Source organism: Populus nigra, chromosome 5 (genome assembly GCF_951802175.1).
Source record: "Populus nigra chromosome 5, ddPopNigr1.1, whole genome shotgun sequence".
NCBI classification, from domain to species: Eukaryota; Viridiplantae; Streptophyta; class Magnoliopsida; order Malpighiales; family Salicaceae; genus Populus; species Populus nigra.
The window spans coordinates 19,692,608-19,824,697 of NC_084856.1; the positions used below are offsets into that span (position 1 = coordinate 19,692,608).

At 33.1% G+C, this 132,090-nt stretch overlaps 16 protein-coding genes, 1 long non-coding RNA gene and 1 pseudogene across 21 annotated transcripts in view; 6 read left to right on the top strand and 12 right to left on the bottom strand.

Annotated features, from left to right (window-relative positions):
• Positions 1-1,325, bottom strand: part of LOC133693460 (uncharacterized) — a 1,596-nt gene extending 271 nt beyond the window's left edge. The window contains exons 1-2 of the mRNA XM_062114678.1: positions 440-1,325; positions 1-228 (exon numbers count right to left, since the gene is read on the bottom strand). The exon at positions 1-228 is cut by the window's left edge and continues 271 nt beyond it. Of these exons, the coding sequence (XP_061970662.1) occupies positions 138-228; positions 440-1,179 (831 nt within the window). The 5' untranslated portion in view covers positions 1,180-1,325 and the 3' untranslated portion in view covers positions 1-137. The remainder of the gene's footprint in view (positions 229-439) is intronic.
• A 4,462-nt stretch (positions 1,326-5,787) lies between these two features.
• On the bottom strand, positions 5,788-7,344 carry LOC133694861 (alkane hydroxylase MAH1-like). Its single transcript, XM_062116557.1, has one exon. The coding sequence runs from the start codon at positions 7,342-7,344 to the stop codon at positions 5,788-5,790; it is 1,557 nt and encodes a 518-aa protein (XP_061972541.1).
• Positions 7,345-12,986: 5,642 nt separating this feature from the next.
• On the bottom strand, positions 12,987-15,192 carry LOC133695259 (ABC transporter G family member 5-like). Its single transcript, XM_062117168.1, has one exon. It carries the CDS (start codon positions 15,016-15,018, stop codon positions 13,024-13,026), a length of 1,995 nt encoding a protein of 664 aa, XP_061973152.1. The 5' UTR covers positions 15,019-15,192; the 3' UTR covers positions 12,987-13,023.
• A 6,518-nt stretch (positions 15,193-21,710) lies between these two features.
• On the top strand, positions 21,711-27,801 carry LOC133693167 (histone deacetylase 14, chloroplastic). The gene is made up of 9 exons (XM_062114326.1): positions 21,711-21,867; positions 22,537-22,703; positions 23,235-23,309; positions 24,243-24,344; positions 24,627-24,698; positions 25,003-25,059; positions 25,275-25,526; positions 26,619-26,800; positions 27,170-27,801. Exons 1-9 carry the CDS (start codon positions 21,831-21,833, stop codon positions 27,468-27,470), a joined length of 1,245 nt encoding a protein of 414 aa, XP_061970310.1. The 5' UTR covers positions 21,711-21,830; the 3' UTR covers positions 27,471-27,801.
• A 7,423-nt stretch (positions 27,802-35,224) lies between these two features.
• On the top strand, positions 35,225-36,395 carry LOC133695434 (NAC domain-containing protein 104-like). The gene is made up of 3 exons (XM_062117430.1): positions 35,225-35,550; positions 35,777-36,036; positions 36,136-36,395. Exons 1-3 carry the CDS (start codon positions 35,382-35,384, stop codon positions 36,292-36,294), a joined length of 588 nt encoding a protein of 195 aa, XP_061973414.1. The 5' UTR covers positions 35,225-35,381; the 3' UTR covers positions 36,295-36,395.
• Positions 36,396-43,471: 7,076 nt separating this feature from the next.
• On the top strand, positions 43,472-47,621 carry LOC133694408 (2-oxoisovalerate dehydrogenase subunit alpha 2, mitochondrial). 2 transcript variants are annotated; one of them, XM_062115906.1, is made up of 9 exons: positions 43,472-43,877; positions 44,668-44,804; positions 44,944-45,121; positions 45,439-45,596; positions 45,671-45,770; positions 45,944-46,055; positions 46,145-46,284; positions 46,384-46,569; positions 47,125-47,621. In XM_062115906.1, the coding sequence occupies exons 1-9, from the start codon at positions 43,620-43,622 to the stop codon at positions 47,290-47,292; spliced, it is 1,437 nt and encodes a 478-aa protein (XP_061971890.1). In that variant the 5' UTR covers positions 43,472-43,619; the 3' UTR covers positions 47,293-47,621. The 2 variants fall into 2 exon arrangements, with proteins under 2 accessions (XP_061971890.1, XP_061971891.1); XM_062115907.1 differs by lacking the exon at positions 43,472-43,877 and having other exon boundaries at positions 44,666-44,804; positions 44,939-45,121.
• Positions 47,622-48,063: 442 nt separating this feature from the next.
• LOC133694409 (SAL1 phosphatase-like) lies at positions 48,064-52,483 on the bottom strand. Its single transcript, XM_062115909.1, has 8 exons — positions 52,131-52,483; positions 50,543-50,618; positions 49,843-49,916; positions 49,534-49,739; positions 49,073-49,286; positions 48,885-48,983; positions 48,627-48,780; positions 48,064-48,391 (listed from the first exon to the last, which is right to left on the bottom strand). Exons 1-8 carry the CDS (start codon positions 52,332-52,334, stop codon positions 48,228-48,230), a joined length of 1,191 nt encoding a protein of 396 aa, XP_061971893.1. The 5' UTR covers positions 52,335-52,483; the 3' UTR covers positions 48,064-48,227.
• Positions 52,484-53,416: 933 nt separating this feature from the next.
• On the bottom strand, positions 53,417-60,982 carry LOC133694206 (nuclear intron maturase 4, mitochondrial). Its single transcript, XM_062115668.1, has 6 exons — positions 60,941-60,982; positions 60,613-60,770; positions 57,657-60,209; positions 57,304-57,404; positions 56,369-56,431; positions 53,417-55,365 (listed from the first exon to the last, which is right to left on the bottom strand). The coding sequence occupies exons 2-3, from the start codon at positions 60,719-60,721 to the stop codon at positions 57,907-57,909; spliced, it is 2,412 nt and encodes an 803-aa protein (XP_061971652.1). The 5' UTR covers positions 60,722-60,770; positions 60,941-60,982; the 3' UTR covers positions 53,417-55,365; positions 56,369-56,431; positions 57,304-57,404; positions 57,657-57,906.
• LOC133694862 (cation/H(+) antiporter 15-like) lies at positions 53,627-55,382 on the top strand (annotated as a pseudogene).
• A 7,286-nt stretch (positions 60,983-68,268) lies between the features above and the next one.
• LOC133694296 (U-box domain-containing protein 25-like) lies at positions 68,269-70,213 on the top strand. 2 transcript variants are annotated; one of them, XM_062115786.1, is made up of 2 exons: positions 68,269-68,653; positions 69,021-70,213. In XM_062115786.1, exon 2 carries the CDS (start codon positions 69,039-69,041, stop codon positions 70,029-70,031), a length of 993 nt encoding a protein of 330 aa, XP_061971770.1. In that variant the 5' UTR covers positions 68,269-68,653; positions 69,021-69,038; the 3' UTR covers positions 70,032-70,213. The 2 variants fall into 2 exon arrangements, with proteins under 2 accessions (XP_061971770.1, XP_061971769.1); XM_062115785.1 differs by having other exon boundaries at positions 68,269-70,213.
• A 967-nt stretch (positions 70,214-71,180) lies between these two features.
• LOC133693362 (uncharacterized) lies at positions 71,181-72,716 on the bottom strand. Of its 2 annotated transcripts, XR_009842115.1 has the most exons (3): positions 72,360-72,716; positions 71,610-71,760; positions 71,181-71,497 (listed from the first exon to the last, which is right to left on the bottom strand). It is a non-coding gene; the product is annotated as an uncharacterized LOC133693362 (long non-coding RNA). The 2 variants fall into 2 exon arrangements; XR_009842114.1 differs by having other exon boundaries at positions 71,610-72,716.
• A 2,183-nt stretch (positions 72,717-74,899) lies between these two features.
• On the bottom strand, positions 74,900-78,688 carry LOC133695432 (uncharacterized). Its single transcript, XM_062117428.1, has 3 exons — positions 78,306-78,688; positions 75,407-75,545; positions 74,900-75,249 (listed from the first exon to the last, which is right to left on the bottom strand). Exons 1-3 carry the CDS (start codon positions 78,672-78,674, stop codon positions 75,065-75,067), a joined length of 693 nt encoding a protein of 230 aa, XP_061973412.1. The 5' UTR covers positions 78,675-78,688; the 3' UTR covers positions 74,900-75,064.
• A 2,848-nt stretch (positions 78,689-81,536) lies between these two features.
• LOC133693807 (ras-related protein RABC1-like) lies at positions 81,537-85,377 on the bottom strand. The gene is made up of 7 exons (XM_062115130.1): positions 85,221-85,377; positions 84,615-84,830; positions 83,939-84,007; positions 83,402-83,467; positions 83,097-83,218; positions 82,091-82,219; positions 81,537-81,871 (listed from the first exon to the last, which is right to left on the bottom strand). Exons 2-7 carry the CDS (start codon positions 84,748-84,750, stop codon positions 81,764-81,766), a joined length of 630 nt encoding a protein of 209 aa, XP_061971114.1. The 5' UTR covers positions 84,751-84,830; positions 85,221-85,377; the 3' UTR covers positions 81,537-81,763.
• Positions 85,378-90,342: 4,965 nt separating this feature from the next.
• Positions 90,343-94,632, top strand: LOC133695063 (probable polygalacturonase). The gene is made up of 5 exons (XM_062116833.1): positions 90,343-91,145; positions 91,853-91,973; positions 92,755-92,929; positions 93,221-93,291; positions 93,415-94,632. The coding sequence occupies exons 1-5, from the start codon at positions 90,675-90,677 to the stop codon at positions 94,047-94,049; spliced, it is 1,473 nt and encodes a 490-aa protein (XP_061972817.1). The 5' UTR covers positions 90,343-90,674; the 3' UTR covers positions 94,050-94,632.
• Positions 94,633-95,249: 617 nt separating this feature from the next.
• Positions 95,250-96,271, bottom strand: LOC133695065 (photosystem I reaction center subunit N, chloroplastic-like). Its single transcript, XM_062116835.1, has 3 exons — positions 95,864-96,271; positions 95,636-95,761; positions 95,250-95,544 (listed from the first exon to the last, which is right to left on the bottom strand). Exons 1-3 carry the CDS (start codon positions 96,158-96,160, stop codon positions 95,455-95,457), a joined length of 513 nt encoding a protein of 170 aa, XP_061972819.1. The 5' UTR covers positions 96,161-96,271; the 3' UTR covers positions 95,250-95,454.
• A 6,760-nt stretch (positions 96,272-103,031) lies between these two features.
• LOC133694356 (transcription factor MYB52) lies at positions 103,032-105,106 on the bottom strand. Of its 2 annotated transcripts, XM_062115854.1 has the most exons (3): positions 104,772-105,106; positions 104,437-104,661; positions 103,032-103,299 (listed from the first exon to the last, which is right to left on the bottom strand). In XM_062115854.1, exons 1-3 carry the CDS (start codon positions 104,929-104,931, stop codon positions 103,286-103,288), a joined length of 399 nt encoding a protein of 132 aa, XP_061971838.1. In that variant the 5' UTR covers positions 104,932-105,106; the 3' UTR covers positions 103,032-103,285. The 2 variants fall into 2 exon arrangements, with proteins under 2 accessions (XP_061971838.1, XP_061971837.1); XM_062115853.1 differs by lacking the exon at positions 103,032-103,299 and having other exon boundaries at positions 103,443-104,661; positions 104,772-105,092.
• Positions 105,107-114,721: 9,615 nt separating this feature from the next.
• Positions 114,722-116,520, bottom strand: LOC133694191 (probable gamma-secretase subunit PEN-2). Its single transcript, XM_062115653.1, has 2 exons — positions 116,169-116,520; positions 114,722-115,009 (listed from the first exon to the last, which is right to left on the bottom strand). Exons 1-2 carry the CDS (start codon positions 116,428-116,430, stop codon positions 114,849-114,851), a joined length of 423 nt encoding a protein of 140 aa, XP_061971637.1. The 5' UTR covers positions 116,431-116,520; the 3' UTR covers positions 114,722-114,848.
• Positions 116,521-120,811: 4,291 nt separating this feature from the next.
• Positions 120,812-122,645, bottom strand: LOC133694189 (protein ASPARTIC PROTEASE IN GUARD CELL 2-like). The gene has a single exon (XM_062115650.1). It carries the CDS (start codon positions 122,531-122,533, stop codon positions 121,025-121,027), a length of 1,509 nt encoding a protein of 502 aa, XP_061971634.1. The 5' UTR covers positions 122,534-122,645; the 3' UTR covers positions 120,812-121,024.
• Between the last annotated feature and the right edge of the window lie 9,445 nt (positions 122,646-132,090).

The following is a 132,090-nucleotide window of genomic DNA, read 5'->3' on the forward strand; positions in this document are numbered from 1 at the left end:
AGTGAAACCCCTTGACTCTTTAAAAACTATGTTCTGATGTGTTCTTTGAAGAACAATCTCACTATCTCAGAATAATTTATCTTATTCTGAGGCTAATACGGACACCATTACAAAAATCATCGCATTGGATCCCCGGTTTAGAAGATGTGTCCTTCGAGTCTTGTCCTCCTGCTTTTCTTAGTGCGGAAAAAAGGCCAGCAACTTGGCAAGGCCTCCATATTGTCATACCTGCATAATCTCAGCAAGAAACCCAAAATCCGTTAGCACTCTGATTTAACAGTCTGACGAATCAAAAGTTATCTAGATTAAGCCATCAAATGCCCTGTGGTAAAAGAGAGAAAGAAGATGGGATTCTCAATACATGGAAATAGATGCTGCTAGGGTGGATTTTCCATTGCAAATCGGTCAAATGTTAAATTTAAGAGAACCCAAGAAATACCTGCTTTTGCTGCCACTAGTGCGTGTGCTGCTATTGCTGCTACTGGTTCTTGTGCTGCTGTTCTTTCCACTGTTCTTACATTCTCCTTTAAACAAAATCCCTTTGATCCACCACTTCTTATCTTCACGGTTAACAGTTAGTTCCATCGATGACCTTGGAAGAACTTTTGAGCCAGTTCTTGTGTTGTCTCTGATCTTGAAACTGAGAGAAGTTGGAATGAACATCTTGATCAAGAACTTTTCCTTTTCCATGCTTGTACTTCTTGAAATATTACCCATCTTACTGAAACTCTTTGGTTTCTTCGTCTTCTGTTTCTTGATGATTTCAGCCTCAGACTTGAAATCAGAAATCGTCCTTTGCTTCGGCATCTCGTCCTGTGCCCCTTCAGAAATCTGCTGCTCATCAACAATATCCTTTAAAGACAGTTCATAACTAGATTCTGGCATGCTATGAACAATCTCCATGAGCTTCCTCCTACCTTCTGCCATCACTTGTAGCCGAGACCTCGGCGAAATATTACTGTAATGATGGCCACGGGGAAGTAAGGGAGAGGATTCATTTCTAACGTTTCTTGACATATCTGTTTTCCATAAGGGTAGTGAGTAATCAACAAAGTCTTCTTCAACCTGTGCTTGAAACTCTACTTCACTAGCACCTCTATCATTACTGTAATATTGGGTTTCACTTGCACCCCAGAAATCAAACTCTACATCTACCTTCCCATCAAAACTGGTGTGCATTTTTACACAGGATTCAAAGCAGAGATGTGGTTGCTGTGATCAAGCTTGGTTTGGAGGTGAAACGGTGAGAGAAGATCAAGCGATGTTCATTTATACGGGAAGGACAAAAGTCTTATTCTCTAGACACAGTTAACTGAGAGGCTTAAAGTCAATGCCGTCTCATATGGGCGAGGAGTGAATGGTTTGATGTACCTCTTTTTCTCCATGTCTTGTTCAAAAGTTTTCTTGAGAAAATTTTCAATAAATAAACATCTATCTTGAATTTCTAGTGGCTATCCCTTGTTGAAAGCACCATTTTTCTGAGTAATATAGGTACTTATAACTGTTTTGAGGTATTTCATGCATTGATTTTAAGATCATTTAATTAAGAGTAGAGTTATTATTAAGCCCCTGTTGAATTTTTTCTCTCTATAAATTCAACATATGCGTGTACTAAGGGCTGATCGAAACATCATGACCCTGGAATCAAGGTTTGAAAAAATTTGCATGGAAGGCAGAATTTCCATGAGCCACGTTATCTTTTTCCTTGTCGAATATTGTTCTTTTAAAGAGATCTTGTTTTGACTTTGTTTTTTTGTTGTCCATGTGGTAAATTTTCAAAAATAAGCATAATTATTGACGTGTTGGATTATATAGTAGGTGAGTTTATTTTTATTTTATCTTTTTAGATATTAATATTTAAAAAGAAATTTTTATATATAATTAATACATTAATCTTAATCTTGACGCGTGAAAACGATATTGACTGGACGGGTATTGAATAATAAAGGTTGAATTAATTAGTTTCCAAGCAAAAGAAGATTATACATGCATCAAGGAGTTTGCATATCATCAAGAAGATATTTTTCAATTGAAATGAAAATATCTAATTGTAATGCATTTATTATGAAATAATATAATTAATTAAGAACATGGAGGTATATCATCAGAAATGGTGGTCAAATCAAGACCCCTTCAACTTCAAATATCAGATGACCTTTTTCTTTGAGGACTTCACTGTTATGTGCTGTAAATTTCTGTCCCAGAAGAATCAGAACAATTCTGTCAAGGAAAGAACAATTATCTTGGAAACAGCATGTCAAGGATTCTAGAATTAGATGAAACAAAATTGCTTTTATGTTGCTTTATAATGATGAATTACAAGTTTTTTTATAGGTATAAAATTCTAAATAATTAAAAAATTAATTAAATTAATACAAAAAAATTCTAATTAAACATAAATTATATTTTGCTAACTGAAATGGTCAATTAATTCTAAACCGGTCGATCAATTCGACTTGTTGCATCCGCTGTACCAGTTCTTCTGTTTTGTTTTTTTTTTACTTTCAACAAATTAATATTATAATCTCATAGTTCTCTCTCCCTGGTTCCTAACGGGTTTGTTGGTGTGTAGTAACAAGAAGGTTAAACTTGCTGACGGTAAAGATCCTAGTGATGAGATTTTAGTTGTGCCTCCTGCTGCTAATGATCATTCCAAGCTTTAAGTATCTTACAAGGAGAACTTGGTGGGTATACTTTCATGACAAAGATGGAGCACGTTGATGATTTGGTCTCTGAGGGTGATTCAGATTCGGAAGATGAAGATGAAGATGAAGATTAAGATGATTGTTCAACGATTTGTCTTTCGGCTCTAGGTAAACGTAGGCTCGGAAAACCTTGGGAAATTCTACACTGAAGATGATGATCGTTCTGTTCTTTTTGGTGGTCCTTGGATGGTTGCTGACCAACATGCTAGTTGTTCAAGAATTAAGGCCAAATTTTGATCCTGATGAGGTCAAACTTGACAAAGCGGTGGTCTAGGTAAGAGTTCTCAAGTTGTTTTTGGAATTCTGCAACAAAGACCTTCTCACGCGTATAGGTAAAGAGTTGTCAAGACAATATTCTCACATTGGGAGTCCTGTTCGTGTCTATTGAATTGTCTACTAGAGCAATATTTTCTCGTATAAGTGTTGAAATTGGCTTACCAAAGCCTCTCATCTCTAAATTTCTTATGTGAAGAAGGATTTGGAGGTTGGAATACGAAGGTCTCCATTTAGCTTGCTTCAAATGTGGCCAGTATGGTCATAGGTCTGAAGTTTGTTCAGATGTTCTAGAGGATATATATATATTCATGTCGACTGAGTTAGTTTGGCAAACGAAAGCTCTCCCCAGCTTATTCCGATGAGTGATCATGTCATTCCTCCAGAGGTGGTGGAGCTGTATGGCTCCTGGATGTTTGAGCAGCAATCTAGAGGAGAAAGGACAAGAAATCAGAATCTTTCAAAGATAACAGAAGCAGAAAAGGAAGTTTCCATAGAGAAAAATAGTGGTATTATTTAAAGGACATAAATTAACCGATCGAGGGATTGGAATCTAGATTTGTGAATCTTACTGTTAGAATTCAAGGAGTTAGCATTTAGAATTTTTAAGAATTCTAATATTGTTTGAACTCTACAATAATAATAAGATTATTATCTATTAAAGTTTTATTTTGATAGAAATTAACTAGTTAATTAATTTTCATCTTAGTTAGATAATGATAAAAGTTTTAGTCTAAATAAGACTTATAAGGTTATATATAGCCTTAAACATTCAGAATCATGTATATATAAGAAAGCGTAAGAAAATAATAAAGAGAAAGAATTAGTTGTTGTGTTTTTCTTAGAGAAAAACCATGCTGATTTACTAAATTCAAGCATAGCCACGAAGAAAGAATTATTTGGTTAACTAAATAATTTTTGTTTTTTTCCACTGAATCCTGTAAATAATTATGTTTTAAATATTGATTTTATAAAAGCTAAATAATTTATTTTTATTTATTAAATTTTTTATTTATTTATTTTACATGTAAAAATTTATCTTACTGTAATTTTAATTAAATATATTTTTTAAAATTGTAACAAAAAATATTTTTCTTAAAATTATTTATTTAAATGGCAACCACAAAACTTTCGTTATTTAAAACATGTAATAAGCCTACTGAAACACTGCAAAATATATATAGAGAGAGAGAGATTAAGTTTTTTTTTTTTTTTGTTATATCTTAGATTATTGAGGTTGGTGTGTTTATATACCGATGTCTTTGTAATAGTGATAATAGTTATTTTTTAAAATGATTTTTAGTAGGAAATATATTAAAATAATATTTTTTATTTTTAAAATTTAATTTTAACATCAACAAATCAAAACAATTCAAAATCACTAATAACAATAATTAATTAAAAAAAGTAAAAATTTAAAATTTTTGAAAACTCAAATGCTCCCATATACTATCCTACGATAGACCCATTTGGTGGTTGTTGATAAAGGAAACCTTCTTCGTATGTTTATTAGAGGCACATGCCCCAGCCCTTGTCCTCTTCTTCTACTTTACTCCCATGTTATGTTAAAACAGAGATAGTAGAGATAAAAGAAAAAAGATAAAAAAAAAAAGAGATAAAATTATGTTTAGTGGTGATGTATAAAATAATAATTGTCTATATGTAATACTTCACTCCACTAGTAAGATATTGTCTGTTTTGACCAATAAAACTTACAGATTTGTTCTTGACATCGACACATGGCTCTAAAACGCGTCCTACTAGTCAAGGAGAGCATGTTCATACAAGACCCTTTCTCAAATCTTCATCTGTCAATGTGGGATATTATAATATATATCATGTTTGATTACAGTGACCAATATTTTATATATATCCAAAACCCTCCTTTTTAATCATGTTATTTTCCCGGTGAATACATGTTTTTTTTTATTAAAATAATAATTTTTAAAATCAAAACTTCACATTATATGAAAAGTAAATCTCAATAGAAAAACAAAAAAATCATGAGTTAGCAATATAAAAAATTAACAAAGAAAACTTTTTTCATGAGCATTTTTTTTAAAAAAAACAATTATGCATTATAGATTTATATAAAACGTTTTAAATTAATTGACAATATTAACCTAAAAATATCAAATCTTCTTTCAAAAGAGAAGCATAATTGGTCTCTTTAATTATAAATTTTATTGTAATAATTTTAATTAAAAAGTATTTTATTATAAAACAAAAAAAATTTATAAAAAGACATGATATGCCTTGATAGATATATCATGCTCACATGCATAACTTTTAAAATCAGAAATTCATGTGATAAGCTATTGTAGACCAGGTTCATATACCGATTGTTTTTTATAATCAACATGGTTAAAAATATATTAAAATAATATTTTTTTAATTTTTTTAAATTTATTTTTTATGTTAATATATTAAAATAATTGTTTTAAAAAAAAACTGAATTTTAAGCGATTTCTGTCAGAACTTCATGCTAAGAGTTCAGGCAGTGGTGGCACTCGCTTGCTGATAACAATATTCCTTAATCCATTGTAAAATCACAACTCAATCCATGAACAAAAAAAGAAAAAAGTACATGCAAAAGAACCAACTCTTTCATTCCGAAGCCTAAATTTGCCACTTGTACCTGTATAATAAACGGCATCATTAAACATCACCGTGAGTGCTGCTAGCTAGTTATGCCGCCTCCCACTACTATACTCCTTCAACTATCTTAATTACCTCTGCTGCATGTAGTAACACACAAACTTTATTCAAAGGCAGATTTCTGCTAGACTCCATGAGTTGTCTTCATTAATTAAACACATCTCTTGGTGACCCTAAGCTTCAAACCATGCTTCATACGCATCATGACAGACAGACCTGGTGAAACGGGATGACCTTCCACCACCTGAAGATGAAAATTCAAGAGTATGGCTGTTGCAATTGTCTTCATTTGAATGAAGGTTATTTCTTTACCCAAACAGCTCCTTGGTCCTGTATTAAACGCAATATACTTGTAAGATGGAACGTGAATGATTCCCCCTCGCTCTGAAATCCATCTCTCTGGCTTGAATGCCAAGCAGTCATCACCCCATATCTCTTCCATGCTTCCCATTGAGTATAGTGAGAACATCACCTTCGTGTTTTCTTTCACCCGATGTCCACTAGGAAGAGCGTCGGCTTCAACAGATACTCTATAGTTAAAGGGTACAGCCGGGTATAGCCGAAGAGTCTCGCAGATGGCTCCATGGAGATAAACAAGCTTATTCAGCTCTTCCAGATTGAAAAACATCCCATTAATCGTATGATCTCCTTTCGATTTCATGTTGGCTCTGATCTCTTCTACGATTTTTTCTTCTACTTCATGGTGTGTAGCGACCAGCCAGAAGAACCAAGTTAGAGCTGCATTTACGGTGTCTTTCCCAGCTGCAATGAAGTTAAATCCGATGTCTCTTAGATATTTGTCAGTCCTTTTGGAGGCATCCATCTGTTCCGCTGCTTCTCCTTCTTCTTTTATGCAAGCGGTGATCAAGTCATAGTCGTCTTGATCATTATCGTCAACTTGCACCATATTTTGGGCTTTGCGTTGGCGAATTTCTTCTTTCTTTGATGAGATGCACTGCTCCAATAAATTATCTATGGTGTCCATGGCTTGGCTTAGCTTCTTCTCTTCTCCTACGTTAAGCCATTTCTGCAATTTCCAAATGCTTTCAGGCACAATATGTCGGTAAAACATAGCCTCCTCTACAACATCAAATGCTGTTTTATAAGCAATTTCTGGTAAATCAACAGAAAGGCTCTGTGGATCAAAGCCTAAAACCAGGAGGCAGATATTATCAAAGGTGAAACGCTGGAATACGTCTTGCATGTCCAATTCTATTTCTTGTCTTGATACATGCTCTAGAACCGGGATTAGACCTTTGACTATCTTTTCTCGCAAAGATCTCTCGAGAAACATCTGGAACTTGTTGTCCTTAATCATAGAATGAATCAATTTACGGAAGGATTTCCATGATTCAAAATCTGAATTAAGAACTCCATCTCCATAAGGCTCAAAAATCTTCTTGTACTCGGGCCCCTTTGGGTAGTTGACGAAGTTTGTGGTTGAAATATGGCGAACATTAAGAGGATCAGCAGTGAGAAAAATGTTCATGTTAGCAAACCAAGGACCTTTAAATTCGAAGGTACCTCCACTTTGTTTCAGAAGCTGGGTTGCATATTCATGGATATTTTGTGCCTTGAAAAGAAGCCCTGGTAGCATTCCTACCACAGGCCAGTTAGTGACCGGGGATACAGTGTTCCGACACCAATGGCAGAAAAGAAGTATGCAAACAAGTGCTATAATGATGTGAAAGTATTCAAGAATTGCCATTGGAGCTGTAATGGTTTTTTGATGTTGTCTAGCACTCGTAAGGTTTCCTTGTATTGCCGCTATATATGGTGCAGGAGGCACCATGTACTGTTGTCCTTCGTGTGTTTTTTTTTTTTTTTAATTTTTCCCACTTGATTCTTTAAATTTAAATACGTAAATATTAAAGAAGAATTGTCAACTTGACCTAGCAGCGGGGCGTTAGCAGGTAAAGTAATTACTAAAGATATATAGGTATCTCATAGCGCAATTGCATGAGTTAGTCAAAAAGGTATTAAAAATATTCAATTTCTTCGAATAGTTTTTTCAACTCACAATCTTCTTATTTTTCCTATAAAAATCAATGTATTATTGAAGTTCTCATGATATTAAACAAATAGCCACGAGAAATGAAAGTTTATTGGTGAAGATATTTTATCAGTTAATATATTATTTTTAAATGAAAGTTTTCGGTGAAGATATTTAATTATAAAATAAGGGTGATAGAAATTAAGATTTATTTAAACTTAAAATTCCAATTTATTAAATGAGATTACATAAATGATCTTATATTATCTTTTAACATATTTTTTTCAAATAAAAATATTTTGAATTTAAAATTAACACAAGTTTATTTTACTTAATTAATTTAAAGAGCCAATTAATTTTGAATTCAAGGTCATTAAAAAACAAAAATCGTAGCGCTTTCGTAAAGTTTGGAATTCATGTCAATCCTTGCTATTCAATGAATTGTTTCGATTCACAATGTCATCATCACTTTATAAAAATTTCAACAAAACAGGCCATATATATCGGCCAAACCTGAGGTAATTAGAAAAACTAATTATTTCAATGGCGGCCATGGCTCGGAATTAACTGCAAAACGTTGCTCGGCATATGTGGTAGATATCTGCTTGCTTGCAGGTTGACTTCGAGAGAGTGATATGAACCAGACTTTTAATTATGAACAGGTAGATATATGGTAGATATGGTTAATGCGAACTGTACATATATAGTACTTGAATCTCTGGAAGTCAAAAAAAAAAGAAAAAATAGCAACGAAGCATTATGATTTAATTAGTGCATGTTTTGATGCCCCATATTTTGGTATTTTCTAGTTTACATGCGTATGCTGTGATGTTGTTCTTGATACAATTTGTTTTTTAAATAAATTGTTTTTTTATAGGTATCAGAGAATTCTTAATTTGCAGTATCATTAAACTTGAAAAAAACAATTGTTTGAAAAAATAAATTCATTATACGCATGGATTTTTTATTTATTTTATTAAAAGCAATATTTTTAACTAGAAGCATTTTTTTTATTTTTTAAAGTATAATTGTTAAACCAAATTAACAAAAAAAATCAAAATAATATATTTATATTTCGTATGATTCAAAGCTTAAAAAATAATAAATGTTATAGAATTAGATTCCAAATCTAATTAAAATTTTTAATAACAAACAATCGATTTCAATCTAATTTTCATAAATAATTTATTATTATTATTTTCACATCATATACATAATAATTAAAAAAATAATTATTAAGATTGAAATAAAGATTTATAATAGTATTTGTATCAAAATTCAAAACTGAAAAGCAAACCAATCTAGTAAAAAAAAAATTTAGAGTGTAAAAAAAATCCTAGCAGAGGGCTAGGCCTAATGTCTAGCTCATGCATGCATAGCAAACCATAAATAACCTTTTAGTGGTGTAGGTGGGCAATTGCCAGCTGAATACGGAAGCTCCATAAGTCTACGGTTTACTTTTGACTTGAATTTCAAGAATGCCTTGTCTGTTAACAGTTGATATCCAGTCTGCATAGGGTGCAGCCGAAATGTCAATTGTATACTGTTTTACTTTTTTTTTTAAAGAATAAATCCATATATTGAAAGGACTAACAAGAAAATAGCCAAAAATAAAATACACGAAAAAAAACAAAAAAGAAAAGAAAAGAGAGTCACAAAAACAAAAAGCAAATACAAAAAGAAAGAAAAACAGAGTCAACAAATACATAACCGAAAAAGAACATCAAGATTGGAGAAGCTGATACATCATGCTTAAAGCCTTGATTTGGTGTTTAACCAATCTATAATACCTTCAGGTCCCATAATTAAAATAGTGCCAGTAGCCATGAAGAACTTATCAACAGACTTGAGCCATTTTGAGAGGCGATAAAGAATTAAGGAGAAATTATCTTTGAAGGTCGCATCTCCATCATTAAAGATTACTTTGTTCCTCATAAGCTATATACTCCAGCTAACACAACAAGAAAGCATAGACCAAGCCTTACGCTGGAATTTTCCAAATACTAGGTTGGGCCACTGATGTAAAAGATCATCTACACAGCAGGGAAGGCAACCACTAATACCCCACCAATCCAAGAATTTCATCCATAATTTCCACACTGGTCTACAATGAAGGAGAAGATGATTTGAAGTTTCAATATCATTTTCATAAAAGATACAAAAGGCTTGATCAACTCGGATTATATTGCGGCAAAGTAAGAAATTCTTAGTGCATAATCTATTCTGAACAACTAGCCAAAGAAAAGATTGAACCTTAGGAGGGATCCTTTTTTGCCATATCGAAGCCTTAAAAGTTCTAAGCCCTGGATTCACAATTCTGTCAATAAGTAAAGAACAAGTTTTAACTGTGTAAACCCCATCTGTTGAAAAGGACCAAACTTTATTATCTGAAGTTGTTGCCTTTAGCCGAAAGCTTTCTAGAGATGAGAGAATAGTATATAAGTAACAACTTGTTTATAGTAAGATTTAAACATTGATAACTTTTATTAATTAAAAAGCTTAACCAACTGATCAAGATTAATATGTTCAAAGAGTATAAAATTAAATTTATTAAGGTAATTAATTAATTATATCTACTCGTTGATCTAACAAACTAACCCATAACATAATATTTCATATTCTAGACAGGTCAGGTCTTGAGTTGGGTATGGGCAGAACTCTTACTATTTCTTAAATCTCTACTGGGTTTTTTTTTTCAATTTGGTCTTTATAAATTAAAAAAAATCTCAATGAAAACATGAATTGTGTTTACCGTTCATGCTATTAACAAAACAATAAAATGTGTGGCTGGCTAAATCATTATAGACACACCTACAAAATGTTTTTTTTAAATAGTGTTTTGTGTTTTTTTTGGCAATTTTTTTTAATTCAATTCTTTATCAACCTAATCTTTTTTATTTAGTTTTTTTTTAAATTTTATCCTTAATATTATGGTATTTTGGAAATTCTGCTTTATAATTTTTTTTTAATTTTCTTTCAGTTAGATTATATATCAGTCTTATGAATTTAGTTTTTTATTTTTTTTATTTTAGCCTTCAGTATTAGATTTATTGGAAGTAGAACTTAATTTTTTTTTCAATTTGCTTTTTATGAATTGATTTTGATCTCATAATTCAGGTCACGAATTTAACAAGTTAACTTGAGTTAACTCTAGTTATTTTTTTATCCTTTTTCTAATTGATTTTATTTTTCAGTTTCATCCTTCAATATTAGGTTAGTTGAAAATTGGGCTTCATAATTTTTTACGATTTAATTTATATAGGATTATCCCAACCTTATGAATCAGGTCGGGGGTATAATAGGTTTACCGGTATTAACTCTGTTTATTTTTCTTGATCCTTTTTTAATTGAATGTATTTTTAATTAGGTTTTGTAATTTTTTTTATTTGTTTTTTATAGAGTTATCTTAATCTCATGACTTGGATCGCGAGTTTGATAGGTTAATTTGTTTTATTTGTTTGAGTCTTTTTTTAATTGAAATTAACTTTTTTTACCCTCTAACAACTCAATCTTCTGTTCTTATATGATTTTTTTTTAATTTTATTTTTTAGCATTAGGTTCTTTTGGAATTGGACTTCATAATTTTTTTTTCAATTTATGTCATGTGGAGTTATCCCTATCCCATGATTTTTTATTTATTTTTTATTTCAACATTTAACATTAGATTTATTAGAAGTGAAATTTCATAATTTTTTATTTTATTTTTATAAAAGTTCTTATTTTATGATCTAGGTTGGGGATTTAAAAACTTAGCTCAGGTTGACTTGGGTTTTTATTTATTTTTTTAATTGATTTTTTTATTTTATCCTTCAACATTGGGTTGGTTGGAAATTAAATTTCATAAATGTTTTTCAATTTATTTTTTATAGGGTATCATATCTCAAGACCCGGGTTGTGAGTTGTCATGTTAACCTGATTTGACTTCAATAGTTTTTTTTGTTATTTTTTAATTTAATATTTTTTTAATTTTATTTTTTAACATTGGATTAATTAGAAATTATTCTTCATAATTTAAGTATCTGATGGTTTTTAAATTCACCAAACCGGGACTATTTTATAGGCATTCGGATCTTAAATTAAGTTATCACTTTACTTTGCTACATAAAAATTAATGATCTAATTTCATAAACACTTGATTAAGCCCATTCTCTAACCACCAAAAACCTTCTTGGATTTTTTAACATCATCATTTAGCATTTTCTATGAAAAATTGATCAAAAAGTCATCAACTTCTTAGAACTTGTTTTTTAACAAAAATTATCAACGAGAATTTAACTAACAAAGCATTTTCATCCATGAGTTAGCAAATAAATTTATTATTGATTGAATTAGAGTATAAATATCAACAAAAATTTTTGTCGATAAATCTAAAAATTCTGATAATGAACTTCCATAAACACTAATCACCACGTAATGTTGGATGAAAATCATCCTCACACATTTGGCGAGACTCCATTGCACTTAAATGGAGCTGAAGCTATGCCAGTACGTAGTTGTAATGTATTGTAGATACATGCTGTCCATTATGAAATTTGGGCTCGTGAACAATTTCTTTTGAACAGTGAAAGTGTTCAGGAGACTTGGAAGAAAAGGAGCAACGTACACGTATGAATGTTTCTGACATCTTGAGATGTAGCATATTATTTTGCCAAACATTTTTGTATGCGTGATCATTTGATTCATTCACATTGATTAATCAACATCCATTGAACTAGATGACGTTAACGAATGATCAGAAGGTTGTGAACATTAACGAATCAGAAAGGGTTGTGAACATTAATCCCAAGGGAGAGACAGATCAAGAAGCACGAAAGTTCTCCATGACAAGAACCTGATCGTTCTAGCTGAATATGCAGACCCTTTTTACTAGTTCCTGATTTCTTGCTTTACAAAAAAGGATGCATCTCTATGATGGTTGGTTTGTCCATTGGCTAACTGCAATCGAGAGAAAAGTTCACCAGTTTAAGTTATAGTAATCTTACATGATTGATTATTTCATCTTGTTGAAAATAAACCTCTGGCTGCAATCCTCAGTACCTTTTTGGACTCGATTTTACCACACACACAACAAGCAACAACTTCTCGTTATGGTTTCCATCTTGAGATGTGTAACTGTTTAAGCACCCTTTTTTTTTACCGGATTCCAAAGCTCTCATATCACTGTGCTTAAGAAAAACTAAAAGTAAAGGAAATAAGAACAGGACAGAACAAAACAGAAAAGGCTCATGATTTATATGTATTGGGCTTAGTTCTTTATTATTTTGATATTAATTTCTTTGGCTTCTATCTTAAGTAAATTCCAAAAACATGTGAACTATCTTGTTCACACTCGTGAGAGAGAGAGAGAGAGAGAGAAATAGATAAAGAGATAAAGAGATTCAGCAGAATCATATATCAGACAAGTGTTCCCTTGAAACTGCTGATGCCAGGACAGCATCTAAACCTAAGAATGACATAAGAAATGAACCTGTAAAGCAAGATGAAACACACCATGATCACCACATTTCTCCATTTTTCATCCTCTCTATATCCTTCTTCTCTAAGCAAATCTTCTGCATTAACCATGCATTTCCCAAACATGTATTCCAAGCATTTGCCTGAATTTGAGAACTCATTTATCAGAAACCCTTCAAATGGATACTTAAACAGCGATATATAGTGCATGAAGATCCAATAATTTGGTATTCCATGCTTCGATGTGAAGTAGCCGGAGAACAAGAAGAATGATCCCATCACCCCTGAAATAACTGAATTTCCAACGATGAAGTTAGGCACTAAAGCACTGAAACACACCACAACTGAATTCGCTGTGTAGAGAATCAACCAAATCAGCAACAGGAAATGCATGAATGCAATGAAATTTGGATTGAGCCCCACTAGCCAATATAGTGGAATTGTGAATAATATGGCTAGGATGAGTAGAAATGGCAAGTAAACGAGTCCATTGGCTATGGCGTATGATGAGACTCTATAGCTCCCACAAGAAGTCTCCTTCATAAGAATCTCCCTTTCTTGCAAGAAGATTGGTAGAGCTTCTGTTGTGCAAGATAACAAGAAAGTCAATATAAAAGCAAATAGGCCTACCCTTTCTTCTGCTCCAATCAAATCATCTTCAAGGTTGTAGAAGATAGAGCCCAAAACAAGTCCAGAAATCAGCATTTGAATTGTCCGGCATGCGAAAAGCTCCTTGGTTCTGAAAATGTTCTTGGAGAACCTATGAGTGAGGATCAAAGTTTCTTGCAACCTTGAATTAGCAAAACCAAGAGGAAAATCAAACTCAACATTGATAATTTCCTCATCAACTACTTTCGATTGCTGAAAGAGCTGTTGAAGAGTGAACTTGCCACTTCTACCCTCGCCAACTTCTTCTATTTTCTTCTGCTGTGGTATTGTTGTTGATGATGTTAGCACCTGGGGTTGCATTTCTTTCTGTAAGACTTCTCTTTGCTGTTGAATGGTTTCAATGGACTCAATGGCAAATTCAACAACATTGACATGAATAGGAAGCTGCATTCCCATTGTCCTCAAATTAACACCAAGCTGATCCACCGTGCCATGATGCAAGACTGATCCATTAGCCATCATAAGTATTGAGTTGAACAACTTCACAATCCGAAATCCGGGTTGATGAATGCTTAGTATTATGGTTCGACCTCTTGTCTCTGCCATGACCTTGAGCATATCAATAATTTGTAAAGCAGAAGTGCTATCAAGACCAGAAGTTGGTTCATCAAGAATTAGCACTTCAGGATCATGAATGGCATCAACTCCTATCGACACACGACGCCTTTCTCCGCCTGATATCCCACGAATCCTGTCGTCGCCAACTCGAGTCATGGCTACGTGATCCAGGCCTAACTCCTTCATCAGGGACTTAACATTAGAGCTCAGTTGAGCTTGAGGAAGCCTTAGACGCAGCTTGGCACTAAACATGAGTGTTTCTTCGACTGTAAGGAGAGGAAAGAGGGTGTCTTTTTGTGTGACATAGCCTGAAATCTTCTTGAACCGAGCTTTGTCAATAGGGTTTTGGTTGACAAAAATGGTACCATTTTGTGGGGTGAGTTTCCCAGCTAGGATTTCAAGCAAGGATGATTTTCCAGCTCCACTTGGACCAACAATGGCAAGGATTTCCCATGGCTTTGCTTTGCAAAAAACATCTTTCAAGACATGCTTGGCTCCAAGGCTTGCTTCTTCGAGATCCATCGCTTGCTTTGGTTCTTGATTTATTTCTTGTTTTTTGGTGAAGATTTTAAAAGGGTGCTCTCTTTTCTTGGTGGAGATTTTGTAAGAAATCCCTATTGCTTCAATCTCACAACCTTGCTTCTTCATTGCTATTTTTTGCTCAAATTTTTGGTTTGGTTTCTCAAGATTCAACCAGTTTATTGGCATCACTAGCTAATATGTACGGCTGTTCTTGGTTTTTTTTTTCTCTCCTAATGGGAACAAAAAGCAAGAAATAGTAGAACAATTACTGGATGGCTCAGAGGACTTAGAGTTAGAGGGTAGTGACAATTGCAGCCTAGAAATTGTTACAAGAGCTTCACGTGAAATTGTTCTTGATATTTTTTTGGTATTTATTTTGTTACGGAAAATTGGATAGTTCACATGTTTTGCTACGTGTAATCTTATAGTTTCTCGTTGTAAGTTTTGGTGTTTTCCACTCAATAATAGTTTGTATTTTCATTTGGGAAACCAAGATTCTTAACAAAATCAAAATTAACAAATAAAAAAAAGACAAAACCATGTTTTGATCCCCCATGTTCTTAGCAAGTTATTGTCTTAGCCTTCGTGATTCAAATTCGGTCAATAACTATCATAAATCACATAATAAAAAATGACCAAATTGCATTTTTTATAAAATGGGGACTGAATTGAACATTCCAGCAACCTCTAAGCTATAGGATCTTCCCTATTCAACAAATTATAGCTGGTTGTAGGCGATATTTATCTTGTTAAAAAATAAACGTAATTGCAGAAAATATATAATTAGCTAGGTTTCCGGTAGTGTATAATGTATACTTCAAGTCTCCTCACTCGGAAAAATAAAATAAATTATTCAACCATTTTGGAAGCATATGCATGCAGGAAGCTGCCTCCATATGGGTGAAAAGATAAGCATGGACCCATTAGGGCCTCAAATTTGTGGCTGAAATCACATTAAATTATAGTAGCTAGTAACCTATGAAATCTTTTCTATTAGTAGGATATCATAGAGCACCATTATACATCGACCATGGCTGCTGATAATCGACCCATGGCAGTGACGGTTTTACGCTTCAATCTGTTTTTTTTTTACAAAAAAATAAATCCAGGAGATCTAATTAATGTTAAACATCTTAGAAATTGTAATAAGAAGTGTTAAAACATTAAAACATCAGTTTTAGGTATTTGTAATCACGTTCTATAGTCATACAAAACTCATCGATTTCATAAAAGTATAAAAAGTTTTTAACATTGTTTTTTTTTTTTTACTGTTGACTTAATTTCTTCGTTCTGTCAATTCTCAGCATAATTACAAAATAATCGACATCTTCTGCAATTCAAAATGTTTTCTAGTTCAATTATTTCAATTGATATATCTCAAAAGCAATCTTTCTTACCAAGTTCAAGACTCATATTTATTTATTTCCTTGCAAGAATCATCAAATATATATCATTAGAAAAAAATGGAATTAGGAGGAGATTGCTCCCTCCAGTTCCCAGCTCCTTCTTAGCTCCACAACTAGCTAATCAGCAGAATCAAGTTTCCATACTGTAAAAAGAAAAGACAAGGGGCAAAATAATGGATGGGGCAAAATGATCATGGCAGGAGAAAGAATCATTTACGTGGCTGAGAACTTGGCAAGAGATCAAAGATCTCCATGTAGGTTGCGGGGCCGAAGAGACTTGTGGTTTTACCTTTGGCACTTTTTTCAAACTTGTGGTACTGCTAGCTCTCCTCGAAATCAAAGAAAACAAAAGCCTCATGTGGTGATGATGCTGTCTAGAGATTTGTTCATGTTTGCAAATGCACGTAGCAGTAAGAACCCGTGACTTGATCCCCTCCCTGAGCTGGCCATTTCTGTGGTCACTCAGGCACTCTGTGGACTCCATCTTCTTGCCCCACCAATCATGCTATCTACTTTGGTTAAAGAAATTACAGCCCACCCGTGAACCTTTTCCTCCTCCACCACCTTTCAATTATTCCACGTCGTTTTTCAGCAATTATTCAACATTTGAGGCGTATATGCATCATGATTGAATCATCCATTTATCTACATGTTTCTACCTGGTTGATGAATGATAAACATGATGCATTTCTTCAGAATCATATTAATATAATATTATCGTGTAACTGGATCAGATTATAAGGTAATTTGTTACTTTTTAAGAGCCATTTGTGGTTTAAAATCAGTACTCCCTGAAACATTTCGACCTCTCAATTAAATTATTCCAATCAATGTTTTGGAAAAGAAAATAATTGTTTCGAAAATGACATGATTTTTTTCTGGTGCTGAAAATGACATTATATCAGATCTCCAACCCTTTTGGCCATTGACAACACTGGTAGCTAGCTAGCTCAAGCATACAGAGGCAGCCATGACCTAGTAATAGTATTAAATCAAGCTTTTAATGTCAATATAATTGCCTTCCTGTTTTTATAATAAGGGTATAACTCAAATCCCAAGTGTAATTAAACCCTTTTTTCTGTTTTAGAAGACAGAAAATCTTCAGCCAGTAACCAAAATCAAGTTGCTTGGTTGACTTTGGGCAGCCTAGTTTTGCTTAGCTCCTCGGATTAAAACAAACTATTGATGGAATCTTCATTTATAATCCATCTCATTTTTGTTGTTTCCTCGAAGAAAAAAGATTAATCTCTAAATTAAACCATACACATATAGACAATTGCATGTACAATTGGTTACGACTAAAAAAGGGTCAAATCCTTTATTTTGAACAACTGTAGCACTGGTTTTGTCAGGCAATTAGCTAGAGTACTGTTATCATTAGTTAATGACAGACTGATGGTTTAGTTTTTTAGTGAGAAATAGTCTATAGGGTTGATCAGACCTTGTCTTCATTTAGGTTTAGCCAGCTTAATCACTAGTATTTCTTCAAATCTGACGATCAAGACAAGATGCCAAGAAATGTATATATACAGTTTGCAGTACTCACGTAAGACCAAATTGATTAGTTGTAAGATATATGACATGAAATAAATTATATTAAGAATATTATAATTAATGGTTGGAATTATTTGGAATCTGAACCTCAAGTACATGAAGGGCATACCATGAAGGCATCCATTGATCATGATATATAAACAAGGGATTCCAGTCGAGTCTATCCAAAAAGAGTTCCCTATTGTATTTATTACATTCACACGATAATCGATCCTCCTCGCTTTTTTATTATAGAACATTTCTAAAGATAATAATAATAATAATAATAATAATAATAATGATTTATTTGCCCCCCCCCCCCCCCCCCTATCTAGTATACATCAAACCCTTAGCTGTTTTCATTGCAATAATACGAGTAGGAATAGAGCAGGGCTTTTCTTTTCTGTACTTTCTTTGGTACGACAAAAAAGGAGTAATACAGTAGGCTGTCTCACGTCCCATTAGGAAATGGGTTAATGTCGTATTAAGCACTTATACTCCTTCTTCTTCTTTTTTTGTCTTTATACCAATATTTTATATTATATTTCTATCATGGTTAGATCCTTACATTAACGTCGTTAAATAATGTCACATAATACACGAGACGAAATGTTTAATTGATGTTTATTTTGGTCCCAAACTTTCTAAGAAGTTTTAGTTTTGTTCTTATATTTTATTTCTCTGACAAATAAGTCCTTAATTGAAGTGTTTTTGTTATTATAATTTACAATAAATGCAATTAGTTCCTAAATAATTTTCTTCAATTAAGTTCTTGCATGTCAAATCTTAAACTTGGTCAAACTTGTGAAATAAATATATAATATTATAGAAAATAAAATTCTTAGTTTTCAGTGAGTATATCTAGTTAGATCCTCTTAACTCTTATATTATCCATCAATCCATTTTAAATTATATAAAAAAATAATTTTATTAAAAAAATCCTATATTTATGATAATATATATGAGAAAAGAATCAAAATTAAAGTAAAATCACTTTAGTGACCTAGGAAATAATAATGTTAATTCATATTTTAATAAGATTTTTTGTTTCTATAATATCAAATAAAATATTATGAGAATATTTTTTCTTCTCTTATCTTTTTTAAATCTATTTTCTTGTATTTTGTCTCAATTTTTTTAAGTTGATAATTTTGAAATTTTAAGATTTCATTGCCTACAATATCATATATCTATTTTCATAATTTTGACCAAGTTTAAGATTTGACATGTAGCTAGACAACTAATTAAAAAAAACCATTTAGGAACTAAATTTCATTTAATCTAAAATATAAGTACCAAAAAAAATAATTAAGAACTTATTTGTAAGAAAAATAAAATATAGGAAACAAAATTAAAGTTTTGATAAATCTTGAGGACCAAAATATATATATCAATTGACAGAATGACCTATCAATAACAAAAATTTAACATATAGAATTGATATAAAGACAATAATAATAATAATAAATACAGGGACGTGTGATGACATTATTAACCTCCTAGGAAATTAAACAATATGTTTACAGAATGCTCCATATATCACTATATTAATTAATTATAGGTATAGCAATATCAACCTAGCCGATTAATTATGATAAGACTGAAAAAAAAAAACAAATTATGATAAGACTGAATTCAAACATTGTGTGATGGGCAATGAACTTCTTAACTGTGTGTGTACCAATATTGTCGACAGCGGATAGCATATTTTTTCACATCAACATCAACATCAACGTTGTTGGTCCTGTAATTTCACATTTCAAACATTAAACAAATAAATTAAACCAACACTTCAAAACTTCCCAGTACCAAAAAAAAAAAACCAAAAAATTATCAAATAAAGATAGAAATATTTCATTAGTAAATAATAATGATTTTTATTGACAAAATATTACTTTGTTATTTTTCTTGATATTTTCTGATAAAGATTATTCATATATCCAAATATTACTGAGCACATAACATAATATCATTTATATAGCACAATGGATGAGATCACGATGTACCGTTCTGATTGTAAAGTCTATAAACAGTTTAATATGATGCATCATCATTTTTTAATAGAATCATAAAATTTACATGTTTGGTTATGTACAAACATGTTTGATCTCATACATATTCAATCTATTTAGTTTATTTGTTACACCATATTTTTTTTGGCCAATGATACTCACAGTTTAACACTTGTTATCAGGGATATGTATGAGATCAAAGTTCATGTTTTTATCTACAGTCATACCCAGTTCTAATAGTTCGAGTAGGAAAATAAATGTTTATCCTTAACATTTAATTGATGAGTTGAAGTAATTGTGATCATCCAAAACTTTGACGTATAATGTCTCAAGGAAACAAAATTTTCAAATGAAGGCATTTTTTTATGTGGACTGTCAATGTTTTTCTTGTGCACGAGAAGGTTTATGGTTGGAACATGCATGAAAAATTAGGATTTTTATACTGTATGGAAAATAGTAAGGTCTTCACGTTAACAAACTGTGGTAAAACGTCTTTTTCTATTACAGTCAGAGATTTTTGTTAACCCATCACAAGTACAAAAGGAATAGAAATGATTTTTTTAGGTAGAGTTGAAAGGAATTTTGTATAAGACTGATTTAACATTATAAAAAATAAATTATAAATTTTAATGCCCATTAAAATTAATGTTAAGTAATAAACTTAAAAAAAAATCTTTAAGATCTAATTGTAAAAAGACTTAGCATTTTACTGTTAATTGTTATTGTGAAATTCCAAGAAATTTTAATATATGTTAATAATAATAATAATTAATAATAGGAGGGTAAGCTTTTTCCATGGGCCTCTGTGTGTCTTTTGCACCAAAAAAGTGAGACCCATTCACTCTCGTTGACAAAAGAAATTAATGATATTTTTGTACTTTGCTTTTTTCTCCTCGGTCGTGAGCTTTGTTATGCTTTTTCATTAATGAGTTCCTTTGGCTTATATTAAAAAAAAAAAACAAATGACAATATTATTGCGATAAATGCCCTTTTGTAACAACCGTGACTTGCATGAGAATTGATGTTTTTTTAAAAATATTTTTTAATTTTTGATAATATTAAATTAAAAATATTATAAAATACTTAAAATAACATCAATTTAATATTATTTTTCAAATAAAAATATTTAAAAAATAAAAATTACCATAATATAAATCAAGTACCAAAGATAAAAATATGATAAAGTTTAAGTAGCATGTTTATTATAATTAATTTTCATTGTTTACCAAAAATATTTAAAAAGAAAAAATAAAAAAAAAGGACAGAATTCCTTTAAAAGATAATTGGAAACTGTTTTCTTAAGACCATTATTTTATATTTCTTCAATGTTGAAAAAGTCATAAAATTATTTTGTCAATTATCTATTTCTTATTTTATTAAAATTAAAATAAAAACTATACGTGATTCATGTGTTTTTTCTTTATCTTCTATTCTTTAATTAAATTACAGACAAGCTAGACAAGACCCTTTCTTTTTATTTTATAAAAATTATAATTAGTAAACTTATTTTTTTTCCTTAAAAAATATAAATCACGTAAATCAAACAATGTTTTTGTTGGTGGGTTTTTCAAAAACTTTTTAAAAAAGTTTAAGAGCTAGAAAATACTTTTTTTTTAAGAAAATAATTTTTATTTTCACTTAATAATTATGTTTTCTATAATTTTTTATTTTCTAGAAAATGAAAAATCTCTATACTAGCTAGCACAAATGACATTTTCAGAAAAAACAAAAATACTTTCAGGCCTACGATGATAACTAGAAAAATTATGCTACATCTCTCGGGTCAAAAATAAAATGCTATAAAATAATTATAGTTTGTTTTTTATGTTTTAAAAATATTTTATTTTATTTATTTATTTTAAATTAAATTTTGTTAATATATTAATATTACAAATAAAATTTAAAAAATAAAAAAATTATTATTACCCTGAACAAGAAGCATTGTAAAAAATAACAAACAACGGGCTATAGAAAGAAAAGAAGAAGAAAAAAAAAGACATACAAAACATTACAGGTTTGAGCGCCACAAGCTCACTTATCCACCTCAATGGAGCTTCAAACTTTCCGCCTTCCATATTTTGCAGGTAACCCTTTCCTCCTTTCTCAAATTTATGTACTTAATGGTAATTTGGTTGCTATTCAATGAAAGGAAGTATCTTTACAGGAAAAGGAAAGTGGACTGATGTTTATTGGGGGCGGGTTGTGAATAATTAGCTGTATTTGGAAAATTATAATGTATAAATTCAACAATTTTGATTTTTTTTCCTGTTTTTGTAAATCTGGGTTTTTGTTGTAATGTCTCTTTCAACTTTTTACAGTAAATTCTGGGACGGTTGCAAAATTTGTTGTGATTGAATTGTTATAGGTGGAATATATAATTCTTTGGGATAAACAGATTAGGCTTGTTGGTTTGTTCAATTCTTGAAATTTTTGTTGTTTTAATGGTTGCTCAAAGTAAATGTTTTTGTTGAGAAGAATGGTAAAATTGATCGCTTAATATCATGTTATGTAATTCATTATTAAGATTATTACAAGATAAATATCTCGATAAGCTATTATTTGATTGGAGGTGCTTTAGTTATTCATGCCGGATTTTTGTGGCATTTGATGTTGTCATGTATGATATTTCTCAACAAGAAAGAAAAAGCTTGCTCTTTTTTTTTTTTTTTAAGGGAACATTTTATTTTTGGTGCGGGATCATCTGTACTAGCAGAAGAGCTATAAGGGGCTTGGTTTTGGTTCTCAATCTGCAGGGTGCAGATATTTTCAGAGGCGTTCGATTTTGCGAAGGCAGTTCTGCACAAAGCGTAGTGGATTTTCTATTTCTTGCTCATATAGTTTAGACAAGGATCCACTGATTGAAAAGTTAACTGATGCACGAGTAATTTATAGTGTTGCGCCTGCCATGGGTCATAACCAGGTATCTTCAGCTGAGCTATGCTTTCATATTATGGATGTTCTAATGTGCTATGGAGTCTTTACAACTGTGAAGGTTTCATTTCTGAGACATGCCTGTCTTGTTCTGGGAACAAGATGCATCAAGTCTGGCTATGGCTTGTGTTATGAGCATGTCAACCTTTAGAATCTTTTCTTTATTCTATCATAAAGCGAGCAAATTGAACCTGATTTGAAGGGGCTTTGTCCATCCTTTTTTGGTGCTTCTTTAGCATACTTGGGTTCTGAAACTTAAAAAACGTAAGCATACCTAGTCACATTAAGATTGGAAGATCTTGAAATTCAGTACAATTTATGACACTGGAAGAAATGACAACTGCAAGTCCCATTACATAAGTTGGAATACTGTACAGGGTCAAACAATTTGCAGCGTAGGGAGTAGCTTCTTGATACCGTGGTGTTGCTTCTTTACAGTTGGAGCATGGGTTCTCTTTGTAGTTTTTTTTTCCCTTTTTTACTTTGTTCATGGATTTTTCTCCATTTTTTTCACTAACAGGAGGCACATCCCGAATCCTATCTTAGAGTTCCTGCAATTGTGAGTGCTCTTGAAAAGGCAGAACTCACATCAAAGGTAGCTGTCGGATTTTTTACTATTATATTTTTCCATATATATATAATTATAATGTGATGCTCTTATTTATAATTTTCAATCTATGCTCATTTTATCGTCTTATCTTGTTATTTTTATCTTTTTCCCCTAATAGAGCTATAAAACTCGCCATTGTTGAAGTTTTTGTATTTTATCCCTGAAAGTTAACAAATGGCCTTGGAGCTTTCCTCTAATAACTATTCTATGATAAAAGAAGAGTGTTCTAGCCATGCTGATGTGTGTGCTCGTGCTCGCATATATAAGAAAATTTCTCTAAAATCTTTGGTTTGCAGTGAATAGAATTAAGGTTTCTTCTAGAATGACTTGTCTATAAAATTAAGGGAAGGAATCAGCCTGTGAATATGCTTACATTTTATTTAGTATGCAAAAATCATTCTATCTATATCATATATAAAGTTTTCCTTGCATAATAAAAATTTGTTGGGTAGGATGTATATATAAGCCTTTTCTTTTCAGATTTTATTTTCTATTTTCATGGATCATATTGCTTCCTCTTTTCTTAGCATTAAAACTGCTGTTCTTCTTTACTAGTTAACAATAATAACTTTCACTTTCAGAAAAGCCCTGGTAGAGTGACCATTTTGTGTTGCAAAGTAGAATTTTTTGGACTCCCAAGCACAATTTTGTTAGTGCAAGTCTTGAGAATGACCTAATGCAATCTGTGTAGATCTCTCTTAAAACCTTGCATAACAAACAGCAATGCTGGGTAAAATTGCTTTACAAACTGATGAAAAACTGAAATATACTAAAAGGATCATCTGTTTATAACAAATGAAAAATCATGGAAATTTTGAGAAGTTCAATCTCTCATTCTTTTTCAATGGTATGTATCAAGAATGGAACCATTTCTTACCTGGTTAAGTGTATTGGGTACTTTTTTTTTTCTGTATTCAGTTTCGTGGTTCTGAGATCATTGAACTTCAAGATTTCAAGCCTGCTTCACTGGATGACATTGCAAATGTTCATGCCAAAGCTTATGTAGCAGGCCTTGAGAAGGTAGTTTTGCCTTGACCTTCTTCTCTCTCTGCTGTTTTTTCCCTCCTCTGTTTTTTGTCTTGGCTATTCTTAGGATCATAGAAACATGAAAACATTTTGCAAGGGTGAAAGAACCTGTTACATAGATAAACCCTTCTGTTTTATTGTTTATTTCTTTTCCAGATCACTATAGGTGGTTGCAATCTCTCTCTCCCTCTGTGTGTGTGGGTGTGTGTCTCTGTCTGTCTTTTAGTCTAAATACTGTTACTTCAATGACTAATTCTATTGGTCATTCTTACTTAGGCTATGGATCAAGCTTCAGAACAGGGCATTATTTATATCGATGGGTCTGGACCAACATATGCTACTGCCACTGTGAGTACATTTGTTTAGGTGTTTCTGCTTTTCTGTTTTTGGGCTTTCTTGCTGACTTTAGAGTATAGATGCATTTTTTTTTCCTAATGGCTTTCCGTTTCTTATGATAAAAATAGGATATGTGCTATTATATTATGTTACATCTCTTGAAAAAAAATATCAATGACTGGATATGTATTCAATCATTAGATTGTATAACCACTTTCTATGAGGGAGAGTTTGGTGCTTCAATACGAGTTCTTTGTTTTAATTAACAATATGTTTTATTTGTCATACTCTTTCTTATCAAGACATTATGATGCAGACGTTCCAGGAGTCACTTGTGGCAGCTGGAGCAGGACTAACCTTGGTCGATTCAGTGGTGATGTCTCAACCTGGAATGTTAGTCTCTTTATGATAATCTTCTCTGTTCAATGTTCATTTCACTCGATGAAATCCAGCTTTGTTGACCCTAATTTCTAAAACACTATTTATACGTTGATATTTAAATTTGTTGTTTTTGAAGCAAGATGGTACTTGTAAAGATAGGAAAGTTCCTTTATTGACTATCAGGAAAAATCTTCTGTCATATGTCAGGTTGCAGCATCTAATTGCAGCCAGAATCCACCTACAGGATTTGCTTTGATCAGACCTCCTGGGCATCATGCTATTCCAAAAGGGCCTATGGGCTTTTGTGTTTTTGGCAATGTGGCCATTGCAGCTCGTCATGCTCAACTAGTGCATGGATTAAAACGAGTCTTTATCATTGATTTTGATGTTCACCATGGGAATGGGACGAATGATGCATTTTATGATGATCCAGATATATACTTCCTTTCCACTCACCAAGTAAGCTATAATTTATCTGGAGTTAATACATTTTTTTGTTGCCATTCACATGCAATTTTGGTATCTTGCTAATCTCAATGTCTTCTTCCTCTTGCCATCTGTGATGTCTCATTCGGAGCATGAATTTTATATTTAAACACTGATTTGGAATGTCTGATGTTGGAAAGAAAAAAAAATCTAGTCAAGTGGATATCTCAGGCATATATTTGATTAGAATAAGTTTTTGTTTCCTTGTTGAAGAACTGTAGATAATCAAGTGATTATTAAAATAAACTGTGTGCTTGTTTGTTCAACAAAAACTTAACCTACCATACTGGTCTAGTATGGGAGCTTTAGTAGGAATTTTAAACAGTGATGAGTGCATGTGTTGTTACCTCAAATGTTCAACACATCCCCTTTTCAAGATAAAAGGAGTCATGAAATCTTAGCTCACCAGGTGTGAAATGTCATTCTATGTCAGTGGTTAAAGATTGTTTAGGTTTGACATTTTTCCCCTGGCAAAAAATTGAGGTTTGACGAAAAATGATGTGATATAAAAAGCATCTTTTCTTTTATTTATTTATGTTTTTCCTTTCACTTTCGGTAATTAGCTTTATGTTCGAGGTAGAAATTTTAAAACTTAAAATAATGAAAGCCGTCTTGTCTTTAGAGTATTTGTTTTAATATCTGCTGTGTACCAACTAATGTTGTCTTACTCCCTGTTTCCTGATCTTTTGGCTGTCCATTTATAGTTCTTTCTGTGTTCTCATGCTACTAAGGACTGTTTGGTTAAATTTTCAAATATTTTATTGTTAAAAGTGGAAGAGAAGATCAGGACAAACATTTTGATTCCCAAAATGGTAAGATACACAAATGATATTAGGATAAGGGAGTATATATGCATATCAAAAGACATGCTAAATGGCAGAAAATATGTGATTAACTGATCAGTATACTTAGCCAACGCAGCAAGATTACTTGTAGCATGTTCTTGGAGTTTGCCTGCCCAATGCCATAATTCCTGCTGGATCTCTGCTGCTGGATATGAACATGGTCTAACACAAAATGTGCCCACTAACCACTTGAATCCTATTTTTCTCTTAACGGGTATAGGATGGAAGCTATCCAGGTACTGGTAAAATTGACGAGATAGGTCATGGAGATGGTGAAGGTACAACTTTAAATCTGCCTCTACCAGGAGGCTCAGGTGACATTTCCATGAGGACTGTGTTTGATGAAGTCATCGTACCAAGTGCTCAAAGGTTCAAGCCAGATATTATTCTTGTTTCTGCTGGGTGAGTTGCCATCCTTAACTTAGCAACAGATTTCCCTGTTTCACTGAAAACTGTGTTTTCCAAAATGATGCGATGTAGCATGCATCTGGAAATTGCATGTTTATTTTAGTTGCTTGATCCTTTTTTCATGGATAAAGTCATCTTGACGCTTTGCTGCAGTTTAAATGTCAGGGAACATGCTTTTGTGCAGTTATTTGTGAATGTTTCAAAAGTCTTTCATAAGCAATCTGATCAAATTCTAAATAGCAAATTTAGTTGAACTAAATATATATGTGATAGTCTTAACGTCTCGTAATTGAGGTTTGGAACTGTGTTTCTACTATTAAAAATAATAGACTGAACAAAGCATGTATTACGAATTTTTTCCAGGTATGATGCTCATGTTCTGGATCCACTGGGGAGTCTTCAATTTACAACAGGAACATACTACACGCTTGCCTCTAATATTAAGGAACTGGCAAAAGATCTATGTGGTGGCCGATGCGTGTTTTTCTTGGAGGGAGGATACAACCTCGATTCTCTTTCTTATTCAGTAACGGACTCCTTTCGAGCTTTCCTCGGTGAGAAGAGTTTGGCATCTGAGTTTGATAACCCTGCCATCTTGTACGAAGAACCATCAACAAAGGTGAAGCAAGCGATCCAGAGAGTTAAACACATACATTCCCTCTGAGGATCGATGTCTCATCTACAAGAGTGTCTCGAAGTAGCCTTGCTGCTCACTAGTAAGCTATTTTCAGCATATTCTGTAATCACCGCAGTCTGAAAAAACCTGCTACTGTTCTTGTATAGTATCATCTTAACATGTATAGGCCTTCAGTGATAAGATTGTCGATTACTGACATTAGCTGGTAAAATTACACTGTTCTGAAAAAGATTATGCTTCATATTTAGATGAATGCATTTTCCCATCGAATTTCTTTCAAGACATGGAAAGATGGGAAAATGTGATTATTGATTTTACCTTAATTCAATCCAACGAAAAAGAACACTCAATTCTTTCATGACCTCATTCATGCTTTCTGCTTTGACCTTTCCCTTCCACCCCAAATACGGTTTGCACTAAAAAAACACCACTAATTGGCAGGATAGCAATCTTTTTCTTACTTTTGACGTGAATTGATTGGTAAACCAGAACACAGTACAAAGCTAGCTACTGTGGTCTAATCACATGAATGGCATTGACAAGGACTGCAATTAAGAGCTATATTACCCTACTTTCTCAAAGTTGTTTCACCGACCCCAGCAAATTTATACTTTTGTCACAAGTCAACAGCCCTTGATCAAGGAACTACTGTTTTTCATTTTTATGCTTAATATTTTTGTGATTCAATGAATGGAAAGACTACCATTTTCTTTGCTGGATAGACTTTTTTCTCGCGTTGCTGTTTAACTGAATTTTTAAAGATTTTTTAATTTTTAATTTTTATTTTAATATTTTTACATCATTTTGATGTACTGATATTAAAAATAAATTTTTAAATATAAAAAATATATTATTTGAATATTTTTTTAAACGAATAATATTTTAAAAAATAATTTCTACACAATTCCAAATAAATCTTTAATAAATCAATGAGACCAAAAGAAAACGCAAACATTGCATTATGTACCCTTAATTATTTTTATTTTTTTTGTAATAACATATTGATTATTTCATGAAAAATGATTATTTTCAAGGAGCAAGTATTTTTCTTAAGCAGATAATTAAATTAATATAGAAAGCATTTGTTTATTTGCTAATTTTGTCCTTAGTTACCAATGTTTCAAGTTAGATGGAAAATATATTCGTTTGTTTCAAATGTTGGTGCCTGTCTTGGATTTTAAAAGGCCTAAAAAGAAAGAGAAATAATAATTATAATGAATACTCTATTAAAATAAGTTCAATTTAATCCCTTAATTATCGTTTTTATTTCAACTGGTTCTCCATCTAGCAGACAACATCGAATCGTGCACATGCTGTTTCCCTGCTTTTTACTAACCCAGTTTTCCATATGTTTCTATAGTAGTTTGAGATACTTCTTTAAAGTAGTTTTTTGTTTAAAAATATATTAATTTTTTTTAAATTTACTTTTTATTTTTGATATCAGCATATCAATATCATTAAAAAATATTAAAAAAGTACTAATTTGATTTTTTTTTAAGTAAAATCTATTCTTAAAACACACTAAAAAGCAGAATTTACCCCACTCGGACATGAGAGCACGAACTACTGTAGCATAGAATAAAACAACACTTTCTCTTGGTCATATAGAGAAAAACTGGGTGTTTATATGCCTATGGCTTGGGAGGGTTAGAATTGGTTAGAAAAAGCTTGAATATATAGCAAGTTCACTATTTAACACAATCTCTAATTACAGTAACAGAAGGACCTAATTAAGGAACGATGGATAGATGGGGGACTCGATCGAGAAACGATACATACAAGAGGACGAATATGAGGTATGCCCAAATAAGAAGAAGAAGAAAAAAAAAGAGTATATATCGCCTCAGGAGACCTCTTCAAATGGGTTAAAAAAACTCAGCAAAGTTACCATTTCAGTTGCTTGGAAAGGCCCGCTTTTCAAATCATTCTTGCAAGAACAGGGATAGAAATACATGAACAGGCGGGAAAAAAGGGCATCGATTTCACATGTCAAAGCTTGACACGATAAAAAGAAAACTTGAACAAATGTCACGTTGAAGAACTTTCAGACATCTAACAAGCAGCTAAATTCCCACTACTTTTCTATCTCTTTGAGAATTCATGGCTGAGAGATGAGCTTCAAGCTCCATGATCGTTAAGCTATTTAGCATAGGCCTAACTAGCAACTTCTTGTGCCACTTAGAAGTGACATGCCAACCTTTAGTAAGTTGCAATCATGGGTTTGTGGTAAACATTTTAAAGCCATGAAATGATGCTCAATTTGTTGAGTGGATAGTAATGTGATTGGAATATATCTTGTTTTTCTATTACATTTGTCTCTATCTCCATGTTTGGTAAAGATCATAATCATCAAACAAGCATGGTTATGAATTTTGATTTCAATTACCTTAAACTCAAGGTGTGTTTGTTTTCATGGTGGAATGTATTTTCATTCAAAATTTATCTTATTTTCATGGCATTTTATTTTATACATATTTTGATAATTTTAATATGTTGATGTTAAAAATAAAATAAAATTATTTTATTATATTTTTAATTAAATAGAACTGTACATTTCATCGCGGCCAGATATACTTTTTAAATTTATATTAATATATTAATATGAAGATGGATTCAATTTGAATAATGAATAATTTATGGAAGTAAACAAATTCGATGGTGGACTTGCTAGCTAATTCGGTTGGTGAACTTTGTTTGGTGTTCAATTCGAGAAAGAAACATGATAAAGTCATCTTTATACCTAAGACGGGATGGATTAGGAGAGATCAAGAGAAGAATTCTCCATCATCATGCCATCTAAAATCACCTAATATTCTCATGAAAAAGAAAAAAAAAAAGCATCCTCCAACACAATCATGAATAAATCTGACATGAAAATATCTTGAGAAATTAGGAACGATTGCTCTTTCTTGCCTCGAGGCGACCAGGGCTTAGCTTGAATCTGGGCTTGGATTCCTCTGGTCGTCTAACTCCATTGACTAAGATTAACTTCAGCTGTAAAACATCTAAACAGGCAATCAATCTCATCTCATTGTTGCGTTGGAAATACGTTTTCTCAGGAAAGTTATAAAGAAATGCTTTGACCAGCAGTACCTCAATGATTTATTTTCTAAGGCTAATCTACAATTTCTCCAAGTTGCTTAAGGCAATGAAAACCTAGCTAGCTAGGAAGTGAGCCCATCGTCAAATACCCACCTCAAGAATAAAAAGTTGGCATAGCTGTCGTTTGTTTTCTTCTGTTGTAGTCATCCTTTGAAGAGGATGTTTATACTCGTTGTAGTTGTTTTTTAAAGTGTTTTTTACTCAGAAAAATATGTTAATAATATTTTTTTATTTTTTAAAAATTATTTTTAAGATTAGCACATTAAAATGATTTAAAAATATCATAAACATATTACTTCAAAACAAAACAAAAATTCAAATTTTTTCAGAAGCGTTTTTGAAAATCACTCCCAAACACTCTCTTTGTCCCTTTTAAAAAGAAATTGTTTTTAATGTAAAAGAATATATTGATTAATTGATAATTTTTAAATGTTTATTTATAGTTTAAGAAAATATATAAAAAATATTATTTAATGTATTTTCAATTAAAAATCATTTGGTATCATGTTACTAAACGCATAATTACTTTGAGAAATTTATTGAGTATCTCATATAGCTTTAAATAGAAAATATAGATATAAAAACTTTATTCCCTAACATTTTATGAAGATTAAATTTTTTTACAAGAGAAAAAACTTAGATTTATCCGATCGAGGAGATTTTGCTTGGTGGTCTCCGAGTAGGACTCGTAAAGAGTGAGACAAACTCACTAGATTTCAACCTTTCTCAATAAATTTGAGAATGCTAGACAAGATACATTACATTTACCTAAATGCCCATACATCAAACACCTGTCACAATTTCGAAACTTAACTCTGATAACTCACTTATAAATAGCCAACTCTTTATAACAAAAGCTAAATCTTGAAAAGAAACCACTATAGATTAAGGAATATTTTATTCTAGATTATAATAGTAATTTTATTTTTTATTTTTTTAATAAATGGATAAATATTTCTTTAGCTTTCTTCCACAATGGTATACATGTTTTTCTAATTTCCAAGTAAAAGCAAATAATACTTTTAGCCTTACAAAAGATAAATAAAAAAAAATTGTTTTTAGAGGTATTTTGGTATTTTTTTTCATGAATGTTTTGTGTAATTAAAAGGACCATGGGGCATTTTAGTATTTTCATGTAGTATTTTTATTTTTTTAATAAAAAAGCTGCAGGAGCGTGTTCCACATGCCCCAACAAGTGGGTAGCGCCCTTGCCATTAATAAGACATGTGGGACACTTCTCAGTGATCAAATCTGGTCAACTGTCGTATCACTAGATGCGCAGTTGTGCCCTCTTCCATATTGAGTGGTGCGTTCAGATATATTATGATTGAATTACAGCCGGTGATCGATTATTTGTGTTTTCTTCCTTTTTCTTTCTCTCTCTCTCCTAACAACTAAAGTGCACCATTATCCCCTCTTTATTTGTTATTTGATTGGATCTGGCATGGGTTGCTAGACCCAAGTGCCTTGGGTCTAGCAACCATGTTTAATTCCAGACCCAAGCGTGAATCTGATATATCTGTCAAACCCAAGTAAACTTAAAAAAAAAAAGAGAAGATAGAATTTCTATTGAAGCAATAATAAATTCATAAACATAAAAAATAAATTATTTCAATAAAAAGATATGATTTAAATTTTTAGATCTAAAATGTTAGATTAAATTTTTGTGATAATTTGTTATTTATAAATAATTTCTGAACTTATATTTCTTTTTAGGATACTTCGAGGATAATTTAAATGTTTTTTATAAAAAATAAAAAAAAATTAATTATAATTTCTGTTTAGAATATTTCAAGGATAGTTTAAATATTTTTTTTATAAAAAATAAAAAAACAATTATACAACAAATTTGCCAGACCCAAGACTCTTGGATCTTGCATTATCGCTATGCCCAAGTCGCTTGAGTCATGCATGGCTATCAAAACCAATTTATTTGGGTCTGGCATGACTATCAAACTCAAGAGATTTAAAATATTTTCTATACTCTTAATATATTTTTTATATTTTAAAAAAATGAACTGCTACAATGCAAAGACCAATATACTAGTTATTTCATAAAGGGACTTTTTGACAAATTACACTCACATTCCTTGAAACACCTCTCAATCCAACCTCATCACTCTATTACATGTTTATATTTTTTGAAGGAATTTTTATAGAGTTTCTCTAGTTTTAATTTTAGATATTTTTTAAAAGTACTTTTAGTTTGAAAAAACTATTAAATTGATGTTTTTTTTAATATTTTCTAATTATTTTGATGGTTTGATGTAAAAAAAAATTCAATAATATTTTTTTAAAAAATTATTTTAAAAAAACTCAATGTGTTGCAATCTCAAACATCTTGCTCTTTTTAGTATCTGTTTTTTTTTTTTAATCCTAATATTGTTAATACACAACATGTATTCACTCCTATATATACACCCTTGAGGAATCCTCCTATCGTCATTTTGAAACTTTCTAAAATTTGAAGATTGAAGTTAAGAAATTAAGACTGTAAGGAACAAAAGGAAATATATTTAAATTATAATAATTGAAACATTAAATTTTCCATAAACAAAATAAATTAAGAGAAAAAATGTCTAGGATTGAATGTCTAGGATATAAACAAAATAAATTAAAGCATAAGCTTGTCAAACTCAAGGGACGAGCTTCAATTTTGACAAAAACTTAAGGCAAAAAATAAGGAAAAAGCTTTGACAAAATAGTGGTACAAAGAAATCCCCAATTCTTTCCTCAAAGTCAGTTTTAGTTCTCTTGTTTTAGTTTTTTATTATAAAAAACATTGAACACCTTTTTCATAAAATCAAGTAGCAAGCCAATGCCAAAATGTGTCAATGAGACCTTGAGAACCCTCGGTCAAGTTTATAGTGATAAACTATCATATTTAATTGCGAATCAATTTAACATGGAAGGATTAAATTTTTTTAAAAATTATATAATCTAAAACAAGAAGATTAAAATTGACATTGCATGAATCCGCAGTATCGGATCATATAGATTCAAAATAGATAAAATCATGAATTATACAGCCTCTTTAGTTTTTTTTTATATTTTAATTTTAATGTATGAATTCACAATTCTAGTGGATATATATATATCCATACAGTAGATTAAGCAATAGATTCCACATCACTTTTAGTTTTTTATTTTATTTTAATGTTCTTCAATCATGAGCTTGAGCTTTATAGTTCACCCCACAGACATGGATTAGCAAGCATTTTGGATCAACTGGTTGTCCAAATTTTGTATCCTAGCTTCTCCAATGTATGTCATCTCACTAAGAGTTCAGTTAACTATAGCAACGTCACCTAACCCCTGACATAAATAGTCCCCTCGAGGTAAAAACGAATCGAGCTCTTTATAAGGGCATGAATTGGCCGTTGAAATCTTAAACTTGCAGAGTTTTCTTAATAAAAAAATATTATTATTTACTTCAAATAATTTTTTAAAATTATTTCGATATACTAATATTAAAAATAAATTATAAAAAAATATCAATTAAAATGTTGGCTCAGCTGATAAAATCAGCATTTTGTATGGATACATGATATGTGTGTATGGCGATGGACACTGCTACCATGGTGTGAGGTCATGTCATTCTTGTAAATGGTCATAGGAGCATTAGCCTGTTACCGAATCACAGCTACAATTCTCCACTTCTTTTCGGTGGTGAAAGCTACGCAAGCAGTAGCCATCATGACCATGGCGCAACACTAGCAATCATCCTCGTCTCTAGCTTTTATACGACAGGGATACTGCACTTATCAAACCTAGACTGCTTACCTTAACCATACTCATCTTCTCTACTAGAATAAGCCTTCATCTGGGAGCTTCTACGTACAATGGCTTTGTTTAAAATACTAATATCCAGTAAAAAACAATGGAGTTTTGAATTAAAATTTGTTATTTAGTAGCCAGTAATTGTAGAGTAGTACTATATATATATATATCTTTAAGAAATAGTCTTAGTATATCACCCCTAATTAAATTCTCTTACAGTTTTATTACAAGCAGGGATTTTTATACGATCATATATAGATGTATTTATAAGAATATAGTATGGTTAGCATTAAAAAAAAAAAAACTCATAATAATGGACTTATTATTGGATCCCACATTTTAATAAATGATCCAATAACTTATAAGCATTCTTATTTTTTTTTACTTTTCCTGTTATAATTTTTTTTTTGTAATAGTTTTAGAATGATATGCCTTCAATTTAATAGTTGTATATAGAATTTATACGACCTGTGTTGACTCCAAGTGGTAGACTAGCAGCACATTGATATCTCTCGGATAGTGTTGAAATCGTCACTCCACTTCCAAGCTACATGCCTGATCTCTTCAAATAATAATAATAATAATAAATCCAAGCTATTGTAATGGGATGACATCACGTTGTCATCACATCTTGCTAATATTTTTGAATGGTGAGAACATATTTTTGGGAGACCAATTAACTAATAAATATCACTGTTAAGGGATCATGTGCAACGTGCAATGCCTAATCCATTAATTTCATCACTTAATTGCCTGTTTATGATAATGAAAATTACCTGACATACCGAATTGCTTTAATTAATTACCTTAATCAGTTTATTTAATGTGAAGGGCTGTATTAATTATTAATCACGCATAATCCATTTGCAGCCGCCTTTTCACCCTTGACCCATATCTAATTCTTGAGTCATAGTGCAGCGATCAGTGTCTTCTCGTCTCACTCATCACCACTATATATCTCAAGGCCATAGGATAGCCACAAGCACTATCCCGAGTAAACTTAGCAAGAAAACCAAGGTTGCCTTGAGTGTTTTTCTCGGCTTCTGTTGATTAGACATGGGCGATCATGGCTGCAGCGGCAACCTTCCTCCTGGATTTATTTTCAGCCCATCTGATGAAGAGCTTATCCTTCACTTTCTCGATCGCAAGGCCTCTCTCTTACCGTGCCACCCTGACATCATTCCCGATCTTGGTTTTTATCCTCAGGATCCTTGGCAGCTTGAAGGTAATAATTAATTTATCCCTGTACATCTTGATTGTTCTTCTTTTTTTCTCAACCTTTTCCTTCTTTCTCCTTTGATTTTTCTCCCCGTAAGTTATGTATTGCATTCTAGATCAAGCGGAGGTTTGTTTTCATTTTCGTAGACATAAAGAGGAAACAAAAACCAAGAGAGTTGCATATATTGGTTCAAAGAAAAAGCTAACTAGTTGCTATCTTTTTGAGTGGACAGGCAGGGCTCTGTGGAGTGAAAACCAGTGGTACTACTTTAGTCGAGTGATGGAGAACCAAGCAACAGGAAATGGGTTTTGGAAGCCATTAGATATTGAAGAACCTATATTTAGTTCGAGTACTGGTAAGAAGGTTGGATTAAAGAAGTACCTCGTGTACTGCATTGGTCCCGAAGGTGTAGAAACAAATTGGATGATGCAGGAATATCATCTTTGCAGTAGTAAGTCGAGCGGCAAATCCTACAAGAGAAAGCAAAAATTAGTAAGCAAAATCTTTTAGTTTCTTTTTTATATTCACATACGTACATCATCAATTATAAATATTGAATCTAATATTATGATTTTTAATTGTCTGGTGCAGGATTGCAGTAAATGGATCCTATGTCGAGTTTATCAGAGGGAAGGAAGCTGTTCCAAGAGTTCAAACCACAGTGATGATGATGATGGAACCGAGCTTTCATGTCTAGATGAGATGTTCTTATCAATGGATGATCTTGATGATATAAGTTTTCCAAATTAGTTTCTGAGTATTGTTTCGGCTTATATGTTACTGAATCATGTGTAAACACGCACATCTTAATTTATATGTTTAATTTAGATAAAATTAACAATGTTCTTAGACGTTTTGTTTGTGGGAGGCTGCTTGTTCTGTTGTGATGATGTATCGAAATTCATCATTTTTGAGTTTTAAAAATATAATGAGGTATTAATATTAATATCAGTTTTCACATACAGAAATTGAGATTCAATTCTTTGTTGTAAGATCTTCAACGCACTATCTGCAAATCTAACCAGCCCACAATATTTTATTTTATAACACGTTGCCTTAGTGCCCTGCCACCACTATATTTATGGTCTTGCATGGCTTACTTTGCCCCCACCATTTTCTGCTTCTAGTTTTGGAAAAACTATCTCTTTTAAAAACATAAAAAGTATAATGAGACGTATCCTTGGTATTTTTTTTATCTCATTTATTTCAAGATAATAATTAAATACTATTTTATTATGTATATTAGACTTTAAAAAAGAAATAAATACTATTTTACTATTTTAAACATTAGAATATATATATATATATATTAACGTCTTTCGACCCCCTTATAAACATACGGTATTATGTCTACTAGAGCTCGACATCGTCGAAGGAAATGGAATGAGTGGTAAATCAAGAGGAAGCTTGCTTGCACACGCACCGGAACACCACTACATTGGGTAACTTTAAATATGGGCCCAATCCCAAAAATAATAAAAAGAAATGGTTAAGCTGATAGATGAAAAAAGAGAGATTTTTTTAGGTTTTGTTTATTTATGATAGATTTTTTTAATAAATATAAAATTAAAAAAACACATTTATTAATTGAAAATAAAATATTCTTTATTGGAAATGTTTGTTCTTTAGTACCTTGGTTTTATTTAAATCAAACAAGAACCTTTTGTTTTGTTTTGAAAATATATTTTTTGATAAACATGTTTCTAAGTTTTTCTTAAAAATCTTTTTAGAATAAATAGAAAAATGAAAATGAAAACAAAAAAAAAACGATTTTTTAAAAGTAAACACGATTATTTCCACACCTTTTCAAAAGCATAGATCACAAAACAGCCTATTGAATTTGAAGCAATATTAATTCCCATTGTGCGACCAATCCACGGCCTTATGCAGAAATTAATTTAATAATAAATAGAATAAAGGTTTGTATGTTTTGAATTTAATATTGAATGTTTATGCGCATACAGTTAAAAAATCATTTTAATTTAAAAATTTAAATATGATCATCAAAATTCTGATAACATGTCAAAGAACCAATTTAATCCAAACTTATATTTTTAGATAAAATATTTAAATATAATTTATATTATTCTCTAACAAACTCTACATATTAAAGTAATAACAAAATTTTATTAAACAATATCCACCTTGCATACTCCCTAATAATAAGTAGCCAATGAAAAAATCAAATTATAATACATAAATTCTCTTATGCTCAATTTATAGAGAATTACAATTAAAACAAAATTGAAAGAAATATTTTTGGCATATTTTGAAACAAAATAGAAATAAATTCCAATTGGCTATCATTATTTGTACTGGCCAGCCACTTACTTTGAATTCAGGAAAGAGCTAGATTTAAATGTCCAACCACCAAGTCGCCAACCACGTAAATTCTTACATATGTTAATGATTGAACAAATTATAAAGTGTTTTGTTACTCTGATTATTAATTGGAAATTTATGAAAATCTTGTTTCTATATGTTTAGATTCAGATAATTATAATTAGGGATGCGTATATTGCCTGCTCCAAAGGGGGTGAAGACAATTAACATGTTGAAATAAAGTAGAAACAAACAAAAATAATATTCGAAGAAATTAATGACCAGAGACAAGATGTTTAATGTCCTCATGATATTGCCGGAGGAAAATCATCAAGAGAAGAAACAAAGTACTAAATAATTATATTTTAAAATTCACATAACAGTTTAAGATTTCATGAGATAGATAGAGATAGTTATATAATGTGTTATTAGAGTTTTAATAATTAAACAAGTTATGAATTTAAATTTTATTATTTTTATTTTATTTAATAAAAATTAAATATAAAATAATATTAATTTGTACAAGTTTTAAATTTGAAGTGTTTTCACTTAAAGAAATGTATTAGAAAATTATATAAATTATATTATAAGGCCTTACATAATAACTTAAATTTTTAAATTGAGATGATTCTTTGACACAGAAAAATATTTTGCTTCAATTATATTATTTTTCAAATTAAAATTAAAATTCACATACAAGTAAATCATAGTTTTTAGAATCTAGAGGCTGATTTGTTATGGATTTTTAGTTGAATTAAACTAGACATTAACCTAAATAACTTGATCAGGATTTTAGTAATTTGGTTGACCTTACCAAACCTAATTCAAATCTATCCGGATCAACATCAAATAATTCTTTTCTAAAAGGAATATAAAAATGTTTTAATGAAAATGATTGATTAGATTAACATGGTGATCAGCATGTTAACACAATAATTGAATAACCTATGTCATTTTCCAGGTTAGTGTTAGAGATTAGGTTTGATAACCATAAGAAGAACAGGCAGAGCAACATAGTTAATTAGAATATGTGCAACAATGGTAAAGGACCTCATGAATCATGATGAACTAGCTAGAAAGCATATACATTTGTAAGACAAAGTTTTATGTCAAGATTTATGTACCTTTATTATATTTCATGAAGTGATGCATGCTGCTTCAGTTGGCGAAGAAGCCTTTGGTGGTCTGCAAAGGCATGTCATCCTGTCTCTGTTTATTCTAGAACTTCTCGTCTTCGAAACTGCCGTGTCGTGTGTTATACTTAATAGCCGACGTATCCTTTCTCCGATGCAATCAGGGTTTTTTTCATCTTAAAATCTGACATGTATAGTCCAAAGTATATGTTTATAGACCGGATAGATACGATGAAGCTATGAGAAAATCTAAACGTGTCAAACAAGCTATGAGAAAATCTAACTTCTATTTAAGCAACTCTCTAAGTTATTTCAGATTTTCATATTATTTATAAAACATAATTTTCTTCAAAAACTATTTTCTATTTCAAGTATAAGCCGGGTCAAAATTCCAGACTTGGAACCGAGGATCACACAGACATGCTCCCTTCAGGTATGCATGCACTGATATCGATACCACACTCTTTAACCCATTCATTATTGTCATAGTTTTTTCTCATCCATGTCTATAATTCTGGGACATCTCGATTCTGATAAAAAAGAGCATAAGCGCCCCCCCTTCAACTCGGCCAAGAACATTACTTCTTCAATTTCTAAAGACTGTTTTCCGGAATCCATAAGGTGCTGATTGTTCGGTTTCAACATCAAGCTTGAGAATCACTTTTTTTTCCGAAACAAACAATGGCCCTATCCAGTGAAATACACTATTGATCAATACTCCTGGTTTCACCACTGGCAAACGGGTAGTGTTCTGTAAAACCTTCCAGGATCCGGAATCGTAAGGATCCACCTTCAGGTATAGCCAGAATTTCACATCTGAAATCATAAATTGAAATTTCAGAATCGAAAAGGTGAGCTAGTTTGTACTCTGTGATTGTATTCCTGATGTAGTAACAGCTGCTTTGTACTTTTTAATGATCGGTTTCGGAGCAAGTTCACACAATATGATGAGAAGGAGATTTTGCTGTAGATTGCCAGCCATTCTTTGCCTAGCTTAGCCTAGCAATCAGGAAATATAATGTTCTGTAGACAATTTCTCTATCTCTCTTTGTTATCGCTTTTTTTTGTCCTGAACATGTTATTCTTCTCTGTTCAGATTCGGCTTTTCGATTCCTCTTTGCCGTTTTGATTTTTAGAGTTCTGATTTCACCTTTTAGTTTTCAATATTGACTTAATCTCTGTGCTTCGAAGCTAATTTAGAAATCATCATGGATCTCTTTCTCCTCTACATTTAGAGATCCTGCCTGATTAGACCAGTTTATTAGTCAAAACCGATTGGATGAATTGATATTTTCGATGAGCTTTTTTCAGGTTTCCTCAGCTATATATATATATTCTAATGTTTCAGACTGGTTTCTGTAGTTCTCGCATTGAAAGTCATAGCTTTCCTTTCCCTTCTCCTTGCATGTTCAGTGATATGTTTGATTACAGAGAAAACCAGAGAAAAGCAATGTCATTGAACGTGTCGAAGCCTTTAAACAGGCATCATTGAACATGCTTTGATTAGTTTTAAGAATTTCCAGACAACATTGTCTTGTTAATTGCTTGATTCCTGGTTTTAGTCACACCTGCACTTGTCCTGCAGCATGCTGCGTATGTATTCATTCTTTCGAGACCAAAACTGAAATGGTGATTGTGTCATCGGGTTTACCTTGGGGTGGGATGGGTAGTGCAGTGATCAAGTTTAGTGACCGCACCTTTTGATTTACGCACAGGTTTTTTTCCTTGAAATATTGTTTATATTTATTCATTTCTTGAGCTCAGAGTATATGCTTAAACATGTACTTTATTCCTTGTTATTGCTTTTCAGATTACTAACTAAAATCAAGCCTCTTGAAATGAGATTAAAATTCGGCACTGGTTTCGCAGAAGGATCTGATAATGGAGGTGAATTTTCTGAACAAATTGATTCCAAAACGGTTAAGTAGGCTTATATCAATAACTTCAACGTGCATCTTGTTATCACTGTATTTTTTTTTTAAGAATTTAATTTTTTTTTATTTTTCTATTCACTATTATTAGGCTTTTTTTAGTTTTTTTATTTGAAGAAAATAATTTTTAGATCATTGGTCAGCACAATGTTGTGAGTTAGGTTAAATTTTTTTAATTTAAAAAAATATTCATGCATTTTTGCTTATGTTTTTTCTAGTATAAAAATTTTTTAAATGTGTGGAGACTAATTCAATGTGATTCAGTCAACTTGGTGAGTCTAAAGACAACTCGGATGACATGCGAAAACATAGTTTGAGTTAAAATAAATATTAAATATGAAAATGTTTTATAAATATTACAATCCCATATATTAGATTAATTTGGGTCAACCTAGGTTAACTTGTCAATTTGCTTGCCAACTCATAAAACCATAATAAACTCATAAAAAATAAATCAAAATAAATTATGAAACTCAATTTTTAATAGATCAAATACTGAAGGGTTAAATTTTAAAAAATCAATCAAAAATAGAACAAAAAATGACTTGATTCAACCAGGGTTAACTTGTGACTTGGATTATGAGACCGAAATAACTTATAGAAAAAAATTGAAATAAATTATGAAGAAAAATTTGAAATCAACTCAATGTTGAAAGATAAAATTGAAAAAAGATTTAATTAAAAAAACATAAAAATGACTCAAGTTAACCCGCTAAATCATAACTCGAATCATGAGATAAGGATAATCTCATAAAAAGCAAACTGAAACAAATAATAAAGCTTAATTTTCAATCAATTTCAATGTTAAAGGATGAAATTGAAAAAAAAATCAATTAGAAAAATTAAAAAAAAATTGAATCAATTAAGTTAACTTGTCAAATTTGTGATATAGGCCATGAAACTAAAATCATCCCATAAAAATAAATTGAAAAAAATTATGATATCCAGTCTCCAATAAATTTAATGTTGAAGAATGAAATTAAAATTAAAAAAATCTATTAAAAAAACAAAAAAAAACAACTCAATTTAATCTTAAGCTAATTAGCCAAACTCATAAACAGTGTCATGAGATGAAGATAACCTCATAAAAGTAAACTGAAATAAATTATAAAGTCTGATTTTCAATCAATTCAATGTTGAAGGATAAATTAAAAAAAATAGAAAAAAAACAAAAAACTTGGGTCAATCGAGTTAGTCTGTCAAACTCGCGATCCAAGTTATAAGACTGAGATAACATCATAAAAAATAATTTAAAAATAATTATGAAATTCAATCTTTAATAAATCTAATATTGAAGAATGAAATTGAGAAAAAAATATTATTCAAGTGAATAGTATTTTACGAGGAGGGGTATAATAAAATCCATTCTCTTTTAATTTTTTGTTAATATGATATTTTAGTTATATTTACATAAAGAATTTCAATAAATTTTTAGTAAGTGAGACTTGGATACTTATTAAATGAATAAGCATCAAGTATTTTGAGATTCTCCTCATGATCATGATGCTTTTGTATCTTTTGTTCTCTCCTGCATCAATCGGTATCAAAATATAACGATATTTTCTAGTGGTGGACACACAAAAGCATCATTGATTTTTTGACTGGAAAGATTGATGCAATTTTTTTTTGAGAAAATTAATATTTTTCTTAATAATTATTTCTAAAAACTCTTGTAGTTTTTTTTTGTTTAAAGAAAATAGTTTTTTTTCATTTTTAATTTTATATCCATTGTTAATAATAGGGTTTTCGTAGTAACCTTTTTGGCATATGAAGCTTTAATAAATAAACAACAAATGTTTTAAAAATCTTCCTATAATTATAATATTCCTGGTGCTCGAACATCTTGACCTGTAATAAAACTCATTATCTCCGCCCGCCTCAAGTCGATATTCATCGATGCTGTCTTTCGAATGAAAAGATGCCTTCGGTGATTTGCCGAAGTTGGTGCGCGCGCTCGGATTACAATGCAGAGCATATTCTTTCCATGTTTAGCGCAGACCTGAGCCTGCATATTTTGAGTTTTTACAGCTAGTTTTTACAGGATATTTGGGATACAAAATCAGCTTCGAGGCATAGCAAAGAAAGAAAAAATCATCAAGAAAAATATAACTTGAATTGAATTTTTATGAACAATTTATTATTAATATTATTATTTTGGTATTAGTTATATAATAATTAAAAAATTATTAAAATTTAAATAAAAATTTATAATATTGTTTAATAACTATATTAAAATTGAAAAGTATTGTTTAAAAATAAAGAAAAAGACAGAAAAATATCAGGTCGAGAGTGGCCTTGTTTTTTTTTTTTAAAAAAAAGTAAAATTGAGACTATATGTATACTTAGAGGGTGTTTTTGAGGTTTTCCCTTTTTTTAAAATAAAAAAAAGGAAAGAAAATTAATAACATTAAAGTAAGGTTAAAGGATATACTTGATTGAAATTTCTTAAGACAAAAAGGACCATATTATTTAAAATCACAAAGTAGACAAACCGACATGGATTTTTTTAATCACTCACGTAACTGAATGGCTTTGGCTTACACGTAAGGCAACAATTGTCATCAACGACCAACCATCTCCCTATCCTGTTTCCCTGTTCACTTCTCCTCCCTTTAATTACAACAATACTCCCGTACCCCTCTCTCTCTTCTTTCTTTCTCTAACAACAACCGTACATTTCATTGGTTTCATGGCAGTGTGTGTGAGACAATCAAGAAACAATGTCATTAACCATGTCAAATCAAAGATGGGTTTGTTGGGTCTCACTAACTTGAGTTCTTCTTTGAACAATGATCACAGTACACTATCTACAGCTTCACTTGCTAAAGATTTGAGGAATCGAAGTTCGGTTTTTGAAAACAAACCGACCCTTTATAGGACTCGGCGTTTTGAGTCCACTAAACCTCATCAAAGGTCTGGGGTGCACAGTAATGGGGCCTACAGTCAGGTATTGTAGACCATAATTGTTATGTGATTGTTGTGTTTGTTAGTTATGATGGATTTGTAGAAAGAGTAAATTTTTGGGAGATAATTATTGGAATGCATGGATTTGATGCTCATTTATGTCTTGCTTTTGTTTGTTGTTGAATTACTAGATTTAGCTGGGAGTTGATTTTGAGTGATGATATGTAAGGAAATGTAATGTGATTGATGATATTGTGCAAAATGGCCTCAAATTTGTGAGGGGGGCATTGGTTTTATGAGAAAGGATAGGGTACTCAATTTCTTAGCTAATTCTGATACTATCTTATTGGTTATGATTTTAATTTTTGATGACTGCTGGGTTTTGTAGCACAACAATTGCCACGAAAGAAAATAAAGAAATATTAATATTTACATTTAATAACCAGCAGTAATTAATGATTCATCATCTTTGTTGGAGATCATTTTCATCAAATCTCCACGTGTTTTTGCTATTAAGTTTTCAAAATAATCATTGTTAGACTACTGCCTCATGGGTGATGATTATTGTTAGATTCCCTGCAGCAGGAGAAAATGAAGTGGCATTTGATTGACGTAAGATGCATCGGTTAAAATTTTATTACTGCAATAACTTTCATATAGAACTCTTAACATATATTTTAGAACAGACTGAGAACAATAATTATGTAAATTACTTAGAATTAGGAGGTGTCTATGTAGTGCTTCGAATTAGGCTGCTGGTTGGGATGAGTATGATTGTGTGTTTGTGAGCACGAACATGTATATATACTCATCAAAGCTCCCTTTTATTGTAGTTTTTGGATTTCCCAGGGGGACAGGTTGCATTCACCCATGAAATGAGATTTATATCTGAATCTCCCAAGGAGCGGATTCCCTGCTACCGTGTTCTTGATGATGATGGTCAGCTGATACAGGGCAGCATCGATGTTGGGTAATTCTTTTTACCTCTCACCCTTCTCTTCCTGGTCCTCCCTCCTCTGGCAAAAGGAATGGTGTTTTTGTTTTTTCCTTTTCATATCTTATTGGCTGGAAGGAAAGAGCCTCACAGGCTATTGTTTAAAATAGGTCAGTAAGGAAATTGCTGTAAAGATGTACAGTGACATGGCTACTCTTCAAACCATGGACACTATCTTCTATGAAGCCCAGAGGCAAGGAAGAATTTCATTCTATCTGACTACAATTGGAGAAGAGGCCATTAATATTGCATCAGCAGCAGCTCTTACCATTGATGATTTTGTTGTCCCACAGGTTACACGCACATTTGTACATGTTTACTTCCTCACCATCTTCTCCAGCATCACCCCAACCCTCTTTTACTCGCACACACATAAACATACTCACTCTAACAATGAAAACATGTGCCTGCAAGCATAATATAGAACATGGAAGGTTTCTTTATACTTGTTAGGTTTTACAAATCTAGATTGAATTTGGCTGAGTTCTTTTCCTCCTTTTTCTAATGTGAATGTGAATCTCCATCCCTTTATAAGTGCTGGCAATTGCCTTAACTAGCATGCCCAACACAATCCGGTAAAAGAAAATGACTCATTTTCTATACATTGCAGTACAGGGAACCTGGAGTCCTATTATGGCGTGGTTTTACCCTTCAACAATTTGCAAATCAGTGTTTCAGTAACAAAGATGATGATTGCAGAGGCAGGCAGATGCCTATCCATTATGGATCAAAAAAGCTTAATTACTTTACAGTAGCATCGACAATTGCGTAAGATACTAAAACTTTGGTGCTAGTTGTGTGACACGTTTTCTGAGTAATTAATTTTTTCTTATTTCCATCAGTTCACAACTTCCGCATGCAGTCGGTGTTGCATATTCTCTTAAAATGGATGGAAAAGATGCATGTGCGGTGACTTATTTTGGTGATGGTGGCTCAAGTGAGGTTTGTGTCTTTTCATTTTAGGGGGGTTAGTATGATAGACTGCCACTACAAATGCTACAAAAGGGACAACAGAATGATTCTGCTTCACTTGCTTCTAAGAAATTGTGAATCTATTAATCCCAAGGGATTATGCTTTTGTTTGTCATTTTTCCTAACCGATCAAGCATTTTTAGGGAGATTTTCATGCCGCTTTAAATTTTGCGGCAGTCACGGAGGCCCCTGTTTTATTTATCTGTCGAAACAATGGATGGGCTATTAGTACTCCTACTTCAGACCAGTTCCGAAGTACTCTCCTTTTCTCAGAATTTGACTATTCAAAGCATAAACTGTTTCTATGTCTAAATGTTATCTTGTGTCACTCCACATTTTGGCAGGTGATGGTATTGTTGTCAGAGGGGAGGCTTATGGAGTGCGAAGTATACGTGTAGATGGTAATGATACTCTTGCCTTATATAGTACAGTTCGTGCTGCTCGTGAAATGGCTATACGTGAACAAAGACCAATCTTAGTTGAGGTAGAAGGACAACTGCTTTGCCACTTTTGAACCTTTTTTGGGTTTACTTTGAAATTTCTCTTGCAATTTCAGTGTTTCTTTTGATCCTTCTCTCATCAGGCTCTGACATATCGAGTGGGACACCACTCCACATCAGATGATTCCACCAAGTATCGCCCAGTTGATGAAATTGAGTTGTGGAGATCAGCAAGAGACCCTATTGCTAGATTCCGAAAATGGATAGAAAGCAATGGTTGGTGGAGTGGTGAAGCTGAGTCAGAGCTTCGAAGCAATGTGAGGAAGCAGGTAAAACTTGTTTGTTTGAACTGAAATAAAGTTGCTGAAACTCTAAACCGAACTACCATGTCAAAGTTTGCATATGTTTTCCAAGTTAATGAACTATCAGCAACTTAGCTGTTCACTTAGTGGCACAACAAAGTAGCATTTATTCTTAACCCAAGAAATAGGATCAAGTGACAGTATTTCCTGGGATCATGGCGGTCCCAGAAGCATTCTTAAAAAGAATCTTGAAACTGGAGCACTTTGCAATTTAAATTCACCAATTTCAATTATCTGGGGAAACTAAGCTGACTCCTTACTCCTACAATTTTCCACAAAATGTGTTAGATATTATATACAGAATATAGAGCACCTAATGGTATGTGATGCATTCTTACTTTGTAAGATTTGCAATAATATTCATGTAAATTAGCTATACCACATCATTGAGAAAAATTGTATAACTTTTTTTCTTGAAGTCTTAAGGCTAGTCTCTTGGAACTTTAATAATTTTGTTGTTTGATATGAAAGTTTAAGCATTTCTCGATGATGTTTTCCCAACTCTTGACAATCTTGTAACAGCTATTAGATGCAATTCAAGTAGCAGAGAGAACAGAGAAACCTCCACTTGTGGACATTTTCACGGATGTGTATGATGTTCCCCCGACCAACCTCAGCGAGCAAGAGAAATGGCTTAGAGAGACCATCAAGATACACCCACAAGATTACCCATCAGACTTTACTCTGTAAACTTGTTCAATTATGAAAGTTGCCCATCAACTGTGAATAAAACTGATCTTTCATTAGGGTTTGATTCTGCCCTTCAATTGATTAATTAGTACAGCTATATAGTTATTAGATCTGGTGGTGTGGTGAAATGTAAGATCCACATGTCCGTGAGCTCGTCAATGGAGGCATGAATATGTTCAATCCGGTGAATGGTTTGTGGAATTATGTTTTGTTCAGTAAGGAACTGAAATCTTATGCTGATTCCATTTCCATTACGCAGGAAACTTGGATTTAAAGCAAGAATATTTGGCCTTTTTGGGTTTGCAATAAAATTTTGCGTCACCGTCAAACCACAACTGTAATTAGAATAGCACAATTATCACTAATCTAACAACATTACATGTTGGTTTAAAGAGACTATTATGAGCAGGGTATCAGCTATCTAAGCATTGAGCTACCTCCTACTCGCAGCTGAAACAAACATGCACGGGATTTCATGGTTCTGAGTGGCGTGGAGATAGATATGAGTTGACCATTTGCAAAATGTTCGAAGGAAACTATTGATGAATTCTTGTTTGCCCCGTCTCTGCAGGGAGCTCTATCTTGGAGGCTGGGATCGATATGAACCTGTTTAAATTCGGGGAAATGCCTTTCATGTTTTCATAAAGAAAAATGGCGGGCATACACATAAATTCTGAAGAACGGTCATTTTGTCAAGGCCAAAAAATAGCTGACAAATATTCGTCAGTAAGCTCTTGGAACCCTAAGTTTTTCCAGCTTAGAAGCATCGCATTCATATAATTGCTAAGCATCAGATAATATATTTGGATTCTTAAATAGCAAGAGTTTCGTGCCCAGCAGACATTGGGCAAACATTGGAAGATTCAAGATGTAAAGATGATTCAACTTGCTAACCAACTTAGCAAAGGAAAAGACAATCATTCATCAGGAAAGATTCACAACGATGAAACTTTCTCCTCTATGGATTCTCTAACAGCCTTTAAAAGTGATGGCATCAACTTCTGATTAGTAACGATGATGCCTGTGTCAAGATCCAGGTATCTTCCTTTTGAAAAATCTAAGGGGTTCCCTGCAGCATCAGTTACCACTCCCCCAGCTTCTGCAGATGTCATTTGACAACAACACAAAGCAAACAAGATGTTGGTTCAAATTTTATCCAAAAATTCAAGCACTAAAGGCCTATGACAATATGAAATACCTACACAAATTAGGACATATATGTTAGAGGAAAGCAGTTATTCTGAAGTTCTACAAATTATGGCTACTTCTGTACTTAAACCCGACTTTGGTGCGTGTGACCTTAAAAAACAATGGCAAGTGAATATTTTCTATACCTGCGACCACTATGTATCCAGCAGCATGATCCCATATTTTTTCACGGTAACCTTTATGTGGGAATCGCAGATAAATGACCCCATCTCCTCTGGACAGAGCGCCATACTTTGCTTGGCTATCAATTCTAACTGGTGGTGCTTTGACACCAAGTTTCTGTCCAGAAATTAAACATTCAGAATTTTGCAACCAAAATATTTTTTTCTTTTTTTGGAAGAGTGATAGAGGGAGGGTTGTGGTAGCATGGAGAGTGGTCATACTTTGGCAATAGAACTGGATAGATCATGCATGGAGTGCGCTGCTTCATATGATTCAAAGAATGATGCTTCTTCAGGATTGTCAATAGAGCTGACTTGCACCTGCACGATACCAAGAAGACATTTGATACAAATCACAGACAACCATGGGAATACATGTCATCTGGAAATAATATATCTAGTGCACTGACCTTCACTGCTGAAGAGCTATCCAGTGAATGCATGTAAGTACCACCACCAGCTACAGAGAAGAAAAGGCAACCAACTTCACCAGGCAAAGAATGGTGAGAGCCACCACCAGCAATGGAAGTTAATGGAAGATTGGGACAAGCCAAGACACCCAACACTACTGTCCCTTCATCTAGCAATGCTAAAGCTATTGCATATTGATCTCCTCTTAAGAACCTATATAAAATTCCATTAGCATGATTTAATTTTCCATAGCGAATTCATTGAGCAAATAAAAGAGGAAAATGACAGCCTTGCAAAAAAAAGGTGCACATTCAATCAAAAGCATGTATGTTGTAGTTAAGAAGTACAACTTCATCCTATTATGGTGTCGTGGATGCCTACTTCTCACATTGCAAAAAATCATGGTACCATATGCCTTTACAGCAGTCATTCATTTCAAAAACTAAGTTTCAAAACTCACCCTTTAGTACCATCTATAGGATCCAGAACCCAGTGTCTGCCTTGAGAACCACCTTCAGATTTGCCACAGTCAATGGCCTTGACAACATCATCCGTGGATAAAATAGAATCACTATATGATCCATCACTAGCTAGAATATCATTAACAAGTTTTGTAATGCGCTCTAGAGTTTCCTGGGCAGCATCCTTGCAGAGATCTTCCGAATCCTAGAAATATTCCCCAAAAGTTATGTTAGTGAATTTGATATATAAAAAATGAAAAAAAAAGCTTCTGCATGTCCTGAAAAATTCTAAAATTCCAACCATTTACCTCCTCAGCCACTAATGAAAATAGTTCAGAAGGAAGCTCCCTCTGCAGAACATAACTAACTAGTGCTTGAGAGCCTAGAATCAAAGGAAAGTGTCAAAAAGGGTTATTAACTGCAGTTTCTTTTGCACCAACCTTAAGCTGAAAGAAATATATTAAGAAAATAAAATTATCCACAGCATAAAGATCTAACAAAAAGCTTTGTTCCAAACACTGAAAAATGGAGAAAATTCAACTAAAACCCAATGCGTTGATACTGTAGAAGCAAGACATTCACATATTCACTAGAAGAGAATTGTTACAATTAAACGTGGTTCTGATTCACAATACAACTTCAAAACAGATAAGTAGCAGCATATGTCAAGGTGAAAAACCACTCATAGATAGTACACCACAACCATCCATAGTAATCAAGTGGATTCTAACAAATGGATACATCCCAGCTCCTAAAATTGGCACATGAAAATAGAAAATAAACTTATTTATAGCTTGCCACTTGTCTTTTTGAAATTATAGACATAGCTTTTAACATCCTATGGTAAAAAGGAATAAAGAAAAAAGCCAACAGTATAAATCATCAGGCTATTGACTAAAAAGCATTTTTAAGCATCTGAGAAAAAAATTAATAGTCTATCAGTGGAAGGAAAAACAAAGGGTAATGCACATAAGCAACATAATTTCATAGGATTGTTTAGCAACAAACCATAATCAGCAACTGTGACAGGACTTTTATCTGATTTTGATTGGACATCCGATTGCAAAATAGCTTTTTGCACCTTCTGAAGGAAAGCAAAAATATTTGAAATCAGCTATAGATAACAAGAAAAGATATCCCTATACAAGCTATCTAAGAAACTTGTGGCCAGGATGCAAAATGACAGATCATCTGCTCTGAAAAGGGATAAAATCATGTTAACAAGATATGGTTTAAATAATGAAACAATTAATCACAAGGTGACTAACAAATGCCACAAAAATCAAGTTTCATTGGTCCGAAAGGGGAAGAAAATTATACAGAACACGCACAGGAAACAAAAACATAAATAAGCAAATAAAACCTTAGGATGTGATTATTTATCAATTCAAGCCCAACATCATGGGAATAATCTCAGAGAATCGATTACACAGGGGGGAAAAATCCTGGTACATTCTTGGAAGATATATGCTTAAAGCATTTAAGGTGTATTTCAGCATGCAAAAGTCAAATTGCACCTCCACGCAAACACTTTGCCAAATCCTAAATTTAATCTCCACATGCAAAAAAAAAAGTGTGAGGTTAATACAGGTTCATAATGCATTCAAAATTGTACTAAATGGAAACCAAATGACCAGAATGAAGACAGGCAATGTTCTTAAGTATTTCAATTTTGAGTATATTAGAGTACGACAATTGCACTTGATATATCAAATATCTAGCACACCAAAGCTGTGTAGCATGAGAAATAATAGTGGCCAAGTGGGAAACCTCACTTTGCAGACTGATATATCTTGTCCTAATACAACACTTTTCTAGGTCTCTCCTCATTATTTCCTTTGAGAGTGCTAGCACAAAAGGGTCTATGTTCAGTATAATTCAATCACATCAACGACTGACACCATTTACCAACATATCTTCGAGTATCCTTCACCACACTGCATTTGTTAAGATTTCCACTGAAAACCATGTAAAATTTTCTTGAAATCACCAGCAACGGTAGTTTATATATTGGTGAATATTTTTTTCCCACAAAAACACCTCATCTCAATGGAAGGATGAGAATCTGTTGCCCGCAAAATGTATAATAAAAAGCATCAGAAAAGCTAACTCCCTCTAACTGTAGCATGCTTTTTATTCAACCGTCTCCATCTCTTCCCTTTTTCCCCCTTTCAGTCATCCATCCAAAATTTCTCTAAACAAAATAAAAATGATCACAAGAAACAAAGTTTTAACCAGAAAATAAAAACCAAATTCACCACAAGAGTAAAAACATAATCAAGATTCTGGGTCATGCTCCAAGTAAAGAACTTTATACCCCCCAAACCCACCACACAACAACAACAGATATAACCCAAAAAGAAAAAAAATTACATGGATTTCAAAATTTTCAAAATGAGGGCATCATTCAAACAACAAATTCAGCATCTGGGTCATGCTCAAATAAAGATCTCACACTGCAAAACCAACCAACACAATCTTTCAACAACGAAAAACACAATACAAAAAATCCAAACAGACCCAATCTCAGAACAACGTACCCTCTAGGCGTACACAAACAAAGAAAAAAAGGAAGAGGCAAAGAAAGGGACCGTGCCTGGCAGAGTCGGGCAGCGAGAGAGGCAGCTTTCTTGGCAGCAGCAAGTTCTTTATCGTAAGACATCGAAGAAAATGCTGTTAGAATAGAGGGTTTCGTTTTGGTTTTGTTAGAGAAAAAGAGGAGAGGAGAGGAAACAAGAAACGGGTTTGATGTGATAGTGATTTTGGGTTTTGCAATAATGCTTCCAAAATTTATGGACATCCCTGGTAGATGGTAGATCCCTGCTCACTCCTATTTCTTTATCTTGTCTCTGCTTAATAAGAGAGTAGTTTAGTTGGTGTGCATGAGTGGTAAGTACCACACGACCACCATGGTTGTGTTTTGTATAATTGTAGCATACTTGTAACAGATCATGTCGGATAACCTTGAGTCAAAGATATCATATTTGAGTTATATCCTACTAACAATCAGTCTTCTTCTTATTTTCTAAATTAAGTTTTTTTTTAAAAAAAAATTATTAGAAAGTGGGCAGAATTCTTAACATAAAAATGGATTATAAACCGTAAAAATTGTCTTATGGTACTTTTTTTTTTAAAAAAAAATTAGATTCAAGTTTTAAAAGTTGGTATACAAAAATCTATTAAGTTCTTTTAAATATACGAAATCGTTTGAGGAAAAAACTTGGTAATCCAACGATATTTCTCTTCATCGAACCAAACAAATGGAGTAGAAAAGCCATTCCTTTACTTCAATGACCAAAAAAAAACATTATGGAGATTTCTTATCTATTCATTTGTTTTTTATTTAATAAGTTATTTTTAAATTAACTTATACTCAATCAAAACAAAATTAAACATTGGAACTCCAAGTCATTACATTATTTATTAAAATGATATAATAATGATTTAGCCTCTTCATAAAATAAAATAAAATTAGTACTAACTATTAAGAGTATTAAAATCTTTTCATATGATATATTTGTTATTATCAAATTAACTATAAACAAGTAAATCTTTTTTCTTTTTAATTATACAATGAAAGGATTAAAATAATCTTGAAAGTAAAAAAATAAACCTAATGTAAAAAGATATTTTTGTATTTTTATAATAGTCATTTTGTTATTTTAATTTTAGCTGAGGAATAATTTTATATCTGATTAAATATAAAATTAATAAACAATTAAAATAAACAGTAAAACTACAAAAAAAAAAACAAAAAATTTAAACCATAGTCAAAATCTTTCCTTTAAAACCAATATAAAGTTACCCAGTAAATAACTCTTTTTTGACACTTTCCTTTAATACCAATATGAGGTTACCCCCTTCATTTTTTCTACTTGCTAGTTGAAAAACAACTAAGTATTTGTTATCATTCAGTTTCAACCTTCATCAAAGCCAAGTGTTGGAAAAACTTCAACTAGTTGAATGCCTTGATTTGTCCATGCCATCTTATTCATAATTCATAAATCAAGAAAAGTATTTGACTTGATATGGAATGCACTTAAAATAGAGTTCTCTTCTACTTGGTTTAGAACCACGAAAGAGAGCTTCCAAATGGGGCGGGCAGCCATCGAAGATGAACCGTACTACCTCCTTCTTTCTCTTTCCCTCCATCCCATCTTCCACTCTTTCCTCATTTTCACATACATGACAAAAGCAAAAAGGCTTTCTTTCTTCTTTTCACTTGCCTCTTCATCAAATGCAGCAACTTTACTTCTCATCTCAAATCTTATGTTTTGCATATGTACAAAAGAATTCAGAGATAAAACACAGATGACTTGCAGGTCTTAGATGATGAGTCCTCTGCAATGATGGTGATTGTATCTGTGATTATGACTGCAATTATCACGCCCACTGTAACAATCATATACAGACCTGGGAGGAGGAGGTTCCTGATTACAAATGGAGAACAATTCAGAAGTCAAAACCAGATGCAGAGTTTAGGGTATTACTATGTGTACACACTCATCTCAACGTCCCAACAATCAATAATCTCTTGGAAGCCTCCCACCCAACTAAAAGGTCCCCCATGTGTGTCTATGTGGTCCACCTAGTTGAACTCACTGGCCGTGCCTCAGCAATGCTTATAATCCATAACACAAGAAAATCTGGCCGCCCCGCCCTCAACGACACCCAAGCTCAATCTGATAATATCATCAATGCATTCGAGAATTATGAATAGCAAGATTGTGTTTCTGTGCAACCCTTGACTACCATTTCTTCTTATTCCACCATGCATGAAGACATGTAACTTGGCTGAGGAAAAACTGGTTGCTTTAATTATCATCCCTTTCCACAAACAGCTAACAGTTGATGGTGGAATGGAAGTCACCAACCCAGCTTTCCGAATGGTGAACCAAAATGTATTAGCCAAAACACCCTGCTCTATTGAGATTCTCGTAGAGAGAAGGCTAAGTGGGTCTACTTATTTAGCCTCAAACCAGGCATCTCACCATATAGCAGTACTCTTCATTGGGGGCACATATGATAGAGAGGCACTATCATATGCATGGAGTGTTAGAATACACAAGAGTTTGGAAGTATGTTGTTGAAGGAAATTTACAATAGTTGCTGCTGTATAACAACACTTTATATGCTGCCAATCTGCAGCTGCTGCTGCCAATGAAGGCAGCTCCTTCTACTACATGTTTAGTGTCTTTGTTGTCCCCCTCTGCTCTCTCTAAACCTCTCTATTTATAGCTGAAAATGGGGGACAAACTTCCCCATTTTCAGGCACAATTTCTGCCATTGACATGCTGATTTTCTGCCACTAATATGGAGGATGTCTGAGCATCCAGCAATTAAGCTCACTGTGATGAGGTTCATTCCAGGTGAGGATGCAATAGAACCTGACGACTCTGGAATGCTCACCGTGGAAACAGAAAATAAAAAAGAGAAGAACCTTGATGAAGAATATGTTAATGAATTCAGGATCCAGACTGCTCATGATGGGTCCATAAGTTACAATGAGAAGGTGGTCAACAATGGTGAGGAAACAGTGGCAGCAATGAGGTCAATGGACAATCATCACGACTTGTTCATAGCGGGTAGAGGACATGTGATGATTTCACCAGTTACAGCGGGCCTTATAGATTGGAGCGAGTGCACAGAGCTTGGTGCAATTGGGGATTTGCTAGCATCATCAGATTTTGCAGCAACAGTTTTGGTTCTGGTGGTACAACAGTGTGTTGGGTTAGAGCCAGAAGGGGGGGAGTTAGGAACACCTCATGCCCCTGCTCAACCAGAGGAACAGTTCAGCAGCGTGCAGATAGTGAATAGGCCAATGAGGCAACCTGTGTTCAACACATAACCCCAAACACCACTTACTTAGTAATGCGTCATATTTTCTAAAGGAAACACAGTCAGAAAATATAATCTGGATTGTAGTTTGCGAACACTGCCAGATATATTTTGAAAGTTTTCTTACTTAGCTTTAACTCCAACTTTTAGCAAGATATATATATAAAAAAATATATATATTTACACCTTACATTAGGAATTATTCTCTCATTACATTGGAAGTTACGATTGTGATTTCCAGCCTCATATGAATTGATTTTGAATTAAGTTCAAAGAAATGCTTAAGAGCAGATCATTATACAGATTGCAAAAGCTGGAAAATGAACCGAAGCCTAAAATGAGTGCAGCACGACAGTAAGGTCTCATAGTGAGATTTATGTGATCACATCCATTGAATTTTACAGTAATCATGTAGGCACTCATTAAATTATTAGCACATAGTTTGATATAGACCTTATGAAGTTGTTTGTAGCACAAAATTCTTCAGAGAGATTGTTAAAGAGAAAAACTCATAATTGCATCTAGTAAGTTTGAAGGCTTGAGGTAAATTGCATCTCAAAATCACAAATTTCTCATAGCTCTAGTAATCTCATCTTTTAATAAAAAAAATATTAGGCACGGGCTTGCTTCTTGAAATCTGTGTGCAAAACTTATGAGCAGATGTATTGTGCCCTCACTGGGGGGGGCAATTTGGTGTTGGCTAGTTATGCTGATGTTAAGAATCCTGTTTCATCATGTTATTGTATAATGTCTTTATTTTAACCTGTAATCTTTTATTAGTTACTTCATTTTCAAGTCATATTCTTGTGTTGAACTTAGGTTTTCTCAGTCACTTCCTATCAGGCCAACATTGCCACCCCGGCTATTGAGGTGAAGGTGCTAAACCTTGCTAGATGATTTACGTGCTTCTCTTTACCAGACTTCCAAGCAACAGAAAATGCAGTGATTAATCATAAGACATGTCAGTTTTATGAAGCACTAGTTTTGTTCAATTACCTTTAAGCTTCATCATCCTCACAGTTTGATCTTTTAAAGCTCGGACACTGAAAACAGCCACCCCTGCACCAAGAAAGGAAAATCTTTTATTTGTCCGTTCAAGAAAGGAATGGAATAAAATATCAACAAACAACATTAAAAAGATGAGCAGATGAAGGAATATGGAAATGATAGCATTGACAAGATTCTGCAGCCTATAAATATAAGATATTTCAGATGATTTAAAACAGATTGCTCCGATTCCAACATCTTACAGTTTGTAACTCTACCAGCCTTTGACAGCATACCACATTGAGAAGTATGACTGAATGTAGTATAAGCATAACTGTTTTTATAAAAGTATGCTTAAAATTAGCTCCATGCCAGGGTTCTGTGAAATCCTGTTGTTAAAGACATCACCGAGAATGTCCGTTGTTGTGCAAAATCCAAGCAAACCAAGCAATGGCACAAATAAAAGGGACATGAAATATAACATCGTTCGGCAAAGCCTACTCCACAAAACTTCACTATCAAATACAGGATACAAACATCTCACTACTCAAAGCACGGTTACACCCAAGAAATCATTCACAGGAAAAAATACCACACTAATTCTTTATGGCTAAAGACTTTGCCTACTGCACCAATTCTTTTGGTTGCCACCACACACCATCAATATCGGAGGCACACATAAACTAGCCACTACACATGCTATTTATACTACCAAAAAAGGTTTTTCATTAGAAAAGAATCTTTCTTTCATTAGAAAAAATACTTCCAAGTCCAACTTCAACAAGAAAAATCCTTTTCCTAAACACAATGTGTCAGCACATTCCATTCTTTTTTAAGACACCACACCATGCAATTACCAATCTAACCTAAACCAACTCACGAATTTAAGCCACAACTCAACATGCATTGGACATGACAAGAAGATGAAAAGTTGCATGTTCTACCTCAGGTTTCAATTTTTCTCCAGTTTTTGAAGCTTAGGGTGTCCACTCTACTGATATAGAAAGAAAACTTGTGACTTTGAAGGAACAGCCGAATCCCGAACCTTCAAGACCATCCAAACAGGTATGATTAGAATTTCATTCTGATGAATGGAGAATATGAACTGCTAAATGCAGAAAACATTGTTAGAATTCCACCCTTAGTACTAGCATAAGATTGTAAAACAGCTGCTAAGCATGTGACCATTTGTCAGCATAGAAAAACTAATTTTACTACTGACATATATAGATCCTGCTCTCAGGTACTCTTTAGAGTGCTATGTATGTGCCTACACACACAAATATCACAAACTTACAGCTATGTTGATGCTTATCCCTATACTGCGTCCTCCTTTGTACAAAGAGTAGGAATCTTCTTTGGCTTCCAGCACTTTCTGCATGTTCAAAACATGGGTACATGTGGCTCTTCAAAAAGCATGCCTAAGGAGGTTCTTAATGCTGGGCCTTAAAGCCTTGATGCCAGCTTCCCTGGTTTCTTAAAAATGATAGTTAATGGCCAGGCATCTATCATTTTTATACCTTATTCTGTTCATTGCAGTGAAAGCTTCATTTCCATGAACTAAAATCAATGGATTGAAGGGATATTTGACCCACATATAAATCCCTTAGATGCTGTTTACACAATCCAATTCGCCTTTTATTCAAGCTGGGATGAATACAAGTTGAAAATCCTGTCTTCCATCCAGGGAACTTCTGTCTTTCCATCACATGAATAGTATAAACACTTGGTGCTGCAGCTGGACACCCCATAACAAAACAACTGCAAGGCCGCGACTGACTCACCATTCTAGCTAATGACAGTAAACATAAGCCGCTATAAGAAATTCCATACATCAGCGCCTCATCATTATCAAAAGCTAGAGATTGAGGCTTCTCATGTTCCATCTCTTGCTCTTCCTCTTGAGTGGACGGGATCCTGCTCAGTTCTAAATCAAAACGTTTCTCTATTGCACTTTCATGAACTTGGTACTTTGCTGCTAAAGTCCGAATGCAAGATTTCCTAACTTGATTCCTAATTATGAGCTCTAACTCAGCGAAGTTCTGGTAATCACTAAACCACCTAAGCCAACGACAAACAATACCCGAAAACCAATCAATGATCTGGATGTTGTCTTGTAAAATTAGTTGAGTAATGGCACGGGAGTGACCTTGGGAAGAGGTCAATCCATATCGTAACAAACGCTTCTTAATGGCATTAACAGGAGCAATGATCTCCGTAATGGTTTCAGAGGAGGAGCTAGAGTTTGGCAAAAGAGCAAGAGTCATTGCAGTCTCAGATTTAACATATTCCTCTGCATGCTTCTGAAATTCATAAAAGGATTCTCTAAGTTCTTGTGGAACAGCCGGCTCAGCCACATACTTGGACAAAACAAATTCCTCACTCTCTGCTGCTTTGGTTTTAATATCTTTCATCCATACTTTAAGTAGGAACTTGTACCAATGATCAGTTTCCATTCCAGCTTTGCGGAAACAGGAAATTTGGTTCAAAAGAGAGCTTCTATCAGCTAAATGTTTGATCTCTGACTCTTTAACCTTTCTCAAACCATGAGCTAACCATTTCTTCCCAATCCTAACTGTCCCAACATCCCAAGCCTCTTGTTTCTGCGAAGCAAACAACTTGACTTTCTCTTTTAACTTGTGGGCAGCCCTTACAGCTGGACTTTCTTTCACAGTTCTTCTAATCAAAGTGCCCAAAAAGCAAATTGCTTGAGGTCCAGCACTAGGCAATATTTCTGCTTCACTATCAACATCCAAGTGCAAGCAATTGTGCAAGTAATTTACAGCATCAGACTTGAAATCAATTGCAACATCTTTGGATCCAGAAACTGCAAAAAATAACTCATCCATGAAGCGACAAGAATAAATTCTTGAACCCTCCTTACTGCTGTTTTTAATATCATTTCCTTTCAGCTGCCTCCTAAACCAGCTGCGCAACTTCGAGTGGAGCTGCTCTCCACCAAAATGGACATCTGGATTCAAAGCTTCATATTTCATTGAAAGTCTGTGCAATTCATGGTCAAAAACATCAAGGTATATGTTCATTAATATAGGAGACAACACTCCCTCTTGCGGAAGACCATGGCCTTTTAGGTAACCCCCAAATTCCATATTGAGTACCCGGGCATCAAACATGCCTTGGATCATATCAAATAAGCAGGGGTCTTGTATTTTTTCCCCCATTATGGAGATAAGTTTATTAAGGATGCAGGTATCCAGCTTTCTGCTTATGATCAATGTAAACCACCAGTCAGGGTTAGAGATATCTTTGCTGATGTATTTTAATGCTGAATGATGACCTCGTCCACTCCGACAACCATGGGATATTTTGGAAAAGTAGGGCCTATAAACAACTTCCAAAACTATTCTAATAGCCTCTTGAACAACTTTCAACTTTAACTTTGGAAGGACAAGGATTTCATTTCTTGCACCCTTTGTTGCAATAGAGAAAGTATTTCCACCAATATCAAAACATCCACTGGAGAGCTCTTTTTCCATGGATTCAAAAGATATGTTATCATTATCTATTGCTATATCGACATTCGCATTGATCCGAATACAATTATAAGCATCATGAAGGGTTTCTTGATTTGCAATCACTTTTGTCATTAAATCTTTAAATTTTCCATTAAAATATTGCTCCTTCACCCTCTTTTTTATACGAAGTTCAAGAGACCTCTTAAGCTCCATTCGACTCTTCGCTTTTCTCTCATCAGCTTTGGAGGATTCCTCAACAACAAAAGCCAAGTCCTTCGCTAATGTCATTTTTCCAGTACCCTTATCAATGTTATCATTAACTTCTGCAAGAGTAGAATAGTCTGCACAAGCTTTGGATCTTTCTAAGAGTCTTCCTGTTTCAATAAATACAACAAATTAACAAACTAGAACTTCATGAACAACTATGAAGGACACAGTAAGACAATAGAAAGCCCACCAATTTATCTTTCATGTTACATACAACATTCAACAACAATCCCTGTTAATTTTGGCCAATGGAAAATATGTGAAGTGCAACTAACACTGATACTTTTCATAGCCAGCTACGTTATTCTTGCTTGAGTATGACTGGACAATGAACATGTATATATATATATATAAGAAAAGCAAAAACCAATCCAAAATTATCACAACCATTCTAAAAAAAAAAGAGTCTTTAATCATACAAAATCAACAAGGGCCAGCAGAAGTATTACAAATCATTCAACAAACAATAGCCTTGCACATCAATTAAAAGAGTAGACTTTAAGAGCTTACCCATATACGAAAAGCCAAATAACTTGACCCTAACAAGATTCATGTTTTGCAATATTCTGCTTCTGGGCAAGCTTCCTTTGCAAATTCTTGGCAACCCAACAAACCACATTTTTGTAACTATCACTCACAATCACAAAAACTTATCAAGTCCTCATGTGCTGCAACAATAAATTTCAACATTCAAGTGAAAATATAAGAATTGTTAGTTCAAACCAACTATAAAAGCATACAAAAATATGAACTGATGAGCAGCAAGTGTCAATTTCTTATAGAAACATTTTATCAAACATGTTGCCTACAAGGTTAATAACCCGGGAAGAAATATTACCTAACGAGATTTAAATTAGAACTTTAGCGGCCCAAATGAGACTTTCAGTAGGAGACTGGAAATATATAGGCTTCTGATGGGCTGTATTTACTGGGCTTGAGCCCTTTTTTGAGAAAACCAAGTTTTTACTGGAAAAAGAATTAAGGGACAAATCAAATGTAAATTTATGTTTGAACATTAATTTATTATTAATTTAATATCAATTTATGTATGAACAATAATTTATTATTAAGTAATTTAATGAGATGAATAAATAATTCTCTTAACAAGCACTTTCTCATGTAGTGGCTTTAGAAGTAATTACAGCTGAAAAACCACAACTCGAGCGATATTGATTGGTTCTTTTATCGGGAGAAAAGTTGCTTAAGAGGGTAAAATTCAATATCATGATTGATATTATTGTCCTCGATTGTTTTCTTTTTCAATTCAAAATTGATTGTAAGCACAAGAAGATTAGGTCACCCAGATGACATCTTGGGTTCTTCGTGGGGTGTGACGTGTTAATATATATATATATATATAACATAAAACTATTTCTACTATCTTAACCAATATACTAAACTTTAATGTTGATACAGTGCTTAAAGTTCTTTTTTTTTAACCTTGCTTTATAAGAAAAAATATCTCTGAAAATTTTTATATATGTGCTTAATTTATTTTCAAGAAAACTATATATAATCGTAGATCTTTTCAAGTTTATGTATGTAAGTGAATTTAATTAATGTTGTATTTTAAAAATACAATTGATAAATATTTTTTTTCTAACAAAGAAGTTATGATTGACACCATAATTTTAAAACTCGTATTAGATTAGTGGGTCAATTCAGAACTTATCTGATTCGAGACCAGAACTAAACTAGGTTTATTAAAAATAAAAAAATAAAAAATTTTAGGGGATTGGTCCGGATTGACCCGATCAAAAACCCATTTATAACATAAATATATATATATATATAAAGATAATTTTAAATTAATCCAGTCAAAACTTATAATCTAGATATTCTAGATTGAGTTTAAAAACTATGATCGTTTTAAATTCAATTTTTATGTCTTCTTTTGAATTTTGACCAGCCTCAGACTGCACTAAACAATAATTTAATTTAGACAAGTAGTGGCAGTTGAATTGTTCAAATGGCAGACAAGTTAGCGTTCAAAGGACAAATTTTCTTCGAAATTAATTTTCTAGTTTTAAAGTTTCATTTAACACTTTGTTTTGTCTTATTGTTGCCCGTCCCTTTCTGGCTATAACCGACATAAGTAAGCAACTTATACCTTCCAATTTCTCTCACAGATTTGGGTAAGATAATTTTGTTTCCTTGAAAGAGGGAATAATGGGCTTAATAATTAAAACAAGGCAAAGGAAGAGTTCTTGGTCACATTTGTTGTAAATTCATTAATAATATTTAAGTTATAATTTCTTCTCCTTCCTCATTTTTTGTTCTCTCTGTGTGTAAGCTCTTTGCAAAAAATAGTAGAACCCTTATATATTCAGCCACCCAACACTTAGTCTATCAAGATCTTTGTTCATATTCATTTTTTTTAGAATTCCCCATGTTAAGTTAAAAAAAATTATTCATTTTTTGTTCCAACTTAATTTTAAAATGTTAATTTTTATTGCATATTCTTTTAGTATATGTAGTTTGTTTGTGTGTTTATTTATTTTATAACTTTCTCCCTTGAAAATTTGTCGTGTAAATGTATAATTTATACATTTTAGGGTTTGTTTGAGATTTTAAAAAATTATATTTGTTTATAATTTGATGAAATTTATTTTGAATTTATAAATTAGGTGTTTTGTAATGAAATAAATAATGGCTTATTTAATTGTTACATTTTACATTTTGTCAATTTTATTTTTGAGTTTAAAATTTCAGTAAATATGTAGGAATTTAAATTTATGTAGATAATTGATAATGATTTAATAGTACTATTAAAATAGATTAAGTAAGTTTGAGTTAAACCAATGTTAACTAATTTATTTAGTTTAGATAATTAATTAATACATGTTGTCATCAATATTCTATATAGGTTTGATATAAGTAATGAATGATCATTCATAGATATTTTGAGATTCACCTGAAAGGTTACGTCAAATGAATTATTGTAATGGGATTGAGGGTTTTATTAATTACACATTATCTAATCCGAGAAATATTAGTGGAGGCGATATTAGATATCTATGTAAAAAGTGTAAAAATAAAAAAAGTTTCTCGATCGAGATGTTGTAATAAGATATCTTCTATAAAAAGGGTTTATAAAGAAAACTTGTGGTGGTTTGCACATGTAGAATCATATGTTCCTTACGAGACCATAATAGAAAGGATAGTTAGGTCAACTTATAATTCTAGCAACATGCATGGAGTTATAGATGACAACAGATATCCTTATAGAAATATGGTTATGGATGCGATGAAAATGAATTAGGGTTATATATATATATGAATGTATGAATGTTGAATATAGATTAAGAACCAAATGCAGAAGCAGTCAAGTTTTTTGTCTTATGAAATATTCCAATGAATATGGGATGAGTGCACAATTCACAGTAAATTATCGGTTGTTGCACAAATATTCACCATTAAGTCAAATAATGGGCAAGTGAGGCCGATTACGACAAAATTTTCAAATAGAGTGAGAAGAATTTTACCTCAAACGATTATGCCAAAAGAGAACTTTTATGTCGCTACATTTATAATGAAACTCATCGGCCTAGGGTACCATAAAATTAACATGTATCCAAACTTCTGCATGTTGTACTACCTTAAAAATAAAGAGTTAAACGAGTGTAGAACATAGAATGCTCATTATAAACTCAGAACTGGTAGGGGAAGAACTCTTGTTATGTATAGAAAACTTAGATACTTCTCAATCATTCTTAGACTACAAAGGTTATTCATATCTCAAAAGACTATTGAGCACGTGACATGATATCATTTACATGATGTGATGGATGTAGTTATGAAGCACCCATCCGATTGTGAAGCCTGGAAATATTTTAATAGGGTCTATCCTCAGTTTCTAATGGAATCAAGGAACATACATTTTAGGTTATGTATAGACGAATTCAATCAATTTATGTCATTTATTGTTCTTTATTCCTATTGGCCAGTGATAATCATGGTTTATAACTTGCTACCAAGGATGTGTATAAGGTTGGAGTTCATGTTTTTATCTATGACCATACCCAATCCTAATAGTCCAGATCAGAATATAGATGTTTATTTTCTACCGTTGATTGATGAGTTGAAACAGTTGTGGTCATCCAGAACTTTGACTTATGATGTCTTGAGGAAATAAAATTTTCAGATGAAGACAACTTGAATGTAGATTATTAATGATTTTCATGTGTTTGGAATAGTTTCTAGTTAGAAAATTAGCATGTTCATACTGTATGAAAAATAGTAAGGCCTTCACATTAACAAATAGTGGTAAATCATATTTTTTTATTGCCACCATCGGTTTTTACCAACAGATCATAAGTACAAAAGGAACAAAAATGACTTATTTATTGGTAAATTACTATCGGGTGAAGAATTATATGGTGTGGTGTTGTAGTATGATGATATTGTGTTTAGTTTTCAATCTAGTAAACAAAAGTTTCCTAGTTTTGGTGTAACCCATAATTGGATAACGTGAAGTATTTTATGAGAGCTTTTTTATTGAAAGATTAATATCTTTTGTCATAATCTTGATGACATGCAATTGAAAAGAACATGTTTGAAAATATTTTCAACACGATTATGGACGTGAAAAGGGAAGACAAAAGACAACATAAAGGATATAATAGATATACCTTTGTTTTGTTATAGTGAAAATATAAAATTGATTTATGATGAGTCACGAGTCGTAAAGTCTAAAGTCGGCTTCTCCTTAGACAAGAATGCACAATCACTTGTCTACCAATGGTTTAGGAGTCTACGTTTTCTTGATGGTCATGTTTCAAACATATCTAGATTGGTGAATTTGAAGGATTGCAGATTGTATGAAATGAAGAGTTATGAGTGTCACGTATTTATGCAAACACTCATTCAACTTGCTTGCCAAGATTTATTGTCAAAAGGGATATGAGATGCATTCATGAAAATCAGTCACTTTTTTAGAGATATATGCTCTAATAAGTTGCATACACAATACATGTAGAGGCTTGAAATGAATATTGTCCAAACAATCTACAAACTTAAGATGATATTCCCTTCATTTTTTTGACTTAATAGAGCATTTACTCATACATTTACTGTTTAAGACAAAAGCAAGAGGCCCTTTCTAGTATAGATGGTTGTATCAATTCGAGAGATTAATGATTACATATGCATCGTAATTAAATTTCAATTGTCTTCTTCTTTTCAAAAAAATTCAAAACGTTCATTTAATTCTATGCAGATACTTGTTCAACCTTAAGAGAAAAGTAAAAAACAAGGTGCATGTTAAGGCTTCGATATGTGAGGCTTATATTTTATCATCTCAATATTTATCTCGTATTATTTCAAGCCTCACTTGAGAACAAGAATAAACAACATTCCAAAGTATGGTAGCGGTGGGAAGTGCCTATGAGTGAGAACTTGTCAATATTTTCTCATTTTAGATGACTTGTAACAAAAACTATTATGATGGGAAGATATTTGATAAAAATTGAATTCAGACATACACATAATTATGTGTTCTTGGTGTTTTTTTTTTATTTTTTTATGTTTGATCCGTTTTGTTCAAGAATTTTGAGTTCTTGTATTTTTTTTGGTGTTTAATCTGTTTTTTAATTTTGGTTTTGTTTTCGGGTCAAACTAGGATTTTTTGTTCAGTTTATAATCGAACAAAAAATTTCAGGTTAACTCGATCGGGTCAAAGTCAGGTCAAGGGGTTAAGACCTTGTTTGGTTTGCCATGTTTTTGTTAAAGGTTTTTTTTAAAAAAAGATGTGTTTGGAAAAAATCTGGTAGGCCTATTTTGTAGTTTTATTACAAGGAAAGATGAGTTTTTTTGTCAAACAAAACCTAAAAAATAAATATTTTTAAAGGTGTATATAGCCAAAATTCTAAAATTTACACACACACACACACACACACACACACACACACACACACACACATATATATATATATATATATATATATATATATATATATATATATATATATATATATATCATGCTTTGAAAAAAAATACAAGAATCAATCAAAGGGTATCAAAACTAATTTATAATTATCTGTTAAAACTTGACCTACATTTCCAAAACACAAAAAAAATTTTTTGTTTCTTTTAATATACAAGATTACGAACTTATACCTAGGATGTATTCTCGATTTTAAATAAAAAAAGATAGTTTATTTTATTTTTTATATTTTTACATTAAAATGATTGTGTTTTAACCTAATAAGATAAGGACCTCCTTATTGAGGAGAACTTTTCTTAAACCCTAGAAAAACCAACGGTTAAAAAACACAACATTACCTTAGTTTAAATCAGACAAATAAATAATGCAGCTTATTTCAGGTAAGGTGTAATTGAGGTGTTAATATCTTCCCTTTATGTAATCAGTCCCCTTACCTAAACTCTAAGACCAGTTAGGGTTTCTAGTAACCAAAATATTAGGTGACAACTCTCATTATTTTTTTTATTGATAAAGGACAAGAATTTATTGTCATTTCCACCGATGAAGACCTGCTCCTCTTCCTCCTCCTTCAGCCCCTCTCTTGTAGATGAATTGTATTTGAATTGTATTTGAACTGATAAATTTTTAAAGTTATAATAAACATTTGATTTTAATTTTTTTTAATTATTTTCTACTATGTTTATTAGATTTAAGAAAATATTTTAATAAAATTATTGATGATTTTACCAATGGATTAAGTCCGTTGGTATATTCCAGATAGTTGAAAATGAATTACTGGAAATGCCACGAACACTATTTAATCATTGACGGTTTAGTTTCGTCGGTAATGTTTGAAAAAATCACAATGGAATTACAAACGGGTTTTTTTGTCAGTGATATGTCATATTCACCGAGGGATATAACGATAGAATAAAGCAGATATTTTTTTTTGTTTGATGTGCATTTTCTATTTATAAATCCATCAGTGATTATATTACCGACATACTGATCGACAAAATATAAATCTTCGGCAATAAGTTTTTCAACAAATAGTAATTGTCTGTGAAATAAAAGTCATGCCAATGGGATCAATGTCCAATTGCCAATAGAATATTTCACCGGTAAATTACAAAATTCTGATAGTGAATTTCCTTCTAACTCACATTCATCATCTCATCCCATGATTTTACCCAATGGAAGAAATCTGGATCCCACGAGCTGCTGTAAATTGACAAAACAAAGTGGTAGCATATGAAATGTTGGCAAGTCAAAAAGTCATTGCCAGGACAACTAAAAATAAATGGATTGATTCTATTTTGCCTGTAAGAATTTGGTCCACCATTTCTTGGTGATATTCACCAACACATATCTTTTTCTTCGTGATATTCACCAACACATATCTTTGTGCCCACCAATTTCCAAGTTTAAAAATCAGATTCCTCAGGACAAATCATCAATTGAATTTGGTTTAAAAAACATGTTTGAATGCAAGTTGGCTAGCTTAATTAGAAATTCGGCTCACGTTTCAAGAAACCGGATGCAAGTATTTGGGAAAAGGTTGCATCTTTTAGATTTTGATCAAAAGGGTGCGTTGAAGTTATGTTTTAAAAAACTTATGGAATCTTTTTGTAATATAATGTGGGCATGCTTTTTAGTCTTTCACCATCAAGATGGTGTTTGAAATGATGGTTAAATTCTGAGAATCCAGCCAATATTTTTTTTCTTTTTCAAATGAGTAATGAATGAACTTCGAAGCCCTTAATTTCCTTTATGTTTTGATCATTCAAGTAGTTCAAGGATTAATGCCCTATGCTTTATGGAGGCCCCCATAAGCCCTACTGATCTTTCCAACTACGATGAAATGATTTAGCTGAGAAAAACAAGCTGTGCAGTGATCAAACAAGCCAGCTCTGTTTTTCCATATTGGAGGAAAGCTGATATTATTATTATCCCATCAGCTAGTGCTTTCCCATATTATTGCCACTCCCGTGAGTCTTGTGACCAACATTACATCTCTCGATCCCTCTCTCTTGTAAAGACACTTCATTTTCAACTGTTGTGGGGTGGATTCAAACTTCAAAGACATCAGCAATTATTAGCTTTTTTCTTCATGTGGGTCAGTTTTGACTGCATTGATAGATATAGAGAGAGAGGAGAGAACAAGGCTTGGGGACCATTCCCTATTTTTAATCTATATTATTGGTTGCCATCTCTTGCACTTTCACTAAGATAAGACCCATATTTTTTGGTCTTCCTCAGTGTTTGTTGCTTGTGTTCTAATCTAACTCCTTCAACTAAGATTGTACTTTTGCCCCTCTCTCGCTCTCTCACTCTCTGTCTCTCTCTTATCTATAAAGAAAACTTCCCTTCTCCCCCTTGTAAACCTCTGATGCTGCTGTTGCTAACTAGAGGTGGTAGCTGAGCCTTTTTCTCTCATCTTTCCTTCTTTGCTTGCATTTCTCTTCCTTTTTATTTTCCTTATGCCAATGGTAACTTAGTTTCACTTCACGATCAACTGTCATTTATGCACTTCGGACCTCAGTATCTGTACTGAAAAGAAAAGGAAAAGAAAAGAGCCCACTTCCACTATGTTAGTTGCAGTTTTTTAATTTGTGAGTGCTCTTTAAGGTTTGTCTTTTTAACACCTAGTTCTTGCATTGTAGATTACTAAGTAATTAGCTTCTTCATTTCAATAATTCCTGTTCACCAATAACTTTAGCTACCATCCATTTGTTAGATAGTGATAAATTTTTTAGCCAATAGTACCCTCTCTTCACCACCAATAGTATCTCTTGTTTTTTGCTCTAGAAAATCATTTGTTTGTTATTCCTACATGGAAGAAGCAGAAATGACTATACCCCACTTGTTCATGTGTCCAATTAGTCTAGAATTGATCAAAGATCCAGTAACTCTATGTACAGGCCAAACTTATGACAGATCTAGCATAGAAAAATGGCTTGCTGCTGGTAATCTTACATGCCCTGTCACAATGCAGAAACTTCAGGATCCATCCATGGTTCCTAATCACACTCTTCGCCATTTGATTGATCAGTGGTTGCAAATGGGCACTCAGTTTGATCCTGTTTTGTGTACAATTGATTGCTTAGCCTCGTTGAAGAAAAATCTTGAATCAGATGAAGCTACCTTGGAGTACAAGTGTCAAACACTCCAAAAAATCCAAGCTCTAACAGAGGAATCACAATCTGGAAATTCTTGTTTGCTTCAATTAGGCTTCTTGCCTTTATTATTGGAACTACTTTTTGGAAAAACAGAATCCAAACTGTCTCAAGAATGTGTTAAGTTTGCAGAACAAGCTCTTTCTTGGGTCCTAAGATTGCTGTCACTCGGCGAGTACGAGTATTTAAATATGCTAAACGAAGAGTCTAAATTGGAGTCCTTTCAGGTTTTGTTTGATCAAGGAACTGGCAAGATCAAGAGGAGTTTGTGCCAAGTAATAGAGGCAATATCATCATCCTTGGAGACAAGAGAACTCTGTGCTAAGCTTGGCAAAAACCGCATACTCTTGAAAGGGCTGATTCTTCTTGTTCACCAAACATATGAGGCATCTGACGCCGGAATAAAAGCTATATCTGCACTATGCTGCTTGGAATCAAATAGACAGAATTTGGTTGAAGAAGGTGTGATAAATAGACTCTTGACCTACATTTTCGATGCCGAAAGACATGAAAGAAATTTGGCACCTAAAGCATTGTCAACAATCGAGCTTCTTCTAGAACTAGAGAGTGCAAAAGCGGCTTTGATCAATAATCCTAATGGTATTAAAGCTCTCATTAAGATGGTCTTTAGGTTTTCAGAGCACGAAGGCAGCGAAAGCGCTGTTCGATCATTGACGATTATATGCACAGATTCTTTACAGGCACGAGACGAAGCAATTGGTGCAGGAGTTTTAACTCAATTACTTCTGCTTTTGCAGAGCCAGTGTAGTGCTAGGACTAAAACAAAAGCAAGAATGTTACTCAAGCTGCTTAGGTCCAGGTGGGATTAGGAACCTAAACATTTGTAAACCACAAGAGTTTGGGCGTTTTTATCCCCCTACGTGAGGTCTTGTTCCTACTTCCTGGTGTATTGGCTTCATGTGATCTTTGTATAGATTAAAGAAGTCTCCATGTTTCTATGTTATCAGTCATTAAACATTCATTAATCACTCAAAAAATCCCTTTACCCTGACTGGATTCATGTTATGCCAAATTGCATCATATGGATGAGTGTCCTGTGCCAAATCCCTACCTTTCTTGTCCTGGAGATTGATTCGAAAAAAGATTTGAGGTATTATGTAAATTTGCTGGTCATTAGGTTAACTAGTAAATTATTTTTATTAAAATTACTTTTTTTTAAAAAAATATAAATTATTATTGTCGACTCAGTAAAATTTAAATCTGTTAATAAAGTTTTAAAACCTGATGAAGTTAATCTAGTTTGATCGAGTTAATATTTTTTTGATTCAATTTAAAATTTATTTAGTATGAATTAAATTTAGTTTATAGATTTTTCGAGTCAACTTATCAAACTAGATTGGATTTAACACCTATACATTTTAGGTCTTGTTTTGTGATGTGGTGTTGAAATATCATTTTCTCTCAAGTACCAAATCAGAAAATGAAAATTGCCCCCCCCCAATAAACCATTGACCAAGAACTGAAAGCACAGCCTATCTGTCAAAAGATAAAGTTCATGCCCGTGGTTCACATGGTTCAACCCAAAAACAATCAAAGCAGCATCGATGCCAGAGAAAGCTAGCATTGTCTCAAATACATGATATTATGGTAACAGACAGCATCCATGTATCGTTAATGTTGCAATCTGGGAACTGAAATTGATGGGACTGAAAGTTCTTGTCTATGGATATATATTCCTTTCACTTTCTCTGATATTTGTGTGAATGGGGGATAGGATGATTTGCAATTTGCATAGCATGGGTTACAATTAGGTCGCCGAAAGCTGTTGAATTGTCTGCATATTGTTTCATAGAATACTGCTCATTTGGGTTCGCTTTTCCAGCCCATGTATCAAACCTTTTCAGAATTGATTGTTAAAAAAACATCAATGAATTTGATTGTATAGGAAGAAATATTGACGTTCAATATTTTATGTCTCTGCGTTCTTCAATTCAATCGCATGATTCATAATTGATCAGAGTCGAGCAGATGTTTGTAACCTTTGATTCGCACATCACAAACATCTAAGCGAAGTTGACCGAATGTTGAAACATGTGGTCGAACGCAAAATCAATGACGTGGTGCTTTAACAAAGGCATGGAAGAATTTGCCCTAAACTAATTAATTGCTGTTGCAGTGATCTCACAGGCGCATGGGCTGCATCGACAGCCTGGATCATTGCAGTCGCGCCTAGCATCGGCCACTCCGATGTATATGGCATGCCAAATGAACTGAAAAGAGTAATCTTCTTGCCTTTGCAGAAGGACTGGCCCACCATAGAAAGACTTATTTAATTCTGCAGTAAACACTTTTAATAAGTGATCAAAAAGTTCCAAAGAAAAATACCCTTTGGTCTAAATTTTCGGCAAGGAAGTAAGCAAGAAAAAGATGGAGCATTTTCTCTTTACCCAGATTCTAAACGGTGAAAAAAGGTGGAAATTGCACCTCCGCACTGTATCTATAGCTATGCGCATCACCAGACAACCGTCCAAAATTTTGGCTAGATGTCAAAAAGATGGTGCTTCCAATTTCATGAGGTCCACAACAGCAGCTAGCATCCTGTATATTCAAGCAAACAGCAGATTCCTACTAGAACTAATCAACCAAGTAATGCAGAACCCGTAAAAGGGTGTTGAAAGAATGCCTTAAAAGCTGCAGAGGATCAAGAGTGTTGCTAAGGAGAAGATCAGCTGGAAGATTTCTTCTTGAAGACCAAATCTTTAGGAATAAATTCTGTTTTTATCTCTTGATTTGTTATTAGTAGTTTTCTATGTAATCAGCAGATTTCATTGTTTTTCTGTTAAACAAAAACTCTATTTAAGAGAATCATGCAATTAATAAAGATATATCTTCTTCCACATAACTTGTCTTTCTTTTCTTTACGTTTTGTTCTGCACAATCTGATTTATAGGTATCAACAAATGACAAGAACAACGGCAAAGTTTGTTATAACATGTAGAGGGGATTGTTTCCTTAGTTCAATGGCAGCAGTCTGATCTTATAACCTAACGGGTTATAGCAACATGAAACTACAGTGACAAGAACATGAAAGTTCTCGCTTTCTGCACCATGAATGGCTAAGCTAACCAAGAAATATCCTGCATCATCTATAAAAGGTTTTCCTCCAAGATTTATCATGACGCGTGGAAGAAATTTACCAGGTTGGTTTAAGTATGCATCAAAGCAAATTCCTAGAACTTGTGAATTTGGTAAACCATGTAGCGTGGCTTAGATTCTTACACCTGACCGATCAGTGCACGATGAAACTAATAAGACAAAAGCAAGAAAGACCTCGCATTCCATATGAGCACAGTTGAATATTGCCTTTAAAGTTTGTTTTCTACACCTCAGAATTAAGGACCACAGCACATGAACTCTTCATGAAGCTATCCAAAGACGTGCGTGGAGATTCAACCAACTCTTAGACGTCATACTATATGCCATTTTGGAATTCCCTCCATTAGACGCAACCCAGAAATTCCCTCCGTTTGGTTTGGTTAATCTGTGCTGTGCAACGTCTTCTAGAATTATATCTTAGAATTTCATCCAAAAATTTAAAATATTGAATTGATATGATATCAAAACTTAATTAACCATTCACAAGTTTAAATTCTATCATCTCATTCTATTTAATAAAAAATAAATATAAGATAACCTCAAAAAACCTTTTAAAATTTTAAATTAAAACGAGTTGCAAATCACTTACGGTGGTCTTTAGAAAACATGACCCCTAGGATGGGTTGCTCAACGCGTTTACAGAACACACTCATTGAAAGGGTCCAGATTCCGGTGCCTTGGGTTCAAAATCAAAGACATTGACTTAACTTTGCATTGAACGGTCTATTTAAGAATTTAAGAAGATCTGGTTTGATTTGTCTGGTGGTTCAAATTGAAGATATTGTTACTAAATTCTAAAACATCCACTCTGACATTAAGTTAATTAATGCCATCATATTTTAACCAAAGTATAAAATAATTTACATACCAGCAGAAGCAGCAAGGAATTTACCTGTCCTTGATTTTTACATTACTGTTTTCTGAAAAGTAGAGAGCAATTAAGGGACAGTACTGGGCAGGGTTGTGAGAACTAAAAGTCTAAAACAGTAAGTAGTGACTAATTATGTACTAATTTCTTAGAAAATCCAAGGGTGGATCATGCATGGATGAAGAGTGACGTGATGGTAACACTATGATCATGTCATATTTATTGCAGTGTTGTTGTTTATTTTGACCCTTCAAACTCGATCGTTTCATGAACGATATTTATTGATTATCCAGAATATGAAAAGCTATTAAGCATTGCTTTCGAAAAATAGTTTTGCTCAAGGAAAAAACTTGAAAGAAATAAGATTAACAACGAACTAGACACTTTACTTGAGTTTTAATTATCAAATTCGAGATGGATTAATGTGGTTCCTTTAGCCGGTGATCAAAAGAAATACTATATCCTGTTTGAAATTGTAATAGTTATTGCATTTCAAAGTATTTTTTTAGAAATATATTAAAATATATTTTTTATTTTTTAAAAAATTATTTTTAAAATTAATATATCAAAAAAATTAAAATTTAAAATAACATGACTTTAAATTGAAATTGAGAGGTCATGTAAGAACAAGATTAGAGTCTACGGACATGTTAGGATATCTCAACTGGATACATCGTTCATTGTACTTGCACTTGACACCCATTATGATGATGAAATGGCTTGTCTTGCTCTGAACTTCTCTTAAATTCTCAGGACTTGTGTGTCGTTCCATCTCCACAGGGGCAGACTTTTTTTTTTTCTACTTTTTTTCTTATTGCTTTGTTATTTAGATATGTACTAGTTTACATGTCTTTGCTATCCTTTGGATAGGATCAAAATATCAAAACTTATAAATATAGAAAAAAAAATGTTTACATAGCAAGAAATTATTATTAAATCCAATATAATAGGCAATTATTTGCTTGAATTTAAAATTAATATAATTAGTCCAATATAATCCAATAAAAAAAATTAAGATGACGTTATTTTTTAATATTGAAACAATAACTTATTAGATTAATTCAAGTTTCACGACCCGCGTTATGAATTTTATTGGGTTTGATGACTTTGTTTTTTAAAACTTATTTTTACTTAATTATATGATAACAAAAAATATATTCTTGTAAAATCAAGCACAAATCCAATATTAAGATATTTATTTGAAATTATGATAACCTTGTAAAAAATAAACTTGAATAAATTATGAAAATTAATTTAAAATAAATTAAATGTTAAAAATTAAAATTGAAAAAGAAAAAGCAATTAAAAAACTCAATACAAACAAAAAAAATAATGAAAATGAAAGAACGATGAAATTAGAAGGGGAATTAAAAGAATAAAAAGTATTGGAAATTTAAATTTAAAAAAAAAAAAAGAGGTGCTGAACAGTGAAGCACCATAATCTTCACCAGATGTTTAGTGGATAGATATCTTGATTAATATGTGAAGATGATTTAAATATTTTGTCACATGGACCAATCAAAACAACTAAATACATTGGCAGATAAACTACTAAATTATACATGTACATTTAATTAAATATTAAATTACCAAAAAAAATAACAAAATAATTACCCATTGTTTAGATTTTTGGATCCAACCTAACATAGAAGACGAACATGCCAAAATGATATAAACCAGTTTTGATTACCTTATAGAAAAGCACACTTACTCTAACTCCATAATTCATACTTATATTCATATTGTTACTTAAACAACTTCGGACAATTCACACTACAGAAAAAAAATCATCGGAATGAAACGTCCATGTTCCTCCAATGGCAGGAGGACCCGCACAAGAGCGGGCTAAGAGCTAATTTGTGTATATAAAACAGGTTACTATGAAAGTGTGATGAACTGCTGCAAAGAACTGACCAGACTTGGAGGCCAATGCTTAGTTTCTTTAACATATGACAGGTCTGTATAGTGAGGATCGAGCATAGTGGCAATGGTGAACTGGTTTTCAGCTAGTAATAGGGCATGCTTGTCCGCATATAAGGCTGCTGCAAGAGCTGCATGTATTTCTGTCAAAAAAAAAAAACCCAGCAATTGTTCATTATGAGAGAATGTTACGTATAAAAACTAGGAGTGAAAGGAAAGAACTCTCAAGGGGGGGTTACATTGAAGCTAAAACTCACTACTCTCACACAGCCAAGGGAATGCAAAATCCTGGGAAAATACCTGGATATCCCTTCAAAGATATTGAAACGTCCTCCATTTCTGCAATTGCTTCTTCTCTGTTCCCAACCTCATAAAGAGACAGTGCTCTCCCCACTCTTCCATAGTCTGAGAATGCGAAATCTTTGTAGTTTTCAACCATCTGTAAGAAAGTGTGTAAATTGTCATTGCAAGTAACATCGCAATTGGATTACTCATGAATGGTTACAAGCGTGCATCGCATCATGAAGGCAACTAGAGTCTTGCAATGGAGCCATTGATATCTTGTACCAGGTAAGTAGCATGTATTCTGAATTTTCTTGTCAAATCGAGTGACTAAAAATAAGCAGTGCATTATTGGAGAATGTGTCCTAGGTGGAAGAAAAGAGAAATCACAGCTTTCAGAATCATAAAGTACCATTTGTGATAAGCCAAAAATCATGCAGTCCATAAGACTACAACTACACTTTTCCATTTGCGGTTCTGAAATTTGCAAATGGGCGATGATTTCAACATTGTAATATGTAGAACCAATTCGATCATTTTTTTTGTTCTAACACAGCAATCTGGGCTGCAAATCTTCAAGCGAATTGTTCATGAAATTGCAATGAGGCGGAAGCATTTCCTTTTTTTTCCTTTTAGGAGGGAGTGTTGTGATAAAGCACAAGCATATGACTTCAACTCCTTTCTTTTGGTAAATGAAGAGCTTACAATGATAATCAATTCTTCGCACAGTAAAACAAAATCCAGGTACCAATGTAGGCGCTGTCAGTATAAATGGACAGAAGCTTCTTACATGCGGTTCCATTTCAATTTAAAGCACAAAGATCTGAGACGGTGCATTAATCTCTGAAATCTAGAGATAAGGAGGACATCCAAGATACAGAACATTGTAGGGGATGATGATTTACAGTGTTCTGATTCATACAAACTGCAGGAATAAACAGATGTACAGTAATGGATAGCACCTAGCAGTTAACATGAAACTCGAGGGAAAATAATAGTTTAGTCTATGTGGGTCTCTAACAAGAGCACAAGCAACTGCAAGGGTCTATCCAACAAGGAAAAAAGGAAACTAAAATCACCGGTGCACGTCCCATTGAAATTCTTCAAAAGCATCAGTTGCCACAATAAGTACATGTGAGGTCTAGGACAAATTAAATCTGAAAACTTGGTCATTCACAGAGAAAGTTTTGTGGAGATACAATCTAGTGCCTTCTATCTATATGATGCAATTAAAGGTCTCTCCCTATCATATTCATGCCAAGATTTCACCTTCTGATAAGCCCTGAGGTAGAGTCATCAATTGATTGATGAAGTTCTGTTAGTTGAACAGATGCTACAGGATCTTGGCTCTTGAAATGCAGAATTATGTCAAATCAGTTCACAGTGATCTGTGCAAAGGAAATGTGCTGTCATGGAAATCTCACACAAATACAGAACAAAATTCTAAGTTGAGTTTCATAAAAACCATTTAACAGTATTACTTCCTTTGTTTCTTTTTCGATTTTTGGCAATTAGAGATTTTTTTAATGGAATGAACATAGCATTGCTTAAAAAAATAAAAAGAAACTCAGCCTCCATGTCCTGATGTCCCCATGAGAAGCTCTGAAGAGGAAAAAACATAAATAACCCTCAACCAACAAACAAACTATTACTTGTTAACCCTGGAGCATATTACCCCTAGAAAATAACAAGCTTTCGATTTTGAAATTGAAGTCTGAAGCTTCAACTGGAAATGGCTTGTTCATTTCATCACATCTCGACACAAGCTTCAGCTGTAATAGGGCTTTCTAAGTTTGAGCTTGAAACTCAATACTTTCCTCTCATTTAATCCCATGTGCTAACCAGTAACCACTTCAGAATGAGAGACACCATTTGCTTTTGGGTAGACACCAACTTATCACTTGTTATATGCTAAATACTGGATATTCCCTTGTTTACCTGCTTTGCTTTACTTCCTTGCATCCTTACGCATAGGGCTCTATACATCTTCACATTCCAACATTGTTCAGGAAACCAACTGTGACTTTGTATGTCAATTTTAGAGCGATTGGTTTCTTTCTGCTCAAAATCCATGGATACAGACTGCTACTTTGGTGGCTTCCTCTAATACTCAACCTTTTACTTGGTCTAAATTCCATGGATACAGTCAATGCTTCAATGGGATTTATGTTTGGAAGCTCAGACCATCCACTTGAACTTTCCTACAACTCCTTGCACACAAATTCTCTCTATATCATCTATAACCTACTGTAAAATTAACACACAAAAATCAGAGCGTCAAGCATGTTAACTCAATCATACAGGTAGACTTCAATCCCTTCATCCATGTTTCGAAGAAAATTGTTTCAGAAGACCACTGACATAATCATCTATCTAGTCAGAGTTTTTCACCAAAAAACTTATCCAGCTAAGCAAAAATCCCCCCCCCCCGCTGGACATAGTTTTTCGCCAAAAATTATCTTAATGACTTCAAATGGCATGTTAGTTTTGAATTACTATAGTATTCTCCCAACATTTACTCTAAGCAGCAAGTTCTTCATCAGTCACAAGAACCTCTCCTAGCTCTCTTTATCAAAAGCCTTGCACACTACATCGCATGCCATTTCTTTTTTGACCATCATACCTAATCAAGTTTAATTTGCTCATTCAAAACCCACATCTCCTACTTAGCACCACGCTTAAATTTTTTCAAGCTTAGAGCTCATTCCTCACCCGCAAACTAAAGGGAAGGGGATAGGTCTCAAGTTCAATTATCACCATTACCTACATGAGGACCAACAAAATAAACACAAGAAAACAATTTTCTTGACTTCCATATCCTTTGAGAATCACATTTCAATAGACCAATATATGTAAAATCAAAATAAAAGGACCGATCAAAAGTAAAGGCTAAAAACAAAGGGAAAGGGTAGCAAACCAGAGTGAAGTAGAGCAGAGCTTCATTGAAGTCACCTCGAGCCTGCAATTCCCTCCCTTTCTCTAACAACTCTACAGCTTCTGACACTCTCCTGGATATGGAAGCACTGGCTTCCTTCTCAGCTTGGCTTACTGGGTCATAGCTCTCTGCTAGAGCCCAACAAGAGTTTAGCTGTATTCTTGAGTTTACACTAGCTATTTTAGCACCAGTGGTACTAAGAGGAAGATTATTTGTAGTGGTGGCTGTTGTTAATAATGGAAGGGAGAACAGGAGAAGGCGCCTAGTGGTGGCGTTTTGGTTTGGAGTTGGTGGTGAGGGTGGTGGTGAGGGTAGGAGTAGATTGGAAATGGGTGCTTTACATGCACCCATTTGGTGGTTGGTTTTTTTTGGTGGCAAAATTTCTGAGTTTCTAATTATAGTCAGTTTCATTTTCTTTTGTTCATTTTGGTCCTTCAAGTTTCAACATGGTTGGTTTTTTATCCCTTGACATTCTGTTTAGCAGATTGGAAATTTTTTTGAGGGAGTAATTTTTCACCTCCTTCCTCCTTGTTTAGCACACAAAATTTGGAAAGGAAAAAAATTACGTAACAAAAAAAAAGCTAAAATAGAAGGGAGATTTGTTATACTAATTGACATGGATCACTATTTACTGTAATAGTATAATTATTATTTAAAAAAATTAATGGGGGTAATTCAATTTTTTTCAAGATTTATTAGTTATTATCAAATTGATTAGTGATAAATTTATATTTTTTTACTTGTTAAACACGATAAAATTACTTAATTATATTTAAAAGCAAAAAAAATTAACATCTAGAGATTTTTTTTTGTCTTTTTTAATTTTTTAAGTGCACTAAAATGATTTATTCATCCTTAAATTAATTTTTTAAATGGCCTATAGAAGCTTGTTTGTCTTTTCATTTATTTATTTATTTATTGTTATTATAAAGTTGAATCAATTTAATTTTTTAATAAATATAAAATATTAATTAAAAAAAAATGATTGGCGTGTGCAATACCAACATGTAAAACTGCTTCATGTTATTCAAATGGTATGTGAAGAAACTTGCAGGGCCTAGGCTAGACGGTGGCTTTCAAGGCCACTTTTGAATCATCTTAGGGCCCCCATCCCTGGACAATAAACCCCTAGTTTGACATTAATAATTTTTTCTCCCTTCTCTCTTCACCTTGATTTTCACACCAAAACCTCTAGATTTTTAAAGCAACCCTTTAATTTATTTTTCCTTTAAATTTGATCTTTATTCTTTTAATTACTATTTATTTTATTTGAAATGATTAATGAAATTAATAAATATAAAATATTAGTTAAAAGAAAAATGATTGGCGCGTGCAATACCAACATGTAAAATTGCTTCATGCTATTCAAACGGTATGTGAAGAAACTTGCAGGGGCTAGGCTAGACGGTGGCTTTCAAGGCCACTTTTGAATCATCTTAGGGCCCCCATCCCTGGACGACACGTGTGTGACATATAAACCCCTAGTTTGACATTAACAAATTTTTTTCCCTTCTCTCTTAACCTTGATTTTCACACCAAAACCTCTAAATTTTCAAAGCAATCTTTTAATTTGTTTTTCCTTTAGATTTGATCCTTATTCTTTTGATTACTATTTGTTTTATTTGAAATGGTTGATGAAATTAAAAAAAAAATTCATCCTCCTTCAATTTTTTTATTTGTCAAATTTGATCGTTATTTTTTTTGCTATTTGTTTTGTTTTAAATCATTTTCTTAATTGATTTTATTTTTCAATTTCATCCCTCAACATTTGATCCTTTAGATTTTACTTTTATGTTAAATTTGGTATTTATTCTTTTTATTTCTATTTATTTTACTTTTGTAATTTTTTTTAGATTTAAATATTTTTTTTATTTGAACCTTCAACATTAAATAGGTTATGAATTGAGCTTTTTGATTTAACCCCGTTTAATATTTCACAAGTTGTAGGTTTGAAAAATTAACCTAGATTTAAGAGATTTATTCAAGTTTTCTTTGTTTTTTTTATACTCATGTTTTTTTTCATTCTTCACCGTTTATTTATTTATTAAATTTCATATCTAATTATTTTATAACTCTTTAATTTAGTATCGGATTTTATCCAACTCGAGATCAATTAAAACTCAATCAAGGTCCAACAGGGAAGAGAATAAGGGAAGGAAAAAAAAAACATGGATTATCCAATCGAGTTAGTTCATTGTGATGTGTCCATTATCCGAGTCATAAATTTCTTGAGTTAATTTGTGTCAGTATAGTGTGTTTATCATCATCTTTTCATTGCACTTTCATTTCTTATTTACAATTTAGTTCTTTTACGAGTTGTTATTTCACACTTAAGCTAGTGCTAGGTGGAAATTAATATGACAACGCCATGATTTAAAAAAAAAAAAACCAAATGATCATTTAAACAGGGTAATCAGTTTACTCTAGGTCGAACAAACTACCTCGATTATTTTTTGTATTTATTAATATATATATATATATATATATATATATATATATATATATATATATATATATAATGATCGATTAATCTGATATAATATACGGTCAAGTTTCTTATCCTCATTTTAAGTATCTCATGACATGCATAAAAATAAAGAGGTACACACATATTTTTTTAATGCAATAAATTGACTTTTTATCTAGTCACGAGCACCGACCTATTCTAACTTAAAAAACAATGGTAAAGTAGTGTTTGGTACAAGGTTAAAAAATAAGAGTGAATTGTTGCTAGGGTAATTATTATAGGATTTGTTTTTAAGGGTGTGATGATTTATGAAAGACAATTAAAAATTAATTTAATTGCCTATTTAATATTATTTTTTTACCCCTTTTGGAGAAAAATCTTATTGCCTTTATTTGTGGAAAATTTTCCAGTTTTCCAAAGATTTTATAGAACAGAAAATAATAATTAAAAAAAGACATTTTCTAATTGAAAATAAAAATTGTTTTCTCAAAAACACGTGTTTTCTAATTCTTAACTTTTTTACAAAATTGAAAAACATCAAAATAATTTATTTTTCAAATTCTTCAAAGATCTTTGCTTGATTCACAATGTTTAATTGTCATTCCTTTTATTACTTCAATTTAAGTTAAACAGGACCCGTGTTTCTTTTTTGAAAAAATTGTATTTAATAAACACGTTTCCTTCATATATATATATATATATATATATATCTGCATTTAGACAATCACCATGAGAGGATAACAGCATTTTGTTTCCAAACTTCAATTTGTCATCATTCATCAGAAGAAGTTCAATGTATCAAACAGAGCGTGAAAATAACAGCATCACAAGAATACTATATTACATGAAACTTCCAGTTCCTGTAGAAAAAAAAACAACAGAATAAAAACATTTTCTTCAGAATCAGGTGAGAGATCACCATTACCACTATAGGTTAGAGATCTGGAAAAGATGAAAGATAATTGAGAATAAATCAGCAACAACTGCTAGTGGATGCATCAGGTTGTGGCCGCTTCTCACTAAAGATGTTCTTTTTTACACCTTTGGAACCCTCAACCAATAGGCTGGGTGTATCTAAAATCTGCATATGATCATCATACCAACATCACACAAGCTATTAGCTACTGCATTGTAGAAACAATTTAACAAGGGAGGACAGCAAAAAGAGCATCATGCCGGCACACGCAATTTTGTTCCCAATATCAAACAAATACAGGAACATACACGGGCACCTACAAGTACAAAGTAAAAATATATAAAGAAAAAAGTAAATGGGTACTTGTCATCTTCTGCTCTGTACCTTTAGAACAAGCTCTTCAAAACATTGTTGTACATTAACACGGGTTTTAGCGCTGCATTCAATAAAGAGGCATCCATATTCCCTAGCAAAGTTTATGCCCTCCTTTTTTGTCACCGCCCGATCACTTTCCTGAAATAGAGGGACATCCAAGCACACATGAAACTTCCATAAAACATGTATCATCTCATATTTCCATGCCCGACAAATAAACAAAGATGCACTACCAGTCTATCACCACAGGATGTCTAATATCATCTTAAGCAAATTCCAAGAAAGGATATGAGAGAAGAGGGGCCCATCAATCTCAAATACAAAGAAGACCTATGAAACCAAGTAATTAAAGCAAAACACACGATTAGGACAGGTTCTCTAGGAGAATTCAAGGTACACGGATAAGTTATAAGAAGAGGATGCCCAACAAATACATCCTTGCCACGCGAAAAGAGACAAAGAATGTCCGAATCAACTAACTTGTAAATTGTATAGCAATTCAATTCTATGTCATATGAATGTAACAATAGTAGCCTCTGCACGTTGGCAGTGCTTGTTTTCCAGAACAAAATGAGGACAACAATTTCTTTTCCTCAATGGTAAGAGGTTACTTTTGCTTTAAAAGTTACATTTGGACAAAATTCTGATTCAGCATACAAGCAAACCACAATTTCCAGCCACCCTGGTTCAACATCTAACATGTAGTCTTGAAATTTTCTGAAAGTACTGTCTTCTGAACTATTCAGAGAAATTTAGAAGCATGAAACAATAACAAATAAAATTTTTAAGAAAATAGACTGAATCAGCCCTCTCTACTCCTCAAAGCAATGTTACTTGTATTAAACCCATAAACAAGAACAAACAGTTAAAAATAAAACCATTGATGATATGTAACATTGAGAGAGGGAGGGAGGAGAAGTAAACTAAGTATAGAACTATCCCTTTTCAACAACAAAATTAAAGACAAACTTTAACTGCATCTCTCGACATAAGTTGTAAACCTCCATCAAATCACCTTGTCAACCTTGTTTCCAACAAGCATCTTGATGCAATCTTGATTTGTTGAATATAGATCAATTTCCTTAGCCCATATCTCAGAGAGATTGGTAAATGTGTCTCGTCGAGTTACATCATAGACTGTTGCAATTAAAATCAAGAATATTGAACAAGTTAAAACTTGACAGCAGCACAGCAGAACTACAACCAACAATCTCACAATTTCATTGTTTTAGGATTGAAGTATTGGAAAATTTCAAAGCCAGATGAAATAGTAAAAATTATCTAAGCAGTTGTAAATATCATAAAAGAAAGGTGAAATACCCATAATGATCCCTTGGGCCCCTCTGTAGTATGAACTTGTCAATGTTCTAAATCTCTCCTGACCAGCTGTGAACAGACATTGGGAATCAGCAGGAGATACTTGGCCAACTAAATCTTTCTCTAAGGAAAGAGAGGTAAGCCAAAACTGTCAAGACTTGGTAAAACAACAAGATCAGGTAACAAAACGGTCAAATTACTAATAACACTATTGCTTGCAACTGCATAAGCAATCCACAAAATTTCATCCTGCTATTTGCTAGCAATGAGACTGGGAATGTTAATGATGATAGAATGCTAAAAAATTCATGAGAACATTTAATGCCAACATCTGAAATATAACCAATAAACCACAGAATAATATGACAACACTCATAAAGACTAAATGTTTATAGCATAAGCAATACTTGAAAATAAATTTGAAGTGGATTGCATGAGATGTAACATGAAGTTAAAGAATAAACATAAAGGAGGCAATGATAAAAAATTGAAACCACACTTAGTGACAAGTAAAAGATTTGGGCACATAGTTGAAGTTACCAGTATCCCACATCGCAAGTTTCAGATTTTTCCCTCCAATATTCACAAATTTTACTTTAAAATCAACACCTGTGTAGGGAAGCAAACAGAGAATAAATTAAGATCTCAAAAAACAGGGACTAGCAAAATCATGGCTTCAAACAACTTTGATGGTCAAGAGACCAGTATCCTATAATCTTGCTCCCCTAGTGCAGCCAGCGTCTATTTTTTAGGATTTGATGAACAAAATGACATAAGAAATTCTTTAAATATTTGATCCATTAAGAAACAAATGGATGATTGATTATGAATATTTCAATAAAAGATGAGAAGTGTATAAATCTGAACTCAAAAACCTTCCTAACTGACATTTTAATCAGAAAAAATCAACTCAAGTCACCTATTGAAAGAAAGCAAAAATTTGATTTCTTGCAATAGTTATAGCACAAGCTAACAATTTGAGGTTCTGAATATTAATTTTCAATCCACCAAGCAAAGCCTAAAAGAAACACTGATTTGTAAGAGAATGCTAATCAGCACATAACCATAACTTTGCAGTAAAATCAACGCATGAGAACCCATGTACACCAGCTATATTTTTCAATTCCATTATATTAAAAGCAGATTGCAGCAACCTTAAATCAACAAACACATAGGCCTGGACGCATGTGTATCAGATTTTGCCTGTGCCACTTACCAATGGTGGGGGAGAGATCTTCAAAGGTGTCAGAAGTGAAACTCAAAAGGAGACTACTTTTCCCAACACCAGAATCTCCAATCATCAACAACTTGAACAAGTAATCAAACTCCGGAGCATTCGAACTTGAATCCATTCAGATATTCTCTCACTAAAAACAAACAGTAACCTATAAAATCCCAGTTCCTCCGACACCACAATGTGCCCTACTTCACCCTATCAAAACACAAAAAAAACCAATCACAATTTTAACGAACACCCCAAAAAGAGTTAAATAAATTAAAACAGGAGATAGACCCACATTCTTATGCATTAAAGCAAGAAAAACCGAAATTCTAGAAATGAAAATTACGATCAAAGTTTGCATCTTTTTTCACAATATAACACAAAATCAAAAACAAAAAAAGGGCAGATACAGAAATTCATAAAAGACCATGATTGATATTAAAAATAGAAATCCCAGTTCAAAATTAAGAATTTCCAAATCATCCGATCAAACAAAAGTGAAAAGTCACAGAGGCGTCACTAACCATAAGCACAAATCAAAATCAAAATATATAAGTAGATGCGTTATATGACACAATAGAAAATGAGGTATGAATGCACCTGAAAGGTAATGGCTTCTGTAAATATTGGTAAAATTCAGGCGGTGAGTTTGCAGAGAACGATAGAGAGCTCGGAGAATTATGAAGCAATACGAAAAAGAAGGGGAATCAACTGTTAAAATTTATGGAGGACAAAAATGGAATTTTGATATTGTGTTTTTTATAAGAGAAAATGAAGGGAATAAAAAAAGTTTTTTTTCCAAGCCAAACACGACCTTGAATTTTAAAAGGATTTTTTTTAGTTTTTCGTTCACGCAACGATTGCAAATGTTGATTATATTTTAATCTCTATAATAATGCTAATAAATTCTCTAATTAATAGATGTACATATTGTGATCACATGTAATTTTGTCGTTAATTATTATGTGAATATTCATATAAATTGTAGTGAATGAACTTCCGAGTTATTAAAAATAATTTATATAATAAAAAAGATAAAAAGAAAAGCAATTAAAAAAATAAAAAACAAATTTCATATAAAAATAAAATCACCAAGCTAATCAGAATTGACATGAAAAATGTGTTCCTCGGACCCGAGACAAAGTTATCATTATAACAAGAAAATTAAAAAAAAAAGTTTAATTTCAAATAAAACAAAACATCAAGGAATTAAATTAAAAAAAATTAAAACAAATAAAAAAGATCAAAAAAATGAGGGTAACAATTAAAATAAAAAAAAAAGGTAAAGAACAACCTTTAATTTTGGTGGCATGTTTTGAGAGAAAAACAGAGAGAAAGAAAAGGAATGGAAAGAAAAAAAATCCAATCCCCGTCTAGCCACCACGATACCCCTTACACGCGGTGCCCCCTTGGATGCGACTCCATGTTCTCCATCGGTAGAGTGGTGGTTGATCATCTTTTAGCTGCCAAGAGGCACTGTCTGATATGCTTAAAAAGCGTGGACATCTCCTTCATGCCAATACCTTTCTTTTTATTTATTTAATTTATCAAAAGATCTAAATGGCTATGTCCCCGTGGAATATTAACAAGAAAAAAATAACAAAAAGACCAAAAACCACTTGAATCAATCTATAGATTTTTTTGCTTCTAAAGTTACCACAATAATCACATCGTGCTAACAAAGATTAAAAACATAAAATGCACCTACCCAAACAGCTATATATATATATATATATATATATATATATATATATAATTTTCAAGGGTATTTTAGAAATTATATAGTGTTAATAAAAGTTTAAAAGACTCTTTTATTTTTTTTAATCTTCTAATAATAAATAGATCACGTGGAAAAGATAATTTTATCCTTAGTTTTCACTATAAAAGCTAAAATGATAAATTTATTGTATAAATCAACGGTAAAATTATGAGTGTATGTACAATCAATTTCTAATCTCTTTTAGCTTTTATTTTAATAAAATAAAAGTTTTATCATCTTAAAATAAAATGAAGGTACTCTTTTTTTTTTTTCCTTCCCAGTGCTGAATCTCGTTTATTTTGCTAAAATCCCAGCAGAGACAAGTTGCAACCTCTATTCCCTCTATTTTATAGTATTCTATGGATCAACCCTCTTTTCCAATATTTTCTCTCCTTTTTCTTTGTGTTTTTTTTTTTAATTTAACATGAGTATCCGGACCAACTTGCGCGTCCCTCGACTAATTCCATGGGCCCTGAAGTTAACGACCATGTAAACCTCCAGTGACCATTATATGAGCAACCACAAGACTCTAACATGAGATCATGGAGGGAGCAAACCTCCTGATTCCAAACTCTTACTACTGGGCCACCACCTAAATGATTCACTTGCGTTTTTTAGTTATATATAATATAGTTTGTGCACACTAAAATTTTTCAGAAAAGAGCCCCGTAAAAGAGAAACGTTTTCCAACTTCAAGGATTGAGATGGAAAAATGAAAAAACCTTTTTCTTCTTTTTTCAATCTGTAAAAATACATCTTCTAAACATAAAGTTCATTTTCCATTTTTCTTTTTCTATTTTTTTTTTTTGAAAAAATAGAATAATACTCCTAACAGGCCTATACATCTTCTCGAACTGGGTGTAAAAGAAAAAGGAAACGCTAGGATTCTAACATGGGACTTCCCATCGATGAAATTGCTGAAAATAAGCACTCCAGTTATCCTTTTTTCTAATTGAGTCCTCGTCCTATGATTGTATTGATTCATGTAATTTCAAGATTTCATTTTTATTTTCTTTTGATGATTTTTTTTTGTGAGCCCGTGCAGGCCTTGCTGAATTAGCAAACTCTTAATTATCGAAACTTCAAGCTTGTGATTGCTGGTGATGTGTTTTTATTCTTGATGTTTTTTGGATTTGGGTTTGGTTTTTATTCGCTGGACAGTATTTTATTCATGGCCTTTAAAAGAGAGGGAGGGGTAATGCTGCGTCGCTTGCGTGCCATTGGAGGCAAGCACCATTTGTTTGTTGGCTACTGAGGACAAACACGTTGCTGTTCTAATTTGTTTATTCTTGTTAGTTTGAAGATTTGCGGGTCAAGAAATGACGGTGCGAATCGGAATATTTGGTGGCGGAGCAGCTCAGAGAAATCACCAATGGCTAATAGACTGGACACATGCGTTCTTGAGATTTCTTTCGCGGATGAGATGGGTGAAAGAACAACTTGCTGGTCTGCGTCGTGTTGAGAAAAAAAAAAACAAAAATATTGATGAGATTGTCGATCAAATAATATTTCTTTTTTGTTGATGTTTATTCTATCAGTAATTTTATTTGTACTTTCCAATACCGATATAAAATGAATGATATAAAACTGATTTTAATGATGAGATATTTTATAGACTAATAAAGAGTCATCGGCCATCAATTTTTCGATGCGGATATTTTATTGACAACCTTTTAATATCGACAAAATATTTCTTAAATGCAGATGAAATATCTCATCGGTAGTATATGAATGTTGACCGACGCAATTTGTTTCATTAAAATGAAATTAATTCTTCATGGCTATATTTTCTAAAAGTAGTGTGACCGAAAGTATAGTAATATAGCTGAATTATAACTAGGGTGGTTATTTTTAATTTGGTTTGTTTTTTTATAAAAAAAATAATCAAATCGAATTTATTTTTTAATAAAAAACCGATTCAAACCGGTTTGACTCGGTTTTTTCCCGGTTTTTTTTGTTTGGATTCGGTTCTTTCAGTTTCAGGCTTATGAAACCGAAACCGAATCAATCGGTTTTTTCAAAATTTTAATCGGTTTAAAAAGTTTTTTTTCATGATTCAGTTTTTTCGGTTATTTTTTCAGGTTTTCTCGGTTTAATCAGTTTTTCAGTTTTTTTGCTCACCCCTACTACGAGGGGTGTAACTCAATTGATTGGATTCTAAGTTTGCTCTTCAGAGGTCACCCATTTAAGTGTTACAAATCTCATGGCTACCGAAAGCTTATATGATCGTTAACTTCAAGGTCTTGGGGGATTAGTTGAGGTGTGCGTAAGTTACTCAGTCATCCACAGTTAAAAAAAAAACTGAATTATATTTCATTAACAATTTTGTGCAAAACATTTAAACATCATTGAAAAACAAAAACTTTACAATTCAATAAACTCACTTTAAAAATTGAATTAAATACTAAGATCACCAAATTAATCTAAAATCTCTTCACAAATAATAATAATAATAATAATAATAAAGCAAGCAATCAATAACAAGACTCCCTTTCTTCCCTTGGCAGGCATGTTGAGTATCCTTGTATATTTTTTGTTAGGTAGCATATTTACATGTTGGATTCTCTGCCCAAGAAACTTGCATAAAGAACAAGCATAAAGCTATATCTTTCTCCCTCCACCACAAGGAATTTTGACTTTTTTTCCCCAACACAAAAAGTAAACACTACCCTTTTGGCCTAAAAGGAACCATATATCATCACAACCCACCTTGTGATCTTCATCGATCAGATGGTCCCACATCCGAGATCATCACCTCCACGTGTCGACCATGCATGCAACCTCCCATCGCACCTCACGCACGCACGTGACGACAGGAAATAAAAAAGAAAGATCTATCTTAAAAATAATAAAAAAATCCCGTGAGTAGAGGCTTCTTGTCGAAAATTACACCACCTCCCATAAAAGGAGACGAGAGAGAAGCCAAAAGGCCGTCCTCGAATTACTCCACACAAATAATCTATCACCCGACTTGTCGATGAAATATTACGTGGCAGCACATTATTGGATGGTTATTAGGTTAGTTATGGTAACCATGTCTTAATTACCGAACAAACCGGATCTTATTTGCTTCATGGATCCGTGGGACTTAGCTCCCTTCTCAATTTCGTAGTTTAGCTGATTCACTCTTCCTTGTGGGTTACTTGTGCAAGGAGGAAAGTTCATGGGATAATGCCTATAAATTTCTTTGGATAAATTTAAAGCTATCCAATTTAATACATATGTATTATTAAATTAAATTAAATTAAATTAAATTATATAAAAATTGAATTAATATAATCCAGTCAACTTGAAGAGCTTTAAAACAACATGAATGACCAATAAAAAATATGGATTGATTTTAAAAAACTTAAAATGAATTTTTTTAATATTTAAATGATGATATATTAAATTGATCTGGATTTCACTAATTAACTCGCTAAATTCATGATCCGAGTTATGAACTTTACTGAGTTTAATAATTTTGTTGTTTGTTTCAACTATTTTTTATTTAATTATATAATAATAATAACAAACGCTTATAAAATCAAACATAAATTAAATGTTAGGATGTTTATTTGAAACTGTTATAATTTTATAGAAAAAAAATCAAAATAATTATGGATTAAAGTTAAAATTAATTAAATTTTAAAAGAAAAAATTAAAAAATAAAAAAGAGAGGGAAAATAAAAAAAAAGGACAGAGATGAAAAAAAAACAAGAAAAAAAAGGAAGAAGCCACGTCGGTGAGTTAACTCCCTAGCTCTTTTAGATATATTCAACAGATAACAGTAAATTACTTCCTGTTTCTAATTAAAAAGAGCTCAGTTTGATGATACGTATTGTTAAAACCATAAGTTTTAAAATACTTACCAAACAATTTTTTTAAATATTAATTAAAAAAACTATAGTTTATAATTTTTTTCTTAAACTTGCCAGTTGCCGAATACACACTAAAAGACGCCACCGTGGCATCATACACAACTCTTGTCTTCTGCTTGGACATTAAAATTAGCATAGATTTCCTCTTCTCCTCAGTTTCGTTTCCAGTTTCACATTCCTGTCCGCGTCTTCTTTCCTTCTTACAGCTGCCGCTTCTCTAGCACACGGTGTACGAACTCTTTAACTTAAAAGTATTCTATTTGCCAAGAATAAAATTTCTTCTATATTTTTAGTTTTATTTATATATATTTAGTTCTAAGAAACCAACAAGAATTGCTATTAATTTTATATATATTTTTGCTAGCTTCTTGGCACCCCCACAAAGCCTTTGATTCTCGTGTTCTTGTTTTTTTGGTGTTTGAATAATTTGCATGCATGTTAAAGAAAATGGATTTTGATGAGAAGCAAAGTTTTGTTCTTGGTGGTAATGCAATGATGGTCAAGTTATCAAGATTTTCTTGGCCACCACTTCTTATCTTGATCACCCTTTTAGCTCTTTTATCCTTTCAAATCACATCCAAGACCGTCTACCCGATGAAGATTGCGTTTACTTCTTCGACGTCGAAAGACGATATCGTGGCCGATTCAAGAACCTGTGTGGGGTTCTTCGGAGAGTTGCCGGAGAGAAAAGCTGTGATATCGATAAAAGATTTTGGTGGGGTTGGTGATGGGAAAACGTCTAATACCGAAGCGTTTCGGAAGGCGATGAGGTACGTGCAAGGTTTCGGGGAGAGAGGTGGGGCCCAGTTGAATGTGCCCGAAGGAAGATGGGTTACAGGGAGTTTTAATTTGACAAGTAATTTCACTTTGTTTCTTGAAGAAGGTGCTGTTATTTTGGGTTCTCAGGTATTTTGATTTTGATAAAGGATGTTTTGTCTTTTTTCGTTTGTTTTTTTTTTCTGGGTGTTTTTTTATGTGAAAATGCATTCTCTGACCAGCTTTTCCTTCCAATGGATTTCTAAGGTGTCTTAAGCATCCAAACTCCTGAATTAATAAAAAAATTTATTTATGATTTCTAACATGAAGCTTGTGTTAATGGATCTACAGTAATTCGATGGTAGCCCAGGGAAGATGTGAAGAGAAAGAATGCTTTTGTAGTTGATCTTTTTTGGGTTGCAAATGTGAATAAACTTTGGCATGTTTGAATATTTGTGTAGGAGTTAGGTCACGGTTATAATGCTTGCAGCTAATATTTTTTTAGCCCTTTTCTTACAAAAGAGAAAACATGGTTAGGTTGATGCTGATGATGCTAAGGACCCCATTTGAGCATCCATCAAACTGCATGACACTTTGTCTAGATTCTCTGATGTGTACTTTTGGTTTCTCTTGCAAGTGCCTTGTTGCTTTTCTTTACTGCAATTCTGCAAAGAAATAGTCAAAGCATTTGTGATACAAAAGTGAGTAGTATGTAATCGAGTCAGCAAGCATTAACTAGTTATTAATTTTTTCTTTTTTCTGCTTCATTTTGATCAGTATTATGATAATGTCTTTTGCCAATATCATTTTTTTTTAAATTTCTGCTGCTTCAATTATGTTATGTTTTTGAATGATAGGACCCAAAGGAATGGCCTATCATAGAGCCATTGCCTTCTTATGGAAGAGGGAGGGAGAGATTAGGGGGGAGACATATTAGCCTTATTCATGGAGATGGCCTCGCAAATGTCGTCATCACAGGTATTCAGCTCGTTTCTTCTACCAGAGTTCGCTTGTATTGAAACATAGAAAAACAATGCTCGTTTCGATTGCATGATTTTTCCGAACTGCTCAGTTCATTTCAAGTTGTCTGGAAACTTCAAATTTTTATATCGGCAGAGTTTAGTTGTTTTCTATATGCTCAACATATTCATATGGTGGTGTAATGTCAGTTTGTTGAAAAATTTTATTGTGCATAAAGCGAGATAATATTGAACTACTACATTTTCACGTATCAACAGAGAGTTTTAACTCATCCAACAAGAACAAAGTATTTTGAGTTATGATTCTCTTGCTGATGCTTGTGTTGGGAGGGAAAAATTTCTATTTGAGCAGCAGCTAATGCAGTTCGATAATATTAGAGGGGCGGGGGTAACTCTTAATCATTGGTTTACTAGTTTTGTATCTCCCTCAGGAAACTCATGGCGCTAAACAACTAACTTGTAGCTATCTGACTGTCTGCTTATAGAAGCTAGCATAAAAATAAGCTTCTGCATATACATGAGAAACCATGGAAGAGAAAACAGTAACTAGTTTCTGATTCTGCAGTCTACATTGCATGCCATCTCCTAAACTTAAAAATTCCTTTGACACAGTGAGAATTAGTAGCCATCTGATCTTCTGTTTCTTATGGAAAATATTAAATGACAAGGTGGAAAATCCATAATCCAAAAGCCAATTTCAGATCATGCTCTGCCGAAGATTCCTGTCTTGCTTATCAAACAGCTTGATAAAAAATTGACCAATTTGATTGGTTTTGCAGGAAACAATGGGACAATTGATGGCCAAGGGAAGATGTGGTGGGAATTATGGTGGAACAGAACATTGGAGCACACCAGAGGCCACCTTGTAGAACTAATGAATTCTCAAGACATTCTCATCTCCAACCTTACCTTTCGCAATTCTCCATTTTGGACCATTCATCCAATTTACTGCAGGTTGCTCACTACCTCTGCTTTTATCTATTGCTTGGTTTCTGCTTCCCTTGTGCTGTAAAAGTAAATGCTTTGCCTATAAAATATTTAATGGTATGAGACTACATAAATAATATTGCTGATGTAATTTTGCAAATGGGCCATGTTTTCCGTACTTGCTATGGAGGCTTAGGATAGAAGTATAATAACAAGCATAAGTCCAATGTTCGCTGTTTTTTTATCTTGTCATAATTATATTTTCCAACTGGAAATTGTAGTTGGGAACTAATATTATTAGCTCTGTATTTGTTTCAGCAATCTTGTTGTTAAAGACATGACAATCTTGGCTCCTCTCAATGCCCCAAATACTGATGGTATAGACCCTGGTATGGTTCTTATCTTTCCTTTTATTTTTCACCTCCCTAGTTTTCATTGCACTGAAGCTGAGACCTGAAACAAAAATGGTAGAATTATATGGTTTTTCTTATGTTTTTCATTTATTTGTGCAGATTCAAGCACAAATGTGTGTATTGAGGACTGTTACATTGAGAGTGGGGATGATCTTGTGGCAGTGAAGAGTGGCTGGGACCAGTACGGTATAAAAATGGCTCGTCCAAGTTCAAACATTATAATTAGGAGAGTATCGGGTACCACCCCTACTTGCTCTGGGGTTGGAATAGGTAGTGAGATGTCTGGAGGGATTTTTAACGTAACTATTGAAGATTTGCATGTCTGGGATTCTGCTGCCGGTGTGAGAATAAAAACTGACAAAGGCAGAGGAGGATATATAGCAAATATCACTATAAGTGATATAACAATGGAGAGAGTTAAGATACCGATAAGGTTCAGTAGTGGCTCTAATGACCACCCTGATGAAAGATGGGATCCTAAAGCAGTTCCAGTTGTGAAGGGCGTTTCTATCACTGATTTGATTAGTTTTAATTCAACAAAAGCCCCAGTATTGGAGGGAATTGAGGATGCACCATTTGGTGGTATATGCATGAAGAATATTAGCTTGCTTGGAGTGGTATCATCTGCTTCATGGCGCTGTGAATTTGTCTCAGGTTTTGCAAATGACGTGTTTCCAACACCGTGTCCTCAGCTGCAGATTGATAACTCTTCATCTTGGTGTTCATACTCTTAATCTTCTTCGGTCAAACTTTATTGAATTTTTGGAGCTGGTGGTTTGCTCTGATTGTTTTCAAGACGGGTTTGCATTGAGAAAATTACAAATAGAAGACAATACTGCGGAAGGGGTTGAATCGATCACTTTAGGGATTGAGCATTTTGTAAGTTATCTCTGGAGTGATGAAGCTCAGAAGATGCTGCGTGGACTGCTTGCTAGGTACTGAACTTTGATTTTCACATATTTGTGATTGCCTTGTGCAATTTTTCATTGCCAAAGTGATTTTCCAACTTTGGATCTCATTGGTCGCCGATGGCAGCATATGAATATACCATAATGTATATCTGAGGATTCAACTGAGCCCCAACCACAGAGAGAACGAAGGACCAGTCACTTGTACCAAAAGAACACAGGAAAATTTAATAGAAGTGACATTTTCCAGTATTCTAGTATCGATTACTTGTACAAAACAAAAAATATTAGGAAAGTTTTGTAGGAATTTAGTAGATGTTGTATTCTAGCTTAAGCTCCATTCACTTGTACACCATGTTTTGTGCTCCAAACTGTTGTGGAAGAATAGGTCATTTTTGTTCAGATATTATTTCTGACAAGATTTGGAGTCACCACTCCACCTCTCAGCTCCTTCATGGTTTCTGTTCTTGTATTGGAAGAGACAGACGAGTTTCCTCATTGACTTGCGTATATCCCTTCACCCGCCCTGGCGAACCAAGTTCTCCGTCAACAGGCTATAGCACTGAAAGTTCCTATAATACAGAAATTCTGATTTCAGCATTTATTTTATAATTAGGGTGATCTAACTAGAGTTTAGCGGCAGACTAAAAGGAGGTATTGGTTAACAAAGATAATGAAACCACTACTTGATTTGTCTTGTTTACTCAATGAAAAGCTTTGACGTTGATGAACTTGCAGGCTTTATTCCTACTATAAGTCTCACTGTTTAGGACAAATTTGTTCATCTTAAACTAATTAAGACTAGTACTAGCAAGAATATGGTGTCTGAATTGATGTGCTGGATTGAGCCATCCAAAAAGTTTGCGCTACCTTCGATGCGTTGAACATGGCTGGCTGAATATGGGAACAAACTTTTCCTTTAACCCTTATGCGATACTTATTATTGGGTTAAACATTTCATCATCAAAGGTTTCAGGGTTTAACAATTTCCCACACCCACCCGTTAAGGTCCAGAATAGAGCCATGTGATGGGTAGTCCAGTGATAATTAATCATGAAAATTTGGGTACAAACTCCATTTGTTTCTCCATACACTCTCCAGGGTTGAAGCAATATTGAGCAAGAATCGAAAACATAGGAGAGAATCACAGAGAAAAATGGAGTGTAATGTTTGTTACATGGAAAACTAGATACATCTTGGCAAACGGAGATTTACAGAGAGCTCTCCCTCTTCACCATTTCCAAAAAACATTGGAACCACACTTGTATTTGTCCTTTCCTTCACACTCCAAAGCCAAATCATCAGAGATAAATGGCACTTTCTGCAACAACCAAAGGGAGCCTGTTAAATGACATAATCATACGGCCCAATCAACTTGAGATAACTAACAAAACTGCACGTATTAGTTTCACCTTTTGCTTGGCAAGATCTTGGCAGCCTGTGAAGTTCTCGGGGAATTTGCATGTGCCAAATTGAACTGTGTATGCTCTTGCAAAATTTGCTCCACTAGTGGCCAATCTCTTCTTGTCATTCAATTCCTACAACAATATCCCTTCACAATCAACATCACAACAGAAATAAATGATCTGATGCTTCAGAGAACCAATAAGGTTATGAGAACCGCAGATTTGCAAACAAACCTTGTTAGCTTTGCTCTTTTCAAGGTAATCTTCAATTACTCCGGCATTGGCAGAAGCAGCAGCAGAGGTGAAAAGGGTAGCTGCAAGATAAACCAGTGCAGCTCTTCTTCCTTCACTGGCTTTCATTTCTTTAGAATCAGCTCTAGCCTGTTGGGCTCTGATTATAGGTAATTTGGGACCAGACACAACTGGGGATGCAACTGCAGGCATGGAAACAATCTTTGCATTAAGCTCAGATGATCCAGTGCCTGAGATGGCATAGTTGCATGCCAAAACACTGGAGTTCATGGCTGCCATTGCTTGCAAAATGTGTTATTAAAAAATTGAGAATCTACTTTCTTCTTTTTATAAAAAAAAAAACTTTGATGAGACTAATGGTGATGAGAGGTTTATTTCTTATTTTTGATAAAGGAGTGATGTGGAAGGAGGGGATGATGAATGTGATTAAGATGTGGTTGGAGTGTGGATAAGGTGAGATCACCTAACTCCTATTGGCAAATTTCTCTTCTCATGCTAGTTTTGTGCTTGTGGTCAGCTTGGGTTTTGGGCCCACTTTGAAATCAAAATGTGTGTTCGATGTTGTTTCTCTGTTCAGCAAGTTAAGGCTTGAGACACAGGACTTGCCAGCAACCCCCCATGAGGAAATTAATCAATTTGGAATATGGGAATTACTGCAATATCTGGATGCTTTAGAGTTTACAGAGTTGTATCTATTAGATACTATCTAATCAGTAACTGCAATCTGTTTCATCAATGTCTCTAATTACCAGGACATATTACTGATATGTAATGGCAGTGTGAAAAAAAGAGGTCTGGCGACCCTGTTGTCTGAAATGGAAACATAAATTCTACCCATTAGTCCATTGAAAATGGTCATTATAGCACAATCCAACGGAAAATTATTTGGAATCACACACCATGGATCTAAACATGGTGGTCTGCTATACTCCTGCAGGTGTTTAAAATTGACATTCCAGGATTATACCGATTTCTTGTTGGTAATAGATGCATGACTAAGAAACTTCCAAACTCACAGTATTATTTTCCACCCTACGCCATCTTGGTCAATGGTTCTACAGTTAAAAAAACAAGCCAAAGTTGGTCAATATTTCTATAGAATCTGTACAAATTTCCTGCAATGCAACCCTAAACAAATTGATAAATATAAATTCAATGGTGGGTTTTTCACCAATATTTGAAAAAATTAAACCTAAGAGGACTCTCCCTATAACCATAGCTCAAGTGATGAGATAATGAAGGACTGAGAATCCTTCCAGCATTTGAAGGAAACCATGGCAGCTACCTCCTTGAACATGCCGAGGAATGAGCAAAAATGTAAGTTTTCTGCCACCAGGCACATGTAAATTTCCAATAGGCCGCAAAGATATGCCATGTCTATCATCAAAACAAAACTACGGTGGTGGCTAAAGAGAATACTGATTAAGGTTGATTGAATATAGATCAGGATTCAAAAAACCTCCCCTACGGTGAACTTTAGAGACTTCAGTTAGTATGAACACATTTTCAATCACAATGGGTCAGAAACGTCCATGAAGGAATCTTATATCTACCAGCTGATGCTACCTCAACCTTGACAACCTTGGCACTATGTGGGCTAGATTGCTGTCCTTTTGACTTGAGATCTTGGCAAAGAGGTGATCCTTATCATCCACAGTAAAAGAATCAGGAATTTGTAGAGCCCTGTTCCAGGACGTAGATTCAATATATTTCTCCTTGACATTTTGAAAAGAATCACTTTCATCAGCGCACCTATCTTGAATGCAACTCAGTTGTCAGCTTTATCACTAACCAATCGACTTTGGAGTGCGCCAAGATGTGAATCATCAAATAATTTAGCTTTCAGCTTTACATGAAGCTTCTTGACTTGCCAGGGGCAGAGCTCCCATAGTTGAGAGCCACATTTCTGTCCAAGAAGGAGCAGGCGACAAAATTATGAGAAATAAGAAGTCAGTTCCATTCCACATGACTTGAACAAGCGTGCACAAATCCGATGCATATTCTCTGGCATCTTTAAGGGAGAGAACTAACCAATCTAGGCACCCAAGAGGCTTTGAAATATTGTATGAATGCAGTCTGATCAACGAAATCGTGAATTAACTCTTCCAAGGCAGATGAGGTATCAACTCCGCCCCAAATGCTGTAAACTATAATTTCTCCCAGAAGTTTGAATATCTCACGCCGAACTTCAACTTCTCAACCATGATCTAGGAACTCGCCAGAGGGAAAATAATACAGGACAGCCAAATATATCCTTGAAATCCAGACAATGCAAGGAATAATAAGACTACTCAACAGTCTACTTTTTCAGTATAGATGAAGACAAACTGTATGGCAAAAACATCCTGCCTTATGGGATCAGTTTCTACAATAGAAACATCAATCAAGAATCCGCAGATCTTCCATCCAGGCTCCATACACTTGATGCTCGACCAGGTAGAGCCTTCATCCATTAGCGACATCCGGCTTTGCCGAGCGACGTGTGATGATCCATGCAGCAGGAAGTGCATGTTGTCTCGAATAAAAAAAAAGGCTGAATTTGAGCCGCAGAATCGCTGAATTTGATGATCATCCCAAGTTTCTGGACATACTGTAAAGAAAGGCTGTTGACTTTTGCATTTGAGCCGCAGAATCGCTGAATCCCCTCAATGTGTTTCTCCAAAACATTCTCTTCAGGAATTCCAAGATAAATCATAGACATTGTTTACGGTTGAATTTCATTACAAATATATGGAAATGTTTATAGGCTCCAGGACCAATTGCATCTCTGTCAAGGAATACATGGCATCCAAAACACGATTTGTTTGCATGACACCTTTCATTATATATAATTAATGCCAGTGATAGAGGCGCTTCACTATAAAGTGGCACGTGCAGCCACGCATGGATTGAGGACTTGCAGCCAGGAGCATAACCAAGATAATTTTCTAAGTGGGGTTAAAATTAGATAATTTTTTAGGAGGTTTTTTTTTGGTACTTTAGCACTTAAAAAAAGAGAGAATAAAATAACACAATATAAAAAATATTTAAAAAATTAGCACAATTTAGAGAGTCGTAGATGTCATCTGTGATTCCCGAGTCACAAATGTTATTTGCGCCTCTCTTTAATTCTAAAAATAAACAGACACAATTTACTTAATAAAAAGAGACGAGAGAGGAAAGAGAGAAAAACAAAGAAAAAAAAAGATCTTTGAGACACATTGAAAATTCGATGACGATAACATTGGTGCTGTTGAAAAGATATAGACGAGACGAATCCAATGACACTAAGAAAGATTATGAATAATGGTCGGAGTGGGCCACATGAGCCATCCAATTGCGTCGGGGTTTATTTGTCTTTGGACTACTCGTGTGACACAGTCCAGTCATTGTTGGTAACCTTCCTTGATGTCATTGCATTCGTCTTGTCGAGATCTTTTCAATAGTATCGGTGATGTCATTATCAGAGCTTTGATGTGCCTATAGGTCTTTTTAGTTTTTTTCTCTCCTCTCTCCTGCTCGTAATTTTTAAAGAGATATGAGAGAGAAAAAATTAAAAAAAATCTTGGAAGCACACTGAAACTCTGACGATGACACCATCAATACCACTGAAAAGATCTTGACGAGATGAATCAAGACATGAAGAAAGGTTACCAATGGTGACCAAAATGTGCCACATGAGTCGTTTGAAGGAATATGAGGTTCGACATGTTTGGACGGCTCATGTGGCCCACTCTGGTCACTGTTTGTGACTTTTCTTGGTGTTATTGGATTCATCTTGTCGATATCTTTTTAGCGATACAAGTAGTGTTATTATCAGAGTTTTGGTGTGTCTCTGAGGTATTTTTTTTCCTTGTTTTTTTTATCCCTATCCTCTCTCATCTCTTTTTATTGTAAATTGTGTTAGTCTATTTTTAGAATTTGAGAGAGTCGCATATGTTATTTGCAATTATCTAAATTGTGCTACTTTTCTTAATATTTTTTGTACTATGTTATTTTATTTATTTTTTTAAGTGCTAAAGTACTAAAACACTCATTTTTTAGGGGTCAAACTTTTTTTTTGTTCTTAGATGCCACACCTATAAAAATTTAAATTCCTTGTGGGATCTTAAGCCCCTCCTACCCCACATAATTTTAGATATTGAGATGATATGAACACCAATACCTTCCAAATGTAAATGAAAATCAACATGAGAAGTTATCTACAAACTTCATACTAATTTATAGTGTTGTGGTATATTGTGATTGGAATGACAAAACTTTGAATGTAAAAAAAAATATTCATGTCACAGAAAATTATTTGTTATTATTTTTAAATTCATCCTAATAGGTTAACTTTAAAATCTCTTGACTGGACTTCTTGTCTAGCTTAAGTTTAAAATTAAACCATGTAGAAGTTGCATCGACTTGACCCAATTGATTTGGTAGGTCAAAAACAACCTGGACGACTAGTTAAAACATGGTTTGACTTTCATTATTTTTTTTAAGATGGCCATTTATAATTTTTAACATGAGACATTGACATATTGAACCGAGTCAAGTTTCATGATTTAAACAGTCAAGTTCATGATATGAATGAAGGACTCCACTAGGTTTAAAAACTTGGCTTTTCTTAAACTATTTTTTCCTTAATTATACAATAACAAAAATAGATATTTATAAAATTAAGCACAAACCACACATCAAGATGTTTGAGATTGTGTTAACCTCATATAAAGTAAATTAAAATAATTTATGAAGACAAATTTAAAATCAAGTAAATCTTGAAGGATAAAATTGAAAAAAATAACAAAAATAAAAAAAGAGGAGGAAATGTAAAAAAAAAAAGAAAAAAGAAGAAGAAAAAAAAAGAAAAAAAACCATCCCCTTTACTATTTATGTGAACAGTAAAGAAGGTGAATTGACAATGTAAGTTTTTAGATGTAGTAAATAATATCAACATGAATCTGCTTAAAATGTTAATGGCATCACATCATAATCATAAAAAAATGATGGCAAGACATGAATGTTAAGTAAGTGGCAATCTAAAGTATTGCGATTTCATCTTGATACATTCTTTCATTTTACTGCTTAATATATGCCTATTCAATGTTTTGTTTTGTTCTTTATTTTTTTTATCAATGGATCCCTTTTTTCTGATAATTGTTTTGTACTTTTTTTTATAGGCAGTGCAAAAATAATATCTCATGAGTTCCAATTAATTTGAAAGTGATGATGGTCAAAAATCTATCATGCTTAGAAATGAGATTTTTTGGTGTTTGAACAATGAGTAATCATATGTTCATATCAATATTCTATTTTTCAGAGTTTAAGAAGTGGATGATTGGTGATAGAAGACCTAACAACTGCAAAAAAATCTTTTTGCTGGGGTTTAAAGACATTCATATGATAAAGTCAATAACTTTTAAGAAAGTTATTGAAAAAAATTAGAGGATGAACATTAAATTCTAAAAACAAGAGTGTTTGTTTTTATTTTAGTACGATAAATGCTATGAGATTTAAAAGTATCAGTCTTTATAGAATAAGATTTGTCAACCCTTTACCTATGTGGTTCAAAGGGTATTTATAGTCCCTGAACCTTGTCATTTTGCTGGAGTGGAGGGGTTGGAGAGTCATTTCATCATAATAACATTAATGATAGATAAATATCTCTTACACAAAATTAATGAGAGGTAAATATGCCTTACACAATATTAATAAGATGAAAATATAATAGAGCCTTAGGATATTTTTATACACCTATGGGTGTGGGGAAACAAATATCCCTACATTATCTTTTTATGTTAAGAGTTATAAGAATAAACAAATAAAGCCTTATGATCCAAATTGGATCCTATAATGATCTCCAGACCTTTAGTCCTTCGAGGTTGGTACACTACCAAGCCTATGGTTAATGGGTATGGCAACGAGCCAAACCTATGCTTGAGTGGGCTTGGAATGCAGTCAAGCCCAAGAGTGATGGGTTAAGAGGGTCGTCAGACCTACATCCCAGTTGGTTTGGCACGCTACCAAACCTAAGGGTGATGGGTCTGTCAATTCGTTATATCCATGCCCAATTGGGCTCGACAAGCAGCCAAGCCCAAAGGCATTGGATTTGGCAACTCGCAAGATTTATACCCATTTAGGCTCAGCACGGTGCTAAACCCACAAGTGATGGATCTGACAACTTGCAAAACTTATATCCATGTGGGCTCAATAGTAGCTAAATCCAAGGACGTATGGTCTGACAGCTCGCTAGATCCATATCCACAGAGGCTCAACATGTAGCTGAATCTAAGGACGTTGGGTTTGGTAGCTTTTTAGATTCACATCTACTTGGGCTCAACACATAGTTGAATTCAAGGATGTTGAGTCTGTCAGTTCGCTAAAATTATGTTCGTATAGGCTCAGCATGTAGCTGAACTCAATGATGTTAGATCTAATAGTTCACTAGACCTATGTTTGTTTGAGCTTTGTACGTAGCTAAACTTAAATATATTGGGTCTGATAGCTCACTAGACTCATGTTCACTTGGGCTCAGCACGTAGCTGAACCTAAGAATGTTAGGTCTGATAGTTCATTAGACTTATGTTTGTTTGGGATTTGTGCGTAGCTAAACCTATAGATATTGAGTCTGATAGCTCACTAGACTCATGTCCACTTGGGCTTATCACATAGATGAACCTGAGAATATTGGGTTTAACATCTTACTATACTTGTGTTCACTTGGACTCAACACGTAGCTGAACCTAAAGATGTTGGATCTAGTAACTCATCAAACCTATGCCTTTTTGGGCTAGTAGCCACGCCAAAAAAATGTTGGGCTTGAAAACGAGTTAGACCCATATCATCTGGGTCTGAAATTCTAACACACCTAGGGATGTTAGGTATGGATGTAAACCACACTCATCTATCATTGATCTGTCTTTAGATCTTCTAGACATGGACTTAAACTCGAAATTAATTTTTAAAAAATATTTTGATACATTAGAAAGATTTCTCTGTTTGTTTTTTCAATCACGCATTCATGCAATATGTTTTGACAATAATATGGAGCTTGCACGACATGCACAAGAAGTATGTATGCAAACCGTGCTTGTGCCATAATATTAAGTTGCATGAGTAATTACTTCACTTTTCGTTAGGAAAAGAAAGATATGAACTATTCATGTACTAAAAAACGAGTAAATTTCACGTAGAATTCAGTACTATCTAATTTCAAAATCCCTGTAGAAATACACAAGAACAACTATGAGAATAGCTCCCATTAATCGCAACTTTACAAAGGAGACATTGTCAAGTAATTAACTTAGCCATTCATTTATGGAAAAAAAAGCAAAACAAATATTTAGTTTTTGGATATATATATATTTGAAGGATACCTCATATGTCAATCAGCCTGCAGAGTACTGCTCTTCCAGCATTAATTATGTACGAGAATCTCTATCACTGCACAAGGCCTCAAAGGCAATATAACAGTAGAAATTATAGCACGAACAAGAGAATTAAAACACAATTAATTTATCTTCACTCCTAATTTATGGTGGGGTTCAAACTCAGAAGACTATAAGGAGCAGTTACTCAAGAAAGAACAAAATAGACATCCATAAAGCAAGATTCAGGTTTCCATAAATAAATTACTCTCTTCTCTCTTCTTCTTCTACCACCACTACTACAATATTATCTATGGATGACAGTAAGAAAACAAAGCCCTTACATAGGAAATATCTTTTGCAGATTCTACCTAATTGAGAATTACAGCTGACACATTGAAAGTCCTGAATGAGGGATGAAAACAAAACGTAGCTGCCACCTCCTGTTGCTTATTCTGAACTCATCAAGCACTCTGACCAATATTGTTTAACTTGGAAAATGAGAAGATGATACCCATGATTATGCTCATCATGATAATCAAAACTCAAATTTAAATTTTATCTTCCATAGCTAAGAGATCCCCACACCAAGAAAGTCTATAAAGGCAACATCCTGGTTCTTAACTTGACCTCCATGATCTCCTTGCTCTTGCTGAGAAGCCATTGGCAATTTCCACAATGCAGCTGAGTCATGATGATCACTATCGAGTCTCACTAGCTGGCTTTCGATAATCTTTTCTTTATTGCTTCCATAACCATCACCATAACTTGTGAATGCAAAATGATTATCAGGGACAACTTTCTTAGCGTTAGGGATCTGTTGTCCAACAACATTTAGGTACTTATCACAACTATCAATGGTAGAACTAGGATGGTAAGTACAGTGAAGAGATTCATTCAAAGCCAGTGGCCCCCCTTTAGGATATATTGAAGAAGAGCTTGAATGAATATAATCCTTTCTTTTTGCATCAAAGACATCAAAACTTAATGAGTCATTTGTGATGGTTGAAGCACTAATGTTAGTCCAAGAAGGAGATGAATTTGTTGAGGACATGGGTATCTTATTACCCGCTCTTTCAATAATATTATTCTGAAACCCTAATTTAGAACCAAAGTCAGGTGATCCTTGTGGCCTAAAGAACCCGAAATTTCTACCAGGATTAGTACTGCTATTTCTATGGTGATGATCACTAGGATATTGGATTTGGAAATTACTTCTCTTACCATGGACAGTTAAGCAGCGTTCACGCTTCCTTCTTGCCATAACAACATGGTAATGATTCTTCACGGCGTTGTCGGTTCTACCAGGGAAGAGCCTAGCTATTGAAGCCCATCTATTTCCTTGAATGTGATGAGCTCTTAGGAGCCTTTCTTCCTCTTCTTCTGTAAAAGGCCTTTTGTTGATATTTGGATCAAGTTGGTTGTACCATCTCAATCTACAACTTTTCCCTACAAATCAAGCAAAAGAAAAAGAAGCGCATATGAAAATCCCATTTCTTAGAACTTGAGCAATGATGGGAGAAAGAAAAGGAGAGGTGATTTCTTTAGCTCCATCTTACCTGATCTTCCTTGAAGATGTTCAGCAATGAAATTCCAATTATGAGGACCATATTGATCAACAAGTTGCTGAAGTTTCTCATCTTCAGCCGGCCTCCAGTGCCCTCTATGACAACTAGTCCTCCCACTATCACTGCTTGAGCTACCCCTAAAATCTTCCATCACATGAAGCTTAAACTCACATAAATATTCTAACACAACTGCAAAATTATGGCAGAAATCACCCCACACGAGGAAGATCTTCAATAAATATAAGAAGATGAATAAGCAGAGAGAGATGGAACAGGAGGGAATTGGTTTTAGGGCTACAGATGAGAGGTCACTTTTCTTATATACGCAAGATAAGATATGTATAGATACATAAATATACATGTATAAACACTGGTTTTTTGACCTTAACATCAAGGTTTATTAATATTACCACTGGCCTATCAAAGTATTTACCCTTGTAATTGACTTCCTTAACAGCTCTCACTCCCCCACAGACACTATACACTCACATATATGTATTTTTTAACATGAAAATGAAATTATTCTATTTGGTGCGCATAAGCATTGATTATATATTTAGCAAAGTTAGAAATATTTTGTTGCATGCAGTTTATTAGTGGCTATTTAAGAGGAAAATATTAATTGTTTGTCAGAGGGAAGTTGGTGAAGAACTTGCTGTCAAATTAGTTTGAGATGAGGCATTCTCTTTTATTTATGTGGTAAGTTACTAAGGTCATCTTTGTTTTGTAACCATATATATATATATATATATGAATGGAGATCATATTGGCTAGGTTTAACAACTTGCTTATATATTTAATGCTTACATTACAGCAGTAGCAAATTACACATGCAGTCACATTCATGACATGAAACCCTCATCAGAGACATCAAAGCTCAATGTAAATTATAGGGAAGTAGCAATTAGCTTGCGTATGACCCAAAACACACAAGCCAGCTTTCATCCAAGACAACAACATTGTTAGTTAATGGCATGCCGAAAGATAATTAAACGCAAATATATATATATATATATATATATATATATATATATATATATATATATATATTGTATTTCCATTTTAATTAATTAGTGTTTTATTATTATTTTTCTTAATTTTCAGAAATTCTTGAATTAATTCATTCCATGTTTGTTAATTTGTTGAAACAAACTATACTTTTACTTTGAGTAAAGTGTAAGAATAAAAGTTTTGTTAAAATATTTCATTAATAATGTATAGCTTCCGGAGGGTAAACTTAACTAATTTGTGATGTCAAATATTATTTTCACATCTAAGGAAATTTTTTTTTTACATGTTGTTAGGTTAACTTTCATTTACTAATACTAGGTTCATCTTTCTGATTCGATAAGAATAAATTATTTATATAGTGATTATTAAATCTAAAAAGGATGTACCTTTTGTAGTTTAATACAATAATGATCGGATAATTAAAAAATTCTGACAGAATATTCTGTTGATATATAATGAAAATTTCATTGGTATTTTTCAATGCCTACGAAATTCCTTCATCATAAAATTGTTTGTTGGGGTTTTCTATTTCGTCAGTATTATAAAATACTGACGGAATTACCGACAAAATGTTCTGTTGGCATTGGAAATAATATTCCGTTGACATTTTTGTTGATATTTTTATTTTTCTTGTTTTATTTGTTATGTCCCCAAGCCAATAATTATTCACAATAAACCCTCAACCACAATAAAAAACATCTTTAAAAATTAAAAAACCAAAAAATATTTAAGATCTAAGAGGAACTTTTCATCTAAATAATGCTAAATAGATTACGCAAACATATGAGTTTTCACAATTGAAAGATTTAAGTAGGAAATTCATATAAATAACACATTACAATGAGATAGGTATACCTGCACACAAATATTTTTTTTTTAAAAAATTGAAATGAACAATACATTAAAATAACTCAATAAAAACAAATAATATCATAAGATTAAAAAAAATACATAAAGAGGTCACTATTCCATTTTGTTATTCATTTACCTAAAATGAACTCTATCGAAATCCCCGATCTATTATCTTTAGTGGTTGAGCTATCTGGGTACTTACTAGAAAACAATGAACACAGAATTTAAATATTGAAACATATTATGAAATAAAAATTCAATTATTTATTAAAAATGAATAATAATTAACATACTAATCACAAAACATCATCACTTAATCACTTGAACTATCATTAGTAGCATCAATATCACTATCATAATAACAACCACCACCACACAACTATCGAACACATTACCACCACCACCACCACTACTATCATTATCTTTTTATTAATAATCATCATTTTATCATTATCTCATCATAATTTTTCTACACCTTAACCAATACTATAATAACTACCACTCTATCAATGTCGCCGCCGCCGCCGCCGCCGCCACCACCAATTTTTACATCATAACCACTATCAATATCACCACTATTATAACAACCATTATTATTACCACCGATACTATTAACCACCATAATTACCATTACAAATGTTATCATAATAACTACTAATATCACCATCACAATTTATATTATAAACATCATAAATTTTTATATCATATTATCATCTATAAATAATTACATCAATTAATATCCTAATTGTTATAAATTACACATTAATTTTTTAAAATTTTTCTACAAAACTCATAATTGACAAAATTATTTGGGACCTGACTAGTTATCTATCATTTAATCAATTCAAACTTATTTAATCTAAATTAATACCTTTTAATGATTATCAATTCCACATAAAATTATTTTTTTCTAATTTTTCAACTTAACCATAAAATTGATAAAAAAAAATACATGATACCCATTAAATTGACCATTATTTCTTCAATTCATAATTGACAAAATTATTTTTTTTAATTTTCTAGTAGTGAAAGTTTGAGGTTTCATAGCTAAAACGAAATTATATACACTCACTTGAACTTACTTGCGAACCCCCTCATGTTTAAGGTTTCTATACAATGTAAACAGTTGCAAGAAATAAGGCAAACGATAATTATATATAAATCACAGGAATATATATCAACTTATACGAGTATTTTCAAATTAATTACAGGGACGTATATATACATATAAGAATGTATCTATTTATTAAGAAGAGTTTTTGACTGAAGACCTAAACTATTTAAGCTCGGATATTGGATATTCACACGGATCATATATATACCTCAGATTAAGAACTAGTTATTCCATCAAAGATTGATTGCATAAAAGAAAAAATCAGAAGAGAATTTGACTAAAGATCTAAAGGTTGCACAATTGCTTCACACAGTCTACAATATATATATATAATTCCACCAAGAGATTGATCGCAGAAAAGAAAAAAAAGAAGAAGAGGGAAGGTAAATTGCTATACCGAACGTAACATATACACAGATTTCTACATTAAAGCACATGTGGGAAAATCAAGTTCAAGTTAATTTCTTTCTTGTGGCTGCTAAAACAGGAAAAAAAAAAAAAAAAAGGCACTTCAACAACCCACAGGAACAAGAGGAGCTCGATGCGCCAACAATTGTTGACAAAACCATAATTTCGAGAAATGACTCGGGAAATTAAGAGTACGAGTTATTAGATTATTGGATCAATATGCGTGTAACAAAATTTATTCAAGACAATTATTTTAATTAAAATAATATAATTTTATTTTTTTATTAAAAAAATCCTAGAACTGATGACCTGACCTGATTTCAATGAGGTCTAACCAAGTTAATATAATCACTAGAAATCTAAACGAGTTAACCGAATTTCATCAATCACTATTATTTTTAAGTTCAACTCTGGGCTTAACTATGTGCAAAACTTCAAATTATAAATCCTGAAGCTTTGAAGCTTTGCAAGAAAGTACTGTAGAAGAAGAATAATTAAGAAGCTTCAATTTGCTACACGTGTGGTCATCTGATTAGTATATTTCTTAGTTTATTCTGTCAAGAACACATAAATACTTTCCGATTTTGAATTTTAATTATCAATGATTTAATTTCTCTGTCTCTCCTATTATCCTCATCTTTGGATATTGTTATATATTATATCGAGTCCTTGACATTTAGGCATTCTCTGTGTAAATTAACACATTATTTTATCTCTTAATTAAACACTGCTCGTTATATTCATGCTCTTTTCAATGTCTAGTTCTCACTTGTTTTTCAACACCAAGGAGATCATCCCATTAGAGGTCACTCCCATCTCTCTTCACCTAGCAAGAAGAAAGGTATACAATTTTAATTCTGAGAGATGTAATTTAATTGGTCAAGTTCTGAATATACTCCTTAAAAATTATTAGTTTGAATCTTACAAACCTCAAGATCATTAAAAGTTTATATAATCATTAACTTCAAGGTTTCTAAAATTAGTCGAGGTGCGCGCAAGTTGATCCGAACACCCATATTAATCTAAAAAAGAAAAGATACACAGATTAATTTAGTGGAATGTGTGAAGTACTAAAAGTAATTTTTTGACACTTTCTTGTTCCTTTAATTTTTAAAACTTTCTTCTTTAAGAAAAACAAGATGTTGGAATATCTTCCAAACTCACTGAGAATCAATTTTATTAATACCCACTATGAAACAAGTCTTGGTTAAATCATTTACCGCAAAAAAAGAAAAGAACAGATGAAGAGTTTACCATGTAAATAGTTGATGCAATTTGTGGGAATTGTTGAAAATGAGGTAAAAAAGGAAGGGGAGAACGCAAGGTAGCATGTCGTAGATGATGCTCACATCTATGTAGATGGAAGGTCAAAAGGAGAAAACAAGTCCATGTTCTATTATACAATGTTGATGGTGCAAGCAAAAAAGATGGATAAAGTGATTTCTTAACTGACTAGGATTTTATAACCCACGAAATCGAACTCTTCTCCTCTTAACTAAATCTCTCTTCTGCCATTGATTTGTCCACATCGATCGCGCATTACCTAGCTAGATATCCCCTTGAGAATTCATTAACATTAGTGATCAAGAGCTGCCTAGCTAGATAGGTAGCAGTTTTCTTTTACTTTTCTAGTCCAAATATATATTGGTCAATCTTGTCCGGTATGGTGGAATTTGGGTGATTCATGAAAACCCTTTTGAACCTAATCCATCAATTATAAGTTAACCTTTTTGTTTGCTACCACGCAGGTACCTTTGCATTTCACACACAATTACTGAAAGCTGCTTCATGCTTCTTAATTTCAGTTTAATTTTCTTAATTTCCTCTTTTTTTCATAAATTAATATATAAATCATGTTATTAGTAACTTGAAAGGAACCTAATCCAGATCATATAGCTGCTTTTCATGGTTCTTTCAGTTTGCTTTCTCACATAGTTTTAGCCTTAGTGGGATCATTAATGTACGTATACCTGGTTTTCACTTGGGACCTTGAGAATTTGCTACAATATTCCGCATCTTCTCCTCTTCTTCTTGCTATAATTAGCAGCCTTTCCAAGGCCCCATGTGTTCAATTTGTAAACAGCATTTAATTCTTAGGAGTTGTTATTTGAATGAGCATTTTTCAATGCCCATCATGATTAAACAATATGAATCATATAATCAATTAATTAAATTAGCACGACATTGATTGGTAACCAGTATAAAATAATAGTTTCAAAAAATTGATTGAATTATAGTCTAGCAAGTAATCATATAATCAACTAATTAAATTAGTTGAAATTAATCTCAAGTGGGTGTGTATGCATGCATTCATACACAAACATGGAATATCATGAGTAGATAAATTAATTGGTCATTTATGTTTATGAAACTAAGAAAAACATGCCTTGATATTACTTGAAAAGGAAGTTTTTATTATTGTTTTTCTGCCTAATATATGAAATGCTTAATTACAATGAAGAAATATTTTTTTTTTTGAAGTAATGTTGGATCCCAGTGAAAAATAGGTTACCTTACAGAAGTGGGATTGTTTGTAACATTAACATTCTCATTAATTAATGGGGCCCAAATAGAAAAAACAGATATATAGAGAGCTGTGCATGATTTAAAATCTTCCTTCTCTTCATGAAGCTGATGACAGACACAAACAAACCACATTTGTCTATTTTTCTCCTTTCATGAAAGGCACAAATTACCTTAGCCTAGCCTAGCAACCACACCAAATTAATTAAAAGTGCCCAATTAAGCAACATATCTTTCCCATTTCTCTTACTGTTCTTCGGCATCTCAAGCTAGCCCATCTTTTCCCAACCACACTGTTTGTGACATCCACAAGAACTTGAATCCACCACCAAAAAAAAAAAAAAAAACCCATTAATTTTGACCAAAATATTTACTACTGATTACCCCCCACAAAACCCTATTATTACACTTTTCGTGGCAGGCACCTTTCTCAAGCTTCCATGAAAGCTAATCTCTTTCCTGAAATTGCAAAATTCTCTCTTCTTCCATCGTATTTGATACAATTTGTCACATATGGGAATGCTGGCCTCAATAAAATTATGTATTCTACATGCTTGGAAGTTGGCTATATTCGAACATGTATAATTTCCTCCAAGCTAGTATTAATGTCAGCCAAAGATCATGCCTACTTATGGTCCCATCAAATTAGGGTTCTCTTAGAATTTGGAGGATGTCGTTTTTTTTACTTCTTCCTTCTTGCTCACATTTTCAGGCTTAGGTTTGGACATTGAATTAAGGGTGAATATTTTCGTATCTTTCTCAACCGCCCCTTCCCATTTCAGATTTGTGATGATATTTTGTTTTTCCATTTTAACAGCTAAGATATTCCAAATATCTTTTTTTTTTATTAACAGATGTAGATCGATACTGACGCGTTGAGAAGAATGAGGAAGGGGATGCTGCTGGTATTTTGAATCGCTAATTTCATTGAAAATTAAATCAACCAACGAATTAAATCCCTCTTAAATTGAATCTTAGCTAGGTCAAGAAACATTTCTCCGATATTGCTACTGTCAAATCACTTTCTCTAAAAATATTTTTATTATCAAAGAGAACCGCATATTTGTTGTTAAATCCCTACTTTTCTTATTTGAGTGTCTTATTTTTATATAATTAATATAGGTATTCAGACTAGCTTGTATATACATCGATTAATCCACGAGTCCTGAAGTTAACGATTATGTAAATCTCTAGTGACCATGTAAACCCTTTAATTTCAAGTTATTATCATTAGATCATCTACTAGAATGTCTCATCTTTAAAAACTATCTAAGTTGCTAATTTTTTTTTCCACCTGTTAATTAATTCATTTCATTAAGTATTGATGTGTCTGTTAACTCATGATATGAGTATTCATAAGAAAGAGAAAAGAAACTCTGATATGAGACAAAACATGGATAAATGTTTTTCACTTGTTTTTGAATCTATTGATGTATTTTTTATTTGACTGTTTAACCTTCAATTTATCTATTTAAATCACTATTTTTTCTTTTATATATCTATTTGAGTGTCTGCTCTAAACTCACTCTTTGAGGTTCTGACATGTCATCTTGGACATGCAACAAAATGTGGGCTCTAATGAAAAAAATGTGAAAATTAGAAAAATAGAAATTGAAAATAAAAATAAATAAAAAGCAAAAAAAAAAACAAATGAAAACAAAAAACTACAAATTGAAATTCAATTTATAGGCATCAAATTAATACTTGCATCTTGAAAATCAAATTAATCAAATTTAAATCACTATCATCCCTATGTAATGTCAAAATCCACTATTGCAACAACCACCACAAGACCATTGCTATTTCAAATGAATGGTCTCAGACAGTCCCCATTGTGGACTTTACGTTCATAAATTTGGTTGTTCCAAACCGAAAGGCAATAATTTGAATAGAGCCCAGAAGATAATCTTGGTAGATTTTCAAAGTTCATTCCAAAGTCGGTCTTCTAGATTCCATGTTCTTCATTAGTATGAGTCAAGGCATTAATTTACCGTGGAAATAAAATTCTTATAAATGGATCCTTAAAAACACTTCAATCACAAACAGAATGTTGCATGATATATGTATAAAATACTCCAAATTTGTTGAAAACAAAAAAACACGATCATCTAGATGAACCAACCATCATACGTACAACCCCACCGTGAGAATATCTGAGAACCCAGCTGCCGGCCGGTGATGTATCATCCTGATGTTGCTTAAATTTTTCAGTTGCCACACACCACTAGCACCGTAGATCATGCTATGATTAGAGGAATACAAGCTTTATGAAGTGGGGTCCCAACAGAAGATCATGATAAAAAACCAACACTAGGAAAATTGGTTTGATGTCAATTTCTCTCAGTCCCTACATGCCTACAAGCTAAAACTAACCCCATTTAATCCCTGCTAAAATACTACGTAAGAAAGTGACATCAAAGTTATGCAGTTGGTAGGTCTTTTAGGGTTGTCTCTTTCGATTTGTTTATTCACATTTGGTAACAAACTACACCATTGTTTCATTGTGCCTCAAGTAATCAAGACGCGTGCTTTGGCTCTAAATAGAAAATGACAGCGGAGCCACTACACTATCTCATAACTGATGTTCAAAATTAGTTATTCAAGTTGTGGAACTTTTGTTTTCATGTCCAAGAAGCTTAACTTAACACGGATTTGTCATCATTCATTTTGGGCGAACTGAATTTTCAATCCAATGGCGAAAACTAGAAAAGTTGAAGGACTAAAAGGAAATTACTCCTTTCAAAATACAATCTTCTTTTAAGTTTTAAATATGAAACTTGACCGGACAGTACAAGACTAGATCACAAGCTATCTATCCCATGGATGAGCTGGAATCGAGACCACAAGGAGAGCCCTACAAGCAACGGAACAGCTAGACCCTTGAGAGGTAATGACAGCAAATGAAAAAAAAAAAAAACAATGAGGAAGAAGTCGTAGAAAATCTTTTCACTACTTTTAATTACTGTGTTAATTCGCAGTCATACTGTTCTTCAACCATAATTCAATTCAAGATGGTGTTTTGTACAATGACAAGGGAAAACTGTGGCAGGCTATTAAAGCAAGGCACCATATTCGGGAATGTGCTTTGCTGATCCCCTTGGACTGAGTTAAAGTGGCCTAGTATTGCTTCCATGTTGAAGAATAAGTTAAGGAATCTGTTCATTGCTTATGGTGGTGGTGCTTTGATGATTAACAAGGTTGGTGATGATAGGTGCTGCTTCCTCCTTCGAGGTTTTGCCAGCATCTGGATGACAGAGGGTTAGGTGACTAACTACCCTTCCCTTTTCATGCAAACTGCCAAGTTTAGTGCTTAATAACATAGAAGAACACGTGTGAAAGTCATTCACCGTGCTGACGGGAGACTTCACCATATACGGGTATTTCCCAATTCACATGTCCCAATAGCATATGCCTACTTGGTAACATGAATCCCATTGAGTAATGATATCCTAAATCCATTATCTTCGAAGTCATCTTGAAATTTTAACTGTCCAAAGACCTCCATGCCATTCTAATTTTGAAATTTCACACTCTATGAGATTAAGGGGCTTAACACTAGTGTTTGATTTCAATGTGGGATTCTTAGGCTGGAAGAGCTGGATAGACTACAAACAGTAGCCCAAGAGAGATAGAAAGGCTAAGTTGAGAGGGGGCGAGACAAGAAGCCCGGAAAAGCCAGAGAGACTATAAGCAAGAGTTCAGGAGATAAGAAAGACTATGAGAAGATGATTGCCAGAGGCTTATAAAGAGCTTAACACCGGTGTTTGTTTTCAATTTGGTATTCTAACACGGAAAAGTAACGATAATTGAAGTTACTGCCATTGCAGTTTAAAAGTTTGGGACTTTCAAATTGTAGACATAAATAGTCCACATATTGTTAACGGAAAAAAATCAAAATGTAAAATAAGAAGAAGAGTTGAAACTAGACACATACCTTTTCTTTATTTTAAAAAAGAAATATAGGCTAGCAGCCTCACCATAAACTTTCCTTCATTTACTTGGGGGAATAAATGCTTCAACATAAACTGTATAGTTATGTAGCAATTTAAATTGTTCCAATAACATAATATAAAGAAATGTGTTCAAAACCAGACAACAATGCTTGTAAAGGAACTTCATTACAGATAAATGGTGACATAACAATTTCAAAGAGCAGATGACTAAATCCAACCAGTCAAGCCTAATCTGTCAGCAACATTATACATCACTAGTTTATACCATACAGGGCCGAAGAGTTGCTCTCCTCCAATGGCAAATGTCAAGGCCCATGAACAAAGAACAGTTGTGAATACAGTGAACCCAACTGCTGATCTAACAACATCTACAAAGTGCGAAAGAAAATCTTCAATATAGCCACTAATGTGCAAGAAAGATTACAGAACCACATCGATATTAAGAACACACACACACAAAAAAACCCTTTGAGATTCAAAATGCAAGCATGCTGTAATACATAAAAAAAAAAAACCAGTTTCCAGAAGCACATGATATATAATCAACCAAGCACCGAACCAGTTAAGCAAGAACCACCTATTGCACTCAAACCTACACTTAATTGTTCAATATTTATCCAAGTATAAATTTGCTTCTGAAACAAACAACAATAAACCATAAGACGCTCATTCATATCCACATCGAATAAACGGAAACAGCTGCAGTGAACAACATAATCAACAACCAAAACAGAACTCCACAGAAAGAACTTTAGATCATGCTTCACTGGCAAGTTCACAAAAGCACATACCACATTGATGCCAATGCTCCTTCTGTCCTTCACAGATGAGTTTGATGGCATTCTTACTGCCAAATATTTCAGTCAACACAACAGGCTCCTAACCTCAACCAGCTCAAACAAAATAACACAAATCTTTTTTCCAATAAAAACTAGATACCTTGCTCGTCCTAAACAAAATACCAGTTACTGGCACGGCAGAAAATCTTTACACTTAGCCAGCTTTACCTAAGGACACAGCAACTATTCGTTAAATTTAACAGCAAAACCGAAACCTACGAAAAAACCAGGGTGATTGAACAAATTCAACCTACACAACCTTGTCTTCGTGTGTCCGACAACAATTACACGCCTAGCCTATCACTCATTAGAATCAAACGGCCCCAACCTCAATCAGCTGCTCTACACTGTACTCCTTAAAAATCAAAGCAGATTCTACTAAACACCACTAAATTTGAGGGAGTTGCATTTCGCAATCTATTCACGAATCAACATTCTACAAAATCAGGTGAAATTCAACGAGTTTCAAGCCAGCTGCATTAATATCAATACATATTCCACAAAAAAAGTAGCAATCTCTCTATTTTCTAAAACTAATTCAACAAGAAAAAATTTCGCCAATCAGTCCGTCCGAGCGTTCAGATAAGATGACCTCACGCGCGTGGCCGAAACTATTAAAGTCATTTCTAGTCCAGTAAAAAAGGATCTAACAATGAATGTTGTGGAAATTAGCAAATTTTTTACTTACATGGGCGAATGCGAGGGAAGGAGCGAGAATTGAAGAGAACAGGCCAGAAGTAGAAGCAATTGACAGCCCAAAGCCAAGGCAAGAGTGCGAATCCGAATTTGTAAAATCTGCGAGCGTAGGTTAATGATTCGTCTTCTGTTAGACCTAGTGGACCATCGATTGTTGGCCACACTGGAGTGGATGATAGTATTGAGTTGGTGTTGTTAGGGATAGGGTTTGGATTCGCGGTGTCCGTGGTGGTGTTCGGTTGTGAAGCTTCCATTGAAAATCAGAAGCAGAAACGACGGTCGTGAAGGCTTAAACGACAGTGCGGTTTTTCGCGCTCTGCCAGTTGATATGTAACGAGAATAAAAAGGACTAGATATTAGATAGGCGATAGAAAATGCGACGTCGTAATAGAAAGGACTGGATATTAGACAGCCGAGAGAAAATACGATGTCGTATCAAACGCATTTTCATGTATTATAATTATAATTATAATATACAATATACCATAAGAAATTAATTAATAAGTAGCTAATATTGTAAAACATAATTGAATTTTTATACAAACAATGTAATATGTGATAAAATATAGATATTATATAAGCATTTTGTCTGATAAAGAGTAATTATATTGGAGTTAAATGAAAAAAAGGTTTTAATTTTAATTAAGAAACAAAAATCATTTTTTTCATGAGGATAAAAAAACACAAACGAGTTTTAAAAATAAAATACTAATTTAAAAAGAAGATTTATTTAATAAGTGACTACATGATTAAAAGTACATCACATAGAACCTGATTGCAAAAAGTTTTAATTTTAAGGAATACATATATTTTAAAAATAATGCAAGGACCAATAAATTATAAAATGAATTTTTATAATTTATAATCTTGGACCAAGCTTGTAAGACAGTAAGAGGATAGTTAATGCAATGTGAAGCATTCAAGGGATCAAGCTTTTCAGCTTCGTTTGAAATTAAAGTTTAAAGTTTGTTTGTTTGGAAACATGATGAAAATTATATTTTTAAAAGTTTTGAATTTTTTTAAATAAATATTTTTTTATATATTTGAGTTCGTTTTGATATGTTGATGTTAAAAATAATTTTAAAAAAATAAAATTTTTTTATTTTAATACATTTCTAAGCGAAAAGTACTTTAAATCGTCACTATTATCACATCCTAAACATGCCCTTAATCGCGCATTTCAAAATTCTTGCATTTATTTTAAAAAAACCCTTTAAATTAACATATTTTTTAATTATTTTAATGTATTAATATTAAAAATAAAAAAAATATTTTAATATATATTTTTAAAAAATATTTTGTTTTAAAAAGCTTTGACCACGTTTCAAAACACATTTTCAAGATATGGACATTGATGAATAATGAACAAGTGAATTTCCATATTTCGATCAAATTTATTGCAGCCATGAAAATGAAAGTTGCCATCCGTAATCATGATCATGATTTCACGTCAACATTAATATTGTGGGGCGACTTTGAGGGTTAATTTACAAACAAGTTCTTGCTAATTCACTAAAATGGAGCATATATTCTCGCATGAATGAGCTACACATGCTAAATTTTCGTGAGCCCGATCTTGGCCAAAGGTATACATTTAATCAAGGTACATTTTTCACTTCATACATTTCTTAGTTTAGTTGGAGTGAAGGAGAATGTGAAAGAGATACTCACAATTTCAATCCTTTTATTTATAAAAATTTATAGTTTAACTCCTTTACTTTTTATTTTTTTTCCATACTTTTTGAACAATAATTAATCAAGTACAGCTATTGTCCCTAAATTACCCTTTCATGTAATATTATCATTATCATATCATTAATTAAGCAAGATATTTTTAAAGTAAAAACATTGATTGATTGATTTTTAAAATTACTAGAATTAAAGTCGGAAAAACTAGTTGAGGGATTATAATTTTTTTTTTTGTTTTTACCTTGATTTTTTTTCTTTTAAAAATATAATAAAAAATAGTAATAACTCAGTGTTTATGGACTTAGTCAAATATCGAGCCTAAATATATATGGGTTGGCGAGATGTCAAACCCATTATTTTTGGGCTCAGTCAAGCGCTGAGCTCAGACATTTATGGGTTTGACGAGTTTTCAAATCTACTGTATTTAGGCTTAGTTAGGCGTCAGAGCCCATGTTTTTTTTATTCCGAAGAATTTTAGGCTCTATAATTACTCTAATAAGTCAAAAATATTTTACTATATGTGACGAGTAAGAGATATTTAATTTACAATATAACCTTTTCTCTTTGAAAGAAAAAAAAATCCCATGGGTGATAAAAGAGATGAAGTTTTCTCTTAAATGAGGGGCTGAATCTCTATTTTCTATAACATATTTATTTTTAAAATCATTCTCTAAAATATAATAGTTTTTTCTCTAAAACAAATTGACTCTCTTGTATATAATAGGCATCACAAAAACTCTATAAGGTTAGTTTGAAGGTAATTGGATCAAGTGGATAAAGGGTAGCTTGACTTGATCATAATCATGTCCTCTCAATCAGGTTAGATTTTCTACTTCAAACATTTGTAGATATTTTAGTTTACTTCAAGTGAGATGGAGAAGAAAGCTGGTTGTAAAAGTTAGTATAGTAATATATATATATATATATATATATATATATATATATATATATATATATATATATTAATGTTAATATTCGAATCAGTTTTATGTACTGTAATTAATTTTTATCTTACTGAACTTCACCATCTGTGTACTGTACATCCTTTTTCTGTCTTTATTTTCCTTTGTTCGTTCCTTCAGCTTTATTATTCATAGAAAACCCGTCACATGCAAACAGTAACCATCTGCTTACTTTATTGTGTCTTTTTAAGTATTTTCTGTAGTAATTAGTTCTTCTCCTCCATCACATCGTCAACCTGTCACTCTTTCGTTGTCATTCACATTCACAGTCATGTCCTCTCTCCCCCCATCACATTGCTTGCAAATATTAGTGGGTACTTAATTGTATTTATGGTCAGTTTATACATGTAATTGTATTTATGGTCAGTTTATACATGTAAAGAAACATAACAATTAGTATACAAATGAAAGAAAGGGAGAACAGAGTAGCGAGCAACGGTGGCTCCAACCTGCCCACCGAACCCCTCGGAGGGACATGGCAATGGTCATATCATAAAAGAAAACCATAGTCAACAAAGGAAAATCTAAGAAAAAAGAGAACTGAAAAAGAAATAATGATTGATTGTCGCAGTTAAATACAACATGACTGACCCGAGAGTTGGCTCGGTGAAGATTCAAATCATGAGTTAGATGAGTTCATATGGATCAAGTCATGTTTTGATTTAAAGAAAAAACTTGAAATCATGTCTTTCTAGTAAAAAAAAACCTAATGTTTTTAACTGATTTGATCTGGGTTAAGCCACAAATCAATGGGTTATAATCCGTTGGTATTATAACTAGAAAAAATAGTACTTACAGAAGAATGAGCTGTTTTTTCTTGGATCCTTTCTTAGCCTTGCCTTCTTGTTTCTTGATTCTCTGGGCTGTCTAGCTGTTCGGTGCAATAATTTAAAGAGAAATTCACATTGGTTAGGACACGTTCACATTGACATTTGCCTGAACATTAAATCTAGTTTGTTGAGTCATGGCCCCAAATGGTGCGCCGAATTCCCACAACCATTGGATTTGTGGGTTCCAGAATCCAATGGTGGTGGAGTTTGGAGAAATTTTAGCACTGCTCTTAATATCGACCGTTGATATAGCAAAAGAAAGTCAAAAAGATTGGTTGCAAGTTGGACCGCATACTACCAGAATTTCAGGGATTTGAAGATGGTACAGATACATTGAAGGAAAAAGGCTTTTGAGGGGAAAGGTCTTAGTTGAGACATGCACTGACAAGACGAGCCACTCTTGTCAAGCAATGTTCTGGCGATGGGGTGAAAATATTGCCAAAAGTCCAGAAAGAAATTTGGAAGTATATCCTATAAGATGCTAGTTTCTGAGTAAATCTTAGATTACTTTCATTGATTCCCTCTTGCTTTCACCCATTTCACCGCAACAAATCATCACTTTGGTGGGCCTCTAAAGTGCTTGCAAAGCACTCGGAGGAGGGATCGAAGGGACAAAGCAATAGAATTTACCACTCGAAAACGCCATCTCCCATCTGTTGGCTAGATGAGAAATGGGAATGCGGTGTAGCAGTCATATTGAGCTGTTCCAATCCTTCGTCTAGCATGAAAAGGGGCTAAAGTAATGCAATGCTCCAAAATCTATCAAAAGAAGGAAAAAGGTAACACCTTTGTAAAAGACTAAAAAAGTCATTGCTTGAACGCACTCCGACTTAGGTTACACCAGGCAGACCAAAGCCCCCCTAGTGATGCCTTCACATGCCCACCTTGGCAGTGGCTCCCTCCCTTGCCTCATGATTTTAACACTATAGACCTGTGAACGAGAAAGGGAGAGGAATCTGTGTGTGTGTGAAGATGGGAAATAAAGGTGTTGGGCAATGAACACATATCAGTACTGTTAGGGCCATTCCCACCCCCTTTTGGACAGTGCTGAATTATGTCTACTGGATCCTACCATGGGTGGCCTAACAGTACCCTTGTAAATCATCTTTTCTGCTGATGCTCTTGACCGCTGGCAGATTTCAGCGGGGAATGTCTGACTATTAAACACTCTTTTGCTTAATCTTTATTGAATCATGTACACGCACGCTTGACAAGGAGAAAAGCACAGCGTATACCATAATACTGCTCTACTAATAGGACAAATATCACAGGATATTAATACATATATCCAGATGTGTGTACTAATTAACACTACGAACATATAACAAATATTTTTGTAACTAGTTAAAGACTAGCAAAATTCCTACTTAGCAAACATTGGGGCCAAAACCTACATACTCATTAGCTCCATCGACGGAGATTTGAATCCCTTCTTGTTGAATGTTTCCGAGGATGGAAAGTCCTGAAGGGGAAGGAGCAAATGCAAAACAAAAGGTCCCTGCATCGTCCACTGGGATTAAAAAGTTATTTGCTGGAAGGGTTAGAATTGGCCCACCTGAGAAGTAAAATGAGACGGTTGGTACCCGGACCGACAAAAACCCGAATAAGTTATAACAAGTATCAAATATGGATACTCCAGAAGCCCGGGGAAGGTTTCCGGTTTGGTCTATGAAAGCATCACGAAATGCCTCGTAAGCCACCGTAGGAAACCGAGTCACAGCCGTCCCGGTGTCCATAACAACACCTCCATTTCCCAGCTCCGTTAATTCGAATATGTCTTCTGATATTGGCACCTTCATGTCTCCAACTCCAAGACCTGAAAGCCCGATATAGTAATAGCTCGGTGAATGTGGGTTTCGGATCAAAGGAATCCAGGCAGCTCCCACGGGCATTGCTTCAGACCCGAATTCCAAAAATCCATTTGAATTAGTCACCCTACTCACCAAACAATAACTAAATGCATTCCCCCTTTCCCTACTCAATTGACCCACAAATGACATGGATCCTCCTCCAAGACCCAATAACCCGGCAGCACCAACAAACATGCCCTGGTTCATATGCCCGCATCCGATAGCCACATTTTGAACCACGGTTCTTCCCAGTGTAAGTGTTTCGAGGGCAAGAGTCCCTTTTGTGGACGATCCATCACCATATGACACCTCGTAGCGACATCGGCCCGAATTACAACCCGCATTCTCAACCTGGTCACAAACCGCAGAGCTACAAGACACCCCCATAAAAGAAGCTGAGTCTGCCGGGTCAAACAGCGGGTCGGTTTGATGATAACATTGGGTGCAAGGTTTACACTGAACCCATACAATATCACTACCTGAATCAATGACCATGTATTGACTTCTTGGTGGACTTCCAACTCCTATTCTAACAAAATATTCTCCACTACCTTGGTCCATGCCTGACACCACCTCCGACCCAAAATCCTCCACCCGATAGCTGACGGTACTGCCACTGGAAACGCGGCGGATAAGGCTAACCACCCTCTTCACGTCTCTTTGCATGCGTGCATGAAAAACGTGGCTATGATTGTGAAACTTGTTGTTGAAGGATACCTTGTCTCTGTGGAAAAGTTTCAGTTTCTGCTTTCCCTCACTTCCACTATCATTTGGAATATTCATGGATAGTTCTTGATATTGGGATGGTTTTAGAGGCCTACTCTTTGTTTCTGTTATTGCCTGTTTCACATTCAATAATTGAAAATCAGGGTACGAACCGGTTTTGGTTTTGGTTTTGGCTTTGGTGATGGTGTTATGATGAGTGGTGGCGGTCGATGTGGTGGTGGTGGTGGTACATGTTACAAGATGAAGTAGCATCGCCACCACCAAGAGAAGTAGTGCTCGAGAGGCTGACATGTTTTTCATGTTTGGTGTATTGTGGACCTTGGGGTCAGAGGCTAATAGCTAGCAAGCACTTCTTGCTTTGGGGAACGAGAGGGAGGGGAGGGATTTATTTGGTTGGGGTCATGGAAATGTGTAGAGAGAGAAAGTATGTGTGTGGGGTTTGAAATAATTGAAGTGTTGGGTTACTGTATGTTCTTTTGGAGTAATGTTTTTTAGATTGATTTCGTGAGGGTAGTTTTGTTTTGTTTTGAGAAGGAATTAGTGAGAGTCTGTGGTTGTGTTAATTTTTTTGTTTAAAAATTTTAATTTAAAAAAACTTATAAACTATAGATTTTTTATTAAAATTTCAAGAAAAAATTTTTGGTGCAAAACTGTGATATTAATTTCTTAAATATTTTAAAATTTATAATTATGGTAAAATAAAAACTGCATTACATAATAGAAATAAACATAGCCTTAATGGCCTTGAATATCTTTTCTAGTTTTAGGAAAAGGTGATATATGATGTATGATGACCATAGAGTGCATCTCAACCAGCTGGCTAGGGCAACAGTTTTGTATAGAAATTAAAGTAAATTTTCTTGATTAATTATCTTTTAGAACCTTTTCCCTTCACCCCATCACCCCATGATCATCCTTCTTACAAAATTTCACTACCATACTCGTGGCAAAGGTAACTCACGTGTGTATGATTGCAAAGTTTAATTCATTTATATGTGATAAACTAATCCTTTGTTTGTATGCGGTAAAAAGGCTTATTTAATTAGTTTTATATGCATATTTTTTACTCTTATTTATAAACTTATTTTTAACGGAACTAAAAAAACCCGTATAACCCTTCTCTCTTGGGCAAACCCAAGAAAATGAGCATGTCCTGAGTAAAGGCTTGACAAAGTACCAAACCCCGAGCACGCTAGGTCTAGCGCTAGCCAGGCATGCTAGGTTTAGCACTAGCCAGACCCAAATATTATTGGGTTTGGAAGTGTTTTAAACTCTTAGCATGCTTTATAAGAATGTGTATATCTCTTGAAATGTCCAAGGAAATGATCATCTTTCCTTGACATGTCTAAGATAATAAGGTAATGTGGGTTTGACAAGTATGTCAAACTCAAGACACTTGAACTTGGCATTCCGCTAAGTCCAAGGCACTTGACTTGGTAGTTAACCAAGTCCACAATAATATGGGTCTGACAAACATGTCAAACCCAAGATATTTGAACTTAACATTTAGTCAAATTCAAGGTAATGCGGGTCTGATAAACATACTAGACCCAATGCACTTGGATTTTGCAGTTAGCCAAGTTTAAGACAACGTGAGTCTGAGAAAACTATTAGATCCAAGTTACTTAGACTTGGCAGTTAGCCAAGTCCAAAATAATTCGTATCTAGCAAATATGTCAGACCCAAGATACATAGACTTGACAGTTAGCCAAGTCCAAAATAATTCATATCTAGTAAATATGTCAGACTCAAGATACTTGGATTTGATGATCATCCTTCTCTTGACACACCTAAAAGAATGACCATCATCCCTTGAGCATGCCTAAGGAAATGAGGTAATGTGAGTCTAACAAACATGTCAGACTCAAAGCACTTAAATTTAGTAGTCATCTAAGTCTAAGATAACATGGTTTTGACAATCATGTCAAACCCAATGAACTTGGACTTAATAGAGTTAAGTCCAATGTAACACGTGTTTGACAAACATGTCAGATTCAATGAATTTGGACTTGGCAGTAAGCGAAGTCCAAGGTAACGTGTTTGACAAACATGTCAGACTTAAGATACTTAGACTTGGCAATTAGTCAAGTTCAAGGTAATGACCATTCTCCCTGGCACGTCGAAGGGAATGATCATCCTCTCTTGGGTTTAACTTCGGGGAAGAACTCTGCCTCAACGGGCTTAACTACTTTTGACGTCTTGTACCCTAATTTTCCTATACTTTTTAGGTGTATAAAAGTCCTCTAATGACCCACCATATTCCCATCAAGCATTAATATAGATGTAAAAGATATTTATCCCTCATTAAATGCTATTAGGATAAGATTACACTCTAAACCTTCTTCTTCGTAAAAAGACAAGACTCATAGGCTATAAATACATCATAATTAAGACCTTCAGAATAATGATTCACGATCTTTATTTTCTACTGCATATATATTTTCAAAGCATTTCTCTGTAGAATATTTTTGTATTTTCTCTCTCTAAAAAGATATTTATTTAAGTATTGGAGAGTTCCCACCTCTACCAAAATGGATCTTTTGCAAGTGTTACTACAAGCCACCTTAACATATCAAGCACCAAGTATAAACTATCAACAACCTTGACTAGAGAGAATGAATGAGATTGTTATGATCAATTAATTAACTGATTATTCAACTCGGGAGCTCTATTTCTACGGCAGTTGGATTTTTGGGACTTTACTTTATCACTTATAGACCAAACTCAGGACAGCTGTGGCCATCTTTATGTGATCTTCACTCTGGATGTTATTATTTAGTAATGGAACTTGTGGTGGCAGTAGTGGAGCTTGCATAATTTCATCCCGATCAGAGATTGCAGGAAACCTATAAGGGTTAACATAAGTGGTAGAGTAATTCTCCCAAGTCATCAGACGTGGGGATTTTTTTCTGAAAAAAACAAGAATTTTTGTATCGAGCAAAGCACTGGCGTGATTTGGCGCACCAAATTACATTTGTACAACATAGAATGGATTAACTACTAAAATTCAAAGACTTTTCGCTAAATCATGATGCTTAATCAATTAAAAGCTTTGTTATTATTCTTCTTGATTGATCAGAAAAACAAGGTCGACTAATCATGTTTCCAAGGAAAAGCAGGTTGTCCAGCAATACTCTACGATAGCACCACATATTAGTATGATCTTTCCTACAGAGGAACTAGGTAAAAAAAAACAATTCTTTTAGCCCATCATGCATTTAAATCTTCAACATATCAAAATGTAAAAGATTTTTACTTAGTAGAGGAAAGTTATTATATGCACAAAGATCTTGTTGACTCCCTTCTTTTTTGTGAATGAGCTGTCTAATTATCCCAGCTTTGAAAACGTTATTCTCTTTTTTGTGCTTTTCCTTGTCAGTTAACCTAAAAAGTATGGGAATTCCATGCCTCTATGGTCATTGTATCAGGTTCAGTTCATACATGACAAAGCCAGCAGCAGGCATTCTTCTGTGTTCTTGTTATTTGCTTCACGAGTTTGAGTGGAGGCTTAGAAGTGGGGGGAGAAATGTATTATAATCACCATCTATAAAGAGTGACCAAATTTTATAGTATGAGCCTTTTTGGAATGGAAAAAAGAAAAGAAACCCAAGAAAGGAAGTATAACAAATATATATATATATATATATATATATATATATATATATATATATATATATATATATATATAGGTGATTAAACTAACAAAAGGATGATTAAACACTATAATTAGTGATGTTTCAACCCAGGTTAGCAAAAGGTAATCTCTTTTGCCTTTATTTCTTTTCATATAAATCCAAATCAACCAACCATCTCTTTAAGAATAGCATTCGTAGGCATAGCCTTTTCACAAAGTGAATACCACCTTGTTTATTCAAATTCAGGATGCTACAATCAGCATGTGTGCAAACATGCCTTTGGTTTGTAACTAATGACGATTTTTTTTGTTGGAGATTACATCTTCCCATGGCTTTAAGTTCATAATCCAAGAGCCTTTATCAGGTGAAAAGCTAGCGGTACGGGGGTGTTTGAGAATATGATAATAATTATTTTTTAAAGTGTTTTTCAATCAGAAATATATTAAAATAATATTTTTTTATTTTTTAAAAATTATTTTTAAAACAAAAAAATAATTTAATAAAAACATTTTTAAATCACAAAAAAATCTAGTCTATCAAGACCATTTTACAACTATTATTGAAGGAAAAGCAAGAGGTTAGGAACTCAAATCAGTTTTGATGTGTGAATGCTTAAGGTGTTACCTGATCTTACTTTATTTTTTAATATGATAAAAGAATATTATCGATTTTGCTTACATGTAAAATCCCTTCCTTTAATGATTTTAAAAATTAAATGCACCCAATGAGAGAGGCCGTCTTATATATAACTAGGGGTGCCAATTAACAACCCTCAATTGGGAAAATTATTAAAAATATATTGTCTTAGAATTACTAAAAATTAAGATTTTTGAAGATTATATATCAAAATGCCCTGTTGAAAGTATAATAAATTTAATGAGGGTGTTTTTTTACATAATAAAAAATAAAAAGAAGAAGAAGAAATGGAAAAGGGGTCGAGAAAGGAGGTAGTATGTCATATTATAATTTAAATATTATCAATAGATTCATCGACGAACATATTTTATAGATAATTTTATTTGTAATAATAAAACGTCAACATTGTTTTCTTATTTATTGATTTCTAACTGTAAATTATTCGGTAATATTTCATTGATGAATACAAAAAACAATAGCAAAGTAATATTTTGTTGGTAAATGTCACTGTAATCTTTTGATAGTATTGTTTTTATCTATATTTTTGTTTGTTTTTAATAATTGTTTTAGTAATTATTAAATTTTTTGGGGTAAGTTTATTAGTTTTGTCTAGAAAATTAATTAAGTACTACTAAATGAACATTAAAATGGCTTTTTTCTTTCTCCCTATTTCAAGCATATTGTCTTTTATAGGAAACACAAATTAATCCATCACTTTTCTTTAAAAAGCTAGTATTAAATAACACAAACGAATGTGTTTTTCTCCTCTAAGAACTTAAAATTATATATTATTTTGCCAAAATTTATTCATGTCTTATTTTAAATATATATCACGCTGTACACTTTAAGTTCTTGAAAAATTCATACACTAAATAGTAAAGGTCTTCTCTTCTTTTTAATTCTCCATTTCTTTTTGTTCTTTCAAGTATTTTATTTCAAATTAAAATTTTAAAATCTCCACGTGCAAGAAATAAGGCAAACCTTGACTATTAATTCAACTCTAAAGAGATTACTTTTATAAAACATAATTTACTTTAATTATATCATATATTAATATAATTAAACATAAGCAAAAGTATATGTAGTGATCATGACACCTAGGATGCTGATATGTTCAATTTTTTGGATTGAGGTGAATAATGTGCTATCATACACACACACTGTCTTGGGTTTTAGTGATCTTCCATGTATAGATTGCTGTACTCGTGTACAATGAACAGAAACAAAATATAATTTGAGTTATATATAAATATTGTTTTTAAGAATATTTTTTTAATATAAAATTATATTTCAAGATTTAATAAGTTTCTTCTTTAAAATAAGGATTACAAAAACAGCTAGACCATGATAGAAAAAAAATACCAGCAAGCCTTGCAAATACAGAAACATAATTTTATTTTTTAGCAACTGCTTTACAACATTATGTTTTAATCAAATATGTTGATTTTTACCATTAAAAGATTTATTCTTAGTAATTAGTATTGTCACTTGGCAATCACAATACATGAATATAAAAGATGTTGATTTTATTCCCAATGAAATTTCAGTTAAAAAAAATTCTCAAACCAATTAGCTTTATTTTTTTTTAATTGAAAGCTATAAATTCTAATTTCATGGTAGATTGATTGATTAGTAGGGGATGTATATGGGTTGCTAGGTGTGTTTATTTAATTTTTGTTTATGATTTCTTGATTTCTAAGAGAGTTGTGGGCATAGTTTTTAAACCCGGCCCGGTCCAAGGCCCGGGTCCCGGGTTTTGACAGGGTCACTAGGTCGCTCGAGTCAAATTTTTTTTCAAATCAAAACGATGTCATTTTAAAAAAAAGTCAATGGATCGCAATTGAGTTTTTGACCAGGTCACCGGGTCAACCCACTGAGTTTTTTCTTCCTCTATTTTTTCCTCAACCCAGCCCAATTCCAACCTTGGGCCGGGTTTCAAAACTATGATTGTGGAGATGAACATTGTTTGTTTTAATTGTTTTTGAAGACATGATTATTTTTATAAAGAGTCATCTTGCAATCACGGGATATTCTGCTGAATCTAGTTTGTTGTTGATACTACAAAATCATAAATATATATGGATCTAATAATTTTTATACAAACATATTAATTGAATCTATTTGACATTAAATAAAGAAAATTAGTATATAAAATATATAAAAACAATATACTATATTCATTAATATCATTAGAGTTGGTATAATACGAGAACATATAATAGTGTTAAGATAAAAAAATCATAAAAGATAAATTTAAGATATCAAACACTCTCTAAATCATATATAAAATATATTTTTGAAAAAAATTCCCAATTGACTTGATTGCAAAATGCATTCAAATATTTGTTGAAAAAAACCCTGCTATAATTTGAACATCAAACAAAGTAATATGATTTTACTAATATATATTAACTCGAACCAATCATTTTACGTAGAAATTACACCTGCATGCATAATCACGGTTTTACAACTAATTCATAGTCTATTTAAACATTATGTTTGTGTTAATTACATGGGTTTAATTTATATAGACACACACACACACATTACTATGAATTATTATTATTATAAATTGGTTTATAATTGGTATCTTGACATTTTAGCTCCATCATATATTATAAACAAGGATCCCTAAATGATCATGCTCAAAAACATTCTGGCAAAACCATTGACGCACCCCATGATGATGATCCAATGTCGTGAATTCTAAATGCTCTGTCACTGCAAGAAAATCTCCTTGTCGAAACTGATATTGGCACTTGACATTAAATGCCCAACACATTGTTATGACTTGAATGAACTCTCAGACCATGTTTGGGCAAAAGTGTTGTGGACCCAGACCAAACATTATCATTATGTCCCACTGGTTTCATTTTATGCTCCTGTGGGGATGGTTCGTGAATTTTTAAAGTATTATTTTAGATTATTTTGATTTGTTAATATTAAAAATAAAATTTAAAAATAAAAAGTTATTTAGATATATTTTAAAGTAAAAGATATTTTGAAAAATAATTATTATTGTAATATCAAACTAGCACTCAATCAATGTATGTAGGATGATACCAAGACTAACCATGAACCTACTACCAGCATAGTTATCGAACTTAACTCAGGGATTGAACCGGTTAAGAAATCAGGTCCCGAGTTATATTGAAAAAATATAATTTTTTTTCTTGTGAAAAGAAAGGGCTTCAAATCATATCTACATTGAAGCATTTAAACCAAAAATTTTTTTATCCTGCATTAAAAAAATATAATTTTTTTCTTGTGAACATAGAGTATATATATTAAAAGACTTCAAATTTCATATTAAAAAAATAAAATATTTTTCTAGTATTTATATAATGAACTTTGAAAATGGTTAATAATCAACTAAAAAAATATAAAAAAATAGTTTTTGGTTAGGAGAAAAAAACATATTTAAAAAAAAAGTATTTCTACCGGGTCGTTTAAGTCACAAATCAATCGAGTTTTGCCGGATTTTTGTTTACTTCCATTTTTCACCTTACCTGAATTAATCTAACTATCAAATTAACCGGGTTTCAAATCAACCCAGCTTGTCGGTGAAATTTTAATAACTATGAGCAAGAGTTGATGATATGATCATGAGTCTTGAACTAAAAAAATCATGGTAGCAATTTCCCCAGTTGGGGTCACGCGTACTGGTGCAGGCAGGGCATGCATGATTTGAAGGGAGTTGCGTTGCCTTGCCCCAGACCATAACATATGAACAATAATTGCACATCATAATGGAGTCCCTCCCTGTTGCTTTTAGATCCCACAATCATGTGCACTCAAGTGCATAACCCCGTGCATTCTCGAGTCAAGATATATAATCACAGCAAGGACTCGAAACAGTGACCAGACAGCCCAACCACCTTGTAAGTTTATATATATATATATATATATATATATATATATATATATATATATATATATATATATTACCCTTAACCACATTGTGCTTGACAAGCTGTTTAGAACTTTGAGAATTGAATCTCAAACGGGATTCTGATGAATGGAATTCAATTCCTGAAAAATGATCAAAAGCAAATCCAATTCTGATTAATATCAAAAGTTGTTTTTCAAAATACCCTCATCTTTCTTCGATCCCTTCTAAAAAATCCACATCAAGAAAGCTGCAACAACTATTACAAGATAGACAAATGGTTAATTTTGGAAGATGGAAGAAATGTGAGAGTTAGTTTTTATTATTTGATGTTGTGACATACCTAATTATTATTTTTTAATACTTGAATCCTGTTTGTTTTTATATGTTAAAAATATTTTTATGTTTTTAGATTGTTTTAATGTGCTGATATTAAAAAAATATATAATTTTAATATATTTTTAAATATAAAATCCATTACCGAATACAATTAAAAACAAACCCACAACTATAGTAATCACGGAGTTTTAATTATATCATGTATTTATAAAACTCAAAAAATAAAAAAGCTAAAAGAAGCCTTCGAGAAAGACAAAAGGGGGGAAAGACAAAAGAAGTCCTCTGCTTTTAATATTTATCGTCCTGCGGGTTATGTAGATGCTTACAATTACATAACTCATCAAGCCATTTTCCACCCTCTCTCTCTCTCTCTCTCTCTGGTGCGCGCACACACACCACAGAGATTACCAGCACGGGAACCTTTTCTCCCTTGTCAAAACATCACGCACAGCCTCTCTCTCTCTCTCTCTACAATTAAATGTTGTTTACGAAAAATCAAAATATAAAAGAAGAAGAAAATTTCAAAGCAGACACATACCTTTTATTTATTTATAAAAGAAAATGTACAGCCTCCCCATAAACCGTCCTTCAGCTACGTACGTAACCCATCTATGTAAGTACCCATCACACCAATGGTTTGCCTAACCCATCTTATAGAAAGTTAAGTTTCTTTTATTGCCAGTAAAATAGACCAACATTAACATCAACTTTTTCCTCATAATGGGTGGATGTTTAGTTCAAAAGAAAAGATTGTTCATAATCCGGTGTTTTAACTACTCTGTAATGGCGCGCGGCTGACCTCATTCTTTTTGGCAGAATTCTACCACACAAAATCATGTAAGATTTGTATCCAAGTGATTATCGAGGCTTATAAGGGATACAAATTTCTTATCAAATCATATATTTCTAACAACTATTGGCTCCTAGCAATTTGAGATTTCAACTCATCAAGATTTGGTGATCCTCCTCTGAAACGCTTTCAAGCTTTATCAAGATTAAGATTCCCATCACATGCATGGTTACATCAGTACTCCACGGATTTATTATTTTCAAGTAGAACGGTATTCATTATTTCATACATGGGCGTGCTTAGGGCTTTTCATAGATATATAAAGGAAAAACTTAAATGAAAAACTAGAAGGCGTACGTAATTGGGTCTTAGCTGCTGAGATTTCCAGGCCTGGTTCAGTGATATACCCTGCTTAATTTAAACAGCTCTCAATCTGTGTACAGTACTACTGTGATATGTAACCATTTGGTACTGCATAATACCAATAGTGTTACGAGGAGAATGGTAGACAGCCTCAGGCCATGCCCAAAGGATCTCACTAAATGATCTTTAATTTACACTGAAAACT

Excerpts from the sequence above, each read along its gene's own strand:
- LOC133695065 (XM_062116835.1), bottom strand. The coding sequence starts at position 96,160 with ATGGCAGCCATGAACTCCAGTGTTTTGGCATGCAACTATGCCATCTCA. Across the intron at positions 95,762-95,863 it reads AAAAGAGCAAAGCTAACAAG|GAATTGAATGACAAGAAGAG; the intron begins GTTTGTTTGCAA and ends ATATTGTTGTAG. Across the intron at positions 95,545-95,635 it reads AAGATCTTGCCAAGCAAAAG|AAAGTGCCATTTATCTCTGA; the intron begins GTGAAACTAATA and ends TGGTTGTTGCAG.
- LOC133695434 (XM_062117430.1), top strand. The coding sequence starts at position 35,382 with ATGGGCGATCATGGCTGCAGCGGCAACCTTCCTCCTGGATTTATTTTC. Across the intron at positions 35,551-35,776 it reads GGATCCTTGGCAGCTTGAAG|GCAGGGCTCTGTGGAGTGAA; the intron begins GTAATAATTAAT and ends TTGAGTGGACAG. Across the intron at positions 36,037-36,135 it reads ACAAGAGAAAGCAAAAATTA|GATTGCAGTAAATGGATCCT; the intron begins GTAAGCAAAATC and ends TGTCTGGTGCAG.
- LOC133694206 (XM_062115668.1), bottom strand. The coding sequence starts at position 60,721 with ATGTGGTTTGTTGGGTTGCCAAGAATTTGCAAAGGAAGCTTGCCCAGA. Across the intron at positions 60,210-60,612 it reads ATTTGGCTTTTCGTATATGG|GAAGACTCTTAGAAAGATCC; the intron begins GTAAGCTCTTAA and ends TTATTGAAACAG.
- LOC133694191 (XM_062115653.1), bottom strand. The coding sequence starts at position 116,430 with ATGGAAGCTTCACAACCGAACACCACCACGGACACCGCGAATCCAAAC. Across the intron at positions 115,010-116,168 it reads CTTCCCTCGCATTCGCCCAT|ATGTTGTTAGATCAGCAGTT; the intron begins GTAAGTAAAAAA and ends CGCACTTTGTAG.
- LOC133694296 (XM_062115785.1), top strand. The coding sequence starts at position 68,859 with ATGGAAGAAGCAGAAATGACTATACCCCACTTGTTCATGTGTCCAATT.
- LOC133693167 (XM_062114326.1), top strand. The coding sequence starts at position 21,831 with ATGGAGCTTCAAACTTTCCGCCTTCCATATTTTGCAG. Across the intron at positions 24,345-24,626 it reads ATGTAGCAGGCCTTGAGAAG|GCTATGGATCAAGCTTCAGA; the intron begins GTAGTTTTGCCT and ends ATTCTTACTTAG. Across the intron at positions 25,060-25,274 it reads TAACCTTGGTCGATTCAGTG|GTTGCAGCATCTAATTGCAG; the intron begins GTGATGTCTCAA and ends GTCATATGTCAG.
- LOC133694356 (XM_062115853.1), bottom strand. The coding sequence starts at position 104,931 with ATGGAAGATTTTAGGGGTAGCTCAAGCAGTGATAGTGGGAGGACTAGT. Across the intron at positions 104,662-104,771 it reads ACATCTTCAAGGAAGATCAG|GGAAAAGTTGTAGATTGAGA; the intron begins GTAAGATGGAGC and ends CTTGATTTGTAG.
- LOC133695063 (XM_062116833.1), top strand. The coding sequence starts at position 90,675 with ATGTTAAAGAAAATGGATTTTGATGAGAAGCAAAGTTTTGTTCTTGGT. Across the intron at positions 91,146-91,852 it reads CTGTTATTTTGGGTTCTCAG|GACCCAAAGGAATGGCCTAT; the intron begins GTATTTTGATTT and ends TTTGAATGATAG. Across the intron at positions 93,292-93,414 it reads TACTGATGGTATAGACCCTG|ATTCAAGCACAAATGTGTGT; the intron begins GTATGGTTCTTA and ends TTATTTGTGCAG.
- LOC133694189 (XM_062115650.1), bottom strand. The coding sequence starts at position 122,533 with ATGAAAAACATGTCAGCCTCTCGAGCACTACTTCTCTTGGTGGTGGCG.
- LOC133693807 (XM_062115130.1), bottom strand. The coding sequence starts at position 84,750 with ATGGATTCAAGTTCGAATGCTCCGGAGTTTGATTACTTGTTCAAGTTG. Across the intron at positions 84,008-84,614 it reads AGATCTCTCCCCCACCATTG|GTGTTGATTTTAAAGTAAAA; the intron begins GTAAGTGGCACA and ends TTCCCTACACAG. Across the intron at positions 82,220-83,096 it reads TTGGAAACAAGGTTGACAAG|GAAAGTGATCGGGCGGTGAC; the intron begins GTGATTTGATGG and ends CCTCTATTTCAG.
- LOC133694409 (XM_062115909.1), bottom strand. The coding sequence starts at position 52,334 with ATGTCCATAAATTTTGGAAGCATTATTGCAAAACCCAAAATCACTATC. Across the intron at positions 49,287-49,533 it reads CCTATAGATGGTACTAAAGG|GTTCTTAAGAGGAGATCAAT; the intron begins GTGAGTTTTGAA and ends AATTTTATATAG. Across the intron at positions 48,984-49,072 it reads ATAGCTCTTCAGCAGTGAAG|GTGCAAGTCAGCTCTATTGA; the intron begins GTCAGTGCACTA and ends GGTATCGTGCAG.
- LOC133695432 (XM_062117428.1), bottom strand. The coding sequence starts at position 78,674 with ATGGGTGCATGTAAAGCACCCATTTCCAATCTACTCCTACCCTCACCA. Across the intron at positions 75,546-78,305 it reads CTCTGCTCTACTTCACTCTG|ATGGTTGAAAACTACAAAGA; the intron begins GTTTGCTACCCT and ends ACTTTCTTACAG. Across the intron at positions 75,250-75,406 it reads ATCTTTGAAGGGATATCCAG|AAATACATGCAGCTCTTGCA; the intron begins GTATTTTCCCAG and ends TTTTTTTGACAG.
- LOC133694861 (XM_062116557.1), bottom strand. The coding sequence starts at position 7,344 with ATGGCAATTCTTGAATACTTTCACATCATTATAGCACTTGTTTGCATA.
- LOC133695259 (XM_062117168.1), bottom strand. The coding sequence starts at position 15,018 with ATGCCAATAAACTGGTTGAATCTTGAGAAACCAAACCAAAAATTTGAG.
- LOC133694408 (XM_062115906.1), top strand. The coding sequence starts at position 43,620 with ATGGCAGTGTGTGTGAGACAATCAAGAAACAATGTCATTAACCATGTC. Across the intron at positions 45,122-45,438 it reads ATGATTTTGTTGTCCCACAG|TACAGGGAACCTGGAGTCCT; the intron begins GTTACACGCACA and ends TATACATTGCAG. Across the intron at positions 46,285-46,383 it reads AAAGACCAATCTTAGTTGAG|GCTCTGACATATCGAGTGGG; the intron begins GTAGAAGGACAA and ends TTCTCTCATCAG.